At 46.7% G+C, this 144,179-nt stretch overlaps 1 protein-coding gene across 1 annotated transcript; it reads right to left on the reverse strand.

The window, feature by feature from the left end:
• Positions 1 to 4,212: 4,212 nt before the first annotated feature.
• Positions 4,213 to 120,927, reverse strand: WNT3A (Wnt family member 3A). The gene is made up of 4 exons (XM_074946437.1): positions 120,632 to 120,927; positions 56,923 to 57,164; positions 8,751 to 9,016; positions 4,213 to 5,874 (listed from the first exon to the last, which is right to left on the reverse strand). The coding sequence occupies exons 1-4, from the start codon at positions 120,700 to 120,702 to the stop codon at positions 5,395 to 5,397; spliced, it is 1,059 nt and encodes a 352-aa protein (XP_074802538.1). The 5' UTR covers positions 120,703 to 120,927; the 3' UTR covers positions 4,213 to 5,394.
• Positions 120,928 to 144,179: the final 23,252 nt, after the last annotated feature.

Consider the following 144,179-nt stretch of genomic DNA (forward strand, 5'->3'; position numbering starts at 1 on the left):
ATTGGGAGTTGAGCGACTATCTCCAACTTGTGCCTTTGAAAATCTTCCCCTTTGCCAATGAGGGAGAAGTATCATTATCCCCACCTGACAAATGGGGAAACTGAGGCAAAAGGAAGTTGGCAGTGACTTGCCCAGCACAAAGCAAGGCAGTGGCAGAATCAGGAATTAGATCCTCATGGCCTCTTTCTCAGGATATAGACCACTAATAGCTCCCATCTTCAATGTCAAATGGAGTGTCTCATACCCTGCTGCGAAGGGGAAATGAGGCCCAGGTCACCAGCCTTTGGGTCCCATGCTTGGCACTGGACCACCCAGGAAACAAAACTCAGTAGCTGTATTTGGGGCACAAGAGAGAGTGAGGGAGACAGAGAGATTGGGACCTGGTCATGGGAGCCTGAGCTGTCAGGGAAATCATCCTGCAGAAAGCAAACCAGGCCACACTGGCTGCCTAGAGAGAGCAGGGAAAGACGGGCACCAGCGTCTCCATTAGCTGTTATCAGAGCCAGGATTTAGCTGCTAGCCAGCAGAGAACTAAAGAACGAGGGAAACCGAGCCATTGAAACACAGACAGGGCAACCCCCACCCCCAAACAGCCTCCCCTCCTACCTTTGTACTGTCCCTTCTACAACCCCTCCGCCCTGGATATGCAGCTGGAGGAGCTATTGCCCTGGGCACATAGCCCATTTTCCTGGGTACATCACTGCCTGGAAGGTCTTTCCTGCTTGGTGGCTTCAGCTCTGAAGGAGGAAAGGCTCATGGCCATGGGAGACAGGAAGTTGTCTACATCCTAGGGTCCAGCTTAGCCCGACCACATGATTTGTTTTGCGTGCCTGTTTTTTAATACATTTCTTCCCAAACCTGTAGTTAAGGCGTCAAGAGAAGCCTATGGTCGCTCCAAAGAGGCGTCGATGCTCAGATGAGCACCCCCGCCTCCCATTAGGTACTGCTGCTGTGACCACCCTCTCCCATTGCCGCATCCTCAGCAGGCTTGAACCTAGCCCCTTCAGCATCAAACGCTACCACTTCAGCTAAAGGAGTGATGCTGGCTGCAGTAGTAGGGTGTTGTCCTGTCTGTGGACTAGCCACTAGAGGGGGACACCACACATACACTTTACAAAGTGGGTTATACTCAGTCTTCTCTCAGGCTTAGGCCCCAACTGCCATAAAACTAGATGCAAAGCCCATTGAAATCAGGGGAAAGATTCCCATTGCCTTCAGTATGCTTTGGATCAGACCCATAGTACCTGACACTAAATGCCCAATTGAAACCCACCAAACGCATGACCAGGTATCTCCATGTGTGTGTTTTGTGGGGGAGGAGGGTAGGTTGGTAGAAAACTTCAAACCTTTCCCCCTCCCTTTTTCTTCCTTTGACCCTAAAATAAACACCCCCTAAGTCAAAAAACAAAACAAAAAACCAACCAAAACAAAACAGAAACCAATTTCTTTCATAGAAAGAAAACAAAATAAGGCCAAATTCTTCCCTGGGGTCCCTCCACTGGCTGCAATGGAGTTGTATCAGGGATCATTGTGACCCATCAGGCCTGATTTTATAGCTACAGTAGATGTGGAATAGCAGCATTTAAGAAGAGGATTATGTTTTTTTCTTTCTTACGTAGTTTTCTTTATACAGCTGTGTTTCTTGGCTTGATGTATCTTTCCCCCTCTGTTATTGTCACACAGATCCTCATGGTATGTGCCGTCTGCTCCCAAGATACATTTGGTCACACGCAAGAAGACAAGGGAAAAACACTGCGTTTTATTCAGGGTGGGCGGGACAGTTCACATTTGTCAGTGTTAGGAGATGAATGGTGCTGCGGCTTTTGACCTAAGTGTGTTGGGTGTACTGAATAAATAAAGGTGGAAGGGAAAGATTCTGTGAAACCTGTTTAAGATTATGGTGACTCTTAGCATTTGACATTTGCAAAATGCTTCCCAGACAGTAAGTCATGAATACGACACCTCAGGGAAGCAGATGGTATCACACCTGTTACAGAATATGACAACCTAAAGCAGAGAGAGGCTGTGGCCCTAATTTTCCAGAAGTGGCTTTGGGTCTTGGGTATCAAATTCAACGTGAGACTCCTTAATACACGTCAGATTGGATGCCCAAAATCAGTGGCCAGTTTTGTAACATAAGGTCCCAATGACTTGTCCAAGGTCTTAGGGCTAGCAGACCTCTGGCTCCCAGACCTGTGGCTAAACCATCTCTCTCTCCTCTGAAGAGTCAGACCTGGGACTAGAACTCACAAATGCATTTGGGGTCATTAACAGAACACATGCAGTTGTCTTTTCACTGATTTAAATGGGGGCTGGATCACCTCCTTAGGCTACATGATGATGAATATTTACATTACAAAAAGAAAGATGTTGAGAAATTGGATATGGGCCTAGTTCAAAATCCTTGGTTCTGGAGGGGCCACCCACAAATGTTAAGCTGTTTGAAATCTGAACCCCAGTCTGAATGTGGCAGCTTGAGGCCCATTTTCATTGCAGATCCATTCCCCATTTTACCCATCTGCCATAATTTAGACTCAAGATTTTGTGTGTTCCCCAGAACAGGCCATTGCTTAGCAAGTGCCTAGACTTTTCCTCACACTTCCCAAGCAGAGTTGAGAGCCAGCGATGGTGGGCTTGATTCTGATTGCACTCACAGTGGGGTAAATCAGAAGTAACTCTTGGTGGAGCTAGCATGCTGCAGAAGTGATGTGAGACCAGAGTCAGGCTGGCCGGTTCTCCCCAGGGACATTGAGAACCCCTAACTCAAGTCTTTGTGTGGGTGTTAAGCAGGGAAGGTTTTAAACTACCTTACTTTAATGTATAAGGGCTAAATTTTCTGCTGGCCTAATCCCATTGAAAGTCAATGGAATTGCACCAGCAGTGAAGTTGATTGTTAATGATTGTTAAACCCACACTTGTGCTCTGTGCTATTCAGGCTCTGGCACAGCCCTCATCCTCAAGACATGCGAGCTCCTTCTAGAAGTGCATTAAGTGACAGGCCTAGCATCTGCCCATGTGTTTGCTGTCCCTGGATCATGAGCTTTTTTTTTCCTTACCAAATCTTTTCCAGTTTGTTTGTTTTAAGGATTCCTTCCACTTAGACAAGATTCTCTAAAATGTCCAGCTGTTTCCCTTCCTTTTAAAGCTGGCGCACAAATATCCCTATCCTGGGCCATTTCCTTCTGCAATGGCTATGAGCCAGGATGGGCAGGGATGCAAAACCATGCCTAATTCTCTATTTATACGTTCTCTCCTTTTTCTAAACCACAGATGAAGACACTCTGGCATCAGTCAGCCTTTACACACAGAGTAGACAAAATTGACCCCGTCAATCCAGAGGGCTAGCTTGTGCCTCTGAGCGCAGCTCAATTTAGAAATAGTCCGGGAGGCGCTGGGACTCAGAGACATGCCTCTGGGGCACAACTCCCTCCCCGTGGAGATTAAGCTCAGTCATTCCTTGTCTCGGCTGCATTCTCCCCACTCACCTGCTCGGGTTGCAGAGAGCAAGCCAGCATCTGGGGATCGAGGGGGTGCTTCTATTTCCCCACTCAGGTGTGCAGTCCCAACCTAGCCCAGAGGCGTGATCCAGCTCCCATGGCAGTCAGTCCTCGTTTCCATTTCTGCAATGCTTGATGGCAAAAAAAAATAAAAAAATAAAAAAACCAGTCCATTTCCCATTTCTCTAGATGGGACCCCCAGCGGGTGGGGAAAAGAGGGTGAGACATGAAGGAGGCAAAGGCTAAGTGTGCCATGACTCTGTGCTTCATTCACCTCTCACTTACCCCAGTGTAAATCAGGAATAATGCAACCCAAGCCAATAGGGTTATACTGGTGTAAAAGCCAGTGTGAGGGAGTGGAGAGTCAGGCCTGAGAACCCACAACCGTAGGTGGAGCCCGGATTATCATGCAGCAAGTTACATTTGTTACTGTAAATTGGCAAGCCCAATCTAGGTCTCAGAGGTACGACAGCTTGCAACACAGGCAAAGGGATGGAGTCAAAGAGGCGAAACGGTTTGACAGCAGAGATGGGGCCGTGCTGCAGAGATGGGATTTGGATCTGGATCCAAACTTTCCCCAAGTCGAGGGTGGTTCAGACACCAGGGTTTTGATTTGGCCTGTTATAGAGACACTAATTGCGGAGGTTGGATCTGGTTCCAAACTTGGCCAGAGTCCAAGGCTGTTCCAGTTCAGGGTTTGTCTAGCAACACATACTGCGCAGTCCTTCAGAACCGCTGTTCCCAACAGAGTTCGGTTCTGAGGGTTCTGCTGAGCCCCCCGAATTAGCCTGCATGAGCTGTACGGAGAGGATGAAATGAACTAAGTGCACTTTCCAATGTTACTTTGTTTCTTAACCAGAGGTGGGGAAACACCTTTCCTGCTCTCCTTTCCTTGCTGGCTTCTGGTGCAAAGAAACGATGTCCTCATCACCTTAATCACAGGTGGTTTGTGCCCTACCCCACTGCACGTCTCAACGGGCATCCTCCTTCTAATCGGCTGAGTCACACCCCTGCCTCCAGAGGCCACAGTTGGGTCAATGTCTGCTGGTGTGTCTGCTGGTGTGGCCATGCGTTTGCTGGGTCCCCTTCTGGGCACTGAGTTTTTACATACGACATGCACCATGTGTCTAGAGATCACAGCATCTACCACACCTTTTGCACTGGTGTCAGTGGGACCTTGGTAGTAATTCGTCAGCAGTCTCTTTCTCTGCAGAAGTGACTAAATGGGTCCCTGCGTCCTATGTCAAATCTGGCAGAAACCACTATGTTAAAAAGTTCATGCTAAGAGCTCATCCATTCTACAGCACTAAGGAATGTTTGCAGAATTCCCCTGTTCCCGGAAGACATGGAAGAAGGGTTTGTTTGTTTGTTTTTTTAGTGAATTGAATATTTTATTTTATTTTAATTTTTTGCCATTCACGTTGCACACAGACTCTGGTTGCTGGGGCTTGGAAAGGATCTCAGTATGTTGAGAGCTGTTGTCTGACATCACCTCTTCCTATTGGGTTGGGAACAGGAGGTGTTTAGGAAGTTGCAAGTCTTTCAAAGGACACTTAATAGCATGAGTCTCTTCAGGTTAGTAGAGAGAAGAGGAAAGAATCATGCTCCCGCTAACAATCGTCTCTGCAGTTCTGTGCTGTTGGGTAGTTAAAGGAATCACAGTCTCCTAACTGGTGCATAATCATTTTGCATGGAGTTCCATATTTGTAATGTTAGCCTCCAGATGCATCTTGGGACGACCAAGAAGTCATTAGATCTATTCTATCCAGCCAGTTTTAGCCTTTTTTATTTTTTCTTTTACTATAAAAAAAAGTAGATCTTTCCCATCTACACAACCTCGGAAGAAGCAGGCTCAAATCCGTTTCTCCGCACGGAGCCTGTCCAGGGAATTCCTGCTTTACTTGCACGTGTGAACATCGTAGACTCGTATGCATTCCTGGCAGCTGACGTAGCAGCACCAGTGGAAGATACAGTGGCACTTCTCTTTCCGTTTCTCAGTCCTTGTGTTGTGCCCGCGGCCGCAGCACAGAAGGTCGCATCCGTCTATCCCGTGGGAGGTGACATTGCAGATCCGGTCGCGGGTCCCAAAGGAGCCCGTCTCGGGGTTCGGCTCACAAAAGTTTGGTGAGTTCTCATAGTAAACCAGGTCTCTCTCAGTTGGGGCCTTGAAGAAGTTGTACTTGGGCCTGAGCGTCTCGACCCAGCCACGGGACTCCCGATGCTTCTCCACCACCATTTCAGAAGCGCTGTCGTACTTGTCCTTGAGATAGTCACCGATGACCCTGAAGTCTGGCTGGGACCACCAGCATGTCTTCACCTCACAGCTGCCTGACAGACCATGACATTTGCACTTCAGATGCATGTGATCAATAATGGACTAGAAAAGAGAGAAAAACGGAAGAGGGAAACTATTAGCCCATAATATGGATCAATAATACATTCTGTTATTTACCTAACACTTCTCATCCCAAAGAATCCTAGGCAGAGGTCTAGTTCCTCAGCTGGTGTAAACCAATTTAGTTTCATTAACTACACTGGTATACACCAGTCAGGGATTGGACGTGGTCTCCATAAAGTGCTTTCAATGACAGGTGAAGTCATTCCTGTACCCATGTGTGTAAATATTTCTATAGCTATATTCACACGCAAGGATCACTTTGCTCAGGAGGGAAATGCAGACACCTCTGAGGTGGAATACAGCAGCTTCTGAACGGCACTTAGCCAAGCCACATAATACTTTAGGACAGGGAGTGAAGAAGGATTCATAAGCCGATTTAAACTGCAGGGAGAATTCATGGGCGAAATGTGCTATGATTATCCAAACGACAATTTAGCCCGGTCATCAGAGCTCCCTTTTCTTGCAAAAGAGACTCAAGTCAAGGAGGAGAGTGTCACCTGCTGAATCACCAGTGCCACTTCCTGCTGAACCCTAAGATTTTCTTCACAGGCCTCTCAACAGTGTGTTGAGCAGGTCACACCTCGACAGCTGAGAGCACAGCTCGCAGTGTTGCCAATTCTTGCAATTTTATCACGAGCCTCATGGTAGTTGGTGTTTTCCTTAAGGCCCCAGCTCCTGGAGGCATGTGAATAGGTGAGAATCTCAGCTTTCATTTGAAAAAACAAAAAGTAAGTTTCTAGCCTCCCCTGCCCCCCAGGTTGCTAAAGGTACAGAAACCAGCAGGTAAATGAAAAGAACACAAAATGTATAATTATTTTTAAGCCAGTCTCATGATTTGAGAAGCCTGACTCTTGAGTTTTTTGAATGCTTGGTGTTGGCAATGCTGCATCTATGGGTGGCATGGTTACCAGATGGAGCGGGTGAATGTCAGTCCTGGTCTAAACGGAAGAAATCACCATTGGCTTCAATGAGACTTATATTTGCCTCACCCATGGCTGAAATTGATCCAAAGATTTCTAAGGCACTGCTCACCACCATTTCTGAGGTGGAAGATAGCCTGATACAATTTACTCAATAAGCTGTGTTATGCAGAGATGATCAGCAAATTTATGAATGCATGAACAGACTAGTACCAAGCTAAATCCAAAAGATTTGCCATGAATCAGCAACTACAATGTGTGATCAACATTTTCTGGGTGGTTTTTTTGTGCCCGTTAGGCAGCTTCATTCACTGCCAAGGAGATTGTAATTAGCGATGGGAGAACTGCAAAATGTTTGATTCATATAATCATCCAAATCTCAGTCAAAGCTTTTGGTCTGGAGATTGGATTTGAATTCTTATGAAAACTGGTTCCGACTTCCCCTACTGCTTAGTTTTATTAGCTGGAAATACTTGAATCCGGAGGATTGGAACTTGTGCACGTAATGAGTGTTAGCATGGTGTGAATGGAAAACATATGCTATTTCTGAAGCAACAGGATTTCAGTGTTAATGTTGTGCCATTTTCTTTCTGATCTATGATATTTGTAAGGGGCCTAAAACGGGATCGGAGTCTTGAGGATGGACTGAAGATGAAGATAGCCTGAACAAGAGCCTAAATTGTCACTGTTGAACTTACAGCTAATATTGTATCTTTTTATTGATTCACATTATGAGACAAATCCCTCATTTCCATCCTACCCAACTGTGTGGTAGTACTCTTTATCCCTGTCTTTTACTGCCATCAGAAATGCTGAGTAACCCATGGTACCCAGGACCCGATGGACAACTTTATGTCAAATGACCACAGGGACATGTCTTGCTTCCTTCTTCTGCTATTTAGTTGCTGCATCCCTCATTTTGTGGTGGGACTTCATCTTGAATTTTAAAGGTCTGTGCTCCACATCTTGGGCCAGATTCTCAGCTGGTGTAAACTGGAATAACTCCATTGGCTTCAATGGAGCTTCACCCATCTCCATCAGTTGAGGATCTCGCTCTGAGGTTTTGGCCTGTTCCGGACTGTGGTTACATACAGTAGTGGACTCCATATTGGAGGAGTGACTACTTTGTAGTCATATGTTTCTATGGAAGTGGATAGGCCCCACTCCTTCCCCCATTGTCAATAACAACTTAATAAGGGAGTAGGATCAGGTTAGCTATTTTGATTTTATGATTTAATTAAGTTTGGTCCCTATATAGGATGAACCATGAGGTCTCTCTGTAGGGGGGAAAGAACACGAAGCAACTTTTGTGAGGCATATAGTGGGGTGAGGGTTGGAGAAGTTAGCTCCAAGCCAAGAAAGTTTCCTGATGGTGCTAGGAAGCAGGTGTGCAGGATCGACAGACTGAAGCCTTGTCCTGAAATTGTCCAGTTGACAGCAAGCCCTTTCCCCCATGGCAGGTTGGTGCTAACCCCAGGCACTGAGAGTAAATATGGGGCTATTTTAGGCACCTGCTAGGTGTGAAGCGGCACAGAAACCAGGCTCTGAGCACAGGGAAGTCTGTATGTGATGACCATCCTCTTAGCTTTCATTTGGACTGAACCTAAGATCTTCAGAGCTGAGCACATGAGCTTCCGTGGCTTGAACTAAAGGCTAAGGCCCAGATCCTCAAAGGCATGCCCTCAATGGGAGTTAGGCACCTAAATGCCTTTGAGGATCTAGGCCTAAGACCCATAGCTGGCAGCTATAGCAGACTCATATCCTCTGCGGATCAGGCACAGAGGAGAATCTATAACACGCACTGGGCAGTAGGGGGCTACGGTGTTGAACCCAGTTCACCTGAGCTTCTTTTTGCCATTCACCTAGGATTTTCGGGGGTGCGGGTGGAAGGAAATGTTTTTAGGGGCTCAATAAAGTGAAACCGGATGGCCTTACTGTCCTCCCAGCTTCGTTGTTGTGCCTGTTCATGGCTGACCGAGCATCCGGCCTGTTCTCCCGGGCGTCCGCGAACTCTCGAGACACCATGGTCCCAAACTCCACGTCCTCGCTGCAGCCTCCCCATTTCCATCCTTCCCCGGGGGGCCCCTTGTGGCGGGTATCGCAGCCGCAGATGGTGGCCGAGCCCTCGGCACAGGATCTGGTCACCGCAAAAGCAACACCCGCGGAGGCGATGGCGTGGACGAAGGCCGACTCCCGGGTAGCTGTGGAAGAGGGAAGGATGCAGGGATCTGTTACTGAGTGGCGAACATGAGTGACCCTTCCCAAGGGACTGACATGAGCGCCTCCTCTGAAGAACCCAGCAGCAGGCTAGGAAACCTGCCTCCTGGCTTAATAATTCCATTTCCAGGCCGGGCCATTTCCAGCACTGGAAGACACAATGAGTCAGGACTGGCCCTGACTCAACACCCACTGAAGTCAGTGGAAAGTCTCCACCCAGTGGACTTTGGATCAGGCCCTAGTAAGCAAATGGCCAAATGGGGCTCTCTGTGTTCCAGCATCCAGCACTGATTCAGGTACATATAGACTGGACCCCAGTCACCCCCGTGGAAGGGGAGACGTCTCTTTGCTGCCAGACTCCACTCTCTGGCAGTGGGGCCAAGGCCAGATAAACCACACACTTTTCAGAGCCCTGTGACTAGCCCAGCCAGCCTTTTCAGGGCTCTGCAAATGGTGTGGCTGGTTCCATATCATGTTGGGGACTGCTGATGGTTGGCAGTTGGGAAAACACCAGGACGGCCTGCTATTCCAGCAGTCTGCTTCCCTCACCATGCACACCAAGTGTCACCCTCCTCATCTTTCCTCGAAACATGCTCTTTCCGCTACCTGACCAGCTCACCCGGATGCTGCGTCCAATACACTGCATCTTATAGAATCATAGAAATGCTGGGCAAGAAGTCATCCAGTCCAGCCCCCGCTGCTGAGGCCGGGCCGAGTATTTCTAGACCATCCCTGACAGATGTTTGTCCAGCCTGTTCTTAAAAACCTCCAGTGACGGGGATTCCACAACCTCCCTTAGAAGCCTATTTCAGAGCTTAACTACCCTTATAGTTAGAAAGTTTTTCCTAGTATCTAACCTAAATCTTCCTTGTTGCAGATTAAGCCCATCACTTCTTGTCCCACCTTCAGTGGACATGGAGAACAATTGATCAGAGTCCTCTTTATAACAGCTCTTACTATAGCTGAAGACTGTTATCAGGTTCCCCCTGTCTTCTTTTCTCAAGACTAAACATGCCCAATTTTTTAACCTTCTCTAAACCTTTGATCATTTTGGTTGCTCTCCTCTGGACTCTCACCAATTTCACTGCATCTTCCCTAAAGTGTGGCACCCAGAACTGGACACAGTGCTCCAGCTGAGGCCTCACCAGTGCTGAGTACAGCTGGACAATTACCTCCCCTGTCTTATGTACAACACTCTTATTAATACACCCCTGAATGATATTAGCCTTTTTTTTTTGCAGATGCATCACATTGTTCACTCTCATTCAATCTGTGATCCACTATAACCCCCAGATCTTTTTTCAGCAGTACTACCAACTACCCATTTATTCCTCAATCTGTAGTTGTGCATTTGAGTTTTCCTTCCTAAGTGAAGGACTTTTCATTTGTCTTTATTGAATTTCATCTGTTGAATTCAGACCAATTCTCTGCATTGTCAAGGTCATTTTAAATTCTAATCCTGTCCTTCAACTTGAATCTATCTAACTTATCTAAATATTCTTTAACCTGTTCTTTCCCTGGTTTGGCTTGCGTTCCTTCCCCTTTGCTGTTAATTCTAATTGTGTTGCATATCTGAACATCATGAACATTTTTCATGAAAATTGTAGCAAAATAGGCATTCAACTCATTAGCCTTCTTAATGTCATCCATAATAACTCTCCTTCTCTGCTAAGTAGAGGACCTACATTTTCTTAGTTTTTCTCTTGCTCCTAATATATTTAAATAACCTCTTCTTGTTGCCTTTTATGTCCCTTGCTAGGTGTAACTCATTTTGTGTCACTACATGGTTGTCCCATTCTTTTGTACTCATCCTTAGCAATTCATCCATGTTTCCACTTTCTGTAGTATTCCTTTTTGATTTTGAGGTCATTAAAGAGTTCCAGGTGGAGCCATATTGCCCTCTTACTGTGCTTCCTATCTTACTATAGCATCAGAATCGTTTGCAGTTGTACCTTCAAAATTGCCTCCTTGAGAAACTGGCAGCTTTCCTGAACTCCTTTCTCCCTTAGATTTTCTTACCATGGGACCTTACCTACCAGTTCTCTGCATTTGTTGAGATCTGCTTTTTTGAAGTCCATTGTCCTTACTCTGCTGCTCTTACTCCCGCCTCTCCTTAGCATCATGAAATCTATCATTTAATGGTCACTTTCACCCCAATTGCCTTCCACCTTCAGATTTGCTACCAATTCCTCCCTATTGATCAGAATCAAGTCTAAAATGACTGTCACTCTTGTTACATCCTCCATTTTCTGAAACATACATTTTTCCTTAATACATTCTAAGAATATACTGGACATTTTGTGTTTTGCCATATTACTTTTCTAACAGATGACTGGGTAGCTCAAGTCATCCATTATTACCAGGTCTTGTGTTTTGGATATTTCTGTGGTGTGTTCTAGAAATGCCTCATCCACCTCCTCTTCCTGATTGGTGGTTGCTAGTAGATCCCTACCATGACATCACCCCTATTCTTTATCCCTTTTATCTTTACCCAGAGAATTTCAACTGGTCTGCCTCTCACCTCCTTCTGGACCTCAGCACAAGTGTACATATTCTGGATATACAATGCAACACCTCATCACTTTTTATCCTGCTTGTCCTTCCTGAACAAGCGATACTCCTGTATACCAAAAGTCCAGTCATGAGACTTATCCCACCATGTCTGTGATGCCAAGTAAACCATAATTGAGCATATGTATTAATACTTCCAGTTCTTCCTGTTTATTCCTCATACTTATGTGTGCTTGAAGATTTGTCTATTTGCCCAATTCGGTGCCAGGTCCCTGAGCTACCTAAAAGGATTGTTGTCATGTCTGGCTCTTCACCTGGGAATGTTGGCGACAACCTTTTTAGCCTTTGGTTGGGTCAACTGAAAGGGGTTCTCATCATGAGGTTGAGTAGCTAAGTCTCTGGGAAGACCTTCCTTTATGCACTTCAGTGGTGGCAGATGACAGAACAAGGAGTAATGGTCTCAAGTTGCAGTGGGGGAGGTTTAGGTTGGATATTAGGGAAAACTTTTTCACTAGGAGGGTGATGAAGCACTGGAATGGGTTACCTAGGGAGGTGGTGGAATCTCCTTCCTTAGAGGTTTTTAAGGTCAGGCTTGACAAAGCCCTGGCTGGGATGATTTAGTGGGGGATTGGTCCTGCTTTGAGCAGGAGGTTGGACTAGATGACCTCCTGAGGTCCCTTCCAACCCTGATATTCTATGATTCTATGATTCACTTGAGCCATAACTAGAGTGGCTGGAGAACAATTCCATTACATGACAGCTTTCACATTTTGCTTTCATTCCACAGTGGAAGGATACAAAATTTTTCAAAATGTCTTTGTGAAAATGGAATAGTGTTGAAATATATAGCTTTGGATCGATAAGTTCAGCTTTCCAATTTGGGTCTTTCTCTCTCTTTGGAAGTGACCAGAGAGGCCGCCCTAGACCTCAGAAACCTTCCTGTCAAAATTGATATGTCTCCATGAAACCCAATGGAGCAGCATTTTTTGACAAAAAACATTTAATCTAAAAGGTTCCAACTGGCTCTGGTGTAGGGAAAACATGATGATCAATCATGATAATCCAGCCTCTTGGAGACCCTTTACAAATCTCCCTAACAAGCTGACTCCTTGTCTATGCAATCCCAGTTATCCAAACAAATTTGGTGTCACCCACGTTGTTTGGATAATCAGGATTGTTCTGTAATACAAATATAGCCACAGAGGCAGATTTTCAGCTAGTTTAAATTGGTGTAGATCCATTGACTTCAACGGCTCTATGCCATATTTACACCAGTTGATGATCTGGCTCAATAACTTTACTCGTCGGGTTTTTTTTGTGTTTTTTTTTTTTTGTACCAGATTTCGTGGACCTTAGTCCATTCTGATTGCTATGAATGGGAACATATGGCTTTAACTTCTGGCTGCTCAATCAGTTATTTGCACTTAGTAATATGGAGAGTATTTAACAAGCCAAGTCAAAACCCTAACATGTTCTCAGGATCGAAACCAATATTGCGTGTTAACAGAGAGGTCCTGACTAGCTTGAATACTTGAGCCAGAACCTGTGCATTGGCTCTTCTCTCTGGGATACTACCAAATTCAACAATATGCAAATAAAATAGCATGCAGGAAATTACAAGCAAAAGGCATGAGCAATGTCCTGGAACACAACTTCAGCATGCTTATAAAGGTTAGAAAGTCACTGAGTGCATACAAGTAAGGGAGAAGATACTTTTATTCAAGCATGTGTAACACCGACAGACCCCGGTTGTCGGCGGGCAGGATCGAACCTGGGACCCCTGGAGCTAAATGCATGAGCTAAAAGCCACATGGCCCTTAGCTAAAGCTTTAGAGCAGACTGATTAATCTGTAAGTGGTCTCGGTGCCACAGCACCATTCCCACATGTGTGTAGTTTACACATGTACAGAAACTCTTCAGCTCTGGAGGTATTTTTTATTCTTTTCCTTAACAATAACTTCAGGTTTTATATAGCACTTCTCATGTGGAAAGATCCCAGAGCACTTTACAGACTATACATGTAAGGGTTGCTCAACGGCCAGTGAAATGCAACTGCCTCTAGGGTGGAACACAGCAGCTGTTTAACAGCATGCAACAGGAAGTGAACAGCACCGTAACCAATTGTAACTACATGAGAAATTGAGTCAGGCAGAGTGTAGTTGAAATCTGGCCCAGAGCACTGAGGTTAACAATCCCACTTTTGAGATAATGCCAGGGGATCTTTTAATGACCACGTGGGATTGAGACATTGGATTTGCATCTCATCTCTCACCTCTAACTTTAGGCTGGGACAGTGGGCTCAGTATTGATGCACATAGAAGAGTGCCATCTAGTGAATCACTTCCTGCAACATATTCGGTCTGAGGACCTTCATCCAATTACTAAGCAGACTTGACCCTGTTGAGCTTTGGAGAACTCACCAGGTCATAGCCTCAGGCGGTGTGGCTGCAGGAATGGAGAAGGAGTGCATAGAGATACAGATAAGCAGAAGGAAAGCATGCACTTGTAATGGAAATGAGGGGTTATTAAGGTGCCATATAAAAATGCAAGAAACTTAGTAAAGATAAGAGGAGAGTGCAATGCATTTGTCAGCGAGCCTCATTCCTCTCTGGGTGGTTCTGGTAGCAGGAGACAGGCAGCTCGTTACAACTTGAAGAGGGCTTCTGGAAAGTCAGCTGGTAGGAGAAGGTTAATGGGGATGTAGGCTTAAGAGCATTTTAACTACTGTTTACCCCTGCAGCAGAAGGTCACTGAGTCTCTGGCTTCGGCACATTAAAATCTCATATTGCTCACAATGGTGGCTGAGATTTTCAAAAGTGACTTAGTAATTTTGTCTGCTGCAATCTTTTAAGTGCCTAATTTTAGACAATTCAAAGGGGGCTGAGTCTCAGAAGGTGGGCGCTCGGCACTTTCTGAAAGTCAGAGCCCTCGAAGATGTCTGAAACTGGGCCCCTAAGATATAGGCACTCAAAATCACTAGCCACTTTTCAGAGGGGTAGCTGTGTTAGTCTGTATCCACAAAAATAATGAGGAATCTGGTGGCACTTTAAAGACTAACAGATTTAGTTGCATCTCCATGCATCTGAAGAAGTGAGTTTTTACCCATGAAAGCTTATGCCCAAATAAATCTGTTAGTCTTTAAGGTGCTACCAGACTCGTTTTTCTAGCCATTTTTGAAATTCTTGCCCATAGTATCTTGAGGTTCTATCCCCCAGAACTTCCCAACTGCATGCTCCATGCAGGACATTCCTGATCCAGCCAGAGACATGTGGGCAGAGGGGGAAAGTGATATTATCAGCAAGAAGTAAGGAAGACTAGGAGTCAGGAGACCTGAGGTTTTATTTCCAGTTCTTATGCAGGCTTCCTCTGTGACCTTGAGCAAGTCACCTAATCTCTCTCTGTCCCTCAGCTTCCTTATCAGGAACATAGCGGACAATCAGACTTATCTCCCAGGGAGTTTGCAAGGCTAAATTTGTTGATGTTTATAGAGTGTCTTGGATGGAAGATGCAAAGTATCATTACAGCTCAGTGTTGACTGGTGCGATGGTAAAAACGGAGGAATGTCTCTTTAAAAAGAAAGAGATGAGGGGTAACCTGATGTGAACATGAGATCTGAATAATCCTTGAAAAAGGGAAGGTAAGAGAAACTGACAGGAGGATAGGATACCCCTGGGCTAAGGTTGGTGATCTTCCTGAGAGTAAGTTAATGAGAAGTATATTGTAGTGGCCGACTAGGAATTTCAAATGGTCACTGTGCTTTGTGCTGTAGATGCTCTGAACATCACAGCAGTGGTGAGGACAGAAAGCAGATTATCCTGCCTTAAACTCTTTCAGCTTTCACTGTAAAAGGCCTATGACACACAGTAGGATTCCACTCAGCAGAGGGCAGTGGAATAGTGTCTCTCTTACATATACATGTAAGTAGTCAGTTGGCTACAGCCAATATTATATTCCATTGAAAAGCGACCTATGGAGAGGTCAAGGGTCTCATTAAAAGGAGATTTATAATATTTAATATCCTTCATATATTTTTAATAGCCTAAGTGACTTGGGCACCTTACTCTCCTTGACTTCCAATGGCTGTGAATTCGACTGGTGGCAGGGCACCTAGGAGTTAGCTATTGCAGCACCTAAGCATCCTTTGTGATTCTAGTCCTTGGTAGCTTAGCTTGAGTGATAGAGGTCACTGCTGGAGGTTGGAGGCTCAAATCCTGCTGTTTAGTGCATCTCAAATGCTGCACATGCTTAGGGGATTTTAGGCGGGAAAAGTCACTGAGAAATGGACAGACACAAAATGAAACAGAATTCTTGGTGCACCATGCACCAGTCCCTCCTGTTCTCTGGCTGTGGCATACCATCGGTGAGTCTCCGGAGGGCTGTAATACGTTGGTATAATTCTGGCTGTTGGGCTTGGGACGGGGGTGGCTGGATGGTACTTAATGGCCTGTGATATAGACAAGGTTACACTAGATAGTTTGGCCTTCATCTCTATGACTCTAAATGGTAGGCCTCAGAGGGTGAAAAAATCTCGACTATGTCCTCCAGTCCATTGTTTCCTGCCCATGAAATGTATTTAGACACAACAAATCCTGCATCTTGGCAGGGGGTTAGACTAGATGACCCTTGAGGTCCCTTCTGACCCCATGGTTCCATGGTTCTGTGACTACCCTACAACATAGTGTCTGAATTTAGTTTAAAATGACCCAAGTGATGGGACTTTCAACCCCTCCTTTGGAAAACTATTTCACTGTATAAAAAGAAGCCCTCTTTTAAAAAAAACCATAGTCCCCTGCCATCAAAATAACTCCGTGCACCAGTTCAAATCAATAGGCTCCATGAATGCTCTTTCAAATGAAGGGTCCTTTGAATGTATTCACATTGTTGTTATTTATCTGTAACATCAAACAAGATTGGTCCTTCATTGTGCTAGGCATGGGTGGCGGGTGAATGCGCCATTGGGTGAGGTTAGTCCCTGGCCCTTTCCCCTCTGCCCAAGGCCCCGCCCCATCTCTTCCAGCCCCCCTCCCGCGCCAGAGCTTGGAGCACACCGCCCCCTCCCCTCCATGGCCACTGGCTCCCCTGTGTGCCCTCAGCCTCAGCGTGCTGGGGTGGGTGGCGCGGCCGGAGCGCCCCCGGCCCCAGAGCGCTGGGTGGGCAGCGTGGTCCCAGTGTCCCCAGCATTGGACGGATGGGTGGTGCTGGGCCTTGTGCTCACCAGCCCTAGCCTGCTTGCCTCAGACTCTTGGCTGGACACCGAAGAGTGGGAAGGGAACTGGAAGCAGGCAGGAGGGGTCCTGGGAGTGGAGCATGGGCAGGGGGTTATGCTATGCACCTAAGCTATCCGCCTAGGGCTGCCAACCCTCCAGGATTGGCCTGGAGTCTCCAGGAATTAAAGATTAATCTTGAATTAAAGATTATGTCATGTGATTAAATCTCCAATAATACGTCCAACCAAAACTGGCAACCCTATACGCGCCATCTATTGTGCTAGGCACTGTACAAACACATAGTGAGAGACAGTCCCTGCCCCAGAGCTTGCAGTTAAAACAGACGAGAAAAACGGGGCCGGGGGGTGGGGGAGAGAAGAGGGAGAAGCAGAGGCCCATGGAGTTGAGGTGATTTGCCAAAAGTCTCACAGTTGACGAGTGGCAGAGATGAGTACAGAATCCTGAGTCCTAGCCCTTAAATAACAGAATTGCCAACAAATGATTGAAACCACTCTATCTGCAGTAAAAACAACGAGGAGTCCTTGTGGCACTTTAGAGACTAACACATTTAGTTGGGCATAAGCTTTCCTGGGCTAAAACCCACTTCCACTCCATGCATCTGATGAAGTGGGTTTTAGCCCACGAAAGCTTAGGCCCAAATTAATTTGTTAGTCTCTAAAGTGCCACAAGGACTCCTCGTTGTTTTTGCTGATACAGACTAACACAGCTACCACTCTGAAATCTGTCTGCAGTGGGGTTCTTGATTTCCCGCTGGCAGGTTAACGCTCCTCGTGCCACTTTTCCTCTCACCCCAGCTGTACACATACTCTGAAAACCTTGCCAAGTTGGAGACTGACGTGAGGTTTTTTTGTTCAAGTGTCAGAAAAACTAGGGATCGTCAAACACAAATGCTGAGAGCTCATTTGGTTCCACTAATGGCCAATCAATTTGGAATTGAAACAGGGAAACACAGGACTCCTTTAGGCAGGGTATAGACAGGCTATGGAACCCTGCTGCAGGGAGTTACCAAGTGACTCATAGTGGCTAGATTTTTAGAAGGGCTTTGACTAGATGATTTCTTATGCACCAACAACATTCGTAGCCAGATGGACTTGTCCCATGATACATGTAATGCTCAAGCATCCTGAAAATAGTAAATATTTTTTACTAGGAAATAGCCTGTAATTTGTAATTGTGCTGAACACAAATACAGACCATCTACCAGGGATGTAGAGGAGAATGTTTGGGTGGAAGGATCTACACAAGGGAGCAGGCTAAGGGATGCATGTGTGAGAATCTCTGCTAAGCAAAAGGCATAGCTGCTGTGGTCTATGAGCATACCATAGTGTCCTGACCTGTGACATGGCCAGTTCGTCCCTGTTTGTAGTTATGCAAGCTGATAAGGATAATCAAAGCTCAAGCTCCGGGGTGTAAGCTGATTGCTCTAGGGCTCTTAGAATGGAAATTCCCTCCTTCTTTCCCAAGTACAGGGTGGCATGACTAGCTAGGAACCCTGTGTGCTTCTTTTATTCCTTTGAAGCGTCTGGTGTTAGCCAGTGGTGACTTAGCTGCCGCGGCCGCGCTGTAACGTGGGCAGTGTACACATGCCCTTAGATGGATCAATGGTTTGGTGTGGTTATAGGAGGCATTGGTTGGGAATTTTCCAAGACAGCATTTTTGGTAGAAAAAGGCCAGTTCATCGAAAGTGAAACTGTCCACAGGAAACTGGCACATTCAGTGAATTTCTTGACTTGAAAAACATGTGGTTAAGAAAGTTTGTAACTAGTCAAAACATCCCAACATTTTAACCCTGTCTAAACCAACAGTTTCAGTTTTCCAGTTCCAAAGAGTTTTGGTTTTGAATTTAAGCTAATTCTACTCCAAAATGTTTTTTTTTGTTTTTTTTTTAAAGCTTCAAATTCAAAACAAACTGTTTCAATTGCCCTGAACCAAATTCTTTTTCTGGCTTTTCAGTTCACAACATCTTTTGAAATTTTGACTTCTCAGCTTGATGCAGGATGGGAAAAATTACTGAAATCTCGACGTTTTTCACAGGATGAGAAAAACATTTTCCTCCCAGCTCTCGTTATAGCAAACGTTATTCTACTAGATCTGTGGGGAATTTTTAAAATGTGCCATTATGTGCAAGGTCCGTGCAGTTTTATGAATGGAGAAACTGAGGCAGGGGAGGTAAGTGACTCGCCTGGGTTTCTCTTCTGTAGTTGCAGGCAACAGGATATTGCAGTGGTTGGGCTCTGATCCTTCTGTCACCCTCCAAATACATAGACTACAGGAGAATGTGTCGACTTGATTTTCTACTCACATTATTTTTACACTAGTGCAACATTATTTGCTTCATGAATCATAGAAAGGTAGGACTGGAAGGGACCTCGAGAAATCAGCAAGTTAATACCCCAAGGATCAAGGAAACCTAGACCATCCCTGACAGGTGGTTGTCCAACCTGTTCTTAAAAACCTCCAGTGACAGGGATGGCTACAACCTCCGTTGGAAGCCTATTTCAGAGCTTAAGTAACCTTACCGTTAGAAAGTTTTTCTTATATCTAACCTACATCTCCCATGCTGCAGATTAAGCCCATCACTTCATGTCCCACCTTCAGTGGATATGGAGAACAGTTGATCGCAGTCCTCTTTATAACAGCCCTTAAAATATTTGAAGACTGTTATCAGGTCTTTGCTTAGTCTTCTTTTCCCAAGACTAAACATGCCCAGGTTTTTCAGCCCTTCCTCATAGGTCAGGTTTTCTAAACCTTTGATCATTTTGTTATTCTCTTCTGAACTCTCTCCAACGTGTCCACATCCTTCCTAAAGTGTGGTGCCCAGTATTGGACATGGTACTCCAGCTGAGGCCTCACCAGTGCTGAGTAGAGCCAGACAATTACCACCCAGATCTTATGTAAGACACTCTTGTTAACACACCTTGAAGATCAGCCTCTTTTTTAGCTGCATCACATTGTTGACTCATATTCGATTTGTGAGCCACTATAACCCCCAGATCCTCTTCAGCAATCTTACCCCCTAGACAGTGGGTCCCCATTTTGTAGTTATTCACTTGATTTTTCCTTCCTACATCAAGTACTTTGCACTTGTCTCTACTGAATTTCATCTTGTTGATTTCGGACCAGTTGTCCAATTTGTCAAGGTCATTTTGAATTCTAATCCTGTCCTCTAAAGTGCTCGCAACCCCTCCTAGCCTGGTGACATGTGCAGATTGTATAAACATACTCTCCACTCCATTATCCAAGTCATTAATGAAAATATTGAATAGTACTGAACCCAGGACTGATCCCTGCGGGACCCCACTAGATATGCCCTCTCGTTTTCACAGTGAACCATTGATATCAACTCTTGGAGTACTCTCGTTCAACCAGTTTTGCACCTGCCACGCCGTGATTTCATCTAGACCGCAATTCCCTGATTTGCTTGTGAGCATGCTATGTGGGATTGTGTCAAAGCCTTACTACAATCAATAGCTTCAGTGGTTTAATCCTGATTTACACCAGTGTGAGTGAGTAAGGAATTGGGGCCAGTGAATTCACTTACATTTTTTTTAGTCTGAACGGGATCACAGGCAAACTATCTCAAGAGCTCTTCCCAGAGCAACCCCTTCCACAGCTTGGGAGAGCAATCAAAAGCTTGTTTTCTAAATACCAATGAATCATGTTCTTTTGATTTCAGGCACTTGGGCTAATCAGACTCAGCCAGGAACCCACAGACTTCATTGCCTTTATGGTAGCCCTTGGACCAAGTACATCCCTGATGCAACTCTATTGACTTCAATTCCTCCTCCCAAACCGCAGGGAGGATGGAGGGAGGGGGGAAGGACTGTCCCTCTAAAAGTCAGCAGTGGAAAGTAAGTAGGAAGCGAGATAAGGAGTCTAATGCCTGGACTAGAGACAATGTCTGAATTACTTGCTCAGTCTTCTGCTATCTCTAGCTCTATGTTCAAAAAGGATGGTTGAAGTAATCTCTGCTGTAACTATGTGCCAGACAAAGCTCATACATATTATGGTGACGGGTGACCTATAATTACGCTAATAGATTGCTGGTCAGATAGACTTGGGAGTGGGATGGATTGAGAGGGGGAGAAATGAACTGAGTGGAGTTACACCCGTCTCAAGGAAAATACTTTAGGTTGGTTTACCTGGAGGTGGACTCCTTTGTTGCTACAATTAAATGGGACATGATGAAACAGACACTCATCTCAGAGGCTGCTAAAAGCCAATATTTGGTTTCCAACGTTTCCAATATTTTCCCCATCAGCAAAGTCAGGCTTACCACAGCTGTGACACCTTCTGGATCTTCCATCTTTAGGGTGGGAACAGCTTTTTACTACCCTTCAGCCTGTGGGCACACCTCCCGTGCATGTGGAGCTGTCAGTAGATGCATGCCAAGGGCTTCCCTGTCTGTTTCAGCTTTCTGGGATGTTATCTATCTGAGTTTGGTGCCTTGCCAATATTTAATCGCTCTGATTGCCAAGCTATCTGGTTTTGTATAATCATAATTCCTTTTAACATTTCTTCTCCATCCTCCCTTCCCCCAGGGAAAATGTGTCCTAGTCTCTGAGATACATCCTTCAATTTGATCATTGTCAGACAAAGGGAGGCGTTTGGGCAAATGGTCAGAGCCCCTAACCTGGAGTCAAGGCTCCTGACTTCCATCAAGGGCTCTGCATCCCCTCCCCACTAAGCATCCATGGGCAGACTCAGCAGAGAGGCCCGTGACTGAACAGCCCATGGAGAGTGAACTCTTTTCTCATGCCTAGAGGTCAGGGTGGAGGTGAGGAAGGCTGTACTGCTGCAGTCTGAGCTTGGCTGGTTTGTGGATAAATGGAAAGACTGGAGCCTCTAGGGATATCAATGCCAATCTTCAAAAAAACCTACGTGCAAAGCACGGGACACATCAGTTCCTCTCAGCCAAGGCTCTGGCTCGATTATGTTTTCAGATCACTTAGTGCTCTCCATTTACCTCTGAAAGTCGAGACGTTCCTTACTCACCCAGATTTCCATTTCCTAACAGGAAATGATTTCCTATTAAACCTTTTTGCACCATCAAAACTTTTGCTCCTGTGTGAAGCTGTGACAGCATTTGCAGGCCTGAGTCACGTTTACACTAAGGCCACTTTACACCACTCTGCTCTTCCCTTTACCCTTCCCGAGTGATCGAAAAGTGGCCTTAGTGTAAATCAGAAGCAGGCCGTTACATGTCTAGCTCTTAGCATTGGAGCTATTACTAGCATATACACGGTGAAAGACACAGCTATGCTCATACACAAGATGGGAAGGTGCCCCTTTTTTTAGATTCAATAAGAAAGCCAGCGGGTGCTAGTGAACAACCAAATCCTGTTGCCACCAAAATCAACGGGCAAACTCCAATTAGCTTCAGTAGGAGCAAAACTTGGCCTCAGATTCCCCAAAACCTCATTGAAAACTTGCTGCATTTTAAAGCTGCGTCCTGATACCTTTACTCAAATTGCAGAGCACTGTCCTCCTGGAGTAGTCACACTCATTTCAATAGCAGTAGTACTGGAGTAAGCTACTACTGACCCTAAGGGATGAGTATCTAGCCCTTAGTTACTAAGGGCCAGATCTGCAAAGATATTTAGGTGCCTGTGTCCCACTGATGTCCCTAAATACCTAAAAAACCCACTCTCTAAATTCTCAATCCTGAAAGTTCGAGCAGACACGTACACCCATCTGAAGTCCCATCAAAGCTAATGGGTCTCCATATGGGTGCAGGGATCCCTCCACAGAGATTGCACATTATGTTTCATGCCTACCCACTGGAATGCTCATTCGAGTCCCAGTGTTTGGTTTGTCTGGTGACTGCGTCTCTGAGGCACTAAATATTGCCTGGGATATTGATCAGTGGACTCACAAGTGTATTCATTGTGGGAGCTAAGGAAGGGGCTTGCCAGTTTGAGGGAAAGAGAAACAGCCCGAATGTCAAACGGGCTGCATGTGCTTGCACAGTTAAGCCCTGGTCTTGCAATCGTATGCTTGCATGGGGCTATGCATGGGTGGGATCGGTGCCCTGATTTGCAAACACAGAAGTGTCAACGGTGTGCGCAAATTCAGCAGCTCATTCCACACTATACATTTCCAGCATCCAGTTTAAGGATTTTTACCCTTTTAAAAACCAGGCCCCAAAGTGCAAAGGCTCATGGGAATAATAACAACAAGCGAACCAGGCTTTTTCATCTTTTAACAGAAAAGTTGGGTTTGGGTGCCGTCTGAGAGTTGGATGAGGTTCTGCATGAGTTCTTGTTCTTTCTGAACCAGTGTGCTAGTACCAACATAGCCCAGTGAAGGTGAAAGGGCATAAAAAGACATTTGATCAGATAAACAGGTGATTGGAGCACACTTCTGAAGTAAGCAATTCCCGCCAGGGAAGGCGAAGGCGATCCAGATAAGAGGGAGTATTGGATTGACAGCGGTTGGATTAAGGTGGCTTTATGAGACCCTGTAGGCCAAGTTCTTCTAAAAGGTCGGTGGGCTGGTTTGTTTTATTGCATGCAGGAAATGTATTGTAAATTCTAGTCTGGCATTAGGGATTCAGAATGTTTGTTGCATTAAAGCAGGTACGTCTTCATTTTTAGACACTCTGAGCGCTCACAAGTCTGGCTGCAATTGACAGGAGCAGTGGCTGATCAGCACCTCCAAAAATCAAAACAATTTGCTCTCATGCGAAAATGATGGGTCAAGACCTGGAATGCTCTAGCTAATTACCTACTGTCAAAATAACCTGCGATAAACATAGGTAACCTGACCCACTGGATGGGGGCAGACCAGTAGAAGGGGGCTGGGTATATGTTACTATATTGTTCCAACAAAGGAAAAAAATCTATCTATCTACCTATCTATCCCCACATACCCCCCCCCCCAATCTTGTATGAAAACTTTTTAATCTAACCCCTTAAATCTATTATTCCAAACCTCTTGAATCTTGTTTATATCGCCATGCACAATTTGCTTACCCCCAAACTCCACCAGTTATTTAACTCCTGCTTTACCCAATGATTCAGTGTCCCTGGAATGTTTTAGAGAAAGGGGTTGTGTGTGTATGTGTGTATCTGCGATTAGCAGAGATACAGTATGTCCATTGTGAGAAGACAAGAATCTTTAATTAAAGAGGGCTCGGAAGGCGAAAAAGGGCAGCAGGAATCACTGGGTTAAACTCTCTCTGGACCTGTGGGACGCAGGAGGTCAGACTAGATGATCATAATGGTCCCTTTCGCCCTTAAAAGCACTATGAACACAAGTTCTGCTGGTCAGTGGGATAGCTGGGGGAAAAAATTGTATTCTGTGATCAGGAGCAACCTCCTCTAACAAAAGGATCGCCCTAGCCCACCTGAGAATGGAATGTGAGGCTCCATCCAACTGGCCTGATCGCTTTTGACAGCCCCCCTCGACACTGCCTGGTTGGTATGGCAAATCGTCCTTATTACCTGCTGGGGTGAATGAATCCCCTTTTGTGCTGGCATTGTCACGCCGCATTAGACTGACAATGGCCCAAGATATTTTATATGAAATTCGCCCTCACTAGTGATTAGCTAGGACCAACTAAGTCATAGCAACCTAGAACTATGCATTGGCCGGGCCCCGTTGTCGGCCGAAAGGGAAATCCCTATTCAAATGGTTTAATAAAACAATCTAAAGGGCGTGTGAATCGTGAAAAGCATTTTCACTTTTCTCTTTAGCTTAATCTCATGGTCGCTGGGATATTGTGCTCAGAGCAGACCCCAGCAGGGTGCGGGCTAAGGTCCCCCATCAGCCCTTTTTACAGTCTCCTTTTCTGCGAGTTAATGATATACCGGTGTGATTGCCTCCCGCAGCAAGAAGCAACACGCATTTGATGAAAAGGATGGCCCTCCTAACACATCCTAAATGGTAACAATTTCTCATCCAGAGGTCGCAGGTCATAACCTGGATTTTGTGACACCGCCCAGCTCCTTTTCAAAGCCTGGTTAAAGCTGCAGGCTGCTCCGAGACCCTGATGCACGCACACAAAGTTAGCTGAAGGCTCCCCGCTCCACTTGAAGCACAATTTTAAGGTTCAGAAGCAATTGGATTGCTCAGTTTTTGGGACCCAACCTAGAGTTTGCTCCTCTTATTCTCCCCTGATCGAACCCACCCAGGTTGCAAGGCAGAGAAAGGGAAAGAGACCTTTGGCTGCTCGGAGGATAATCCCATGCTCCTTGTATATTTAGAGGGCTAGCTGCTACGCCCCCTGCACAAGGCTGAGTAGCCCAGCTTGGCATGCAGTGTTCATTGGGAGCTCGGGTGGAAGGCAGACACTGTTCCAAGCTGTGGGCTGGCAACAGAGCTGGTGCTGTTACCACAGCTGAGGATTTTAGTCCCTGCCACTCCTGTGCCCGCATTCCATGGGGCAGCATAACCAATTCCCAGTAGGAGTGCATCCAGCCAGCCCTGTCTCTGTTCCTTCCTATTACAGCTCCAAACGTCTGCTTTTGGCAGGGGACGGACTGGCCTTCACAACATGCAGATGATGCAGGCCTCTGGCACAGGCTCCCCAGATCCTGCCCCCCATGCAGAGTGGAGCTGCTGCATGCAGAGTGGACTTTCCATGGCTGTACCTGAGTGCAATTCATTTAAATGGCTGCAGATTTCCCCCCACCCCTTTTATTTAGGTCCTTTCTGTCATTCCCTAACCCCAGCCTCGGGAGTGGGGAAAGGGAGGTGCTGTGGGAGCATCAGAAGGTTTAGCTCAGGCTGGGTGCTTCCATCCTTTATCTAAACAGCTGAACCCTTTGTGTCTGCAAATTGAGACTGGAAATCCCCAGGGAACAAGCCCTCTCATGAAATCTCCCGCAGCCTGGCTCCCCCTCTTCCCCCCCCCCCCCCGCCAGAGCTCAGAGGCACGGGAAAATGAATCAGAAGGGGAACGTAATAAATGAACTTTTTCCAACCACCAGAAAAGTTTGGGCACTGTGTCAAAGCGGGGAGGTTCCCGTGGCGTTTAGTAGTTCAATATTCTTAGTGGACGCTCTTCTCATAGAGATGCTGTAGCTCAACCTGAAGTTAGGAGGAATGCAGGAACCGCTGGGAGAAACTGGGGGACTTGTGTCATGCGGGAGGCCAGAGTAGATGAACATAATGACCCACCTTCTGGCCTTAAAAATCGATGAATCTGGGTTATCCAGTCTGGTTTATGTCTCCTCGGGGATGCTTTTGAAAAGCAGTTTCAACTAGCTTTTGTTCTGGACATGAGCAGTGTCTTTCCATAAGTGTTCCAGTAGGAATTGTAAGCAATCTGGGGCCGAGACTGTCTATTTTATTATGTGAGTGTACAGAACCAAGCACAACAGGGCCCTGATCTGTGCTGGGCGCCTCTGGTGCTACTGTGATACAAATAAAATAACAACGGTAGAGCTGGGCAAATATTGAAACAAAGGTCACATGACCATTCCTTTGAATAAAACAGAGAAATCACTTTTATGGTGTTCGTGGCCCATTTAAATTACTTTCTGCAAAATTAATGCTGGCAAAACTACTTTGGGGAAGTGTCACAAATGCTTGTGCAAATAGGCATTTGATGACTAGTCATGCTGGGACTGTTCCCAATCTTTGAAAGGTCTTTAGCATTCTTGAGTGTGCTTTGGTGGCCTTCAGAGTCGTCAAGTCAGGGAGGGGAAAAGATACCATGTGACTTAGGTGACAAATCACAGCGTGTAACAGCCAATGAGAGGAAGGATGGTTTTGTGGTTTAGGCACTGGAGAGGAACTTGAGAGATCTGGATTCAGTTCCAGGCATGACCACAGACTTTGTACCAGTCACTTAAATCTATCTGTGCCTCAGGTCCCCACATCTGTGAAATGAATAATGCTGATATTTCTCTACCTCCTGGTCGTGGGGTGAGGACAAGTTCCTTGTTAGTGGGGTTCTCAGATACAAAAAAGATGGAGGCCACAGCGCCAGCCACCCCGAGACCCCGCAGCAGACCAGCCAATCCCAGCCCCAGCTCCAGCCCCAGCCAGCCTGGGCCAGCGCAGAGCACCTGGAACTGCAGGAAGGGATCTGGGGGTGGAGTGTGGGTGGGGCCATGCCAGGCTGTTTGGGGAGGCACAGCCTCCCCCAGCCTATGATACACGCCGCCCATTATCTGTGTTCTCATTGGTACATCTTGAAGTAAATTAACGACCATATTTTATATAACAAATTCCCACACAGTTTTAAAGCTTCGTCTGAATAGCCTATTAGGAAAATGCAATAAATACAATAATTAATAAATAAAATCCACCATTACGCAATTTCTCCCATGTACCCCCAGGAGTATGCACACCACAGTTTGGGAACCTCTGTTAGGTTGAATATGTTCTTTGAATGATGAGCATATTAATAACAATCAAAGCATGTGCATAATTTGCAAACAGAGAAGGGGGCTAAATTAATTGAATAAGTTGCCGACAGTTTGCTCAGCTCTATTATTAACCATCAGAGAGCAAATGCCAATGGGAGAGTACACTAAGAACTACATCTTCTGAATGCACTCAAGCCACCAAACCAATCAACTGAGCAATTGGTCTGAACCCAACCAAATCACCAATGAAAAGAACTCAAATGGCTCCATCCTCTGCTGGAGAACATGACAGGTCACCACTATGCATATGTCTGCTGCTGGTGCTTTTCACAGATCCAAAGCTTGGTCACACAGGCCCAGATTCCCAAAGGCATTTAGGTGTCTAATTCTCATTGAAATTAATGGGAGCTGGGCCACAAATACCAGAGTTTCCAGAAAGCCTTCAACATACATTGTGACCCCAAAAACCAGCCTGTGATGTTCTGAGAGACATTCCCCTAAAGCTACCAAACCTAGGGAGGCTTTTGCTCAGCATATTAACCATAGCAGCCGGGAAACCCATGGTGAGGTAGCTCACAAGTGGAAAGCCTGTGTTTACCCTAAGCCAAACAGGTGAAATACTAGATATGGAGCAGGCCACGGCTTGGAGTTAGACAGCCCCATACACAGGATGAGGAGAATTGGGCCTTAGCCATTGAGGTACTTGTAACACCTCAGAAAGAGCATCAACCAACAATGGCGTTAAACCAGAACTACCCTGCGTTGGGACAACACCTGCGTATCCAAGCGTAAGATTCATGCTAACTCCCCTTGTGTATAAAACCTCTAAACCAACTAACTGTGGAGCCCAATGTGTAACAAAAAGACACAAAATATTTAGGCATATAATTGTGTGGGACAATAAAGTACCAAACATCTGTTTCCTTCTCATCTATATACAACAACTATAGCACGCACAAAGCCAGTACATTCACCCGCAAACGTTCTTAGGAATGGCCTCTGTGGAATCACAGAACAAATACTGCTGAGATAAAGGGTGGTGCAAGTTGGATTTTCCCTTCCCCATATGCTTCCTCTCAGCTCTGTTGCGAAAGGGCTACTTCTGTTTGGCATGACGGTAGTGCAAGCTGCATGCCAAGCCAATCCTGGTACTTTCTGCTGAGACTGCTAACATGGGTGCCATTTAATGCTGGTTCTGTGATGCTGGCAAGTGCTCACAGGCATGTACTTCAGGACTGGCTTGCCTTGGGGCCTGCAACCTAGACTGAGGGGTCAGTTTGTGCCTGTTTAGGTCACCAAGGAGCTGCCTGATGTAACAACTTCTAATATTTATTGAACAAGGCAGGATTTGAACCAGCAATCTAGAAACAAAGCCCTCAACAGACCATGATGGTCTCAGCCATCCACTCTTCCTTAGTAGGAAATTGCTGTACAAGCAAAGGATACCAAAAACAAAAGCATAAGATCTCCAGACAATCCTTCATCACTTTAAGGCCTTGTCTACACTATGCGGGGGAGATCGATCTAAGTTACGCAACTTCAGCTACATCAGCTGAACCCCCGGTAAGTGTAGACAAGGCCTTAGTCATAGTGAGCTGGTTTTACCAATCTTACTCACAATCTGCCTTTACTTGAACTCTAAGTGGGAGCATCACCCATTCTACTTAACTACAGATGCAGAACTATCTTTCCAAGTCCCACAATGCATTTGGTTTCTCCCAGCCCTTGTGGTGGCCAACAGTGTGGTTGAAACTATGCTGCAGATGCTAAATGACTAACCTGGAGAACACCCAGGTGTGGTTCCCAGTTCCAACCCTAGCTGAAGACGGGTTTTGTTGTTTAATGCAGGAACAAAGCCATGCACCCAGATCTCCTTCAACAGACAGCTGGCGATTAAAGGCGTTCTGAAGGGAGCTGCTTTCAGTGGGAGGTGAAGGCACTTGCCAGCTTACAGGAAGTGTGCAGCACCATAAGGATTTATAATTGGTGTGCTTCACCTTGGCTGCCATACAGCAACAAAACCAAAGCAATGCATTCTGGGATTGCTTGGGACGATAGTCGCTAGCAAAGCCGCCATTGATATTAAATGTGAGGAACCTTGGTGGTGATGCTGCTGTGATGTGTCTACTAATGAGCAGGGATCTATAATACGGACGGTTAAAAAAAAACACCCGGCGAAATTTCTTGGCAAATTCGTTACTGAGTAAACCCAGTAGAGCAACACTGGGCCTGGTTCACCTCTGTCTGGTGTAAATCAGGTGGAACTCTGTTCAGGTCAATGGAGTTAAGCCAGTGTAAATCAAAAAAGAACCAGGCACTGGCTGAGTCCATCATTATGGATACCACATCTTAGCTATACTTTATACAAACACTTTTGTTTATTTCAAGCATTGTTATTATTATTTTGTATTACACTGCTGCCCAACCCCACAGAGGTCAGGGCCCCAGTGTGCTAGGTGCTGTACAAACATAGAGTGAGAGACAGAGGCACAGCAAAGAGACACACCCAAGGTCACACAGCAGCTCAGTGGCAGGCCTGGGGGTAGAATCCACGCCTCATGACTCCCAGGTTAGTATCTTGGGCACTACAGCAGAGTTCTCATTTCAGTAATCCCCTTTAGGGTCTCTTCTCTCTCCATGGCTTTCCCTTCTTTTTCTATGCTCCCTCCTTTCATTTGTTTCCATCTCCCATGTTAATTCCCTTAATCCTTCAGGCATTCTGCATGTGCCCTCCGAGGGACTGAGTGTCATAACATACGCATTCTTAACCCAACTTCTTTGCTTGCACAATCAGTGCTCATGCTACTTGTCTAACTATTTCTAATGCTGAATATTTAATATGAAAACTGTAATTAAAGTGTTATTCATTAAAGAATACCTGAGCCAAATTTTTTTTAATTGAAAATATCCCACTTAGGGGCTGAGTGCCAGAGAACTGTCGTGGGTTCCCCTCCCCCCACCCCCAAATCAACGCAGCTGGGTTTGATATTATGAAGAATATGGGAAAGCCACCAAAATCACAATAATGTTTACAGGTATTTGCTCTGCAGGTGCAGAGACCAGTCCTGCAAGGTCACTGAAGTCAATGAGAGCTGAAGGCACTCTGCACCTTGCTCGGTAACTCATAGGGTATACACCTAGAGCTCACCAGCTTATACACTTGGACCCAGATCCTCAGTCGGTGTAAGTTGGCATAGCAGGTTTGATTTAAGTGGAGCTGTGTCAGGTGATGCCAGCTGAGGATCTGGCCTCTTCTTGGCTTGGTGGGACTGTTCACACAGTCCTTCTAAACAGCTCAGTTCTGCGTCCCTTACTCATGCAAACAGCCCAGACTAATATGAGCAGTGCCAGGCTTTCAGGAGTCAGAGTTGCAGGAGTGAGGCTGGAGCCCCGGAGATAGGGATTTGGAATTGTCGGGGGAGAACCGCTTAGGTTTATAAAATCATGACTGGTGTAGAGAAAGTCGATAAGGAAGTGTTGTTTACTACTTCTCATAACACAAGAACTAGGGGTCACCAAATGAAATTAATAGGCAACAAGTTTAAAACAAGTTCTTCACACAATGCACCATTAACCTGTGGAACTCCTTGCCAGAGGATGTTGTGAAGGCCAAGGCCATAACAGGGTTCAAAAAAGAACTAGATAAATTCATGGAGGATAGGTCCTTCAATGGCTATTAGCCAGGATGGGCAGGGAAGGTGTCCCTAGCCTCTGTTGCCAGAAGCTGGGAATGAGCATCAGGGGATGGATCACTTGATGATTACCTGTTCTGTTCATTCCCTCTGGGGCACCTGGCACTGGCCACTGTCCGAAGACAGGATACTGGGCTAGATGGACCTTTGGTCTGACCCAGTAGGCCATTCTTATGTTCTTATGTTAAAAGTTTGTGGGGGTAGGGGGGAGCGGGCTGGAAAAGCACCCAAAATTTGGATGCTTATTCAAGGTATATCTGAACTATCCAAAGCTCTTGGGCCTCCAAGTCTCATATGACCAGCTCACTTGTCAGATGTTTCAATATTCCCTTCTTCCAGCTGACTGGGAAGTATCGCAAGAAGAGCTTTTCTTGGGGCCTTTGCAGTTCAGGTCCAAGATGGAACAAAGAAGGGCAGAGGCAAGCGAAGTTATGAACAAGAAGAACAGTAGAAGGTTAGCTGGGCATTGTATTAATTTCTTAAAGCATTCAGCAGTGGCATGGTTTGAGACTCGGGAAAAGATTGAGATCAGTTCACCGAGTCTCTAGTTCAGAGTGGGGTATGCGTTCAGAGATGTCCAGCAGCAGCTCTTCTGGGTGCTGTAGCAAGTCCAGGCCAGAGGAGGAAGGATGGGCTTCCGGTTAAACCTGTGTGGCCAGGGAATTTGGAAAGCTGGGGTCATTTCTGAGCTCTACCATGAACATCTTTATGTTCAACACTTAGAGTTGCCAACCTTTAGAACAGGACTGATCACACTGCCCTATCTCATAGTGAAGCTAAATCCATCCATATGTGGGAGGGGTTCAGGTATTAGGAGGATGGGGGGCATATAAATAGGTGGAGCGAAGAAGTGCAAAGATCTGAAAGCAGCTCTTATGGGGAATCTGGTAGGTACCAGGGGTTCATGCTTTTCCCCTTTGATGTGTGTTCAAACCCCACTCAGGTTGGACTAGATATTCTCCATTTAAGATTAATTTAAGACTAGAATAAGGATAGGGGATATCCCTTCACTCCCATGAGCACCACGTTTACTCACAGTATATAGAAGACATAATAAAGGTTGTAAACCAGAAAAGACTTGGGAAGCCCGAGGGCAGTTTTATGGGCCAGGAGATTTAAGGAGCGGGCCAAACTATCTGGGTAATGAAATAACCATGGTACTTCCATGCCTAGGGAGAGCTCATGTCTTATTTTATCTCACTTACCAGCATGGTCACAGAGTCTTGTTCATTGATGTCTTCAGGGAAAGAGACTAGGGTGACTGAGGTCTTGTGCTGGTCTGTGAAATACATCTGTGTGGCAATAGCACAGCTCTTCACACCCGGGGGCTGTTAGATATGCGAACACTGGTATGTTTCCAAAGCTCTGAGTGGGGGGGGTTTCAGCAGATCAGCCACCATTTGCTTTTTAAATGAGCGCAATAGAGATAAAGCCCACTGGCCCTTTGCATCAGGCTGCAGGGTTGCATCGCCTAGTGTCTGTCACACTTGAGTATTCCTCGGGGAGGTGTTATTTATGAGGTGGGAGGGGCTAAGCTTCTGGCAGTGGGATACTGAGACTTTTCACTGGTTCACATCAGGCTCAAGCTGGTAACAACTGAAAGTTGCTCCCATGGGCTGAATGTTTAGTAGCCTATGTGAAATGAGGGGTCCAGTTCCTTGGTGGGGGGGGGCACCCGCATTGCAAACACACAGTTCCCACTAATTGTCAGCCGTGGTAGAAGCCAAGGATTGAGTGGAGCAGAAGGTAGGAGCCTGAACTTCCATTTCACCCTGAGAGGTGCTCCCTCCAGGGCAGGGCTGAGGAATGTTGGTAGGGCTCTGTAAGGGAACCTTGAACTGCCAGGGCCTGCATTTCCCCTGTTCGGACGATAAACAGAGGACGCCAGTCTCCGCGGCACCATGCACCAGCACTCAATATACTTGACAGCAGAGAAACAAAATACCAGTTGATTGTAGATTCTTAAAGTCAAAATTGGAGAAGGTGGGGGCTGTCTAAGGGGTCAAGCAAGTAGGTCAGGATTTCCTGGCCCTTTAAGCCTAAAACACAAAGTTTCCTATATCAATAGGCCCAACCCTGATGAGAGAAGCCAAATATATTTACAGCCATTGGTTAGAACAAGTTAGTGGTCAACCCCATAAAAAGGGAATAACGCTCATTTAATAGCCCTGGAGTGCCTGACGCAGTGACCTCATGGAGTTGCAATGACGATGATTGCAGCCTCCTTGCAGAGAGCTGTAATGCTGATTATTTCAGTGGGATTTTTTTTTATTATTGTATCCTTCCTCCTTTTTAATAATTTTAATAAGACCCACGCTTGTTAAACTTTATACTGTTCCGCAGCAACAGAACAGCCATTTACATCAATGCAACTGTGACGTGTCGAGTTGTTACAGCAGAATATCACTGTTTTTTTTTTTTAAAAATCAGGTTAAAGTTGGAGAATTATATGGCCTCTCTTATTAAAATTATTTTCCACCGTAGAGGCTCTGGGTGGCTGATGGCCCTGATGCCAAGTGGGTCTGTAGATTTCAGGGGAGTCCTGGCAGCATAAAATTGGAGTGATACGGTAGTGAGTTGGGCCCAGTAATGATTGACGGGAAAGTAATTTTCTGGCAGTTAATGACTGGCTTGGTTTGAAGGCCTGGGGCCTTGAGGAGAGGCCTTGATTCTTTCAGTTGGTTATTTGTTGCCAGGAAAGGTCCAGCCCACTTGCTGCTCCTTATTATTGTTGGAAATACCAAGCTGAAAACCAAGATGGGGCCAAGATTTGCTGAGCGATTTGAAAGCTTGTCTGGCATAGAGATGGGGTACAGCAACCCGATGAGAACAGGACTCCATTTTGTCTCCCACTCGATTTAGTAGACAGATTATGGTGAGATAACATGATGAAACAATTGTCCCCCTCCAACTCTTGCCGGTGCAAAGTAATCCCTGGTGTAACTCCATTGAGATCAACGACATCACATCAGGAGTGCATTTGCTCCAGGATTATTATTAATAGAGCACGGTAAATGTACACAACTCTTTGCAACCCCCTTAAATACCAGCACCTCACTTGCAGGAGCTAATCTAGACAGTTATGACACAGTAAGTCCAGTTCAGACACAAAAGGATGTTCCCTTCTGATAGAGAAGATACAGGACTTGGGTGTACTAAACACAAATGGGGTTCTCTCTTTGGGAGGCTGGGTTCAAACAGACTCTTTGTTGTTACTTGTATTACAGTAGCTCTTAAAAACCAACGCCCTGTTGTGCTAGGCAATGACCCAAATCTACAACAAAAAGTAGTCCATATCCCAAAGCGCTTACACTCTAAATAGCTGTCTAGCTCACCAGCTGAGGAACATCTACATATTCATATTAGGTACTGGGAGATTCCATGCTTGAAAATGTAGCGAGTAGAGATGGTTGGAAAAAGCTGTAACTGGTCCACAAAAAATGTGGAACAAATGTAAAAATTTCCATGTTGTTTGAAATTTTTCATGGAATGTTTTGTTTTTCTGACGAAACACAAAGCAAAACCAAACAAAAAATGTTGGTTTTCAAAAATTAAAAAAGTTGGGGGTTGTTTTGTTGTTGTTCTTTCCCGTCCTTTTAAATCCCTTTTCCTCCCTGAAAGTCAAAGGGAGTTGAGTGCCTAACTGCCCTTTGGGTTTCTGAAACTCTCCCCCTAAAATCCCAAGCAATACAACTTCTAATACTTCCTGACAGACACTCTCACAATCTAACCCAATCATGAGGCCTTGATACAATGCTCTGGCATGGACTTATTCATGCTGTTTGTCATATCCTTTAGTGTCCTCTGCTATCATGTCTCTCTTGCTTCGACCATTTATCGGATCCACATTGAAACATTTCTAAGCTATACTGTTGTCAGTGACCCTGGATTTGGCAAACTTGTCCCTGTGATTAGAACAAGGTGTTTCTTTTGGGAGCAAGCTATGCCTCTTGTCTCTGAGAGCTGCTCAGAAAATGGAACTTCTGTTTTGACATTTTGAAAACAGAAAACAAAAAAATGTCCTGAATCAAAATGAAAAAGCTGACATTTCAAAATTTCCTGTGAAGCAAAAAATGCAGATTCAGGGATATTGAAACATTTTGTTTTGAAAATGTTGGCTCGCTTCATTTGGATCAGGTAAAAATGTTTCATTTTGATTATTTCAAAAGATCACATAATATAAAATATGAAATATCATATATATTATGTAAATACATCATGTTAATATGATTATTGTAGGCAGTGTTGTTATAGCTGTGTTGGTCCCAGGATATTAAGCGACAAGGTGGGTGAGGTCATATCTTTTATTGGACCAACTTCTGTTAGAGATTCAAGCTTTCAAGCCCCTCAGAGCTCTTCTTCAAGTCTGGGAAAGGTACTCTGAGCATCCCAGCTAAATACCTAGCATTTCCCAGACCTAAAGAAGAGCGCTGTGGGGCTTGAAAGCTTGTCTCTGTCACCAACAGAAGCTGGTCTAATAAAAGATATTACCCTACCCACCTTGTCTCGCTAAAATTTATTTTGTAATATACAAGTCAAAATGAAACATTTTTTCTTTATTGATCTGAAATGCGACATTAGCAAAACAAAACCAGAAAGCTGAAACAATTCATTTGAAAGTGAAACAATTCATTTAGACTTTTTTTCTGTAAAACATTTTGATGAAATTGACACATTCCCCCCAAAACATTTTGATTTGGATGAAACTGCATCTTCTGACGGAGAACTCTTCAGTCAGAAAAGTTTCAACCAGCTCTCATGCCTACTAAGTGGATCATCAAGTGTTGGAGATTAGGGTTCTCACCCCTCATGGGCCACCTCCTCTCCCATTCACGATGGATCGTACAACATCCTTGTGGCAATTATAGCAATGGACTTCCATGGAGAAGTATTATTATTAAGAAAAGATTTAGTATATTTTTCACTGTCTTTTAATGTGATTTAGCAGCTGGAAACAAGGAAGAGGATCCTGTGACATGTGCCCAGCCAGCAATCTGTGGCCCATCAGCAAATGTTTCATGAACCATTTGTGGACTGTGGACTATAGTTCGAGAAAGAATGTCCGAGGTAGACCAAGAAAACTGCTTAAATGAAGGTATCTCTGCTGCAGGACCCAACTCATGTTCTTTGACGGCCCCAAACCTCTGAGCTGTGTGAGGCCCACTGGATTTGCACTAGGAAGGCTCTCTTTTGCTCTATTTTTCTGAAGGATCAAGTTTACTTCTAACTAGAGTGAGTCAGAACATTTTCAGTGGAATGTATTTTTGGCGCACAATGGTGTTTGGTCAAAGCTGAAACATTTTGTGGAGACGTATTGAGTTTGAGGAAGTTTTCAAAGGCAAGGTTTCTGAAGTCCCAGAGAGAGAGATGAATTGAAAACCTGGCCTTTCTGATCTGAAAATCTGTGCTGTTTCAACACAATTCCAGTTAGTGAAAATCTTCTAATTTTTTCCCTGTAGTGGAATGGAAACAAATTTAGAAACCTCAGCGGTTGTTGTGAAACAGAATTGTCCTCCAGCTGTCTCTTCTTCTGATGCCATGCAATACAGGTGTGACACAGAGGAATGCTGGGAAGAGGCTGAGCTTCCGTCCCTGGCCCCCGTCACATGAACTGGACCAGGTTTCGAAATGTGAATTACCCCTGGGGCATGAGAGAGGTTGGTAGCCACTAACCCCCGTGGTTCCTGATCTAGAGATGACTGGTGGGCTGTGGGGGAAGGGAAAAAAACTGACGCACAGCAGGGGAGATAAATGAAGGTGAGTTAGAGGGAGGGAGGAACAGACATATCCTGGAGCTGCATGTACCCCCCAACCCACGCTCTCCAGTGCCCTGTATCCCCAACCATCCTGCTTCTCCAGTGCAAGGTACACAACTGCCACCCTTGCCCAGTGACATGGTCTCTGGTATCAACCCATCCAGGTTTTGGTATTAGCCCCGGCCTGCCTTCCTCTGCTCCCTCCAGGTGCCTCAACACCCCCCCCACACACACACGTCCTGAGCATTCTTCCACCATGCCTGTCTTAGGAGGATCCCCCTCACCTGCCATCTGCCCCACCCCTCCCGGGAGCCCCACTCCTTCCCACTCCTTCTCCAGTGGCAATCTTAAGAAAGGTGTTTATTGGTTTGAAAACATCTGGTTGCCAGGACTCCTTGATCTACAGCACGGCCAGCGCAATGCCCTGAGCAACTGCCTTTCGAAGCTCAGAGCAAAGTTTCAGCTGACACGAGGCTGGCAAAGCTCGCTGGCTGATCAGCCATTGTTCATGCCAAGTATTCTGCACTGCAAGGGGGTAGGTAGATGGATAAGCTGCTCATTTGGGGGGTTCTCAGGAATCCAAATGCACCTACATAGCTCTTTATTAGGGTTTTTTCAAGTGTGGTTGGGTTTTTTTTGGTGCACGACGCTATCTAAGGGACTGAAACAACCTGGGATTTGGTCTTTCCCCAGCATTTCTAGTGTAATAATAGCACTTTTCATCTTCAAATCATGTGACCAGCATTACGCCCCAAATTCCGCTCTCCTGCGCAACACTGGCTGAGTCAATGACATCATGGCATTGTCACTCTCAGTGGAATTTGCCCTTCCCTGATATGCATCCTCGAAGTACAGAAATACCATTCAAAGACTAGGTGCTGGGTCCTTTTCGCCTGCTAGATGGCTTGGAAATCTTGTGAGAAAGAAACACTAAAGCCAAGATGTTCCTGATGGAGATGATGTGCCCTCATTATTCCTGCCAGCAGTCTGTTCCAGAACCTCCCTCCTCTCCTGCTGGGAAACCACCTAATTTCCAGACTCGGCTGAGGCGAGGGGGCTGGAATCTGCTGGGCTGTGTCCCCTGTTTGTTCCACTCAATCCTCACTGATGCGCTGTCACCTTGTCCTCCCCCATCAGTGTGTTGTAAACAGCTGCTGTCTCTCAGCGTACTCTTAGATTGCCAGCTCTTTGGAACCAGGGCTGTCTTGTCATTACTTATGGGTGCACAGCCCCTGGCACAAGAGGGCCCTGATCCTGACTCAGGCTTCCAGGTGCTACAGCCATACGGAGGAAGAAGAAGAATACCGAGGGGATATGAACCCAGGCAGCATTAGAGCAGAAGCCAAGCCAGACAAAACAAGGCTCCGTGACCCAAGATGGCTGGAGTAGAGGGGGACCAAATCGACAGCATTTCAGTCTCATGGACTCCGGGGTGACCAGGTGCAGCAAAACCGCTCCAGGACAGGCACAGTGCTGCAGGGGAGGACAGTGACATTAAGGGTACGTCTACAGAGCCAAAAACAACAACAACAAAATAACCCACGTCAGTGAGCCTCAGAGCACGAGACAACTGACATGGGCTTGCGAGGCTCACGCCGCAGGGCTACAAATAGCAGGGTAGATGTTAGAGCTCAGGCTGGAGTCCGGGCTCTGAGACCCTCTGCCCTCACCTGGTTTCAGAGCCCAGGTTCCAGCCCACGCCTGAATGTCTCCACTGCTCTTTTGAGCTCCAGGAGCCTGAATCAACTGAGCCAGGCTCTGAGACTCGCTGCTGTGTTGGGTTTTTTTTTTTGGCCGTGGAGACGTACCCTTGGAAGGAAAGGAGTGAATAATATAACTCCCTGTACATCCTCTCTGGTTGAGCTTCCTGTTGTCCCACTGCCCTCTGCTCCGCCTCTCTGACTAGACCTGTCTGAGTCATCCGCCATGTCTCCATGAGGCACCCCAGGCACGGCTTGGCCCGTCTGAAATCACCTAGGAGGCCCCTGCCCTCTCTGCCCTTGAAAACTCACTGCTGTGGTGCTGCTCACCGTGAAGCGTGTGGATCTGTGACCTTGGAAAGTCACGTCCCCTCTGAGCCCCTGCTTCCCTGCCTGCCCCTTGCCTGTCTTCTCTGCTTAGATTGTACAGTCTGTGGGGCAGGGGCTGTGTTTTTCCAGCACCTAGCGCAATGGGGCCTCGATGCCTCGTGGAAGCTCTTGGACACGACTACAGGATAAATAAATAATAACCGTAGTTGCTTTGGTCATTCCCCTTTGTCTGTCCACCTGCTTATCTGTCTGACTGTCAGCTCCTGGGACTGGCCTGTACAATAAAATACGACAGACGTCCCCCACGTGAAGGAGGTGCTGATCTCGGGAGCTGCTTATGGTAGGAGAGTTTCAGATGCTCCAGTTTTGCTCATGCTCTCCAGGACTCACTGGCTGGAATTCTCTGGCCTGTGATATACAGGAGGTCAGACTAATGGTCCCTTCTGGCCTGAAACTCTCTGAATGTATTCACAGCGGCCAGCGAGGAGCGCCTCTCGCAGGGGAAGAAGAGCCACATTCAGGCATTTGCATCCCCTGTGCACCTTCTTCAAGGAGACTGTTGCTGTTTTTTGTGCGTTTTTTTTTCCAGACACAGGCAGAGCCTCAGCTGGCGTAACTCAGCCTTGCCCCATTGCGGATGCTAGGCTGATTTACACCCGCTGAGGATCTAGCCCTGGGTGGTTGGAGTTGGAGTGGTGCCTAACGACACACTCGTTACCCCCCCTTGGTTGTTGCTACAGATAAACACGACCGGAGAGCGTTGGGCTCTGGGATTCCTGCATGCCCTTTTCTCTCGGGCTCCTTTCCATTTGTGTGTGTGTGTGTGTTTGTGTGTGTCTGTTGTGTTTAGAGTGCCCATTTATAACTGTGATTCCCACAGGACAAAGGGATGCTAATTAGCTCCACCTACTGTTCCCTTTTGTTGAGGACTAGCTCCCACGCTGGCACTTGGCATTCCTGTATGCGGCAGAGGGAGCTCCTTGTTGCAGTGAGCGGTAGCCCAGTGGGGGAATGTAATGTACCCAGCAGAAAAAAAAATGGCAAGGGCTGCTCTCTGCCAGCCCCCAGATACTGCTGATGCACTGCGGCCAGCAGATGCTTCCAAAGCCTCTCATCGCCAGGAGAGACGCCACTGGTTTTCTACCCACCTCCATCCCACTCCCACCCCCTACCCCTTCTGGTCACTGAAAAATGGGGATGTCAGAAATGCCAGCTCAGGAAATCAGGGTGAAAAGAGAGGAACCAAGCTGAGCAACGGAGACGAAATGGATTCTGCAGCCACATCCTACCCTTGCTGCCTTTTTCTCTTTTGTGTCCATCACTTTGGGACGTTCATCCCACATCTGGGCTTTGGCAAGATCAAGAGCTATTTATAAAGGATGCCTGGAGTATCCCCTTGAAATACTGTTGTCATGCAGGGCCCTATTCAGCCCTGGGGTAACTCCACTGGAGTTGCAAGAGATCTTATTGTACGTCCAAAACAAGTCGGCGTAGGATGCTAGGAATGTAGGATTTGCCACGTCAGCTGATTTGTCTCCCCAGACTGGTGTCAGGCCTCTGGCACATAAGTGCAGCCACTGAGGTAAAAGAGGGAGATTTGTCCGGCCTCAGCTTTTCGTTGTCTCATCGGCCTCCTCCTCATTTGCACTCCTGCACAACCCGCTTCCCTTTCATATCATTGCAACTGTGCTCCATGGGTGGCTCAAAGGAAGGTGCTAACAGCACACAGGGTAAGTTTACATGGCACACTAAGCGCGGGCTCTGGCTCAGGTTTGAGCCCAAGCCTGCTTCTGTCTCCATACAAATCAGCCTAACTCAGGTCAGCAAGCCCCTAGGACCCTGCTGGAGGAGAGAGATCAGAACTCATGGCCTGCTCTGACTTGGGTCCAAGCCCCATTATTTTTCAGGTTTAAAACAAACAAAAGAGAATGGTTTGGGAGAGTTATCAGAGGGAAGGGATCAGAAGGAGACCCCATCGACCAGAAGGTATGGGATGCATTGCCCAAGGTATGTGGGTTACACGACCACCAGTACCAAGAGGAGGAGACGGGTGGTGGTGGTCGGGGACTCCCTCCTAAGGGGGACGGAGTCATCCATCTGCTGTCCAGACCGGGAAACTCGAGAAGTGTGCTGCTTACCTGGAGCGAGAGTTCAGAATGTGACAGAGTACCTGCGGAGACTGATCAAGCCCTCGGACCACCGCCCCTTCCTACTTCTCCATGTGGGCACCAATGATACTGCCAAGAGTGACCTTGAGCAGGTCACTGCAGACTATGTGGCTCTGGGAAGAAGGATAAAAGAGTTTGAGGCGCAAGTCATGTTCTTATCCATCCTCCCTGTTGAAGGAAAAGGCTCAGGTAAGGACCATTGAATTCTGTAGGTAAATGCGTGGCTACGCAGGTAGTGTCAGAGAGAGGGTTTTGGATTCTTTGACCATGGGATGTTGCTCCAGGAAGAAGGCTTGCTAGGAAGAGATGGGATCCACCTAACGAAGAGTGGGAAGAGCATCTTCGTAGGCAGGCTTGCTAACCTAGTGAGGAGGGCTTTAAACCAGGTTTGCTGGTGGATGGTGACCTAAGCCCTGAGGTAAGAGGGGAAGTGGGATACCGGGAGGGAACACAAGGAGGAGGGTGCAACAGGGGAGGCCTCCTGATTCATACTGAGAAAGTAGGGCAATCGGCTAGTTATCTTAGGTGCCTGTACACGAATGCAGGAAGCCTGGGAAACAAGCAGGGAGAACTGGAAGTCCTGGCACAGTCAAGGAACTATGGTGTGATTGGAATAACAGAGACCTGGTGGGGTAACTCACATGACTGGAGCACTGTCGTGGATGGGTATAAACTGTTCAGGTGGGGGAGAAAAGGTGGAGGAGTTGTACTGTATGTAAGGGAGCAGTATGATTGCTCAGCGCTCCGGTATGACACTGCAGAAAAGCCTGTTGAGAGTCTTTGGGTTAAGTTTAGAGGTGAGAGCAACAAGATGATGTCGTGGTGGGTGTCTGCCATAGACCACCAGACCAGGAGGATGAGGTAGACGAGACTTTCTTCGGACAACTAACTGAAGTTTCCAGATCACAGGCTCTGGTTTTAATGGGGGACTTCAATCACCCTGGCATCTGCTGGGAGAGCAATACAGCAGTGCACAGATAATCCAGGAAGTTTTTGGAGAGAGTTGGGGCCAACTTCCTGGTGCAAGTGCTGGAGGAACCAACTAGGGGCCGTGCTCCTCTTGATCTGCTGCTCACAAACAGGTAGGGGAAGTAGAAGTGGGTGGCAACCCTGGCAGCAGTGACCATGAGATGGTTGAGTTCAGGATCCTGACAAAAGGAAGAAAGAAGAGTAGCAAAATCGGGACCCTGGATTTCAGAAAAGCAGACTTTGACTTTCTTAGGGAACTGATGGGCAGGATCACCTGGGAGGCTAATATGAGGGGGAAAGGAGTCCAGGAGAGTGGGCTGTATTTTAAAGAAGCCTTATTGAAGGCGCAGGAACAAACCATCCCGATGTGCAGAAAGAATAGCAAATATGGCAGGCGACCAGCTTGGCTTAACAGAGAAATCTTTGGTGAACTTAAACACAAAAAGAAGCTTTCAAGAAGTGGAAACTAGGGAGGAGTATAAATATATTGCTTGAGCATGCAGGGGTGTAATCAGGAAAGCCAAAGCACAACTGGAGTTGCAGCTAGCAAGGGATGTGAAGGGTGACAAGAAGGATTTCTACAGGTATGTTAGCAACAAAAAGAAGGTCAGGGAAAGTGTGGGACCCTTACTGAATAGGGGAGGCAACCTAGTGACAGATGATGTGGAGAAAGCTGAAGTACTCAATGCTTTTTTTGCCTCGGTCTTCACAGACAAGGTCAGCTCCCAGACTGCTGCACTGGGCAGCACAGTATGGGGAGGAGGTGAGTAGCCCTCAGTGGTGAAAGAACAGGTTAAGGACTATTTAGAAAAGTTGGACATGCATACGTCCATGGGTCCTGATCTAACGCATCCAAGGGTGCTGAGGGAGTTGGCTGATGTGATTGCAGAGCCATTGGCCATTATCTTTGAAAACTCGTGGTGATTGGAAAAAGGCAAAAATAGTGCCCATCTTTAAAAAAGGGAAGGAGAACCCAGGGAACTACAGACCGGTCAGCTTCACCTCAGTCCCTGGAAAAATCATGGAGGAGGTCCTCAAGGAATCCATTTTGAAGCACTTGGAGGAGAGGAAGGTGATCAGGAACAGTCAGCATGGATTTACCAAGGGCAAGTCATGCCTGACCAACCTGATTGCCTCCTATGATGAGATAACTGGCTCTGTGGATATGGGGAAAGGGGTGGATGTGATATACCTTGACTTTAGCAAAGCTTTTGATATGGTCTCCCATAGTATTCTTGCAAGCAAGTTAAAAAAGTATGGATTGGATGAATGGACTATAAGGTGGATAGAAAGCTAGCTAGATCATCAGGCTCAACGGGTAGTGATCAATGCCTCGATGTCTAGTTGGCAGCCGGTGTCAAGCGGCGTGCCCCAGTGGTCAGTCCTGGGGCCAGGTTTGTTCAACATCTTCATTAATGATCTGGATGATGGGATGGATTGCACCCTCAGCAAGTTTGTGGATGACACTAAGCTGGGGGGAGAGGTAGATATGCTGGAGGTTAGGGATAGGGTCCAGAGTGACCTAGACAAATTGGAGGATTGGGCCAAAAAAAAATCTGATGAAGTTCTACAAGGACAAATGCAGAATGGATTTAAGATGGAAGAATCCCATGCACGGCTACAGGCTGGGGACCGACTGGTTAAGCAGCAGTTCTGCAGAAAAGGACCTGGGGATTATAGTGGATGAGAAGCTGGATATGAGTCAATAGTGTACCCTTGTTGCCAAGAAGGCTAATGGCATATTGGGCTGCATTTGTAGGGGCATTGTAGGCAGATTGAAGGAAGTGATTATTCCCCTCTATTCGGCACTGGTGAGGCCACATCTGGAGTACTGCATCCAGTTTTGGGCCCCCCACTACGGAAAGGATGTGGACAAATTGGAGAGAGTCCAGCGGAGGGCAACAAAAATGATTAGGGGGCTGGAGCACATGACTTATGAGGAGAGGCTGAGGGAACTAGGCTTATTTAGTCTGCAGAAGAGAATAGTGAGGGGGATATGATGGCAGCCTTTAACTACCTAAAGGGGCGTTCCAAAGAAGATGGAGCTAGGCTGTTCTCAGTGGTGGCAAATGACAGAACAAGGAGCAATGGTCTCAAGTTGCAGTGTGGGAGGTCTAGGTTGGATATTAGGAAACACTATTTCACTAGAAGGATGGTGAAGCACTGGAATGGGTTACATAGGGAGGTTGTGGAATCTCCATCCTTATTTGTTTTCAAGGCACGGCTTGACAAAATTGGGGTAGGTCCTTGACAAAGTTGGGGTTAGTTGGGGTTGGTCCTGCATTGAGCAGGGGGTTCGACTGCATGACCTCCTGAGGTCTCTTCCAACCCTAATCTTCTATGATTCTATGAAAAAGAAGTACATCTTCCCAAAACGCACAGTCAACATGTGGAACTCATTGCCAGGGGATATTGTGAAGGCCAAAAGTATAATTGGGTTAAAAAAAGAATTAGATAAGTTCACAGAGGTTAGGTCCATCAATGGCTATTAGCCAAAATGGTCAGGGATACAAACCCCATGCTTTGGGTGTCCCTAAACTGCCAACGGCTAGAAGCTGAGACTGGCCGACAAGGGATGGATCACTTGAAATTGCCCTGTTTTGTTCATTCCCTCTGAAGCATCCGGCACTGGCCATTGTCAGAGACAGGATACTGGGCTAGATGGACCATTGTACTGACCCAGTATTGCTGTTCTTATGTGAAGGCAGCTCAAGGCACAGATCAAAGTCAGAAGGTCTGCACAGTGCAGTATGTACATGTTAGTGTGGCTGTGAGACCTGGGTCCAGCAACGATAAGCCCCAGTTTACCATGCAGTGTGGATGCTCAGGCATGGGCTTGGAAACATTGAGTCCACAAGTCCGGGTCCCACAGACCCGAGCTTAGTGTGCAATGTAGACATACTCATAGTCACTAGTGCAATGCCTACACATGGAGATAGTCTTCCTTCCTTACCTCACCAGGATCAGCTTATCTCCTGAAGCAGTTCCCCCAGCTCCTACCTCAACATACAATGCCGATTTGCTACTGTATAGAGCCGACACATCTGCCCTGATTCCAAGAGCTGCCTCTGTCTGTTTTGTCTAGCATCAAGAAAGGAGACAGACAGATCAGGGGTAAGTGGCTGGTGGTCTGCATTTATTCACCTGCATGGCCAAGTGCAACTTGTACGGATAGATGTTCAATCCTGTTCCTTCCAGTTCTTTCCCCCATGGTTACCAGGTACAGTTTGCAGATCTTTGTTGTTGATACCTGGGCAGCTGCCCAAATTGCCATTAGCACAGAGGTGGAAGGGGTGTGGTGGGAAATCAGGTCCTCTGGGGAAAATTTGCATCAGAGAGAGACAGAGATTTTCATCCAACCTCCTACATGTAACATACCAACCTCCCGGAAAAATAAATGTCTCGTGGCTCTCTGCTGATGCCACACTTTATTGCAGAAGTGAAAAAGTCTGATCCAGGATGTGGGGGTAGAGGGTGGGGAGCGGGAAGGAAGGCATTTGGCACAGAGACGAGCAAGATGTTGGCACGCCATCAAGAAAATATTATTGAGATTGTCTAAATCCCTTAGTCTTAACACTGCAGCTTCTTGCAAGATTGATCTCTTCAGTACGGGGCAGAGGGCAAGACTCTTCTGTCAGAGGTGAGAGACTTGGTCTCGCTGAGCAATATGTTACCCTACTGCAAGGGCTTGTGTCCCCCCTAATCTTTAGGGCGGGGAATTTGAGGCCCTGGTCTGTTGCTACTGAAGTCAAGGGCAACACTCCAACTGCTTTCAACAGTAGCAGGATGAAGCTCCTGGTAAGGAATGCCAGTTACTAAGGTATAGCCTGAGCCCGCAGAAACATCCACCCCTTCTATCAACGTTCAGGAGCTTCTCTTGTAAGAGGAAGGATAGTTTTGTGGTTTAGATGCTAGACTAGATGACAGGAGAGCCTCCTGTCTTCCTGTGTAAACTTGGCCAAATCATTTAACCTCTCAATGTCTCCGTTCTCCCGTCACATGGGCATAATGGTACTTCCTTTCTCCCACTCTCTGTCTGTCGAACGTAGCCCTTCAGGGTGTGTGTAGGTGTATCTAACCTGCTGATATAGATTTTATAGCTAAGGTGTCATGGATACTTGCTTTATTAAATAGAATTACCTGCCAATACTTAGTAACATAGCACCACCCCATATTCAGTGTGAGAAGGCCTCTGTCATGCTACTGGCCCAGATCCGTGAGAACAGTGACCTGCCTTTGTACGCAGACCTCTTCAACCACCCACCAGCTCGCCTCTTTTCTAGATGCCCTTTATGGTCATTTATGCCACCACAGGACATGAGAGTGGAATCTGCTTGGCGCAACAAGTGGTCAGCAAGGACAGTCGTTAATCACTCTCTCGTCACTGACCCAACCATCTGCCCACCAGGTTCTGAACTGCTAAGGCTCCTGTGTTCATCTCTGAACTGGTTTCGAACAGGACAGGGCAACTGTGTGACTAATCTCTTAAATGCGGTTTGTCTAATGACCCGCGAGGCAGCTGCAGTCAACTTCAGACTATGTCGCATATCCTTGCCCAGTGCCCTCTGACGTATTTCGACAGCTGGCTACTGGCTCTCCACCTGGCTGATGATGATGCCATCAAATGGCTGGGTACATTTAGGATACACTGAGACCTGGAGAGAAAACACCAGGTTCTAGAGAGCTCTTTGATCTAGCGGTGAAAGGCAGAACAAGATCCAATGGCTGGAAGTTAAAGGCAAACAAATTCAAATGAAAAATAAAGTACTTTTTTGTTAACCGAGGGTGATTAACCATCGGAACAAACAGCCAAGGGGCTTAGTGGATTCTTCATTGCTTGAAGTCTTCAGATCAAGACTGGAAGCCTTTTGGGAAAACTGGCTTTATTGGAGTCAATACGGGAGTAACAAGATGAAATTCTATGGCCTGGGTAATACAGGAGGTCAGACTAGAGGATCTAATGGTTCCTTCTGGCCTTAAAATCTATGAACTGATTAAATGAAGAAATATATGGTTTGGGATCCAGCGTTGTGATATCAGCATAAATGACATGACATTATTCTCATTTATTATCACTGCCGGATGAAGCCCTCAAAAGATGGGTTGGCATAATTTCTCTGCCTGCTAAGAAATCTACTGTATCTGTCCAGCAATGCTTGCTGTGAAATCAAGGTCAAGCCAGGATCATCTTTTCACACTTGGGCTTTCAGAACAGGTTGGGGTCCCCAAGGCAGATCACAGTAACTCATTCATTCACATCCTTCCCCTTGCCTTGGCCACCGAAGCGTGGGTTCTCGCAACCTCTGGAAGTCCAAGTCCCTCCCCACTAATAAGGAGACCATCGTACGGCTTCGAAAGAGGCAAGTCTCATGCAGCATTAATCTCCTTGCTGGATGTGGGTAATGTTTCCTGGGGTTAAAATCAGAGGAAACTGATCCACAGGTCACACCATTGGCTTTGTGGCTTGGCTTCTGTCATTTGCACACTAGCAGGAGTGATGGCAAAGAATTCTTTCTGCAGCTCATGATGTTCCATTGGGGTACGGAATGAATTTATGTCTCCAAACCTCTGAGCCTGCCGTTAGGTTCCCATTTGTCCACTGTGAGTTTGATAAATGCTCCGAGAGGGCACATCTGGCCGGTGCAGATGCTTGCCGAGGCAACACACGTGCACACTCAGCAAACACACACACACCCAGGCAAACACACAGATGCACAAAAAGGGACACTGTGACTTTCAAAGGTTGCACGAGTGTTAAACTCTAATAAACAAGCTCCGTTCACGAAGGCTGAAAGAATCATAGGCCTCCTCAACAAAGCATTTAATCCAGTTTGCCACGACCTTTGACATTATTAGGGGTCGCAGTGACCCTAATCCAATCAGATTGATTAACTAAAGCAGAGACCCCCATAAGCTGACCCCCCTCTGTCTTCTCCTATTTAGTCCTGACCAAACAGTGGGAGAGACGTGCCGTATTTACACCACAATGGGCCCGCATTGAGAACCTGTTTCATTACAGGGCGACTTAAACTCCCATTACTCCATCAATGTATCATTCTTCAATAGTTCATTAAAAGCTGCTCCTCCACAATAACTGTTAGCCATTTCTCAGTCCAGCTGGCAGGTTTAGAGCCCCGGCCAGTCTTTCGCAAGGAGGGGTAGGAGGGAGTGAAAGAAGTGGATGGACAAGGGCTCCCTTTTAAAATTTAAACGAACAGGGGCTTAAATAGTTTGAGGTCATTTACTTTTATTGAAAGAGGGGGGAGGAAACTTTTATTCTGGCTTAATTATGTGCTGAGGTCTCTTAAAGAGACAGGGACCTAATAAGATTTCTGGGTTTGCTTTTTTTTCTTTTGTCCTTTGTTTTTTTGTCTTTTGTTCATGTTGAATCATGTTTTTTTTGCCCCAAAGCATTTCAAATTGAATTCAAATTCACATTGCTTTGGGAGATTTAAATGAACAACATAGACTAACACAATTCAGGGATAGTCACCTTATAAATGCATAGATAGACAGATACAATCCTTAATAGAACCATAGGAGTTAGAGATGGAAATTACCTATTAGATTAGTTAGTCCACCCTCTGTTGCCTAGGCAGGATTGTTACAATATATTATCCAGACTGTATCCAGTCTAGTGTTTGCTCCTTGTTAAATCAAAAGATACAACAGATTTCTGGTGGATGAGCCACGCCTCTTAGCTAAACCACTGGGTGTGACCTGTAAGAATAAAGCTGCTTTGATAACTTTAAAGCACATTTCTTGGGCAAATTCAACTTTCAGTTAAGCGATACCCATGTAACATCTAGAGCAATGAATGACCTAGAAACAAATGGATTTCCACAAGCGTCAGGAGTAGGATTTGGGCCGTAAAGATGGCTTTATGACAACAAACACTTTAATAAAAGATTCTCTTCCCACAAAAAATAGAATAAAAGGGTGTAGATGTTATAGTGACTGGTGTTCCACGAATAGGATCGATCAATAGGAGTGGATGGGTGAGTAATGGGGACCACATTAATTTTTCCCTTCCAAGCACCAGGATTTGTTTCGCAGGGTAGCTTGCATGCCAAAGAGTTTGGGAGAATCTGGGATGCTTGTTTCCAGTGGTTTGCAGAGAAAGAACCATGCGTTCTACCCATGCTGTGATTCTTTCACCTGAGCTGCCCATCCACTGGCACTAACAAAGAAAGCAGAAGAGACACTAAGACCAGATGGAAGGGAAAACATAGTGTAACTAACAACTTCTTAGTAACACCAGATCTCCCTACCCCTGAGAAGCTTTCCCCAGCCCTGCAGCACGGTTCAGCTAGGCAAACACCACTGCAGGAGCCAGGGGAACGCCAAAAAGGTTCAGCATGAATAGGCATCTAACTGTTCTGATGCCAGGGATGGGAAAACTGAATAGTCCGTTTGCCCAATGGCATGAATGCTGGTGGCTCTTGGACTCTTGAACCCTGTCTGGTTATCACCTGGTGAAGTAGAGCAGAGCGAGAGGCTTCCTGGCCAGTAAATGAGACTCTGATATGTCCAAATGGGAGCAGAGCCCACATCTGAAATCGCCTAGACACCCGTGAACATCAGGCCTCGTTGAGGGTTAGACATGATCCTGAGTATCACTGATGATGTAACTGCCCTTCCTATAGGCCTGTCTCTGCTACAGAAACAATCATGTTTAAAATACGATTGTAGCTAAGCCATGTTATACCATAGAGGTGTAACGGGGTGACTGGCCGTTTACGGGGAGATGGAGCCATCCACACCTGTGCCATAATTAATTAGCTGCTTCCCAGCCTGAGGGGGTGGGGCTAAGGAGGATCAGGTGGTAGCTTAATGGGCACCTTGGCCTTATAAAAGAGCTGCGAGAGATCAGTCAAGCACTCGGGCCCACAGGCAGTAAGGCTTGCTCCTGTGGAAGCCTCTGAGCCAGGCTCTGCAGGAGAAGGGTACTCCAGAGCTAGCCCAGAGCAGAGAAAGGTAGCCCAGAAAGGGGCTGGGAATACGGCCCATAGGGTAGAGAGAAGCCCCACAGAGCAGAAGAACCTTTTTGTTTGTTTGGGACTTTTTATTTTGGAATTCTTGTTCTGTGACGTGGCCAGAGGGTTAAGACACATCTCCAGAACAGACTGATGTGTGGCGCGCCGAGGAGAGAAACTGAAGCAGGGAGTACCTGTAGTGCTACACTTAGCCAGTAGGGGGTGCTATGGGGCAGCCACACCCCATAACAAGGGTTTTTCCTTGCATGTGTGGACACAAGGAGCTTTTTACCTATCTAAAACGCAAAAGGAATACCTACAGGAAATGGAAGGAGGGGCATGTCACCAAGGAAGCGTACATGGGAATAGCACGAGCGTTTAGGGACAAAATCAGGAAAGCCAAGGCAAAGAATGAGTTACAGCTAGCAAGAAACATTAGAAACAACAGGAAGGGGTTCTTCAAATATGTCAGACAAAAAGGGAAAGATCAAGGAGGGTGTGGGTCCGCTGCTCAGTGGAGAACGTGAGCTGGGAACGGAAGATGATAAGGAGGCAGAGCTGCTCAATGCCTACTTTGTTTCAGTCTTCTCACAAAAAATAGGATGTGACCGGATGATTACCGAAGTTACCATAGAGAATAAAGGGGGAGGGATGCAGATCGGGGTAAGTGAAGAAGATGTCAGAGATCTTCTGACCAATCTGAATAAATTCAGATCAGCAGGGCTGGATGCTATTCACCTGTGGGTGCTGAAGGAATTAGCTGAAGAAATCTCAGAGCCCCCAGCAATAATATTTACAAACTCATGGATGACAGGAGAGGGGCTGGACGGCTGGAGAAGGACTAAGGTGGTGCCCATCTTTAAAAAAGGGGAAAAGGAGGAGCCAGGAAACTAGAGACCAGTCAGCCTGGCTTTGATACCTGGGAAGCTGCTAAAGCAATGTATAAAACATTCAATTTGTGACTACCTGGAGATGAAGGGGTGATCACAGGGCCAGCCCTAGACCAAATGGTACCCCAAGCAAGGAGTGTCTTTGGTGCCCCCCGCCCCCTTTTGTTTCCCATCAGATTTGTTCCTTGCTGCAAACTAGATTGCAACTGAGCTTTTCGCTTCCTACAATGAGCTCCTGAAGGCTTCTTTTGGGGCATCTTTTATTGTCTACGGGGAAAACAAACAGTATGAGGGAGAACAAAAGTCTCTGTTCCGCAGTCTTAGAAAGTCATCCAACATTACATGTGAAGCATGGCAAAAGAAGAACAAGTATTTCTTTTATATTGTTGCACAGATAGAGGTTCAATAGATGTCTCTGGCGTCTCATTAAATATGTCCTTTATTCGTCGCTACTTACACTCTTCAAGTCTTAAAACACAAGTACGCTTTCATAATTACACAATAAAACAAGGTTCACAATATCGCAGCTGGGCTCTCACTTCACTTCAGTTTGTTCTTACATCTCACTGACTGACTGGTGACGCAACACCCCTTATATACCTGCGAGAGTACAGCGGACAACATTCTAGGAGGCTCAAGGAAAATGTAGTTCTCAGAAAGTCTGGAAGGTTCCACGAGATTCTACAAAGGTCCAGAACATTCTAGGAGGTTAGTGAAAAATGAATCCACATACGGAATACCTGAAACATGTTACTTCTAACATTCTATTTTCCCTTTTGTCGCCAACAACAAAAAACAACCCCCCAAGCCCGGCACCCCCCAAGCCCAGCACGTCAGGCAGTCGCCTGGATCGCTTGCCCCTAAATCCGGCCCTGGGTAACCACTAACAGCCAGCATGGATTTACCAAGAACAAATCATGCCAAACCAGCTTGATTTCCTTCTTTGACGGGGTAACTGATTTGGTGGATAGGGGGTATGTGGCGGACATAATTAAGGCTACGAGTCTGTCACGGAGGTCACGGATTCTGTGACTTTCCGGTGACTTCTGCAACGGCAGGTGCGACTGGCCCAGGGGCCGCTGGAGCAGCTCAGGCAGCTCCTGGGCCAGTCACACCAGCGGCTGCTGCAGCAGTCTCGGGCTACTGCCTGCCCACCCCCCAACTCCAGCAGCAGCAGGAGTTTGGGTGCATGTGGGAGGGGGCTCAGAGCTGGGGGTTGGGGTGCAGGAGGAGGTGAGGGCTCTGGGCGGTGCTTACCTTGGAGGTCCCCCCGGAATGTCTCTCCATCGGCTCCTAGCTCTACATGCTGCCTCCAACCGCAGGCACCACCCCTGCAGCTCCCATTGGCTGCAATTCCTGGCCAATGGGAGCTGGGGGAGGGACATGTCGCTGCTTCCAGGGAGACCCCCAAGGTAAGCGCCACCCAGAGCCCTCGAGGAGCCAGGTAGGGAGCCTGCCATTCCTGCCAACCTGCTCCCCACCCCAGCACCAGCAGGGGTCCCAGGCTGTGCGCCACCTCCTGCCCCTCCTCCCCCAGCACCAGCGGGGGTCCCAGGCTGCTCCATCTGAGCATCTGCAGCACCCCCTGGACCGTCTCCCCCCCCCGAGCACCTGCAGCACCCCGGGCTGCCCTCCCCCCCGCAGGATTTAGTTAAGGGTATATAGTACAAGTCATGGACAGGTCACAGGCCATGAATTTTTGTTTACTGCCCGTGACCTGTCCATGACTTTTACTAAAAATACCCGTGACTAAAACATAGCCTTAGACATAATATATCTGAACCTCAGCAAGGCTTTCAATACAGTCCCACGTGACATTTTGATAAGTAAACTGGAGAAATGCGGGCTCCACAGAACTACCATTAAGTGGATACACACTTGGTTAAAGAACCACAAACAAAGAGTAACTATTAATGGAACGACATTGGATTGGAGGGAGGTCTCAAGTGCTTTTCCACCGCGATCTGTTCTGGGTCCGGTGTGGTTTAACATCTGTATGAATGACCTGGATGTAGGACTAGAGAGCAGACTGATCACGTTTGCAGATGACACAAAGCGGGGGTGGGGCGGTTGCCAACACTTTGGAGGATACAGCTAAAATTCAGAGGGGTCTTGATAGATTGGAGAACTGGGCTAGAGACGACCCAATGAAATTTAACAGACAAACTTAAGGGGCTACTCTTAGGGAAGAAAAACCAAACGCACAAGTACAGAATGGGGGGGGTGGGGAAGCTGGCTTGGCAGCAGCACTGCTGAGAAGGATCTGAGAGTTGTGGTGCATCACAGCCTCGACATGAGTCAGCAATGCGATGCAATGCTGTTGCAAAAAGAGCAAATGCAATTTGAGCTTGCATTACCAGAGGCATAGCCTGCAAGTCAAGGGAAGCGATAGTACCACCCTACTCGGCGCTGGGTAGGCCTCAGCTGGAGGACTGTGTCCAGTTTTGGTCACCAATATATAGAAAGGATGGAGAGAAACTGGAAAGGAGCCGGAGATGAGTGACAAAGATGATGAAAGGTATGGAGTGCAAGCCATACGAGCAAAGGCTGAAGGAACTGGGTCTGTTTAGTTTGGAAAAGAGGAGATTAAGGAGGGACAGGATACCAGTCTTCAGACACTTGAAAGGCTGCCATAAAAAAGATGGAGAAAAGTTCTCTTTTGCCACAGAGGGTAGGACAAGAGGCAGTAGGTTCAAACTACAGCACAGCAGCTTTAGATTAAATCTCAGGAAAAACCTCCTAACCATAAGAACAGCAGGACAATGGAACAGACGCCTCCTTAGGTCATGGGAGCTCTTTCACTGGAGGCTTTCAAAAGGAGGCTGGAGCCATCTGTCTTGGGTGGTTTAGACACAACCAATCCTGCATCTTGGCAGCGGGTTAGATTAGATGACCCTTGTGGTCCATGATTCTAGAGCATCCCCCTCCTCACATACACCATGAGAGAGGCTCCTGTTTTAGACTATGGTTCTATCAGTGTCAAAACATGGCGGCCTCACATGACCACAGTCCAGCGAGATTTTGACATCACTGAGTCAGAGTCAGACCCTAGCCCTGAATTCGTGATGAGATACCAAAGTGGCGAGTGTGGCATGAATACTGAGCGAGTTTCAGTTAGATTCAGGCCTAGAAAGCGTTTCTTCAGGGAAAATCAAAACATAAAAACAACAACAAAATCCAACCAAAACAGCCCTTCTTCGTACGAAAGACTGAGATCCAGACCCCCACTGGTGAAAGTGGGAATAGCTCCCATGACTTCCGTTTGGCTTCTGTGACTTCAGTGGAGCGGTGCTGATTTACACCAGCCGAGGACCTGGCCCCACGGACCGCAATGGGACGCTGAAGTTGGCTTCTCGGTTGCTTGGCTTCTAAACTGTGAACTCCAGCACTTTTCTTTTCTTTTCTTTTCTTTTCTTTTCTTTTCTTTTGGTAGTAGCTCAAGTATGTTCCTCCCCTCGGGGATCTGCACAAGAATGTGGCTGAGCTGTTCTCCTCCCGCCCCCCCCCCCCGCCTCCTGCAATAGGTGAAGCCAAACTGAAGGATGGTTAGATTCTCCCTCGAGGAACAACATTCTTCAGTTATGAAATCGTCCCAGCGTCCTTTTCCTAGCCGAGCCTGGCTACTGCACAACGGCAGGATCCGGGCCCCATCCTGGCACACACACGCCCGATGACTGCAGTGGGCACTGCAGGTGCAGGGCATGGGCTTCCTTCGTGCCAACATATAACCACAGGTATCTCAGAAGGTGGCGTGGGGCAGTAGAGCAGCTATGCTGCCCTGTGTCTGGGGTATGTCTACACTGCAGTCAGAGGTGGGCCTGGATCTAGCTTGGATCTAGCTAGCTCCAATAACAATGGCAGCACACGCCTGCCTGGGACCCTGGGTGTTTACTCAGGTGGCTAGCCTATGCTGCCATGCAGGCCCTAGGAGGAAGTTTGGGGCCCTGGTATATCATGTTTCCTGGGGCCCCTCCCATTTCATCCCCATTTCACCCCTTTTTATTGATGTTTTGAGGAGGCCGCCCTGAGCTTGGGCCCTGGTACAATTGTTCCCCCTTTTCACCCTTCTCATGACCCCTGCTGCCATGGCTACGCTGGGATTTTTATTGGAGCTCGCTAGATGAAAGCTAGCTCGGGTTTGTCTACACAGGCTGCAATCACACACCTGACTGCAGTGTAGACATACCCTGAGAGCCGCAGGCATCCCATGTGCTGTTTATGACGGTATCAGGAATTAGGGCGGTCTGGTGTGATGAAGGTACTGGACTAGGATTTAGTAAACCTGAGTTCAGTTCCCAGACTCCTTGAGGGACCTTGGGCAAGTCACTTGGGTCTTGTCCTCACTAGAAAGTTCAACCCCCCGCAGCGTGACTGAAATTAGATCACTATAAAGGTGCTCTCTACCAGCATAGCTATTCCTGTAGGGGAAGGGGCATTACTATTCTGAAATGAGTCATCTTTATAAGTTCATCCACTCTCGGGATTTTGCCAGTATAACTAGTTTGATAAAAATCATGCCTCCAACCAACATAACTTTACTGGTAAAAAACCATATAGACTAGACCTTAATACATATGTGCCCCAGTTCTCCATCTGTAACCTGGGGATAATGGCACTTCCTTTCACTTTCTTTTCCATGTGGGTGTACAATGCCTACCGCAAGAGTGCCCTGATTTTGGTTGGTGTCTCTAGATAGTAATATATTAATGTAATGTGAGAAGAGCTCTGTGTAAGCTCGAAATCTTGTCTCTTTCACCAACAGAAGATGGCTCGGTATAAGATACTACCTTGTCTCTCTCCAATCAGTAATGATACAGGCATTCCTTTCAGTATACTGCTGTGATGTACTCCGGGAATTTTATAAAGTTCACTACAACAGGATCCAAAGCTCTTCTGAATTACACAATAGGATAAAAACAATATCCCGCCCCGACACCTGATCGCAAGTGACAGTGGATCCTGGCCTGAGGTGAATTTATGAGCTCAACCATATAAACAGACTTTAGAATGGTCTCCCTGAAATGTATCCTAGAGGCTGCCTTGCACGGCTGACACGAGGTCAGCTGACGTTGTTCTGGCTTTCAGACAAGTTAATTTCAGCGGGAGGAGCGTCGGTCCTTTTGGGAACCTGTAACAGTGCCTTTAATTGCACACTGAAAGGATTACTTCCAGGTCTGTGCTGCTGCTATCCTGAAGGCGCAGCCGGCTGTGTCGGATATTCCTAAACAGCACTGGGCAGGGAGTCCAGCTTCATTATCTCAGGGGAGGTCAAATGCAAAGCAAGTTTGCCTTACAGCTGAACTTATTCGTGCTAATCTAAAACTAAGGGCCTGATCGTGTTCCCACTGAAGTCAGTGGGAGCCGGACTGGGCCCTAAAAGCCAGGATGCAAAAGCAGAATAAAACAGTTGCTTTTGCTCCCAAAGAGGCATCTAACATATGGGACAAGGCCCTGATCCAGCTCCCTTTTGAAGTCAATGGAAAGACTTCCAGTGGGAGTTGGATCAGAATCTATTTAGCCAGGCAGGCCCCAGTATCTATCTATCTATCTAGTGCCCAACACCAAAATCTAGAAACTAAAAGCGCAATTAGCTCTGAAAGGGGAACCCATTAATCCTGATTGCAGTGTATCATTTCCCCTTTGCATACAGCCCTTCGGGGTGGGGGGGGCGGGGGTGTGTGTGTTCAGCCTGCTTGACAGCATGCCAGGCCAAGCCAGTCAGCAATCACTGACAGACCATCTGATGTGGCGTGAAATGACGTTTGGTTGGAATGGAATCCAGAGGTCCAGCTCTACCAATGAAAACAGCTGCTGCATTAACAATCCAAACCTATGGGAGGAGACTAGATGATTCAGGGCCCTGGCAATGCTAGCTCTCTAGGTCACCTGTTCAACACCAGCCCCGGGTGGGCAGTAAGTGAACACTGTTACCATTTGAGGAGTGTTTGGTAGCCTGTATGAAGGAGTTGGGAGATCTCAGTCCTCTTCCCAGTGGGCCCACTGCTGTTGGCCATCTCATCGGAGAGGCCCAGGGCTGAACGGGTGTTGGGACTGAATTGTCCTCTCTGCTCTAATGATGGCCTCTCTGCATCAGGCCAGAAGTGTATAGGTGGGGGGCTAGGTGGAGAAAGCTTGCACTTTATATGCATGGCACTTTATACCAGCCCAAAAGAAAAGGTCACGACAAATGATACCAACTACTGCTTTGAGCAGGGGGTGGGACTAGATGACCTCCTGAGGTCTCTTCCAACCCTAACATTCTGTGATTCTATACAAGATGGGTTTCAATGTATATTTGCTGCTAATAGTCCACATGTATCACCATCGCTTGCCTTATCACTCAGCACTCACCTTTATCTAGCACAGGCCCAAATATGGCCAGGCTGTCATTGACGGTGGTGCAATTCCACCTCCTCCCACGGAACTGGTGCTGGCACTCCTGGATCCCGATCTTGACCCCTTCCGCCACGCTGGGCATGATCTCCACATAGTTCCGACAGAAGCGCAGCTGCTTGGGGACCAGCCCTGGGATGCTGCCGCAGAGGATGGGCTGAGTCCCCAGGGAGGAATACTGGTGACCGATGGCCAAGGACCTAGAAGAGAAAACATAGCAGTTTTCAGGCGGACTCTGCTCCTTGCACTGCTTGTTACCAGTCACAGCCAAGGGGACAGCAACACTCTCAGTTCCTCAGTCCTCTCTGCCCAACAATAAATGTCCCAGCTCCTGATCCCTCCCCACAGAGAATGGAGTCATCTACCTCTTTAAACCTTCTCAATCCCCAACAAAGAACCCCACCATAGCTCCTTCCCTGAACTCGGTCTTGTCTGCATGGCGACACACAGGAGAACTAATCTGAATGATCTTTTAAAGTGGATTAGTTAAATTGTATTAAAGCCCTATGTGGACAAATATATTCAGAATTAAAGTGACCCAAATTAAGGCCTGGACTACACTAGAAAATAAGGGATGGTTTGCAGAATATCCAGATGTCATAATGACAGGTGCATTCAAAATAGATGGGCAGATAGAAAGATAGGTAGACATACAGCTAGTTAAATAGATTTCAATATGCTCTTACGAGTGCTCCTAACAACCACCTAGATTATTACAACCGAAAGGATTTTTAAAGTCAAATTCCCTTTGCACCTTTGATTTAGTTTCTTGGTTTACTTTTCTGCCCTGAACGTGAAACTACGCTGGTCAGTTTCTCTTTCTGTTTAAACCCATCTTTGCTACCCGGGTTTTCATTTAGCAGTAGCTTGTTGTGTTTGGGCTGCCTCCGTGGCAGAACAAGTTTGTCTGTTTTTAAAAAAAGGTTATTCGCACTGAAATTGTAAAAAAAAAAAATGACAATTATATCGATGCCGAGTGCTGCAAGAAGGCTAGCGTAGAGAGGAAGGAGGGGCCAGAGCTTTGTGCCCTAGTCTAAGAATTGGGAGCCAGAGGCTTCCTATATCCTGTGAGGCAAGTCTCAGTTCTCCATCTGTACAGTGGGGATAATTGCACTGCTCTACTTCCCAGAGGTGTTGTGAGGATAAATGCATTACAGAGTGTGAGGTGCTCAGAGTCTGTGGTGGTGGGGCCATGTTTCACCTAAGATCAATTTTTTTTTAACTAGGATAAAAGGTGAGTTAGAAGGTGTCACAGGCGGGCTGGCCTTTTAAAGGGACGCTTGGCCCAGCCTCACCAATGCCTCCCAGCTGAGGCCTAAGGAGCACCGGGTCCTTAGAAAGGCCACAAGAGCTCAGCAGAGCTGGTGAAGTGCAGGGATCGGGGAGGATTCTGTAGTAGACCCTGAGTCAGGGCAAGGACCCGGAGGGGCTGAGAGAGGTGAGGAAAAGCTTCTCGGAATTTCAGCCTATGATGGGCATGAGAACTACTTTATTTTGACATTTTTCCCCCAAATTTCCATTTAACCAATAAATTGTGCGCTGAGGCAAGGCCCTGGGACTGATCCTTCCTGCGCTGGGGAGCGAGCCCGGCAATTGACAGAAGGCATTAGCTAACATGTGCTAAACCTCCCGTCTGGCTCCAACTCAATCAGCTAGCACATGTTAAAGCCTACATGGTCCTGTGTTAGGCTAGAGGTGTTAGCGCATGTGAGCTAACATGTCCCAACAACACATCCCTAAATCCTAGTCAGGACAAACCCTTGGGGACTGATTCATAGCTTCCAAGGCCAGAAGAGACCATTGTGATCACTTCCTCTGGCCTGCTGTATAACCACAGGCCACTGACCTCCCCCCAAATTACTCCTAGACGGATCCTTTGGAAAACCATCTGATTAGGCTTTAAAAATGTTCAGTGATGGAGGCTCCACTATGACCCTGGATCCTCAGATGTATTTAGGCACCTAACTCCCACTGAAGTGGGCATCAAGTGCTTCAATACCTTTGAGGATCTGGTCCTGAAAACCCCCATCCACTATCCACTGAAGTCAATGCGAGCCCTTCCTTTGACTGCAAGGGGCACTGGCTCAGAGGCACTGACTTTCTATTTCCCCGTGGGTGCTTGGCCCCTGCTCCACCCCAGGCTCTGCCCCAGGTTCTGTCCCACCTCTTCCTGCCCCTGCTCCACCCCCACCCCGACTCTTCCCATCCCATTCTGCCCACTCCCTCGAGTGTGCCCCGCCCTCATTCCACCTCTTCCTGCCCCCACTCCTCCCCCTTCCTCCCAGCACCTCCTGCACGCCACTGAAAAGCTGATCACCGGCCGGTGGGAGGGGCTGGGAGCGGGGGGGGTGGGGGTGCTGATCATCAGGGCCCACTGGCGGGTGGGGGGAGCTGGGGGAGGAGCTGATCGGCGTGGCTGCCAGAAGGTGCTGAGCACTCACTATATAAGTCGGCACTTATGCATTGGCTGAAGCCCTAAGGGTCTCATCCAGCTATTGCTGAAATCAGTGGCAAAGTTCCCATTGACTTCAATGGTTCAGGGCCAACCCCCGAGGGGCTTCGTCTCATTCCTATTGAAGTCTTTGGGAGGCTTTCCATGTATTTGAATAGGAGCTACATTAGGTCTGAAGAGCCCAATCCTGTCTAGTTAGACTCATGATAATAATAATCCTAGCTAGCTCATGCCAGCCCCCACATTTTGAACCCACTGGGACTAGTGAGAGTAAGGGACTCGCCATAGGAATAAGAGTTTGCCAGGTCATGCCCTTGATACTGCTGCTGGAAAATCACCTTAGGTACAAGTCCTGGTAGAAATAATTCTAAATGAAAATATATTTGCTTTTCACATAGCTCCTTCCTTAATATGTAAAGAAACAGCCATGCCTTTCTCTGCCTATGTGACAGCCACAGAAGGCAGCTTTCTGCAGCTGTGAGCAGCATAAACATGTCCTCGCGGTGTCATTCGCTGCTAAGATGGTGTAATGTAAACTTGGCATTTCATTGGTGAACTGGGTGGTCACTTGACCTCCAGTTGGAGAATTGTGGGGTAGATTCTCTTAACTTTCTGTCCATCATGCACATTTCAGTAAAGCTCCGTTAAACTCAGTTATCTTCCTAAATCACTTCAAGACTCTGAAGCACAATTGCTCCAATCACGGCACTTTCCATCGGCCTCTCTCTAGTGTCTCTAATATTTAAACAAAACCACTTGATCTCTGTCTACAAAGTTCACCGGCTTCTGCCATGGAGAAGCCCCAGATTCTTTGTTGTCTTTGGCCATATGGAGTTAGTGATGTGCCAAGCTCAGAAACAAACAAACCAACAAAAAAGTTGGGAAAAGTTTGGATAAACCCCTGAAGTTCAGAAACTTGCTTCAAGGTTACCCAAAGCTTTTGAGGTCTGCTAGCTCCCAACACCCATCCTTCTCATTATTCCCAGCAACCAGCTCCCTTCTTCTGCCTCCTCAACTCCTTCTTCTTGTCCTGATCCCAAGCAGGCCTTCTACATTTTGGCAATGTTGAGAATACAGTGGGTAGGGGAGACATTTTTCAAGTTTGGTGTTTTCTCTTGGTTAGGATGTGTGGCGTTCAGTAAATCCTTCGCTGCCCTCTGGGATCTAGCCAGCCATTTGTCTCCAAATCTCATGCATTTCAGGGCTTCCCAGAACGTGTTGCCAACTCCCCTCTTCCCTCTTGTCACTAGAAAAGCACTAGAACTTGAGAGATTTGTAAATGTTGAGCCTCAGAACAGGTTCTGCTCAAATTTGGGGTGGGGAGAAGGGTCAGGTGATTTTTCTTCAAGCTAGTTTGCCCGTCCCCACCCTTAATTTAAGAGAAACCTGGAATATCCATTCCTGTGAGCAGTCTAAACAAAGACAATACAATGCTATTCTGCATATTCACAACCAGCGTTCTTGGTTTAATCTTTAACCTTTACCTACCCTAAAGTGTATAATTCAATCCATAGTTACCATTTTTCTTTGCAATGCACTACCCTCCTTACCCAAATCAACTGAACCTGCTCCTCCAATCAGTCAGTAGTTGACCTAAGTGCCTAACCCCTTCTCTATCCACCACACTAGACACCATTTTCAGAGCTCTGCTTCTAGGATCAAATTGCTCCAGAAAAAGAGAGTTCTGTCTATGCTACAGAGCTTCTGAGCTGGTCGACACTATAAAGTTAAGTCAACGTAGCTACGTTGCTCAGGGGTGTGAAAAAGTCACTCCCCTGAGAGATGTAGTTAAGGCAATCTAAGCCCTGGTGTAGATACTGCTAGATCAATGGAAGAATTCTTCTGTCGACCTAGTTTCCGCCTCTCGGAGAAGTAGATTTACTTCCGCCACTGGAGTTAGTGTCTACACTACAGCACTGAAGCTGTGCCACTGTAGCATTTCTAATGTAGACGTGCCCTATGCTGGTATAGCTCAACTCATCGGAGGGTCAATGAAACAACTTTCAGAGTCACCAACTTCCTGCTAGAGCTTCCCAAAGTTCTTGCTACACCAATAACAGCTGGTAGAGGGGAATACACCCTATCACGGCCCGCTTAGCCCATATCGCTATGAACTCTTTGGCTTTTTGCATTGTCTATTTGCCATTCATGACCAAGAGCACCTTCACTGGCTCCAACCATTACTAAGACACCCTCACTGGAAGTCCTTGGAAGCCACCAGCCATTAGCAAAATAGCTGCCTTTATAAAACATTATACAGCCAGGATGAAATTCTCCCCTGTGCAGAAGGCCTATCACAAGGCCAATGCACAACTTACATCCAGCGTAAGCTTTGTTTTGAGAACTGAGCAACTCAAGTGACACTAATAATTCTGATTCCTAGACTTAAGTCAATCCCAGTGTAAAGCAAGCACCTAAACTCGCTGGAGCGGCACCTGTTTACATCGGGTGTGAATTTAGCCAACTGTGTCTTAATTTGCACTGTATCCTTCTCTTACAGGTACCTCTGTGCTTCTTCCCATGCTGCCATCTTTGCATGGGATCCCTGAAAGAGGTAACCTGCCTCTCCTCCTTCAGATCTCTCCTCATGACCCACTTACCTTCCCAAATGCAGACCCCCCTACTCCTCTCTCTGCCTAACGTTCTCTCTCCATCTGCCATGTCTATCTTAGGGCCCAATCATATTCCCTTGATTCACACAAATACAGGATCCTCTTTGCTTGGGTCTGACCCCTCCTGTCTGGCAGAGGACAGGTTAGGGAGGAGTGGCCAGACTAAGAAGTTGCACATCTTTCCTCTATCCCCAAAGAGCCCTGTGAAAATCATGGCACAAAGGTAACACAAGGAGCATTTGGGGAGGAGGAGGGCCAGCTGTGAAAGTCCTGGTAGCGAGGATCCCAGCCTGAGAGGGAAAAGGGGAATGAGGAGCTGATGTGGAAGCTCACATGGCCTCCTCTCAGATAGCCATAGCCTCCTACAGATGCCTCAGGACCTGTGGAGATCTCAGGGAAGCCATAGGGTTTGTGGGCCAGACCCAAGGTGAGAGAACCATTCAGGATGCACTTTGAGAGAAGAACCCTATGGAGATTTCCTCCTTTTCAGTTCTCTCCCCATTTCCCATGGAAAAGGGGACAACCAGGTCCTTATGTTGTAAGATCATCCAGGGCAAGGACCTTTCATGTCGCCTTAGTCAGTAAAGCACCATACACCCGTGACAACTGTCAACACCTTTCCCTGGTACCAAAGCAGCAAACTACCAGTAGTTAACAGGGACACCTAATTCCATTATGCAGCATTTAAACAGCACCGTTTCCAGTGCCATAATCCTAGCAAAGGGGAGCCTCTAAAGGTTGGGAGGGTCAGCTGAGGCAAGCATCTCAGCACGCAGACATTCGAAGACTGAAACGGATATTTACCAGCATAAGGATGCTCTTGGGAAAAACAGAGCCACGGGAAAAGAACAGCCCTGTGAAGTCTCCATGGATGGAACCTCCATGAATGGAAGACAACAATGGCCGGTCTGTGTGCAGTGGACTCATGGGACTGAAGCCAGAGTTTGTCTCTTTCCTTGCCCCATTCCCTCCAAGAAAAAAGTGTTGATTCCTAGTCTCCATGAAAGAATGTACCCACTGTTCTGGCTTCAGGAAACTCAAATGCCATGGTGATGGACCCCCCCCCCACCCCTCTACAAAAACACACACAGGCAGATAGCTAGACAGACAGATGGAGCCATTTGGAAAATGCCAATTATTTTTACAGGAATTTTTGAATTTAAAAATATATATATACTTTCTGTGAATTTTTTTTTCTCTTTTCTGACAAAAAATAAACGATAAATGCTTGAAAACTGGTTTTGGGCAAAAAATAATTATCCCCCCATTTTTTTAAAACGGAAAATGCAGGTTGCTGAGGGGACGGGACAGATTTCTTTGCTATTTTTCCATTTTAAAAAAAGACAAATTGTGTCAAAATGAACATTTTCCATAGAAATTTTGGTTAAAAAGCGTTATTTTGGCCACCAAAAAAAAAAAAAGTTTTGATAAAAAAATAACAGCTCTCGGAGATCGTGTGGCTGCCAGATACATGTGAAATATTGAATATTCCATTAAAATCAATTTGGGTTTTTCAGTTCTACACCCTGTGCCCAATAAATCAAAATAAAATACAATCCTTGTTTTTCAAATCATCATAGAATCATGGAATCATAAAAATGCAGGCCTGGAAGGGACCTCAAGAGGTCACCGAGTGCATCTCCCCATGCTGAGGTAGGATTAATTAGACCTAGACCATCCTTGACAGGTGTTTGTCTGACGTGTTTTTAAAAAACCTCCATTGATGGGGATTCCACAACCTCCCCAGGTAACCGGTTCCAGTGCTTAAATAGCCTTACAGTTAGAATTTTTTCCCTAATATCTAAGCTAAATCTCCCTTGCTGCAAAGTAAGCCAATTACGTCTTGTCCTAGTCTGAGTGGACACGGAGAACGATTGATCGCTGTCCTCTTTATAGCAACCTTTTACATATTTGAAGTCAGTCATTATGTCCCCCCTCAGCCTTCTCCTCTCTAGACTAAATGTGCCCAATCCTTTCATCCTTCCTTCATAGCTCAGGTTTTCTGAACCTCTTTTCATTTTTGCTGCACACCTCTGGACCCATTTGAGTTTGTCCACACCTTTCTTAAGGTGTGGTGCCCAAACCTGGACACAGCACTGCAGCTTCGGCCTCCTCAGTGCCAAGCAGAGCAGGACAGTTACTTCCCAAGTCTTACATACGACTCTCCTGTTAATATGTCCCAGAATTGCATTTGCCTTTTGTGCAACTGCATCACTTTGCTGACACACCTCCTTCCACTCGAAGGGCGAGGTGTATTTCTTTGACTTGTACCTTTTTAAATAATTCAGACAAATGCAGGTCCTAGTTCTAATGCTCTCAGAAGTTCTGAGGAAATTCACAATAGACTAAGGCGATTTCCGATACCTGATCTTTACTCTCATAAAATAGCCCTGAGCATGGACGGCTGGTGAACTGGCCATTGGGGAAGGCTAGTCCCCAGTCCCTCCCCTTCTGCCGGAGACCCAATCCCTCCCCATCCTTCTGCCCCCCCTCCCCTGTAGGCACCCAGAGAACCCCTACCGCAGCCACCGCCCCCCCCAGCCCCAGAGCACCGGGTAGCTGGGCGTGTAGCTTGGCCCCAGTGCCCCCAGCCCCAGAGCACAAGTCGGCCGGGTGGTGTGGTCCCAGCTCCCCCAGCACCAGGCGGGCAGCGGCGTTGCCCCGACCCCAGCTCTGGGCCTTGCAAGCACCAGTGCCAGCGGCCCCAGCCATCCTGAGTCCCGGCGGCAGGCCGGCCCACCCCAGCCCCAGCCACCTTGGGCCACAGAAGAGTGGGAACTGCAGGAAGTGGTCTGGGGGCAGAGCATGGGTGGGGCCACACCAGGCTGTTTGGGAGGCTCAGCCTCCCCCAGCCTATGATACCCACCGCCCATGGGCCTGAAGTGATATGATTAAGTTACTGACTTATATATAGATAGGGCCCTACCAAATTCACCGCCATGAAAAACGCATCGCAGATTGTGAAATCTGGTCTCCCACTGTGAAATCTGGTCTTTTGTGTGCTTTTACCCTATACTATACAGATTGGCATTTCTCAAATTGGGGGTCCTGACCCAAAGGGTCGCAAGGTTATTTTAGAGGGGTCGCAGTATTGCCATCCTTACTTCTGCACTGCCTTCAGAGCTGGGCAGCCGAAGAACAGTGGCTGTTGGCCGGGCACCCAGCTCTGAAGGCAGCACCCCGCCAGCAGCGGCATAGAAGTAGGGGTGGCAATACCAGACCGTGGTGGCGGCTGGGGGCGGCTCTGCCTTCAGAGCTGGGCTCCCGGCCACCAGCTGCTGCTCTCCAGCTGCCCAGCTCTGAAGGCAGCACCCTGCCAGCAGCATCGCAGAAGTAAGTGTAGCAGTGCCGTGACCCCCCCTCCCCGCACACAATAGCCTGGTGACCCCCACACATCTCCTTTTAGGGTCAGGACCCCCCACAATTACAACACCGTAAAATTTCAGGTTTAAATAGCTGAAATCATTAAATTTACGATTTTTAAACTCCTATGACCATGCAATTGACCAAAATGGACCCGGAGTTTGGTAGGGCCCTATATATAGACACATACAAGTACGTACCATGGGCGCTGTAACAGGTGGGGCCAGGGGGCCATCGCTCCATCACTTTCTACTGGCCATCAGGACGAGTGACGGTGGGAGGGGGCAGAGAGGAGTGAGCAAGGGGCAGAGTCGTGGGGGAAGAGGCGGTGTGGGGGCTCAGGGAAAGGGGCAGTTCATGGGCGGGGACTTGGGGAGAAGAGGCCGTGCGGGGGCAGAGGCTCGGGGGGGAAAGGGTGGTGAGGGGGCAGGGCACCTGTGGCCCCCCACTTTTAGGAAGCTGCCACTGCTCCTGGTGTGTACATAGTACCATGTACGGGTCTGATCGTACAAACACTTATACATGCAGGTAACTTCAGTTCCACAAGTACTTTCATCACCCCTTCCCTGCTCCAACAACAACATGTATGTAGTGCCTTTCAACAGAGGATCCCTGCGTACTTTCAGCAAAGGAGACATAGAAAACACTTCACTGACCACAGAAATACAGCTACCTCTGGTGTGGAACGTGGCAGCTATTTAACAGTGCACAACAACAGAACCCAACAGTTTGGATCCGGAAGTGGAGAATACCATACTCCGCAGAAAGTTCAGGTGGACTGGAAGGAGGTAGAATGAATGATCTAAACTGAGATTTGGCCAGGAGAATTCATTCCAAAAGGAACTAAAGACCATCACAAAGCTCACCACCTCCCACTCCAAGTGCAAGGTGCATTGGACTGCACCTTCTCTAGTATAAACATATAGCAAATGTGTGTGTGTGTGTGTGTGTGTGTGTGTGTGTGTGCGCATTTTAAAAGAAATGTCCAAAACAAAACAATCCACTGCTCACAGTTTTCCCACGGGGAGAGGATGAGAGAACAAACGTGAGGAAAGTTAGTCGCATTGCTTAATGAATGACTGGAAGATGCTCAGATCCTATGGTGTTGAGCACAATGTAAGACCACAATAGAATAGGACACTAGAATTAACAGCCCAGCTTCTTGCAAAAAGTGCCCGGAGCTCTTTAATTACCATAGGCAATTAGGTCTTCTCTTTTACATATGAACTGAAAGACAGCCGCTTAGTGACCCCTCAAGCCACACCAAGGACAATTACAATGGCATCACCTGTACAACATTCTACCTTGTCCTGGTCTTCCCCCTCACTTCTGAGGCTGGGAACTTCTGCTTGTCTTGCGAGAGCTGCTAACCCCACAGCACAAGGCATTATAGCTGCATTCTCCTTAATGTTTCAATCTGCCACCTACCCCGCAGTTTATGAGAGCTGTAAATCTCATGGTTATAATGAACTCACATAATGACAGGTTTCAGAGTAGCAGCCGTGTTAGTCTGTATTCGCAAAAAGATCAGGAGGACTTGTGGCACCTTAGAGACGAACAAATTTCTTTGAGCATAAGCTTTCGTGAGCTACAGCTCACTTGCATCTGATGAAGTGGGTTTTAGCCCACGAAAGCTTATGCTCAAATCAATTGGTTAGTCTCTAAGGTGCCACAAGTCCTCCTGTTCTTTTCACACAATGATATTGCTGATGAATACATTTACCTGGGATGAATAAACTATGGGCACAACTGTTATCTGCCGCTGAAAGCAGTGTTCGTGTGAACATTTTTGCTGCTGTGCTTCATGCCATTTTGTGACCGACAAATATCTTTTATTCGCGGTGTGTAGAAAATATGTCTTTCTGGGGGCTTGCAGTGCAAAGGCCACACCTGGCTCATTGGACAACACCCCCATCTATGCTCAGAAAATTCCCACGCCCTGGCACCATTTTGTATGTAAATGAGGCAGATTTTCTGATTCATTCGTGACAAAATGTGGGAACCCCCCCTCCCCAATACAAACACATATTGGGTACAATTGAAAAACACTTAAGGGATTTAGGCACTTAGGGCCAGACCTTTAAAGGTATTTAGATGCCTATCACTGAACTCAATGGGAGTTAGGCATCTAAATGTCATTAAAAATTTCGCCTTTAGGAGCCTAAATCTCCTTGAAAGTCAGTGAGATTTAGACTCCTCAGAGCCAGATCCTCAAAGGTATTTAGGTGCCTAATTCTCATTGATTTAAACAGGAGTTAGGCATGTCAGACCTTTGAGGATTTGGGCCTTGCATTCCTGAGACACTTGAAAAATGTGTCTCCTAAATCAGGAGATCAGCAAAATTTGGCTCCTAAATCACTTAGACAGTTTTACCCCTAAGGCAACTAAGTGGCTAAGTCACTGTTGAAATGAGATCTATAGATGAAACACACTATGTAAGACCTAGGCATTACAGTGATGATGATGACGATGAAAATTGTATCCAATTTCCTCATAGTTCTGCACTAAGCCATGTATATTTCACACTCACTCCACCGCAGATGGCTTTTTAAAGCTACGTTTTGCACACCCAGAACACACACTCGCTAATGTCAGAAAGCTAATTCTTTGGTATTAACTGAGTCATCAGGCTTAGGAAATGTGTGAACTCACGCTACAGTGTTGTCCCAGAAAAATAACAAATTGATTTCATTCTTACAGGCTACGGCATGCTATATAATTGAAGACATTGCCTTGTCAACTCAGACTGGTCTGACCAACTTGAGACATTGCTTACAGCCGTTTACAAAGCCATAAAATTCCCTCCTCTTTGTTTTCTCCCCTTTTGCGCTCTCTCTTTCCTGGATGAATCCCTACGAAAGACTTAAGTCATAAAATACTGCTATGGAAAACTAAGGGAGAGGCCTTGATTAAGAAAAGCATCCCAATTCTAGAGAGCAGTCAAGCACTTGCTTAATTTTAATATTTGAAAGAACTTAAGGACCCTCTTAAAACTGAGCCCATGTTTAATTATTTGCTGAATCAGGGCCTATATGAGGAACATTGTGTGTGTTAAGGGGTTGTGTGTTTTTCTAATGATTGATATTGAGCTAAAGAGTATAAATTGAAGCCCTGGAGGCTGAATTCCTCTTTTTATCCACAGAAGAGTACTGACGATTTCGCCCACCCCTGCACTGCTCCTGAACCATGACTTAGAAGGACCACCGCCACAGCTGGCATGAGAATGGGCTCTCCAGGGTCATTTAACCCTTGGCCTCTCTGCTGAGGCTGCCAGTCTACAAGTCAATTTGACCACTTTGCCCCAAACCATCTCTGTGCTTTTTTCCACACTACCCCTATATTTGGGCTCAGAGACGACCCGTGCCTGCCAATAGTGTGGGGGGAAGAGTGAGGGCAGCTGGCTTCAGCAGTGTTACTGAGCATGCTCAGTACAAGCCAAGCAGCAAATCTTGCAGGGGACGTGACCCCGTGTCGCCTCTACATGGGCTCTGATAAGTTTATAGGCAACAATGCACCTGTCACTAATAACAGGTTCTTTACTCAGGAGGCTACCTGTGAAATTTTTTACTGAATCTGAGATTGGTGGAGCACACATAGAGACTTTATAGGGTTATTTCCTACAGACACGCGTAATTAAAATAATAGACAATGTAACAAAACAAGGAAAATACAACAATACGTCCCCTCTACATTGTGCGTACGCACGACTCGACCCTTAGAAGTGAAGATGGAAAGAAAAGTAAGTGGAGATCATCATGAACGGAGATGACATTTGAGCTGCCAACCACTTGTGATCCCAGCTGAAAGTTGGCCATACACCCTATTTTATACCTTCTTTTCCCCAACACCCACACATAGAATATCAGAGTTGGAAGGGACCTCTGGAGGTCATCTAGTCCAACCCCCTGCCCAGAGCAGGACCAATCCCAACTAAATCATCCCAGCCAGGGCTTTGTCAAGCCTGACCTTAAAAACTTCTAAGGAAGGGGATTCCACCACCTCCCTAGGTAACGCATATGGTGACCATATTTACACTGGTTTCCAGCCACCAGTCCAGGCATAGCTGTCTGGGAAACCATGACTGGAGTTCCGATTGTTGCGTCAATGCATGGGTCAATATTTGCCACAGGCTCATGTGGCTACCTTGTGATTTCACATACTAAAAATTCCCTCCCGCCCCCCACAAAAATCCATTCTTTCGTGGTTCTACACTATATTTGTTTATCACAAGCTACATATGGACAGGTTTCAGTCTTATAACCCTAGGTCACTTACTTATGCTAACTTATGTGTTACTTTGTGCTAACTAACATATAACTACTAGGCTTCAGCTCATTGCCAAGCCCACCTTAACGTTACTGTGTATACTGGACGTTTTCCTCCTTGCATTGCAGCTCTGTTGGCTTCCCTCGCAACTATTACAAGCAGTTTATAAAATAATATGTAAATTAAACTCATAGCGTTTCCAGAATCAGGACGTGAGTCATAGGTCAACAGGATCCTTTCCTAGCCCTGCTCTAACGAGTCATCGCCCCTCTTTCCATTCAACCCACTGCTAAAGTCTCAGGCCCTGATTCTTGTTTACACAATGTCGACACTGCAGTCCTGGGGGCGGAGGAGGGGGAAATGTTGCAACACAGATAGGTGGACCTGAGCTAGCTTTAATCTAGCCAGCTCAGGCAGCGGTAGAAGTGAAGCTGTGACGGCATGAGCTAGAGAAACCTACCTGGCACCTTGGGTAGTTATTCAAGCTGCCACAGCTTCACTGCTGTTGACACCCATGTTAGCTAGATGAAAGCTAGCTCAGGTATGTCTACAGTAACTGCAATCACGCCTCCGATGGCAGCGTAGATGTATCCTAAGCCTACTTTACACAGCTCTGGCAGGATAAAGGGTCTATACGCATAAGTTAGATCGACATCCCTGAGCGGCAGAGCTGTACCAGCCAACCTCCCAGGGTAGATGCAGCTAGAACAGATGAATGCTTCTGTCACCCATAGCTACCGTTATTTGGGGAGGTGGTGTTCTTACAGCTACGAAAAAACCCCTTCTGCTGGTGTTGGCTGTGCCTACGCTACGGGGTTATGCAGCACAGCTGCAATGGTATAGCCATGCTGATAGAGTCACTCTAGTATAGATGTACTCTGGATTCAAAGGGGGCAGATCAAAGGGCTTAGATTTGGGGGTCGCTCTGCTCTGGAGATTCTGGAGGCCAGCCAGCTAGGTGCTGCACAAACATAGTCAATGCCAGTTCTTGCTCCCCAAAGCATCCAGTTCATGCGTTTGTCCCATATTCGTTTTGTCCTCCCTGAAAAGTAGGATGAGAGTGTTTTGGGCCCGCCTTTTGCCCACAGCCTGGGTTTGCTCTGGGGAAGAGCTGTGTTGGCTGTGATTTCACAGCTGCTCTGGCCAAGGAGAAGATGGGTCCTCTCATTTGTGTCACGGTGGTGGCATATATCTCACAGACAAGGGTTGTTAAACTTTTCCACAGGGTGGGCTATGTCTTAATGGAGATATTTTCTGTGGACACTTCCCTTCCTACTCACAATAGCCCGGGCCACCTCTCTTACCCTTTGTGATCATATAACAGTCCTATGGCAATGGAATCACTTGCTAATGTGGGAAAGTTACATTACAGCTGGTAGGGGAATTGGGGATTTTCCTTGCAAACCCCCCCCCCCCCCAAACCTGCCCAAAACAAATACAAAAATTAGTTTTCTGGGAGGTTTTATGATACTCAAAAATGTCTTTGACAAAAATGAATTTTTGAGGGGTAAAATTTCCATTATCCCAAGCAACTAGTTTCTGCTAGGAAAAAACCCTCAGTCATAGAATCATAGAAATATAGGTCTGGAAGGGACCTTCATAGGTCATCTAGTCCAGTTCCCGGCCTCATGGCAAGACTAAGTATTATCTAGACCACCCTTGACAGGTGTTTGTCTAACCTGCTCTTAAAAACCTCCAAAGATGAAGATTCCACAATCTCCCTAGATCATTTGGTCCAGTGCTTAACTACCCTGACAGTCAGGACATTTTTCCAAATGTCCAACCTAAATCTCTCCAGCTGCAATTTAAGCCCATTGCTTCTTGTCCTGTCCTCAGTGGATAAAGAGAAAAATGTATCACCCTTCCTCTTTATAATAACCTTAGGTACCTGAAGGCTGTTATCATGTCCCCCCTCAATCTTCTTTTCTCCATCCTAAACAATCCCAATTTTTCTAATCTTTCCTCAGAGGTCATGTTTTTTAGACCTTTCATCACTTTTGTCACTCTCCTCTGGACTTTCTCCAATTTGTCCTCATCTTTCTCAAAATGTGGTGTCCAGAACTGGACACAGTACTCCAGTTGAGGCCTTGGTGATTTGACAATGTTCAGCCAGCTTTGAGTAACATTAGGAAAGTATTGAATGTGTTTGCAGGCTGTCTATGAATGCAATTTAGTAGCTGGAAATAAGGAGGCAGTGCCATGTGACAAGCCAGCTCTCCACAGGCCACTAGCAAATACTCTGCATATAACCAGGGCATCTATGGACCACAGGATGGATTAGTGGGCAGAGTGCAGAAAAAGTGGTCAAAACTGCATGATAAATACTATTTGTCACGTGGCTCTGCTGTGGTTATATAGCTATAGATAGGTGTAAAGCTACTTTGCGAGGGGCCCTTTGAGATGAAAGTTTTTATTCAATGGCATGTAGGAAGAAGAGGGGAAATTAAATTCACTTCCCAGAATGAGGCCACCGCTGTTGAGGGAAGCACGATAAATCTTAGTGGAACTGGCAACTCAGATGGAACATTGAGGCACCCGATGGCCTCTGATCAGGCAAGGAAATTTCAGGCACGGTCAGCTAACTGGCTACCTCCATTTAAGTTAAACGTCCCAACGTCCTATGTCCATTTAGTTGCAAACCCCTTCTCGTGTTGCGGAATATACCAGCTACTGTTCCAACTGATCTAAGTGGAACATTGCTGGATGGTGTGAAGCGTGGCAGGGGACGAGCCGGCGAAGGGCTAAAGGGGGCTTTCATCAGTGTGTATACTGCAGGCTGATGTCTCTGGAGTGGTTGGAGATTGTCTCTTGCCCAACTGTAGCCTTGGCACAAATGACTTCACACCCAGTGACTCAGAAGCGCAGTTGCTTGGCATTCCTCAGCACAGCCTCACCCGATAGTTTTATGGGGATCTGGTAAACCCTAATCCCAATGACAATGACAGCCAGTGAGTCAGTCCTCAAGCAGTCATGGGGTGCTGGTGAGACGGGGGAAGACGGCTGGCATAGAATCATAGAATATCAGGGTTGGAAGGGACCTCCAGAGGTCATCTAGTCCAACCCCCTGCTCAAAGCAGGACCAATCCCCAATTTCTGCCCCAGATCCCTAAATGGCCCCCTCAAGGATTGAGCTCACAACCCTGGGTTTAGCAGGCCAATGCTCAAACCACTGAGCTATCCCTCCTCCCCCCAAGGCATGAGAGAGGAAGAGTGTGGGAGGGAGCTGAGGAAGGCAAGAATTAGGAGGAAACAGGGGAGGGGATCGGGCGCTGTGTGCAGGGACTGGGAGAACCAATCCAAATGTCTGAGCTGGAAACAGGAGGGTGAACATGGAGACGGGGAGGGCGAAGGAAGCCATGTCTAATGGGGACAAGAAGCCATTCGGAACAAGAAGCAGCCAGCAGAGGGGACTTGTATGGGGCTGCATCAAATCGGAGCCGCGCCCACAGAGCTCTTCCTACAGCGTCTTAGAGTTAATGATTTCTTTCCTCAAGCAGCTGTGGGAAGGCAGGCAGCCTGCCAGATAGCAATCGATTAGCAGATGGCTGCTCACTATCAGGCAGCGATACCAGCTTGGACACGCCGAGGGGAAGCTGCCAAGAGTTCTGTAAAGCAATCCCAGCCTTCTGCTGGGAGCTCCTGTGCCAAGGTATCTCTTGTGTTTACTTTAAAACCCTCCTCCTGCTAATACTAATAATAACAACAAAGCTCCAGGGTCAATGGGTTTGACAGATGGATTTTCCCTAGCGTGGGTTTCTTCTTGTCACCTGCAGAACTGATGTGCTTGCGGGATTATGCAAGGTTAATAATCATTCGGCTTCTCAGGAGGCCTGACCCATGACAACGGCCTACGGGAGGGCAGCGTCCCTGGGGGAAACTGAAGCATACTCCAGATCTCAGGTGGGGACACTGCTTGGCTGTGCATACTAGCCTCACGCACTTCTGCTTGGGGAACCCCCCCCCCCACCCTGCCCCTGATGTGGAGGATTCCGCCTTGATGATGAAATCCACAGGTGCCCCTTTAAGGGGGAGTTAAGGATCAGGCTCCTAATCGTTGGGCTTGTTTACACGGTGGGGTAATGAGCTAGGGGGTGTGATGTGGGACTCATTAATTAGTCCGTGTAGATGCTGTTGGTGCGCAGTGCTGTTTGAAACAGTACTCCACTGGGGAGTTTTTAGTGTGCACCATGGGTCCACATGGACAAGTTAGAAATCACACCCCTGTTGTCCCCCTTGCCACACTGACGAGCTCTTTGAAAACACTCAAGCATTTGTAAAATAGCTTTTCCGGTAATGTACATGTGATACACAGAATACCTCGTGGTGGGGGGGTGTAAAGCTATTCTTAGTGCTGGCTTGACTTGCCTTCCACAATTCATGGCTTTGTTACCCGTGAGTAACCTTTTCACACGAGGTGCAATTGGCCTGTGGAACTCATTGCCACAAGGTATTGTTGAGGCCAAGAGCTCAGCTGACCGCATATTGCTACAGAGAACAAGAATGTCCAGAGTTATCACAGTAAATACTCAACAAACAAACATGAGATTTGGAAGGGCTATAAACTCTCCAGCTTCAGGCCTTAAGCCAACCTCTAACTATGAGAGTCAGGAGGAAACATTCCCTGTGGGTAGGTTATCTTGCAGCTGCCTACTGCAGAGTTTCTTGCACCTTCCTCTGAAGCAGCTCTGGTGCTGGCCACTGTCACTGATAAGATATGGGACCTGATGGACCACAGATTGGTTCTATGAGTAATGGCACCAGCCCAAATACATGCTGATTAAACCTTTATAGTAGATTGCACCAGCATGCCTTCTCCTTCTACCTCTTGCATCCCCTCACCCTTTCTTTGTGCACGCACACCCACACCCACACCCACCCCACACACACCTTTATTCTAGACCACACCTGCATGCATTCTCCTTCTCCCTTTTCTGATCCATCCCTTTTTCTCTGTGAGCACACACGTACACCACACCATTGTCCCATGTAAATTTCAGGTTAAGATGTTCCATTCTAGTGGAAGTGAAGCATCAGGCAGAGCCAGTGGCTTCTCTGGACAGTCCCTTAGGTCTCTTATCAGTATGACTGAGTAAACCTAGGAAAGTCTGGAGTTCGGAATTGGTTTGGCCAACTTTCCCAAAGCCTGGGTGAGTATCTGAAGACACACAGCCCCTGAGTCCTCCTCGGAAGGTGGAAGGATAATTCAGAGCCTCGTACTTCTCTGCAGGCAACTCTTTGGCCAGGCAAAGGACCTGTTTTTTATGGGTGTCCAAGGGGAACTGCAAGCAACCCTGTTGCGTCAACAAAGGTCATTGCAATGCAAAGGGATAGAAGCCATCTCCTGAGGAAACGCAACAAACCAACACAGAGATTCTTATTTTAACCAGGAACAGAGACAAATACTCAGGGAAATGTGACAGTGAGGCCAAATATTGAGGAGAGGACAGCGTCACGGGGACCCTGTGCCTGTTTGCTTCACTTAGCTACTTGCTAGCATGCCAAAAACCCTCCTCTCCCCTCAAACATGAAATAACCAGGCAGGTGAAGGATCATCATGGAAGTTTGGGAACTCCTCTGAACTGTGGGAACACTAGGTTTGAAATCTTATGAAAAGAGTGAAATGTTGTTGGAAAGCTACACCATTTCAACCCCTCAGATTCCCAGAGTATGCGGAAGCCCGGGATTTGAACTCAGGCTCAGGCCTAAGTCCCCTTCTATCCACACACAAATCCCACTAACCCAGGGTCCCAGGGCCCCCTGGGGGTGGAGGGTCCAAGCCAGAGACAAGCTGGGACCCAGGATTCAAGCCCTATTGCTTTGCAGTGTAGACGCAGCCCTGCTGGAATTGTGCTCTGGGCAGCTGCCAAAAGTATCCCAGAATCCTACAGGTTGACTTTCTTTGTCCTCTGACAATCAGGTTTGGTGGAGAGTCAGTTTTTCCTCAGACTGCACCAGGAACAAAGGGCTAGAGCAGCCATATTTTGGGAGGGCGCTAGGAAGTTGGCATATGGGTGGCTGGACTCGGTCCCACATAATGCAGTGTGGGCACTGGAGCCCCAGGTTGGGACTCAACAGTTCCTAACCGGGGGTTACAAATGAGTGTAGACGCTCGAGCCCTAGGTTAAGAAACCCAGGGTCGGCGAACTCAAGGTTTACTAACCTCCTGTATAACACAGGCCATTACATTTCACTCAGTTACCCCTGTCCTGAGTCCAATATCTCCCAGAAAGGCAGCCATCCTTGAGCTGAAGACATCAAGAGATAGAGAATCCACCACTTTCCTTGTTAATTTGTTCCAGTGATTAGTCACCCTCACTGTTAAACATGTGTGCCTAATTTCCCATTTGAATTTGTCTGGCTTATGGTTCCAGCCCTTCTGAAGCCATTCTGCTTCCGACCCGGGCCAGAATCATGAAGTGCAGTGCAGAGGCATGTAGCAATTGAATACAATGGGCCGGATGTGTCTCCTTCCTGGGCCAGTGTGACCCCATGGAACAAATGGAGTCACTCCAGTGTTCTGGCACTGCGAACGAGATCAGAATACGGTCCAGCGTGAGAGGCAGGGAGGGGCATTTAATACAGTTTTGTTCAAGTCCCAACAAAGGTCCAATTTGGCTTTGATTGGAACCATTAAAAAAAAAGAAAAACATCAGAGCCACTTCACTCACACCCTAAAAAGGCTCCGGGGTCATTTACTCCTGCTGTAGAAAATGACTGTGGAAAAGATCACACCAGATTCCTATAGGAAATGCTGTCTGTTGTGTGTTCCCTTCAGTGAGCGCGATCCCACCAAGCAAAGAGGGAGTCGGTGCTTGGGAGGAGGAGAAGTGTAATGCTGTTTAAGGTGGCCCTTGGAAAAGGGACGGGGCAGCGATTTCCTCCCCTCCCCCGATTTGGCTTTCCCCCGAGCTGCTCCCCTAAGCTCTAACCTACTTTTACTTTCCAAGCAGAAAGCTGCTGCTGGTGGTGGTGTTGCTGATGCATATTTCAAACAAGCCCGTGCATGGGATCCGAGACACATTACTTTGCACTGCCGCCCCGGGCCATAGATTCGCCTGCTTCCATCGACAGCACGTTTTGCTTCATAAAGAATGTGCAGGCCCTCACCTCGAGCTATTTATCTGGAGTGCTCGGGAGAAATGAGAGAGAGGGAGAAAGCACGACATGCCGTGCTGGCAGCGAGCCCCGTCCTGCATACCTGTGAGCGGCCAAACGCTGACCTCTGCAAAAGAGCCAGTCCGTCCCCTGCTGATGATCCAGGATTGCTCCCTACAGTCTGTTCCCATCCTGTGCAATCTGGGTATAAGTGATGCACGCAGTGGTGCTTCTGCCCCTGCTCCTGGGAGGCTGTCTTACTGGGCCTGATCCTGAGAGGTGCTGGTGGTTGTCACGAACAGGAGCTGCAGAGGCTCACCTCTTCTCAGGATCAGGCCCCTCTGAGTTCAAAGCGAGCACCATTTTTCTGTATAGTCAAACTTTCTTTGCTCCAGTTTCATAGATTCAGAGATATTAAGGTCAGAAGGGACCATTATGATCATCTAGTCCGACCTCCTGCACAACGCAGGCCACAGAATCTCACCCACCCACTCCTGCGAAAAACCTCTCACCTATGTCTGAGCTATTGAAGTCCTCAAATCGTGGTTTAAAGACTTCAAGGAGCAGAGAATCCTCCAGCAAGTGACCCGCGCCCCATGCTACAGAGGAAGGCAAAAAACCTCCAGGGCCTCTTCCAATCTGCCCTGGAGGAAAATTCCTTCCCGACCCCAAATATGGTGATCAGATAAATCCTGAGCATATGGGCAAGATTCACCAGCCAGATACCCAGGAAAGAATTCTCTGTAGTAACTCAGATCCCACCCCATCTAGCATCCCATCACAGGCCATTGGGCCTATTTGTCGTGAATATTTAAAGATCAATTAATTACCAAAATCATGTTATCCCATCATACCATCTCCTGCATAAACTTTTCGAGTGTAATCTTAAAGCCAGAAAGGTCTTTTCCCCCACTGCTTCCCTTGGAAGGCTATTCCAAAACTTCTGATGGTTAGAAACCTTCGTCTAATTTCAAGTCTAAACTTCCCAATGACCAGTTTATATCCATTTGTTCTTGTGTCCACATTGGTATTAAGCTTAAATAATTCTTCTCCCTCTCCGGTATTTATCCCTCTGACATATTTATAGAGAGCAATCATATCTCCCCTCAACCTTCTTTTAGTTAGGCTAAACAAATCAAGCTCCTTGAGTCTCCTTTCATAAGACAGGCTTTCCATTCCTCGGATCATCCTAGTAGCCCTTCTCTGTACCTGTTCCAGTTTGAATTCATCCTTCTTAAACATGGGAGACCAGAACTGCACACAGTATTCCAGGTGAGGTCTCACCAGTGCCTTGTATAACGGTACTAACACCTCCTTATCTCTACTGGAAATACCTCGCCTGATGCCTCCCAAGACCACATTAGCTTTTTTCACAGCCATCGCTCTTACATGTGCCCTGCTGGTTCACTAATTATTATTATTATTTATGTTACAGCAGTGCCTAGGAGCCGCAGTTAAGGATCAGGTTCGCTTGTGCCAGGTGCCGTACAGAGAATTAACAACAAGACAATCCCAGCCCCGGAGAGCTCTATATGCCAGATAGGACACAGAGGGGTGAATGAAACAGACAAATAGGGAAGGGGTGGGCTGGGAGGACAAGGAACAGAGGTTAGCAGAAGAGCAGAAGTCACAGCTGGCCACTTGACTAACTCAAATTTCCCCCTCCTTTGTTTTAACGCTTCTCAAACAATGGTAAATAGAAGGGAAATCTCCCTGAATTTTCAAGCTGTACAAATGCGGATCCTTTAAAACAGGAGAGGAGGAATCTTTAACTAAGTCCATATTCATTGCAGCTGGTAGGAACATTAACCACAAAAGGCTTTTTCATGGAAAAACGCTGTTTCGCCGAAGCTGAAACATTTCACAAAGACGTATCAGTTTTGACGGGAATGTTTCTGAGGCCCAGGGTGGACTCGGTTCCAGAGAGAGAGCCCTGAATCAAAACCCGACACTTTTGGGTGCAATTCTGTTTCACAAAACTATTTTAAAGGTTTTGTTTTCATTCCAAATTCAAAACCCCAAAGCTGTGATGAAATGTCATTGTGTCTGGCCAGTTCTAATATTCATCCCGACAAGCACAAGCATCATCCCATTCTCCTGGTTCCTTTTCTCCAACATACCCTGGCTTTAAGGGACAAGTGAAACACACTCAGTAGATTCCCATTCCAGTCATGGAGGACACATTCCATCCCAAGCCATATGGCCCCTGGTTATTACTGCCGTATGTATGGCCTTGAATAGAGCCACCTATGGTCAAGTCCCTTTGGAGGATGGAATATTGCCAGTGATTTGGAGTAAGCAGTTGCTTACATGGTGCCATAATAATAATGTGTCCTTTCTCCCAACCTTTGTCTAGCCTATTTAGATTAGACTGTAAACTCCTCATGGCAGAGACTCTCTCATACTAGGTGTATGTACCGTGCCTAGCACAATGGGGCCCTGATCTCAGCTGGTGCCACTAGGGGCTAAAGCAATACAATTAATAAATAATAACAGAAGTGTCACCTGATGGAAGGTGAGGCACGGAGTGACCCAGGGCTGATGGCAGAGCATTCTGGGGGAACCAAGAAGAAACAGAATGAGAATGTCTATGTAAAGCGACAGTGAATGTAAACATGGTTTTTGAAGTAAGAAGATACAAGAGCATTAAAAAGAAAAAGTATATCATATATGATTTGTGCAACCAATTCTGTTCTGAATTCTGTTCTCACTGATAGTGGAGTAAATCCATTGGTTTCAATGGTGCAGCTCCAGATTTACACTGAAGTAAGAAACAGTAGATCTTGCCTATATACAGTAGACAAATGCAAACATATACATATGAAAGAGGAATTAATTTAATTTGTCCAGCTCTGGGATGGCACAAAGCAGCACAAGTAAACAGATGTTTAGGACAGGAAGTGTAGAAGAAAACTGTACTGAATGGAAATAAGGTGAATTTAGGTAGGCATAATGTAATTATGCAAAGTGGGCTCGGAGGCTAACTCTTCTGCTCTTGGGAAAAGTGCCATGACATCTGTAATCAGCTGGAGTAGTCAGGGTCTTGGTTTTATGGTTTATCCATCAGATCCATGGCACAGTGACCATGTTTCCCTTGCTGAGTCAGTTGTTAAGCAGATTCAAAGGGAAGATTGCCATATATATATAACAAATGGGAAAAAGGGGACATTGATAGTAATGAATGTAAATTAAGTGTTAAAGAATGCAGACAAATGATGAGGGAAGCTAAAGGTAACAATGAAACATTCAGGGCTGGTAGGGTAAAGAACAATGAGAAGGATTTTTTTAAAAGTATATCAGGAAGAAAAGGAATCCTAACAATGAATTAGGTCCATTACTAAAGTGGAGATGGTAAAATTGTCAATCATGGTCCAGACGTGGAAGAAGTGTTCCATAAATATTTCTGTTCTGCATTTTGGAATAAAGCTGGATGAAGTATTCATATCGTATAACAATGGTGAAATACTTTCCATTCCAACAATAACTAAAGAGGATATTAAAAAGTAATGGCTAAAGTTAATGATTTTTTAAAAATAGACAACTTCCACTTAAGTGTTTTTAAAGAGTTGGCCAAGGAACTCTCTGGATCACTGATATTAATTTTTAATAAATCTTCGCATACTGACAGAATATCAGAGGACTGGAAAAAGTATCAATAATTTTAAAGAGTAAATGGGATGACCTGGGATAATTGTAGACCTGTTTGTCACTGATCCTGGTCAAAATAATGGAGAGGATGATATAGGACTCAATCAATAAAAAACTAAAGTATTATAATGTAATAAATGCCAGTCAACCTGGTTTGATGGAAAATAGTTCATGTCAAACAAACCTGATATATTTTTTAATGAGATTAAAAGTTTGGCTGATAATGGTAATTCTGTTGACATAATACTTTTGGTTATCTGTAAGGCATTTGACTTAGTAGTGCACAACATTTTGACTGAAAAATGGTAACATACTAAATCAATATAGCACATAGGAAATGGATTAAAAGCTGTCTGACTGATAGATCTTCAAAAGCAACTGTTACTGGGGAATCATCATTGAATAGGGGTGTTTCTCGGAGGGTCCCACAGAGACCAGTTTTCTGCCCAATGCTCTTTAATACTTTTATCAATGATCTGAAGAAAATATAAAACCATGATTGATAAAGTTTGCAGATGACACAAACTGGTGATGTGACTGATAAATAATGATAAGCACAAGGCTGTCATACACAGTGATTTGGATCGGTTGGTAAACAGGATCAGGTCAAACAACATGCGTTTTAATAGGGGCAAATGCAAGGTCATACATCTAGGAACAAAGAACACAGGTCACACTTACAGGATAAGGAAACTGTATCCTGGAAAGCAGCAACTCTGAAGAGGACTTTGGGTATGTCTACACAGCAACTGGACACCCGTGGCTGACCCGTGCAAGCTGACTCGGTGGGAGGGTCCCAGAGCTTGGGCTCCAGCAATCTACACAGCAAAGGAACAGCCCCACAGCCTGAGCCCCGCGAGCCAAAGTCAGCAAGCATGGGCCAGCTGTGGGTTTTTCTTTGCTGTGTAGACATACCTTTAGAGGTCATGATGGATAACCAGCAGAACATGAACTCCCAGTGTGATGCTGTGGCTAAGAGGGCTAATGCAATTCTTGGATGTATAAGCAGGTGACAATCAAGGGTATATCAGACAAACGTACATACAACAAGATCCACCGATGAGAAGCTGAAGCTTGACAGATTCAAACTGGAAATAAAATGCAAATTTTTGACAGTGAAGGTGATTATAATCTTTAGAACAATTTAGGATCGTAGGTCTCAAACCCATGTCTGCAGGCAGTCCTCAGACTGCAGCCACTAACCTGCAGCTTGCTAGTACCAGCAAGAAATGTGGGGTGGGGGACCCTGCCTCACCAGAGACACCACCTGTGAAGCTCCTGTCCTGGAGGGGATGTCTGACCTCTCTGATTGGCTCCGGTTTGCTATTTAAGCTGGAAGGAGGCACAGGAAGCTGTCTGAGCAACTAGGTGAATCCCTGTGTGGCTCCTGAGCTCTGCCTTGCTTCTACTTCTACACCCTACCCCTGGCTACTGCTCTGGCTCTAACCCTTGGCTTGATTCTTGACTCTGTCTCTGATCCTGGGCTCTGGCTTCTAACTCCTTGTCTAACCCTACTAGGCCTGATTGCCTATGTCCTGGTCCACAACAGGGATCTAGTGGATTCTTACATTACTTGAAGTATTTTAAATCAAGATGGGGGGGGGGATTTTTAAAAGTTCCTAGGATTTAGGACTTTTAAAAATTCAGTGACTTTTTCCCAAGGCTTCTTGAAAGTCAACATAATTTAGGCTCCTAAGTCACATAGGCACTGTGGAAAATTCCATTTATAAAACCGATACTCTAGTTGAACCACTACAAGTTACTGGGTTTGGTGCAGGAATCGCTGGGTGTAACTTTCAGGCTAGTGGAGATCAGACTAAATGATGGTAACAGTCCCTCCAGTTCTTACAATCTATGACTCAGACTAAATTACCAGCACTCCGTCATGCAGCACTTAGATTTCCTTGGAGGTCTCCCACCCAAGTGCTGACCCATCCCTAAACCTGCTTTGGTTAGGGGATCTGACAAGATCAGGCCTGAGATGGCGTATGGGTGCAAGTCAGAAAGTCCCCTATCACTGGGCTCCTAAACCTCTCTAATCAGCAGACCTTTCATTCCTATCATCCCGAAGGGTTGAACGCTAAGATCTGCCTCAGACATTGGGATGCAGTACTATCCACTACCCTATAAATAGCTGCGCAGATGAGAACTGGATAAGCTTAGAAGCCCCTTCCTGGCCAGCAAACTCTTTCCTGACATTCTGATTCATAAACAATCCAGCTGACGTATTATAACTTCACCATTCTGCAGCTCCTGCTTTAAGAGGAATCCATCCCAATGTGGATTGGAACCAGGGGCATGGCAAGTCTTAAAGTCTTAAAGGCACGTGCCTAAAAACCAGTGCTTTTCTGTTCCCCTCCTCCTAGCTGTTGATTCACACCACTTCCTTGTTCCCACTCAGCGATGAGTTTATATTTTCATATACATTCCAGTAGCATTAGCTTTACACTCAGGATCCCTTTGTGAGTGGTGTTAGACCCGGGCAGGCCCCAAACAAATAGCATTGCATTAGGACATACACTTATTGCTTCTTTGTGCCACCAACGTCATGCCATGAAGATGCAACATTATCAGCCCAAGAGGTAGCTTCTACGTCACCATGGCTGGCCCCATAGGTGAGATGGGGGAGTCTACATGGCTTGGGTCTCCATTATAAGAGAAACCCTCTTTTAGCGGAAGGAAATATGAGTGTTTACAGCTACTGCCCAACTCCAGTTCATCTGCTGGTTGCTGCGGCCGAAGGGACCCTAAGAAGTCTGACAGGTTTCAGAGTAGCAGCCGTGTTAGTCTGTATCCGCGAAAAGAAAAGGCCACAAGTTCTCCTTTTCTTTTTAGGAATTCTGAAGCACAGCAGAAGGTTTGCAGAGTTGCTCTGCATCTCATACCCAGAACGCTGTTTCAATTCACGCCTGTGTCCTAAATGCACGATAGTGCCTAGGAGCCCCAGTCACAGACCAGCATGTCATTGTGCTAGGTGCTGTACAAACACAGCCTAAACATTACAGCCTTGCTGGGATCAAAATGATTTTTCCCCCCAACCTTTAAAAAAAATAAAATCACTAGCTCAGAAAAAACAAAAGCCTGTCTTAGAGCCAACCAACATACCGTTCCGTTTTACTCTCGTCCAGTAACATTACCAGATTTCATTCCTGTCTTGTTTGTTTGTTTATTATGAGCACATGCCAACAAAAAGCCATGCGGGTGCTTTACATCAAACATCATAATAATCGTAAAACAAACCCAATGGCCCAGCCACAATTCCCACAGCATTGTCAACCTATATTAAAGAGCAGCAGCCTGAGCCAAAGCCTATTGAAGTCAATGGAAAAACTCCCATTGAGGTCAGTAGGTTTTTTTTTTTATCAGAGTCTAGGTGAGCTGCTAACTGCTAACAGCTAGTGCAGCTTCCAAGCAGGGGTGCTGGAACAATTTTTCTAGTGGGGGTGATAGGATGGAAACCATGGAAACCATGAATTTGGTGTTTGTTAGTACTACTTCTGCCACGCCCCTAGTTCCAGCACCACCAATCCAAGCCAGCTTCAAGGACAGCCCAATGGGAGCCAGTTACAGTAATCAGTTCTGGAAGCTGTTAGAGCCCTGGCTGAGTGTGTGTGCCTATGTCTGGCTATATTTCCACCAATATATCTTCACCCGTTTATTATATTACACACACACACACACACACACACACACACAAACCCTACCTGAACAGAACGTTAGTAAAGCTGCAAAGTCAAGTAGTCAAAAGCTTGCAAGTGCTAGAATCAAGGTTGCTTCTGGAACCTTAATTTGACACCCTTGTGCGTATGCATTATGATACATTCTTTAAGGATGCTCAGATAAATTGGTTAGTCTCTAAGGTGCCACAAGTCCTCCTTTTCTTTTTGCAGATACAGACTAACACGGCTGCTACTCTGAAACCTGTCTTTAAGGATATGATCATGTGTTTCACACCCAGTCCCAGTCTCCTTGCCTGGCCAGTCCCAGTCTCCTTCTCACCCCTGCCCTCCAGTCCCAGTCTCACCAGACTCCTGGCTCCAACCTATCCCTTTCCTTGCCCCAATCCAGCTTTTGTCCCCTCTGCATTTCAATTGCGTGGTTTCCTCCTCCCCGGTGCCTGGGCACTCCTGGGGGGGCTAGGTGTGGTGGGAGTGATCACTGAGAGCATAGGAGCTCCCTGTGCTCAGTTCCAGCTCCCTCTCTGCTGGGAGCAGCAATTACAGGGACATTCCCACTCTGCTCTGGTAAGCCTGGACTGGAGAAAGCTTAGTTGCTCTGTAGGGTTGGTACACGCTCAGGCTGGCCAGCACTTGGAGCTGTGAGGGGATGGAACATGCTCAGTGAGGATGGAATTGTCAAAGACTTTAGCTGCTAAAAACAAAGTCTCTACTGAGCATGTGCAAATTATGATTTTTTCCCCAAAGGCTTCTAACTTGCCCGCAGTTGAGCTGATTGTCACAGGGATGGCAAAAAGCACATACCTCCCTGACGCACAGGCCACCTGCTGCCAGATTTCAAGTCCCTGCTCCAAAGCATGAGGATGCTAGAGCTTTGCAAAGGTCTCCAAAACTTTAACATGGGCAAAACAGCATCATTGTCCCTAGTTTCATTCTCAGAAATGGGTGATCTGTTTTGGGCTGAAATTTAAAAAAAGGGGAAAAAAATTCAGCTTGAGGCAGTCACCTGGCTTGGAAAATTTCATCCCAAATTATTAAAATTTTGTGAAGTTATAAGCAAGTGAAAACTGGGTCTTATAGTAGGAAATGTCAGATAACCTTAACAGGCGGGGCTACCGGGCCCTGCCTATAATAAACAGTAGCCCTTAAGGAATAATTTACCTATTTAATTGAGCCTCTTTTTCTGCCTTTGGAACATCCAAGCCCAGACCACGATTCCCTCAAATGTATTTGTTACTTAAAAGTATCTCAGGAGTTTCTTTGTGGTTTAACTCTGTGGTCTGACAGTAAATAGTTCTCTGTGAAAAGAAAAGGAGTACTAGTGGCACCTTAGTATCCAATTCCTGGTCTTCCTGCTGTGCTAATAAGTTACTTTTCACTGGACTTTTCGGCACTGGTGAGGCCACACCTGGAGTATTGCATCCAGTTTTGGTCCCCTAACTGCAGAAGGGATGTGGACAAATTGGAGAGGACAACGCAAATGATTAGGGGACGGGGGCACGTGACTTACGAGGAGAGGCTGAGGGAACTGGGGTTATTTAATCTGCAGAAGAGAAGAGTAAGGGGGGATTTGACAGCAGCCTTCAGCTACCTGAAGGGGGGTTCCAAAGAGGATGGTGCCCAGTTGTTCTCAGTGGTAGCAGATAACAGGACAAGGAGCCATGGTCTCAAGTTGCAGTGGGAGAGGTCTAGGTTGGATATTAGGAAACACTATTTCACTAGGAGGGTGGTGAAGCACTGGAATGGGTCACTTAGGGAGGTGGTGGAATCTCCATCCTTAGAGGTTTTTAAGGCCAGGCTTGACAAAGCCTTGGCTGGGATGATTTAGCTGAGGTTGGTCCTGCTTTGAGCAGGGGATTGGACTAGATGACCTCCTGAGGTCTCTTCCAACCCTGATATTCTATGATTCTATGGACAAATAAGTCAGCTGGTATTGGACAAATGAGTCATGGGGGGTTGATTCCATTGCGTGCGTGGATCAGTCTGCAAGCCCTTTTCACCTATTTGTGCAAATATAAAATCCGGCACTGTGGGTTTGACTTTGAAATTCTCTTGTCACAAACACTCAGGCAATCAGAACTGGTCATATTAATATTGGTGGAAATTGAATACAAAAGGGTCACAACTGTTATTTATTATATGTGTTATGGTAGCACCTAGAGACTGCAGCTGAGATTGAGGCCCCACTGTGCTAGGTGCTGCACAGACACACGAGGTCTGCCTACACTGGACTTTTCTACCTCAAGTTAATTGATGGCCAGTTAACTCTATTTAATACAATTGTAACTGGCATGGGAAGTTTCCACACTAGATTTTACTAACATGCTAAGTACTACAAGTTAAAAATGCCTAGTGAAGATAACCCCACAGTAAAAGATAGTCCAAGCCCCCGAGAGGCAGACAAAGGGTGGGAGAGGACGTAGGGAGGCCATCAGGTTGGTACCACAGCCAGGAATAGAACGCAAGTCTCCTGAGTCCCAGTCCAGCGCACATTCTACTGGAGTGCACTATGGCAAAACACAAATGCAGCTAAGAATTGAGAACATACGGCTGGCAATTGTTTTGCATTATAGTCCCAGCTGAAATAAATATACATACTGCAGTGTGTATTTGTCTCAGAGGAGCTGGGTTGATTTACATTACGGTGTCTCACTAGGGATAGCCCAAAAGAAGGCCATTACAAGTCACATGAATACTCCAGGGTCGAAAGTCCTGTTTATTATTTGTACAGTGCTTAGAGCTAATCAGAACAGTTCATCCACACTGTGTTAGGGATCTTGAGGGAGACTCATGTTTCATAGCCTGGTGGGTGGGGCACACAGGAGCAGCCCTAGACAAATTGATTTTAGCCCCCCACAGAGTAGCCAAAAAAAAAAAAAAAAGCTGGCCAATCAGAGAAGCAAAAATGTCTGGCGAGTCAGAACAGAGGAAAAACAAAAACACCCCAAAACAGCCAACTAGCACAGCATCCACAGGAAGGTGGCAAAAGCGCAGCCAACCTGCTCACTTGCCCTAGGATATAGGAAACTGAGGTTCTAAGTCCCTGCTCTGTGAGGAAAACTCTGCTTTAAATCAGCCAGAACAGGGACTTGAACTGGGGTTTCTCACATCACAGGCATAGCCTCTAATTACGAAACTTTGCTCACTCTCTGAGACAGCACATCACTGCCTCCTGAATTGAAACCCTCAGGTTTTCTATTACATTTCAGCATGGAAATGTTTGAAAAGTTTTGGCTTTGTTCCGACACGGAAAGAAAACAGATTTTGAAACTTCAAAAGTTGCCACAGAAGGGAATTGTCATCCTCCACCCAGCTCACATGGCAATAACACCTGTGAGCCCCAGTCCTGGATAAGCAAAAACAACGAGGAGCCCTTGTGGCACCTTAGAGACGAACAAATTTATTTAGGCATAAGCTTTCGTGGGCTAAAACCCACTTCATCAGATGCATGGAGTGGAAAATACAATAGGCAGTTATAAATATACAGCACATGAAAAGATGAGAGTTCCCTTACCAAGTGGGGGATCCCATTGTGCTAGGCACTGTATAAACCCAGATATATGCAAATCTAAGGCTAGATCAGAATCCCAAATGGCATATATTGGGGTAATTCCATTGAAGCAACTGAAACTTTGCTGATTTATAGTAGCTGGGGCTTTAGCCCATTGTTTCAGTCATTATCTCTTTTGCAAATGCTAGAGAGGTGATGAAACCCCATAGGACCACAGCAAGGTCCTTGCTTGAGAGGAAGGGGTCATAGCACTCTGACCCACTACCATAGCATGTTCTTTGTCCAGGAGAGAGCAGCCCAGAGTGAGCCCTTGGTCCCATGCTGGCTCCAAACACAGTAACCTCGACCCTTGAAAAAATGTTTCCCCCATTTCATGAGCATCACCTTGGTCTTGTTCAAGCTTGGTGGGAGCAAACAACTTAATTAGTTTTAAAAGAGAGAGCTGGATAAATTTATGAGTGCAGTGGTATGACGGGATTGTTTGTGATGGTGGGAGGCAGGGCTCAACAGCCCTGGAGCTCACTTCTGGTATGTTTCTAAAGTTCATGCTTCAGGGTTTCAGACGGCCACTGGCAGAGGAGAGGAAGGGATTCCTCCCTCCATTCCCCACCAATGTATTCTGAGAAGATTTTTTTTTATCTCCATCCTCTGAAGCATCAGGAATGACTACGGTGGAGATGGGACATTGGGTGGGGTGGGCCGGGCCAGGGCTCTGAGGTGGCACTGTGCTTTCTGACTCTTAAGTGCTTGGCTGGCTGGTTCTTGCTCACATCCTGAGGGTCTAACTGACCTGAGGTCGGAAAGGAATTTTCCCCCAGGTCAGATTGGCAGTGACCTTGGGGGAGTTTCTTCTTTCTCTGCGGCGTGTGGGTGCAGGTCACTTGCCAGGATTATGTGGGCATCTCTCAATCATCTCCCTGCAACTGCGGAGACCTCAGGCCCTGGTACACCTCGGTCCCTCCTATTCTCTGGATGTGGCACATGACGGTCTCCTTTGGGCTGTAACACTTTGGTTTTATTGCAGTTGTTGGGGTTAGTGTAGGGGTGCTGGGTGTCATTGGTGGCCTGTGATCTACAGGAGGCCAGGCTAGACATTCCATTGGTCCCTTCTGGCCTTAAACTCGACAATACTCAGGTGTCTGTAAGGTGGTGTCCTGGACAGATACCACTCCAGATACTAGATCAGGACTTTGGAACAACCAAAGAAGAGACTGGATCCATTCCAGATTTAAACACTGATCCCAGGGCTCTGGGAGTTTGGTAAGTGCTGTGTGAATGCTCATTCAGTGCAGCTAGGATTTATATAGCTCATAGTTCTGTACTGTTATACTCGAAGTCAAGCCAACCTTGACTTTGTGCAGGTTTTGAAGCCACAGAGGAGCAAAACCAGTTCTCACCAACCTTTTATGTCTTTCTTCCCCAATGCTGGGGCTGGCTGAGGACTGGTCTGGACCCCAGCAGAATTTAGAGCAGCCTGATAACTGCTCTAAATTGCACATGGCTGCTGATAACCCTGGCAGCTGGGGATTGCTAGAGCACAACAGAATCCAGCCACGCTCCTTCCCTCCAGACTTGTCTTCAACACAATCCCAAATCGGGGGCTATGAAGGGATGGCACAAGGCCAGCTATGGTTCAGTGGGGATTCTCCGCTAGTAAGTTTGTCTGGCTTAACGGCCCAGGGTTATGCAAAGGGGTTGCTTCGGACCCCAAAACTGGGCCCTCGGTGTCTTGGTTTGATGAGCTCCTGGTAACCTGAGACGCAACATCACTGAGATGAAAAAATATCTGCCCGACCATCAAAGAGCCAGGAGACAGTCCAAAATTCCCAAAGCAAATTGGCCATGTGGGCTAAGAATCTGCATGTCATGCCTCAGCCTGGCATCAGCTGTATTTCAGTAGCTATGGTAAGCTATGCAAACAGTGCCTTCTAGCCGAGACAAGGTTGGCAGGGCTCCTACTGGCTTGGCCATGGGGGTGGAGGCTCCATTTTGACTCACCTAACTCAGCTATGGCTTAAGGACCAGCTGGAGACTCAGCTGAGACACCATGCAGGACGCATGCATGCGCTGGAGTCCCACCGATGGATGAGTGGGAAGGATTCTGTTTATGCGTTTTGGCTGCCAGCTGGCCAGAAAGTTTGAAAGCCACCTCCCGCACTTCTCTCGGTTGGGAGTAACTCTCTGCACGTATTATTCAGCAGAATTCAGTCCTCTGCACCGTCTTCCCCACCCACACTGCATCCCAAAGCATTCTGGAGCATGACACAACGTAAGAGATGCAACAGGGCTGCTGGGAACCTGCAACCTCCCTAACGCATGTGGAGCCAGATTGTCCATAGCTGTAAATCGGGATCGCTGGGCGAGTTTCCAAGGAGCTACATCCAGGTACACCGGAGCCCTTAGCGAGTCAGACAGGGGAGGTCAGAAAATGAAGGGGCTGATAGACCGTTCGTTAATTAGCGTCACGCTGTCCAGTGCCTCTCAAGAGCTGTTCTTAGTGTGGAATATTGTTACATGTTTTGGTAAAAGATATGTTGTCTGAGGAATGATGTTAGAAGACCCAGAGCCTTCGATTCAGGTCTTTATTGTTTTCAATCTCAATAAATAAATAGGCCAGACCCACATCTGGTATAAATTAGAATAGCCCTATTGAAATTAATAGGGCCAGATTCTCCGCAGGTGTAAATAGGCACGTCTCTCTTGGAGTTGTTGGGGGCTGGATCCTCAGCTGATGTAAATGGGTGTAGCTCCACAGAAGTCAGGGGCGCTATGCTGATTTGCATCAGCTGAGGTTCTGGCTCCCAAACTAGTTTGACAAGATATTAGAGATGGAAAAGCCCAGTTACGTCTCATCTAAGCCAGCCCTTGCTATTACTGTACAATGTCAGTGCTCCAGGGTTTTGCCCCGAGTAGCTTTAATTTAGTCACATGATGGGACTTTCACAATCCTCGTTGACATTCCCAGGAGATAGGACTGGCAGGATGTCTTTTCCTGACATTTCACCTAAATCTCCCTTTCTCCAGTGCTCCCACATTAGGCCTGGTTACATCCCTTTGTGCAAGGTGCATGACTCCTCTCCTCCCTGGCTATTTAGAGCTGATAAATATTTGTGAGATGTTAAGTTATTTGGCCAAGTTAGATCTATTTAGCTGTTCGAAATCTTTCCCCATAATCCTCAACCCCTTCTGGCTCTTTGAAAGCCCTCAAGTTTGTCCACATCTTTCTGACAACGACAAGGACGTGGAACTGAATCCAGTAGTTCAAGGGCAGGCTCATCAGAGTCATATAGACGGGGTTATAATCTTGCTGTTCTGGGACCTGATGCATTCAGTCAGGTGGGTCATTTTTGCTGTCTCCTTGCATTGCAGAGTCAGGTCAAAGGCACACGCTAGGGCATAGGTCATGTGGGTTCTTTTTTCTCCTGCAGCAGTCGCTACTCACTTGTATCTCTTTAAAATTTAAAATAGTTGCCCCCTACTAGGCACTGCTTATGTGCCTGAGTTTTTCAAATACACATAGGAAAGGGGACGAGGGCTCCATTTCCCTTTATTTAAACACCAAGTTAATAGTCATAATACTTAACTCTTACATAGCACTTTCCATCTGTTGAGCTAAACTTTACAAAGGAGGTAAGTATCATTCTCCCCATTTTACAGATGGGGAAACTGAGGCATGGGCAGGCAAAGTGATTTGTCCAAGGTCACTGAGCAGGCCAAGACTAGAAGTCAGGTTTCCCAATCCAGTGCACTGTCTACTAGGCCGCACTGCCTCTGAATGAAAAGAAGATGCTGGTTGTACATGAAAGCTAGGAGCCTTGAAACCCCCCCGTCCCATCTTGGACTCCACTAGAGCCAGCATGGCAGTGAATTCAAAGTCATCACATATAACACAGAATAAAACTTCTGGCACTAGATGAAAACACCAAGAGCTTCTTCTGCCTCTTTAATATTGATTGGATACAGTCCTACCAGGTGTTTAAAAAAAAAGAATTTAAGGTGAATTTTATGTTGGTGAATGGTGCTGGATTGATAGTTCTGGAGATTTATCCACCATACATATACAACATAAGCTTCCCATACACTGTTTCCTAAACATGTCTCAACCCTGACCCAGATGGACCACATCTAGACACAAGAGAACAGTTCGCTTCTTATGGTCCAGTCAGTCTTTGGTTTCTTGGTGAGAATGTCAACAAGGTGGTCAACTTATATTGTTTACGGTTGACCAAGGGTTCCACATCTCACTAGGAAGCCCTAAGAGCGATCCTGTCCATTGCTGATAGAGCTGGGAGAATCATGGCTTTTTCGGGTTTCCTGGCAATTCCAAAAAATTGAGAAAAAAAATATTTCGGATCGAACCAAATGCCAATTTTTTGGAAATTTTTGGTAGGTAGAAAAGTTTAAAAAAAATGTTATGGGGTGAATGCAACATCTCGTTTTGATTTTGATCATGTTAAAACAGCTTTGATTTTTTTTAAAGAACATTAAAGGAAATTTTGCAATGAAAAGTCATTTTGAATCAAAAAAATAGAAACATTTCAATTTTTTTCAGAATTTTTGTTTCATGTTGATTGCAACAATTCAGCAAAACGGCCACAAATTCACAAAACATTTTGCTGTTGCCAAATCTGCATTTTTTGCCAAAAAACCCCAACAACTTTCCAATGTTGCCCAGCTCTAATCGTCAGTGTATAACTGTTCTTTATTGCATATGTTTTAGACCTTACAATGTGGAACTCTGTCATCACCCCTGTCTGGGGGAACCAGCAGTTCTAAAGCCAGTTCTGTTTGCAGCTGCTATATTAGAAATTTTATTCGCCTACTTCAAAGTGTTTAGAATGATGATTTCCCCCAGTTTTGCGATACATTTAATCTTCCCATCTTTTTCATTCACATGCTAATTCTTGGTCTCCCAGGAGAGGTGTGACCCTCCAATGGCCCTCATTTCAAAGGAACTTTTTCACTTTACTTCCAAAGTTACCTAAGTTCTGCACAAATTTGGAGTCCCCTTTGCTTTCAGTGTTGAAGATTATTTACACCAAAACCAAAAGAATCATGAAGTTGAGGATACAGGAAGAGCTATTTGCACTAAAGGAAGAAACCCCAAAACATTGTAAGTTTCCTGCATGAATGATTTTTTGGTGTATTCCTTATTCTGTGCTTTTGTCATACACTGCATCCCACATTTGGGCCTTGGCAGGTTAAGAGGTAAAGTATTAGGCAACCAGGTATAGCAAGAGATGGATGGATGAACTAGTTCAGATGACCTTTCCAACCTTGCGATTTGAAAAAGTTTGGTTAATTTATTATTTCTGCATCTCTCTGTGCTTCTGTGGTGGCATCAGAAACACCAACATATTTTAAGAAATGCCATTCTGCTGGTATTTCTGGTCTGAATGAAGCCAGAAGTTTTATAGGCCATGTCTACGCTACAAAATTAAGTTGACCTAACTTATGTCGGCATACAGCTGCCGCGGTAATTACATCACTTGAGCGTGTCTACACTTTGCTCCTTGCATTGGTGGTGTGCATCCTCACCAGGAGTGCTTGTTTTGATTGTACTGTCCATGTGGGGCACTGTGGGACGGCTCCTGAAAGTGAGGAAAAGTCAACGTAAACAACACAGTGTCTACACTGACACTGCGTCAGTCTAACTACATCAACCTTGACTCTACGCCGCTCGTGGAGATGGAGCTAGTAAGTCGGTGTAGCTGGGCAGTTATGCTGGCAGGAGTGAAATTTAAGTGTAGACACTTCCATAGTTAGGTCGACGTAAGCTGCCTTGAGTTGACCTAACTCTCTAGTGTAGACCGGACTGTAGATTCCAGGGGTCTCATTCTCAGTGTTGTCATTTACATCTGTATAAAGTGGATGTAAAACACAAGGGGCCAGATTCTCATTTTTAAAAATGGCCCCCCTACAGAGGTTGCAGTGAAAAGTAGCCTTAAAGTAGGGGAATCAAATGTACTATTTCAAGGACTTTTTGCACTGCCAGAGTGGTGAAAAGGGGCCGTAGGTTCTGTCTACACTGCAATCCTGTAGACATACCCTAGGCAGCTTTGATCTAGTTAGCTTGGGTCCTGGAGTAATGAAGACAGGGCAGGACAGATTTCCATGTGAGCTAGCTGCCCGACTAATTACCCAGAGTCCTATTGTTCCAGTACCGGAGCTAATGAGATTAAAGCTAGCTCAGGTATGTCTACATGAGCTGCAATCACACACAATGATTACAGTGTAAACATACCCTTAGCGTCAATGACACTCAGGCCTCTTAGTTTGGATTTGGTAGCATATCACATCCACTTTACACTGATATAAATGACTAACCAAGGCACAAAGCAACAGAGAATCAGACCCAATCTGAACTTTTGCATGCTTTTGCAAGCTCAAACCACTGACGTTCTCCCATTGTTGATGGCTATTATGCAACATGTAGCCACAGCTCTAAGTGTTAGGGTCTGGAAAACCTAGTTTATTCTAGATGATCATAAGAACAATTTAGGTCTTCCACTGCATGAAGGATACCAAAGCCAGGGGAATGGAAATTTCACAAGAGCACTTGCTGTTGGGGAAATTTCCAGTAGATTTTTGCAAAAGCAAGATCAGATTGTTCCGATAAGCATCTGAAATTTTTGGGTGCTTATCCAAATAGACCAAACCCTGCCAATCACTGAAGGAACCATGGAGAAAGCCAAGTTTCTCATGCGGGCAGAGACAGTATTCCGATTGAAAGAAAGATTTCCCTAGAGGCAGTCACTATCCCTTTATACATCTATATCTAACAGACAGCAATAAAATGCATTTATTTTTACAGGTACCAGTATGACTCACTTGATGGCAACCAGGTCTCTGGGACAAAAGGACATGAAATATACTCCAGCTACGCTCCCCACATGTGGTTTCAGGCTCATTCTGGCTAGATCTGGGTAAATCAGGCCCATAATGTCTCTACTATGTACTGCTAGAAATAATGTCATTCATGGGAAGCATTGAGCAATCTCACCCCCAGTCCCTGTATCCATGAGTGCTGCCCAAGCAGAGGCTGGATACCCCACGTTAGCACTCACAGAAGAAGAACAGAAAAGCCAAGTTCTGAAAAGATTCACTCTTGCCAGGGAATACATTGCAGGGGCCAAATTCCAGACTCAGATGCACACTTCCCATTCACGTCAATGGGCGCTGTGGAATGTTTATATATTTATCATTGTTAGTATTAAATTCTACCATCAGTGACTTAAAGAGCTTGATCTGCTTAGCTCCTCACACAGACAACTGAGAGGTGACTTGATTATGGTGCAGCAGCATCAGTACCTTCACGGGGAGAAAACACCGGGTACTGCCAGGCTCTTGAATCAAGCAGAAAAAGGCATAGCAAGATCCGATGCCTTAAAGTTAAAACCAGACTAATTCAGATTAGAAATAAGGTGCAAATTTATAACAGTGAGGGTGATTGGAAAAGACTACCAAGCCAAGTGGTGGATTCTCCTCTCTTGATGTTGTCAGATCAAGGCTGGATGCCTTTTGGGAATACAGGCTTTAGTTAGACACAAGTTAAATCAAGGTAGTTAAGTCCCAAGCAGACTGAAAAAGAGCTACAAAAGGGTCTCACAAAACTGGGTGACTGGGCAACAAAATGGCAGATGAAATTCAGTGTTGATAAATGCAAAGTAATGCACATTGTAAAACATAATCCCAGCTATACATATAAAATGATGGGGTTAACCACTCAGGAAAGAGATCTTGGCGTCATTGTGGATAGTTCTCTGAAAACAGCCATTCAATGTGCAGCGGTCGTCAAAAAAGCAAACAGAATGTTGGGAATCATTAAGAAACGGACAGATAGTAAGACAGAAAATATCATATTGCCTCTATATACATCCCTGGTACGCCCACATCTTGAATACTGCGTACAAATGTGGTTGCCCCATCTCAAAAAAGATACATTGGAATTGGAAGAGGTTCAGAATAGGGCAACAAAAAGGATTAGGGGTATGAAATGGCTGTCGTATGAGGAGAGATTAATAAAACGGGGACTTTTCAGCTTGGAAAAGAGAAGACTAAGGGGCGATATGATAGAGGTCTATAAAATCATGACTGGTATGGAGAAAGTAAATAAGGAAGTGTTATTTACTCCTTCTCATAACACAAGAACTAGGGGTCACCAAATGAAATTAATAGGCACCATTTGGCTGGCGATCAGCTGGAGTAAATCCCCAAAGCTCTGGTTTCAGTGGGGCTACATGGATTGGTGCCAGCTGAGGTTCTGGAACCTGGACATTGAGCTCTGGAACCTGGACATAATGTCTGCATATGACACAAAGAGAGGTCCTGGCTCATTGTCTGTTCAGCTCCAAACAACTTTCAAGTACTGTACATTCCACATCAACTGAGTGTGCACGGATTCATTTATTACTTTGCAAACATAGCAGGTGAAGAACTCAGCTCTGTGATGGCCTTTCAGCTTGAATTACTTCCTCCTTTACTCAGGAGACTCCACGGAATCTCTCAGCTACCAGACCTTGTGTTTTGAACACATGTCCACAAAAGCCTAACGAATCGCCTGAGGTTTCTGCTGCTGAGATCAATAGTTAGGTTAATGAGCTGTTCCCACCCTATGGTTTTGAAGCAAAGCAAGAAGAAAACTCCTGAAGACTCATAGCTCAATTATATCCTTCACTGCAGCTAAAGGTGAACAGGATGTTAACACACTTCAACAGGCACTGGAAACACGTGTAGACAGTATTAAAGAACACAATCCATAGCATAGGACTAGGTGTATTAGTAGCTTCCTAGCTATGGTGCTCTCATTCATCATCTATCTTTTTTAATATCAATGGTGGCAGACATCAAGCATGAAATGAAAGAACTTCATTCAGCTATGATCTGTGTACTGCTGTTACACCTCTGGATCAGATCCATTGTCTCCAGCTTTAAGCAACTTCCCTAGAAATTCACAAGACTCCAGTCTTCTAAGATCATCGTCAAGAAGTTCACTACTGCCCAGATCTCATTCACTGTATCTAGGGCAGAGCCCCTAAGGCCAGTGGGCAAACCACTAACTCTCTTACTATGCACAGAACCCCTGCTCTCCAAACGCCAGCACAAAGGGGACACAGAAGCACATCTCAACAATCCCTGAGGGTCCATTGCTATCCAAACCAGCAAGCAGGTCACCTCTGAGAACGCCACCACCACGGTTGTACAGTCCAGCGCATCACTACCAAGGCTGTAAAGGGCCATCAGCATATTGTGAGCAGAGCTGGTTGGAAATTTTTTTGTCAAAACAGCTTTCTGTTGGAAAATACTGTTCTGATGCAACCAACGGTTTTCACAAAATTGTGTCGATTTTGATGAAATTTTTGTTTAGAAAAAAAAATTGGAGAAAAAGTTTTTAAAATGTCCTGTTTTGATGGTTTTGGAACTAGAAAAGTTCAATTTCTCAATTTGAAGTGACTTTTCTTTTTGCAATGTACTTTCCTTTCGGTTTGAAAGAAATGGTTGACATTGAAAGGCAACTTTCCAAATTTACTCTAAGGAAACATTTCATTTGACCCAAACCACTTTTTTTAAATTGCATTTCATGAAAAATTGTATCTTTCTGTCCCAACTGGGGATGGGGAAAAAAAATTCAGAATCTCAATTATTTTCCTGGGACAGAAAAGCCGTTTTCCAGCTAGCTCAAACTGAGAGTGATGGTCTGGTCTGTAAAATGTGTGAAGATACATATTGCTTTTGTGTCCACTACAGTTATCTGTCTGCAAGGATGAGATTTTGCATACCACACTGGGGACAACGCTCTTCATTTCCATAGAATTGCCACACTGGACCAGACCTGTGGTCCATCAAGTCTCCTATCCTGTCTCTGAGAGCAGCAAGTACCAGATGCATCAGAGGGAGGTGTAAGAACCCTGCAGTAGGTAGGTAGATGTGGAATAACTTGCCTCCGACATCCGTCCCATTCTAATCTCTAAGAGTTAAAGATTGGCTTAAGACTTGAATCACAAGGTCTTACACCCCATCCACAATGTTTATTGTCATTAGTTATGATCACTCTGGATATTCCTGATACCCATGTAACTATCCAACCCCTTTTTGAATCTTCTTAAATTCTTGACTCTCATCGGCTTCCTGTGGCATCAACCCACAGCTGGATACTGGCAGACTCCGTTCTTCTACAAGGCACAGAGCAGACTGAGGCTATGTCTCCACTCCAAAAGCTACAGCTGTGCCGTGGTAGCACTTCAGTGTGTAGACGCTCACGACAGCAACCGGAGTCAAACTCCTGCTGCTGTATTTAATCTACCTCCCCGAGAGGCAGCAGTGAGGTTGGCAGAGGAATTCTTCTATCAACCCAGCGCTGTCTACACCGGGGTTAGGTTGGCCTAGCTACATCCCTGAGTGGTATGGATTTTTCACACCCCGGAGAGACGTAGTCATGCCAACGTAAGTCTTCAGTGTGGTCCAGGCCTGCATTTCCATGGGAAGAAGCCACTTTCACTGCTGTTTGATGCCTGGTGGCATTTGCAATGCATGCCCCCCAGTTTTCATTGTTTAATGGAAGTGGCACTGAAAAGAATCCACAGGACAGCCCTAGGTGAGTGACAGGGGTTGTGCCTGCTTACACTGAGGCTGCACTGGGTCCTTTGCCTGGTAGATCCAGACGGTTTCACTGTGTATGGTCAAGGCTTTGACAAACATTCATGGCATCTAAAAGAAGTTATCAGCCACTGTCAGGAAGCTGGACTTCACCTTCCCAAGTGCCAGCTGGCCCCCACCTCAGTGGCATTCCTTGGGCACTGCGTGTCCAGCGCAGGTAGTGAACGGGACCCTGCCAACACACACAGGTAAAAATGCAACCGTGGAAAGAGCTTTTCCTTGATTATTGTTCTTTGGGTGGCCAAAGTTACTTGTTTCAGGCCTCTGAGGGTTGATTCAAAGCTTCCCAATTTAAATCCGCCACTAGGCGCCTAAAATGGGCAACCGGAGCCACGCATGTGTGAAATCTGGGCCCATTACGAGCAAAGCCTTTGAGAAACCTGCTGCTGTCATTTTCACACAGGAAAGTGCCTTTTCACTGGAAAGTTGAACACAGCTCAGGTAACTTTTTCAAGCGGTGCTCTGTGTGCAGCCACTATTGGCCAGTTCCCAGCTATGCTGACCCGGTTCCCCCCTTACGCTGATGGCTCTTGGAGCTGGCTCACAAGAACCCCAGGCTGGCCCAGGGGGTCTGGAAAATCATAGCGATAGCTCCACTGACTTTGAGAACTACTCCAGAAGCAACCGAAGATATTGCAAGCTCTTTCCCCTCAGGGATCCAACTCTTCTGCTGAGCTGCCAGCATGATCTGTCTATCTGTCCTAGATACTTATCTGGCCCCCTACTGCTGTAGCATCTGGGCACTTCATAACCCTGCCCTGGGTCTAGTTTCACAGCACCCCTGCAAGGTAAGAGAGTGCTATTCTCCCCAGTTTACAGCTGAGGGACCAAGCAGAGGCTTAGAGAGATTAAATAACTTGCCCAAGGTGACACAGAAAGCCATTGTCAAAGCAGGAAATTCAACCAGGGTCTTGCATGCAGATGTGGTTGCCCCATCTCACAAAAGATATACTGGAATTGGAAGAGGTTCAGAAAAGGGCAACAAAAAGAATTAGGGGTATGGAACGGCTGCCATCTGAGGAGAGATTAAGAAGACTGGGACTTTTCAGCTTGGAAAAGAGATGACTAAGGGGGGATATGACAGAGGTCTATAAAATCATGACTGATATGGAGAAAGTAAATAAGGAAGTGTTATTTACTCCTTCTCATAACACAAGAGCTAGGGGTCACCAAATGAAATTAATAGGTAGCAGGTTTAAAACAAAAAAAAAAGGAAGTATTTCTTCACACAACGCACAGTCAACCTGTGGAACTCCTTGCCAGAGGATGTTGTGAAGGCCAATACTATAACAAGGTTCAAGAAAGAACTAGATAAACTCATGGAGGATAGGTCCATCAATGGCTATTAGCTAGGATGAGCAGGGAGGGTGTCTCTAGCCTCTGTTTGCCAGAAGCTGGGAATGGGCGACAGGGGATGGATCACTTGATGATCACCTGTTCTGTTCATTCCCTCTGGGGCACCTGGCATTGGCCACTGTCGGTAGACCGGATACTGGGCTAGCTGGACCTTTGGTCTGACCCAGTATGGCCGTTCTTATGTAAATCCCAGAGAAGCACGCTAACCACTGGACCATCCTTTGAGCTCTGGCTATAAGAAAGAGCAGCTCTGTTGCATGGGAATTGGAATGAGCTTGTGTCATGGCTCTCAACTTTTGGTACACTGTGATCTAGAGCTGAAGGGGAAATGGTTTTCCCATCCCGTGAACATTTTCAAGGTCTTGAAAAACTTTCCTATCCTGAATTGGGACAAAAAGTCAAACCCTTGAAAACTTTTGTGAAAATCTGAAGAAAAAAAAAAAAAAAAAAGGAGGTCCAGGACAATCCAAATATTTCATGTGGATCATTTTGAAATGTTTCGTTTCAATCTGAATGACTTTTTTTTTCTTGACTTCAATAAGCTTCAATTTAAAAATGAAAAGTCATTGTGAACTGGAAAAGCTGGAACTGTTCGTTCCCAAAATACCAAAACAAAACATTTTTCCAACATTTTTTCAAGTCGAGAACTTTGTCAGAACTGACTCTACCCCGTGAAAACTTGCAATTTTGACAAATTGGGGATTTCCGACTCAAAAATATTTAATCCAAAATTTCCTGACAAGCCCTACTGTGACCTGCTTTTCCCTGCAATCCCCTTCCTGTCTATCCGGGACGTAATCAAGACCTCCTCTCATTTAGCAGTATGGCTAGGGTATGGACACCTATTCACGACCCCCAGGTCCCTAATCCAATGGAGACGGCAACGGGACTGGCTTCAGCTCTGACGCTGGCTCTGTGACCCTTTGCAAATCACACAGACCAACCTTTTGAAACTTGGGTGCATAAAGTTAAACATCTGGATGCAAAGGTGCTGAGCACCCATAGCTTCCATTGACTTCAAGGAGAGCTGCACGTGGGTCACTTTTATTGCAATGCGTAAATATTAATTTAAGTGCCCAACTTTACCCACCCATGTTTTTTAAACCTCTCCAGCCTGCGCTTTCCACTTCTGTGAAATATTCCGCTGCTTCTCAGAGGGGCTGTGATCATTAAGCCAGCAACGTTCAGGAAGCGTCATTGTGACAGCTGTCACTTTGGCCCACATCAGGGACTGAGCCGGGGACCGCCACAGCTAAAAGCAAAAGCCTTCCCAGCTAACAACTGTAAGAAGCCCATATCATCTCAACTGGACACAGAGGAAGAAGGGTAACCTGCTTACTGGTGTGCTGCAGGAGGCATGAACCGAAGCCCACTAGGATGCACACAAAATCCTGCAGTGGCTGGAGATCTCAGAGCCCTGGGATTCCCAGCTTATTTGGAAAACTGCCCCTCGCCAAACTTTGCACCATGCTGTCAGATTCACAAACCCCAGCTCATGCAGTCGGGCTCCTTGTGCTCTCCTGAGTTGGGAGGGGAGGGGACCTAGAGATCCACGCACATACTGCTAACATCCATGATTATGATACGTGTTCTGGTAGCACCCACAATAATGTGCTAGGTGTTGGCCAAGCATATGGTAAGCCATAGTCCCTTCTCCTGGGGCTCCATCCTGAGCTCTTTGGGGCTGATGGAGCAAAACACTTAAGAATAATTGAAGCCAATGGCACTGCTCACATGCTTAAATTAAAGACATGCTTACGTGATTTACTGGATCCAGGCCAAAGTGCTCAGCAATTTGCAGGATCAAGATCCTCAAGAGATCAAAATCTAGGACAACAGACAAAGGGCCTGATCCAAAGTCTATTGAAGTCAATGGAAAGAAACCCATTGAGTTCTGTAGGCTTTGGATTAGGACCAAAGGGTGGAGGGAGAGGAATGAAAAATATAATCAGCATTTTCCCCCTCGTAATAAATAGCAACTATTCTCAACTAGCCACTGAGCTAGTCAGGAAGCAGGGTGGACTAGTGACTGGAGTACTAAACTGGCCCTCAGGAGACCTGTCTTCTGTTCCTGGCTCTACTGCTGGCTGATCTTGGGCAAGTCACTTCCTTTTTCCATGCCTCAGCTTCCCCATCTGTAAAATGGGGATAATGTTTGTGAAGGGCTTTAGAGATGACGATAAGAGCTGGGTATTATCATCAGTCGTTAGTTGGCTAATTTCTGGTGGGCATCATGTGAAGCAGCTACTACTGTTATGTCAGAGAGCGGCAGAGACTAAAGGTTTTCTGTCTTGGAAGACGGAGTTCAGGGCTGCAGAGATCCACAGACTGCAGCCAACACCAGGCCATGGCTACAGCCATATTAGAGTTAGGTCATGTTTCAACAGCAGTATAAATACAAACTTTGTGTGCCTTAAGAAGGAGACCAACACAGGCATCATGGGAGAGGCAGATTTGGAGTAAGGATTTGATGGAGAGGTGAGTGACCCCAGAGATCAATTCAGAGGAGGGTAAAGTGGTGGTTGGAGAAGGAGCCAAATGGAGAGTTGAAGTTGGCATAAATGGTGGGAGGAAAGTGGGGCTAAGAGACAATAGCAGATAATTAGGGAGGAGAAGATTATGCAGACAGTAAACTTTGAGGTATATGACAAAGTATCATCCCCAAAATACTCAGGCCAGCCCTGGGCATAGTGATGTGATCATGCTGGACAAGAGTCCTTTACAATTGTGAGGAATGGGGGAAAAAACTCTTTTGCAGGCCTCCCTGAGAATGCCAAGGCTGTCTCCGGTGTGGAGCTCTCAGAGAAATACTAAGAGACAACAGAAGGAATTGGTCAGATTTTGGTGTTTAGGAACTGACAGTGGCTCCAGCTGAAATGATACAAACTCTACCTTCACCGCTGATCAAAAGTTTGAAATTTATCAGTGTTGCCAACTCTCACCATTTTATCACGAGTCGAGGTATTTGGTGTTTTTCTTAAAGCTCCAGTGTCTGGAATCCTGTGATTGGGTGAAATTCTCAACTTTCAGTGTTTTAAAAAATAAGTTTCTAGCTCTGATGGTTGCAGAGAAAAGCTTGACAATGTCAACCCTAAAAGTTCAGAACCCAGAAGGCAAATAAAAGAAACATAACTTTAACTGTTCTTAAAAAAATCTCATGATATTAAGCCAATCTCATGATTTTAGGAGGCCTGACTCATGAACTTTGAATGCTTGGGGTTGGCAATGCTGTTGTGAAGAACAGAGGGCAAAAGATTCACTGACACACACGTGTTATCCAGCAAAATCTCTTAACCATGCCCGTTCCTTTAGCTTCTGCAGCATGCAGCTTTTGTAGACGTATGCTGATCAAAAACTGCTTCAGGTCTTTGACAAGTAAAGAAAGACGCCAAGTGTTTGCTGTGATATCAGCAGAATGTGAACTCCCCAAAACAAAACAAAAACTAAAGCCTCTCAATAGGACAGTCTGACAGATGGATTAACACTCAAAGAAATAAGTGAGCTCGCTATGAGTTGCCAGAATCTGAGCTGGATGCAAATGTTTACACTAGTTAAACAGGTCAGGAGAGTGACCGCAATTTTCCAAAGTGATGAGGGATCATGGGGCCCTGACTTTAGGCACCAGGGGATTGGTCCTGCTTTGAGCAGGGGATTGGACTAGATGACCTCCTGAGGTCCCTTCCAACCCTGATACTCTATGATTCTATGACTCTGAAGGAGCCAGAGTATCAGAAAGCGATGAGCACCTGCCCTCGGAAAATCAGGTCTGTCAAGAGGTGTTTACAATTAAAAAGAGTTTATGGTGTGAACAGATTTTCAAGGGGAAAAGACTTGTCCTAAGAGGGTGATGGTTTTTAGAGTGTGGTTTTAGTGACAATCAGGGAGATATGCTGAAGGTAGCTAGGGAAGGTGACAGAAGGATGTTCATACATTCCTTCGATATAGTCTACCGTCTTTTCTTCTCTTTTTTCTTTTCCTCCCTTGTTCTTCCAATCCTCTCTCCTTCCCTTTCCTTCAGTCACCTCCTCCTTCCCTCTTTCCTCCCTAGCTCTCGTCTTTGTATCTCTCCTTCACCCTCTTTCTGCCACACTCACTCGTTCACTCTCAGGTCCTTTATCTCTCCACACCCAGCCCCAGCCTCAATACTCTGCTGTGATCTGGTGCTCATCTGTGGCACGTGGCTTCTGAGCAGAGATGTGGATCGTGGCCTGGTTCAACAGGCATGTGTCTCTGGGTGATGGTGCGGCTGAGCTTCAGCAGACTTATTGCTCACAGCAGTGGCCAGTTTCAGACAGATGGATCCAGAGCCGGCTTTAGACTCGCTGCGGGCCAGGGAAGAACCTAAGGAGTAGGCCCTCACCTCGCCTCCTGCCGCCTGGGGCTGAAGCCAAAGCCCCGGACTGAAGGCCAAGCCTCCTGGCAATGCCACTTGCCCCCCAAATGTTCCTCTGTGCCCCCCTAGGTGGGCGTGCCCCACAGTTTGGAAACTGCTGCTTTAATGTGATTTATTTTCACTTTTAGAGATTAAATTACTGTACTACTCACATTACATTTACCCACTGTGATTCTGTAGATATGAAGTAATTTAGCTTCGCGGGCTCTCCTGTGGCGTGCCCTGCTTGCTACCCCCTAACGCTGGCCCCTCATGAATCAGATTCGGGGGAGGGGGGTTGAGGGAAAACGCTCTCTAGAAAGGAGGGTCTATTGGATAGGACACTGGCCTGGAATTTGGGTGACTTGGGTTGGGTTCAATCAGATTTCCTGTGTGATCTTCTCTCTGACCCTTTATTTCAACAGAGTCAGGTGTCATGTTCTAACATCATTTTACCTTTCGCTAGAGCCACCTGCTACATAACTGCATGCTCTGGGTTCATAGGTTCCCAGTATCCTTCACCATTAAATAGGCATGGACTGTACCAACACAGGCCTCCCGACATTTTCAGAAGTGCGAAACCAGCCCCAGATCTGCAGTTCCTACCACAGCTTCTCCAAGGGCTATGCTTCAGTCAAGCACAGTGTCCCTGGGACTCCGTCACACGACGGACACGACACTGTATGGCAGAGATGCAGGCTTCTGAAGGCATGTGCAATCGGTTGATTTAACGGGTCTTCTGGGACTGGCCTGATGTCGTGTTTGGTGCTCTGCAATCAAATGCGCAATGTCTGCTCTCACTAAGGAGGAGAGGGCCAGGAGATGACAATTCATAAGTAGCTCCTTTGACAACAGTTGGTCTGTTCATATCTATCTAGGTACTTATGGAGCCCTCCTCACCATAGAATCTGAGCAGGGGATTTATCCTGGCAACACCCCTGTGAGGTAGGGTTACTGCTCATTAACAGGTGAGGAACTGAACACCAAAAGACTAAGGCCCGGACCCTCAAGGTATTTAGGCACCCAACTCCCATTTATTTTCACCTAAAAATCTTTGAGATCTGTGCTTAAATGACTTGTCCAAGATCACACATGGAGTCTGTGGAAGAGCCAGGAATCTAATCTCCTGGTTCAGTGCCTTAACCACAAGACTATCCTCCCTCTAAGAGAACGCTTGATCTCCAGATAAGCTGACCTCAGTGGGACCCTTTCCATTGACTTCAATGGGTGTTGGATCGGGCCCTACCTGCTGGCCAAGAGCACTTCCTAACTTGTTTCTTCACATTCAAAGACAGCATCGTAAAGCAATGAGAAATTTCAACATGAGTGTCTCCTGAGCCCGAAATGATTTGGAGCACTCTTATATCATGCCATAGAACATCGTCTGTCACATTATGATTGTTGGGACAGAAGAGGAAGGAAAACTGTAAATTAAGACACTCTCCATATAATTGTATATATTTCCCTCCCTTCTGAAGGTTTACGTTCTTGGAATTAGAAGAAGGCCTCATTGGGTGTTCAGCTAATGGAAAGGTTTGTTTCACAGTCCTACACTATAGCATGGGTGGTCTTGGCCCTTTCATTTTATTTATTTTTTGTCCTATAAAGTGAACTCCATTGAAAAAAAAATAAGTCCCTTTAAAAAAGACAATTTGTGCAGCACCCGTCATGCAAACTGCATCCCAAACTGGAGGAAACTAATAATTAATGACCTGGGAAAGAGAAGTTATGAGATATTGACTATAACAGGATTCAGAAAAGAAGTAGATAAGTTCATGGAGGACAGGTCCATCAATGGCTATTCGCCAGGATGGTCAGGGAGGGTGTCTCTAGCCTCTGTTTACCAGAAGCTGGGAATGGGCGACAGGGGATGGATCACCTGTTCTGTTCATTCCCTCTGGGGCACCTGACACTGGCCCCTGTCGGAAGACAGGATACTGGGCTAGCTGGACCTTTGGTCTGACCCAGTATGGCCATTCTTATGCTCTTATGGGCAAAGAAGGGAGAAAGGATCCATTTCCAGTCGGCTGAAATACATATATAAATAAATAAAACACAGAGCTGGGGTGAGGCCGTTCCAGACTGTAGGAAATGCAGAGAAGGAGACGACATCATCAGAGGTAGGGTTGTTCCTTCGCATTGAGATGAGGCTGAGGTTAAGGGGGAGGCAAGGAAGTGAAGCAGCAAAGAAAAAGCCAATTATTTTTATAAGGCAGTTTTGAGCTGGGTCCTTGCTATATAAATGGGAGCTGGTGGCACTGGAGCAGGATGGGAGAGGATGGTGGCTGTGGTTGGCAGCATTTTGCCCACGCTGAAGTCTGGAGACACTTTGGGAAGGCTGAGACAGATATAGCCACTAAACAGAGAAGATGTTTGTGTGGGTGAGGATCTCAGCAGGGTTGCACTTGAGGCAGGAGTGGCACCCATGGGCAATGGAGGTGTACCGTCTCCCACCGATGTGCCTCAAGACACAACGAAAGAAAGAAGAACTCGTTCCATTCAAAGGCTAGCTGGCTGCCGCCCACGGCTGCATACAGCACACCTGTGCTGAAAATGAAACTGACCTCTCCAAAGAGAAGCCAAGTAGCATAACAAAGAAAGGCTGAGCTTGTGCTTTAAGCAGGGGGCAATGCTTCATGAGATATGGAACCTATGTCTTCCTTTACAATAGGGGTTCAAACCCCTTTTTCTATAACAGGACCACTCCAAGCCCCGACTGACATGATCCACTGACAATTGTTGGAGAATGTTGAGGCTGAGAACTCTGCAAATCACATAAGAACGGCCATACTGGGTCAGACCAAAGGTCCATCTAGCCCAGTATCCTGTCTTCTGACAGTGGCCAAGGCCAGGTGCTTCAGAGGGAATGAACAGAACAGGTCATCATCAAGTGATACATCTCATGTCCATCACCTTTCTGTGCCTCAGTTTCCCCATCTGTGGAAAGGGGATTACAATGATATATGTACAAGTAGTTTATGTGGAGAAAGGACTAGAACTGGTGGGTGGATGTTGAAGCCAGACAAATTCAAATTAGAATTAAGGAGCAAATTTGGTAGCAGAGAGGGTCATTCATCATTGGAACAAACTAGCAAGGGCAGTGGTGGATTTTCCATCTCTTGAGTCTCCAGATCAAGACTGGATGCCTTTCTGGGAGATGTTTATTAGGCTTAATACAGCGTTAGCTGGATGAAACGTAATGGCCTGTGATATGCAGGAGGTCAGACTGGGCCTTAAACTCTGTGTATTGATGAATCTATGATTGTAACATTTAGAGCTCGTTGAGACACAGAAAAACAATTTCATAAACATTTTTGAAATTCCAAAGTTTTTTCTATTTCCCAGGGTTTGAAACAGGTGAAATTTTCCACAATTTTTTTTTCCCAATTAAAATTTGCACTGCAATCATTTCCAAAAAATGTTGTTGACAGGAATCCTGGCTTTCCAGTAAGAAAACAGGTTTCAGTAAATACCAAAAATCACACTAAACAATTTGGAAAATTCTCCCCTTCCCCCATGGGAAATGTAGATAATGTCAACAATTTGGGGGCAAAAAGTTTTGGTTTTGACAAAAGACCATTTTCTTCTATGTAAAGAATTATCGTGTGAAAAATGTATACCGGCTCTGGAAAGATTTACCTCGCTCACGGGGTGCTGTGATACATGTTTATAAGGGCTCGTCTACACACAAAAGTTGTACCTCGTTAGCTACCCTGCTATGGTTCATAGATTATAAAGCCAGGAAGAACTGCTGTGATCATCTAGTCTGACCTCCTGCATAACACAGTCCATAGGACTTGGCTGAATTAATTCCTCTTTGAACAAGGGCATATATTTTAGAAAAACTGCCAATCATCGAGTAGTTAAAGCGGTACCATCACATTAGTATAGGTGCAGTTATATGTCACTAGGAAAGTGCTTTATACTGTAGCTTTTCCTGTATGCGAATACGCTATGCTGGTACAAGGCGCTGTAATAGGGTGCTTGGAGGGCTAGGCTGCCTAATGGTTGGAGCGCCTGACTTCCGGCCCCTTGCTTCCCTGAATGAGGTGCCTCAGTCCTTAAGGTGACGTGGTAGAGGGACCCGGGCCCTCCCCCTCCACCAGGGCCGTGTGAAGCAACGCTGGCGGGATCTTCCCAGCAGAGTCCAAATCCACTATCCTGGGCTACTTCCTACCTCTGTCTCTTCGGTTTGGAGCATGGTCCAAACAGCCCATAATGGCGCAACTCAAGTAGCGCCCCCTTGTGGACCTTTTGCAGCCTCCGGTCCCTCTGGGCGGGACAGAGGTAAGGTTGGAGATAGAATGTAAGATAGCTTGGAAACACAGGTCACTCATTGCTGGGTGGTCCCCAATTTCCTCAGCAGTCTCCCTTGGTCAGGGACTCAGGGCTTCTTCCCCGGTGGCTATCCCAGCTCTCAAGCTCCTAATGACTCTCCCCACATGTAAGGAGGCAGCTAGCTCCTGCCTCTTCACCAGTCAGCTCTCAACTGAGCCAGGCTTTCTCCTTGTCTTCTCCCTCCAGGCCTGGCCATGGCTGCAGGGCTAGCTGGGCCTGTAGCCTTGTCTTCTCTTTAACCCCTTTTCGTGCTGGCATGAGGTTTCTCAGCTTTAGCAAAGCCACCTTTCTACCAGTGTAATTGTGTCCAGCCTAGGGATTGTATTGCTTGAACTATATCGGTAAAAAAATCATCCCCTTAGACAACGAAGGGTATGTCTACCCTGCAAAAAAATCTCCCGACAGCAAGTCTCAGAGCCCGGGTCTACAGAAAGAAAAGGAGGACTTGTGGCACCTTAGAGACTAACCAATTTATTTGAGCATTTAAACTTGGACTCTCCTGAGTCAAATTTATTTAAGTCTCTCAAATTTATTTGAGTCTCTAAAGGTGCCACAAGTACTCCTTTTCTTTTTGCGAATACAGACTAACACGGCTGTTCCTCTGAAACGGGTCTACAGACTCATGCTCGCAGGGCTCGTGCTACAGCACTAAAAATACCAGTGTAGACATTCCCACTCGGGCTCCGGAGCCTGGCGAGGGGCGTGGGTCTCAGAGCCTGAGCAGGAATATTTACACTACTATTTTGAAGAGCTGTAGCCTGAGCCCTGGGAGTCCGTAGTCTGTAGACCTGGGCTCCGAGACTTGCTGCCGCGGGAAGGAGGAGAGGGGTTGCAGTGTAGACGTACCCATAAAGCTATACCAGTACAAAAACTGGAGAGCATGGCTAAGAGGCATTGAGAGCCTTTGATAGAAGGTGCTATAGAAATGTAAAGTGCTATTTCATTGTCGGTATCACTAAGAAGAGAAGGGGAGCTTAAATATTCAGCTGACAAACAAGTACAGTAAGGAGCGATGCTTAGGATTTCCTTTGGCTCGGAGGCTCTCTCTAAAGGGAGCCCCCTATGGTAGGGAGTTAAGAAAATGTGAGTTTGTGTTCAAATGTCAATGAAAAAAGTGGTAATGTTTGGAAAAACATCTAGGATGCATTTGATCATTTTTTGTAAAGGTTGTGCAGGGCAAGACTTCCAAAAATAAAGGGAGAGAGGAAAGTTGGTGGGTAAATGGCATCAGGAGAGTCCAAGTTTAAAGGTCGGATAAGGAGATGTGTGGAATGGGAGGTGTGTAGTCACATTGCTTAAGGCACTACTAGAAGGCACTATCGGTATGTCTATACTGCACACTAAACCTGGGCTCTGACTCTGGTTTGAGCCCAGCCCTCTTTCCGTCCACACTCAAATCAGTCTGACTCAGGACAGCAAACACTCAGGATCTGAGTCCTAGGATGCTACTAAGGCGGCAGGAGGTCAGAGCCCAAGTAATGCTGCAACTCGGGTCAAAGCCCTGTCATTTTGTAGTGTGGACGCAGGTCAAGCCACAGACCCGAGGCACAAGCTCTATGTAGTATAGTGTGGATACATCAGCATGACTGTGAGCCCCGGGTCCAGCAAGTGGAAACCCAGGTTGACAATATAGTGTGGATGCTCAAGCAAGGGCTAGAAGACACCAAGTCCACAAATCGGGATGTTGCATGCAGTGTAGACATACCCTAGATACTGCAGAGAGGCGCACAGCACAGGAACCTGACTCTGAAGCATGTTAAGAACATGAGCACTCGCACCAGGTGCATTCGGCCCATAAGGCTTTTGCTACGTGTTGGAACCCCACGCCGATACAGTATGGAACTGTACGGAACCCCAAGCTGATCACCGCAATGCTGAAGGGAGGCCTAGACCATGCTCAGGGGTGAACTGCGAGAGTCTGGAGAAAAAGGTCAAGGATTCCTCCCCGTTCCCCCAGGCTGGGGAATGGCAAGGGAACCACTACACAGCTGTGAGCACATCCTCCAGGCTGTGGTAGCCCCACCCTACATCCCAGGTATGTACGTGTAGATGGTTTATGTAGGTTTATGTAGTCGTGGATCCACCGGCCCCATCTCTATCCCTCATTACCTGCCCCTATTCTGTCCTATTCAGGTTCTTGCACTGTGCTGCCCATCACTGTAGTATCTGAGCTCCTTCAAGAGTGTAGTAAGCACTAAGGCCCCACTCCTCAAAGGTATTTAGGCACTGAAATCAATGGCATAAAGCCAAGCATGTGCATCAGTCTTTGCAGGATTACACAGCGTAGAACTGCAAGTTTATATCACACATGCCAGTAGCCACATCACAGTGCTGTATAACTCTCAGCTGTCCAAACGCAGCTCACTGTGACTCAGAGCCCGGAGGATTTCCTTCTGTGACACACTTGTGTAATGTTTGTTAAGCGCTGTCATTACATCCATAAAGTCCTTTGAAAGTCAGTCTGGCTATTTGAATCACGCACTCTAGGAATACGAAAGTACCTGAGTCAGCCACAAAGGAAAACAGGGAGAAGAACAACAGCATATTGGCAAAAGTCACTTTTTACCCCCCTTTCCCTCCCCCCCCCATGAGCAAAACTCACGTACTTCATTTTCTTACAGGAACTTTTATAGGGGGAAAAAAGGATAATTCTGGGACACAGCACAAACTTGCATGCACTCCTACATGTAATAATTATTATTGTTTGTAATACAATAGTGCCAAGTAAGATCAAGAATTGTGCTTGGGGCTGTACAAACACTCTGCCTTAAAAGCTTACAATCTAACTATACAAAGGGTGGAAAATGAAAGCACAGAGAGGTGAAGTATTTATATGTAGCTCCTCTTATATGGCATTTTTTATTGGTAGATCTCAGAAGCCTTGACCAAGGAGGTCAGTATCATAATCCCTGGGTGATGGAATTTCTCCCATCACCTGCTAGACAGATTGCCTTCCGGCCAGAGGGGTCAAACTAGGTAAGGATCATTAGACACCTGAGCCTTATAAGAAGCCGAGGAGAGGAGAAACTATAGAGAAGTAATGGTCTCAAGGAGTAATGGTCTCAAGTTGCAGTGGGGGGAGGTTTAGGTTGGATATTAGGAAAAACTTTTTCACCAGGAGGGTGGTGAAGCACTGGAATGGGTTACCTAGGGAGGTGGTGGAATCTCCTTCTTTAGAGGTTTTTAAGGCCCAACTAGACAAAGACCTGGCTGGGATGATTTAGTTGGGGATTGGTCCTGCTTTGAGAAGGGGGTTGGACTAGATGACCTCCTGAGGTCCCTTCCAACCCTGATCTTCTATGATTCTATGAACTAAGAGAAGGCAGGACAGTCCTGCAAGGAAAGTGTCACCATGAGCAAGGCAGGCTCTTGTGAGAAATGTCCTGAGTAGGGCGACCCTATGTCCCGTTTTGGCCAGGACAGTCCCTTTTTTAAACCCTGTCCCGGGCGTCCTGATTTTATTTTTGGGCGAAAGCGGGTCTTTGTCCCAACTTGATCAGCAAGAGCAAACAGGACAAATGTCCACTTTTGTAAAAAAAGTGGGGTGTAGGGGAAAATGCAGGGGGGAGGGGGGGAGTGGCGATAATACCAGCCCCACGCAGCGGGGAGGCAGGGCTCAGGTGACCCGAAACACCAGCCCCAGTCTAGCACAGGGGGCAGACAGGGCTCAGGCAAGCCGTGACACCAGACCCATGCAGGGATGGGGCCAGGGCTCAGGTGAGTGGCTCAGGCCAGCTCTGCACTGGGGTGGGGGTGGGGAGGGGAAGGGTTCAGGCTAGCCCCATGTGGTGTCCCTTTTTCCCTTTGGGAAATATCATCACCTTAGTCCTGAGGCAGACCTGAGAGTGGAATTGGCAATTTTGATGTAGTCCTGCAGAGGACCTTCTTGTTGACCATTGATTGGAGCATATTATGTTGGACTGGAGAAACATTTTGGCCTGTGGACTAAGACCCAGAACATGCACACAAGGATAAACCGATGCAATACAGGGGATACAGCCAAAGGGGGGGCGGGTTGCTAGACAGGCAGATGAGTGTAATGCTGCTTCTAGAAACAAGGAGGCACTAGACTGTGAGGAAAGGTGGTTACACCCCCTTTTACAGGTGGGGAAACTGAGGCACAGGTCAGGGAAGTGACTTGCTCAGGGCCATCCAGCAGCATGTCCGATGGACAGCCCACTAGACAACACTGATTCTCAAGAATCAAAACTTTCAGGACTGGATCTGAAGATGTAACACTTTGTAAGGCAGACAGGGGAGGAATTGCTTTCTAGTGGTGAGAGTGGGAGTTAGGACTCCTGGGTTCTATTCCTAGCTCTGCCATGGACTTGTCGTTTGACCCCAGGCAAGGGCTCTAACATCTCTGTCTCTGCTTCCTCATCTGTAAAATGGGGATAAAATGCTATTTAACCTTCTTTGCAGAGGGATTAATGCATGTTAATGACGTTCTTTGAGCCACTCAGAAGAGACGCACCATATAGGTATAAATGACCACCAATGGAAGTCCTTTGTGGGTGAGGCTTTTTAAGGCAAAAAGTCTCAAAAAGAGAAATGGTTCACTTTTTCTGAGGGGGCGGAGGAGAAAGAAAACACTTTTCCTTGCCTTGACATACTGTTTCACCTTCCACAAGGCTTTTGTGGGTTTTTTTGGCCAATTCATCTGCGCACCTAAAAAGTTATCTTGAAACTGAAAAGAACAAATATGAGGGTGCACACGATCTGTGATGAGCAAACCAAATCCTAAATGAGTACATAACAGCTTCTTTTGAAAATGCACTCGGCAGCCTGGAAGAGTCCCAGATAAAACACTAACTCAGATTCTAGAAAAACTTGATTTTCCTGTCCCCGTCACAAGCTTCTGGTGTGACTTTAATCATCTCACGTAATCGCTCTGTGCCTCAGTTTCCCCTGTGTAAAATGGGCATAATAGTTGTGATTTCTGTTGCCCTTTGTCTGTTTAGACTGCAAGCATTCCCAAGGCAGGGATGGCCTCTGACTATGGTTTTGTACAACATCTGGCAAAATGGAGTCCTGATCTCCGTTGGGCGCGCCGGCCATTGCTATGATCCGATAACCATAACTTGTGAGATTTTTAATGTGCATGAATCATTTCACCCATTACTGAAGTGCATCCACCTCTGGGGTGGAGCACACCAGCTGTTCAGCAGCCCACAGCAACACTAGCCAATAGTACAGGAAGTGAAGAGAGAGAACATCCCCTCTGAATAACCTCAGCTGCAACAATGGATAATAGAGCAGAGCAGAAGCGGGTGAACAGAATACGTATTTCAGAGTTCCAGAGATTGCTTAGGTGCTCTTATGCCAACAGCCACTGCTGATGCTGCCCCTTGGGTGACCTGCCTGTAGGTCTCCCTCCTCACTCACCAAAGAATGATCATCTCTCACTTCACATGCTCAGTTGCTGCCAAATCTCAACCCAGGTCTTCAAAGGCTTCAGAGTGCCAGGTCTAAACTTCGATCTACTGGGTTTGCATTTAAAAAAAAAAAATCCATGCTTCTTTCTAGATAGAGGGGGTGATTCTGCTCTCACCCACTCCAGTGTAAATCTGGAGTGGCTCCACTGATCTCAGCAGCGTCACATCAGAGCAAGAGTTGAATCAGGCCCACAGAACTCGAGCGAACACCTGGTCCTGTCATCACTGTTCTTAAAGTGATGCTGTCAGAGTAGACATCCTGGAGCTATATTCTGCCATCAGTTAAACCATTGCAAATTTGGAGTAACGCCATTGAATTACTCTGATTTCTGCTGACAGGACTGAGATCACAACCCAGCTCCCTGGGCTTACATTTCCTTACCTGGATCCTAGAAACAGACACCGAATGACCTATTAGCTCATCCGTTCCATTCCCGAGGGGCTATTGCAGGGTTGTTTCCTACTGCATAGTTTCAAGCGCTTTGTCCAATCTAGTTTTAAATAAATGACTCAATAGATGGGGCTTCGACTACTTTTCTTGATAACTGTTCCACAATCTAACACAGCTCCTGCAAGGGACTCTTTCCTGATATCCAACCTATGTTTTCCCTTTCAGAATCTCTTCCCGTTATCCTTAGTTTTGTACTCCTTTCTTATCACTCTGCACAATTAGGGTTCCCCACTGCCTTCAACCCTTTGTAGATCCTACTGCCATTTCTCCATTGATCATCCATTTGCCCCCACAGGACGCAGAGTGATTCATCAGCAGTAACTGATATGGCAAGAAAGAGTTGAAGGAGAGAGATCTTTCCTGAGCAGCAGAGAGGCCAGTGTTCCCTGCTGAGGTCCTGTCTGGTTGTGGCCGGGGCCCTGCTAGCACTCCTGATCTCCTAATGTCACATCAAACATGTCCATCCTTGGTGCTTTTTCTCCAGTTCCACTTACTGTATTACACGGAGAGGCTCTGAGTAGCAACTTAGGCAGACAAAGAGACACCACAGGTGTGGAGCAGACAGTCCGCATCCCACACAAATCTCTGCACAGCTTAGACTTTCCCTCGCTGCCTGTTATGCACTCTCAGTTTATGCCCTGGAGCAATTGGGGGCAGAATGGGGATGATGATGGCTTCCTAACACCTGATCCAGGCTCCTCCGAAGCAGGTGCACCAATCCTGCAATGTTCAATGGGACTACACTGGCTCAGGGATCGACTCACACAGAGATCATTGCAGAATGGGGGCCCTAACCAGTTACTCTGGTTGCACTGCAGAAGTAAATACATTATCGTACCCAAGGCTGACAGCAGCAGCAGACAGGCTGTGGAGTGGAGCAACCAGCTGCTCACATGTAGAGATCTCCCTCTGTCATACTTAAATACATAATCATTATGCCTTTGTTTTCTGTGCACTGCACCTTTACCTCACCAGCTACTCTGCTTTCTCCAGAAAAGTGCTCAGTTTATTTAGTGCTCAGTTCAGTGCAGATTGTTGGAGACAAACACTCGGTTATCTCGGGTGGTGGGTGGAGGGAGGACTTTACCTTTGTTCTTTCTTGTTTTGTTGTCTTTATTTTAAATTAAGACCTTTCCAACTTAAAGTGCCTGTTTGCTCTTGATATTGCACAGCTCTTCCCTTCCCACACCTTCCTTGCTTTAGCTGATGCAGGATTGGCCCTGTATTCTTTTACATATAAAAGTCCACTATATAAGAGCTAAGTATTAACTGGTGTTATTAGTTTTCCTTCTAAATTAATCCCTCCAGCATCTTTAATAATTTCTGATCCCTTTTTCTATATGCAGTCCTAGTAACACTTTAGATCATTGATGGAACTGTAAAAAATCTAATTTACTTTTCATCATGTATGCTGTTTGTTTACTATGTGCAATTCACACATATGGGGCAGTGAATCCAGACTTATCGTGAGTTTTGCTGATGTTTATAGTCACTCACATGGTGTTATTGTGCATGGATCTCACAGCCAGGCAGGGGAATAGCTAAATCTAAACATGCTTTATTCATGAAATGGTCTTCTATTCACATTACATTTTCTCTTCTGGTCTTATATTTAGTTTATAAGCATATTTAGATTATAAGCACCTTGGGACAGAGACCAATTTTTTTGCTTTGTGTTTGTACAGCGCTTAGCACAATGGAGTCCTGATCCATGACTGGGGACCTCCGGCGCTACAGTAATACAAATACATAATAATAATTATTACTTATAATGTTAGTAGAAATACTCACTGCCTCTTCCATCTCCCCACACAGCTCCTTGAAAAAAGGGCAGGGAGCTTCTGCAGCATCCTGGCAAAGTATTTGTTTGATGGCTCGGCCACTAGAGGACAAAAGCCTCCTCCTTCTGCTAGCTAATGGAGTGTCTCTTTTAGCTCAAGTAGTAGAGTTCTGTGCTGTGTTGGTGAAAGTTGTTTTACTTCAGTGAAACACAAGGGAAAGCTCCCAGGGATCTTAGTGGGAACAGGATCAGGCCCTCAGTAAGGATCAGATCTCAGTTACACCCGTGTAAATCCAGAGTAACATCACCAAAATCAATGTACGCTAGGAAACTGACCTATCACTAGCAACCGTGGCCAGCATCTAGTCTGCCAGGGCTAAAAAGAGTTGAGCTGGTCCTATAGACAGAATGAACTGTATTTACCTGCCTCCATCTCAGGGTCTCAGGACATCACTAATAAAAAGACATCTGAGACACCCATTGGCGTAAAGAAAAAGGTCACTTCATTTCTTTCTAGGATGTATTTTAGGAACTTGCCATCACTTTAAAATCCCAACATTAGCCCCAGGGGAAATAGTTGCATCTTATTTAAAAAAAAAGAAAAAAGAAAAAAGATAAGATATTTCAGGATCTAATCTGCCCTCACTGGGAAAATGTTTGGAGGAAAAATAAGAAAGAAACTCACCTTTACCATCATTCTTGGTCAGTTACATGCATTTGTTAGAAATATATTTGGGCTGGTTTTTTTTTTTCTCACCTAACTTCTCTGTGCTTGAGCAGAAGTTACACACACCTCAATTTGCATTAATGTTTCATTTCCATACAGGGCTAAAATACGATGGTGATCAATTTAAGAGAATAGATAGATAGATTATGCTTTCTTGGTGTACTGAAACCACCGCCCCCAACACAGACACAATACACAACACACACACAGAGCATGGGTCCAGCTAGCTTACCCCACAGAGGAGACTAAGCAACCAAAGCTCATAAAGAGAATGTCCTTCCTGAGTCCCTGCCTGCCTTTTCTGGTTGAGAAGTTTGCCTAGAAGCCCAATGCAATGGAAATGTCCTGGAGCTAAATACATTAGGGCCGTTTACGTGTTAGACAGAGGCCGGCATTATGCCAGTTGTTTGATGGTGGGGACAGAAGGGGAATATGCATGACACATTGCTCATCTCGGCTGCAAGTTTCTAAGTAGCTACAGGCTGCTTTAGGGGGTGATATACAAATGAGGGGGGAGGAACAGAGGCAACGAGCTGTTTGTTTCCTTCTTACTCGGACTAAGCAAGTTTGGACCTCCCAAAATAAGAGTGTTTGGAATTGCCAGATCACAATACGGGTTTGGTTTTTGTTTTTTTTTGGGGGGGGGGCTTGAATAAACAACGGATTTCGAGTCTCCTTCTGAAGTGCAATCTTCAATCCCACTGCAGATTTGGTGGTTTGTATACGAATCCTTATAAGGAAAACCAAAGAACGACACACCCTCACATCCCCCCCCACACACCCCCCCGCACACCAGACTCCGGGTTTTTTCTCCCCTACCCTCTCTAATGTGATTTGGGCTTGTGCTTTCCCACGGAAAGGACTCGGGGCACCCAATGCCTGCGCCTTCCTCTTCAGCCAAACGAGGGGCGTCTAATCTCGCCTGGGAATAAACCCGGGGAGGATTTAGGCAGCTAAAATCACAACAACAAAAAGACCTCCCCCCCCCATCAACATTTCCTTTGCAATTCCATGCCCCGGGGGTGTCTCGCCCTGTTTGGAAAGGAGATGCCAGCAATGCTGCTTTGCATCAGCTCTCACGCCGTTTCCTGGTGCAAGTTTTAAAACACACCCACCCCCGCCCCCACACCAGGGAACAACACCTGATGCCCTAACAGCCTTGCACGGGTGCTGCTCCGACCCCTTCTGCCCTAACTCCCGGCCGATACAGCAGAGAGAAGAGCCTCCTTCCCCTGTATTTTCGCAAAGGGGGGGGGTCCCATCGCCTTCTCCTGCGTGTTGCATCTCATGGAAATTAACTCAACAGTGGTCGGGTCACGATTCTCACTCTAACTTTGGCTGCAACTGATTTGATCTTCCCGGACTTTCGTGGGGGGAAATGTAGACACCCCCCCACTCCTCTTTTCCCTGGGACAGGTGACAAGGGAATATTTATGTTGGTATCGGTGGAATGCATTTCCTTCTCCAATCAGGAATGTAGCAGAGAGTTTCTAATTATAAGTTCTATGGAGGCTGTGAATAAAAGATCGCTTTTTAATGATTCCAGTCCAGGTGTTCAGTTTGCTTGTCTTATCAGGAACACATTTGCATTTTATTACCCTTCTCCCATTCAAGCGAATTCCCTGCTTCAGACATACCTGAAATAGTTGGGGTTTCTGCCTTCAACACCCCTTCCTCTCCACATATCTACACAGAGCGAGAACAGATCCAGGTATGCTACCAAGATCGTTTCCCGCAGTTCCCTGCGCCCTCCTTTCTTCTCCTAAACCTCGATCGCCTATCAAATAAAGACCTCGATTGCCGCATGCAAATTTTACATCAGCATGTTCGAGTGGATGGGCAGAAATATACCCGGGAAGCATATTTTGTTCGGGAATTGATCAGATCAGACGTCATGGTAACATCGTTGGGCTAGACTGGAGCATGTTACTGAAAATTTTCTCTGCGCGCGCGCATCCACAGGGTGTGCGATTTTGACCCCCCCTCCCCCCCCAGTGTAGCTGTACACTACCTGCCTTCCCTACACACGCTGGCAAACATTGACACAGCCCGGAGATTGCACCACATTCCTGCTGGGGGAACTTCACTGGGGCACTTATGGGTCCAGTGAAATCAGCTGGTATTTGCAGCACCTCACTAGGGTTCCTCAGCATTTCTGCAGACCCGTGCCTTGCTAAAGGCTCGCTTGTATTTGTTTCCTGCGCCTTGCTCAGGAACCGCTTCCAAAGCAGGACCTTTCTCTGCGAGGGTTTCCCTCATTCCAGTTACCTAAACTTAGTAATTACAGTAGATCTGCAGCTACATGCCTTCCTCAGCACCCCTTACTTTCATGTGCTTTTGTGGTGGAAGCGCTAAAACGATCTCTTAAAGGGATAGGGTGCAACATTCAACCGGCCTCTCAGGACAACACTCTGTGTGTTTCATCAGGTCTCAGTGAATTAATGCCCTGAATTGATCTGAGCCGGGGGGGGGGGGGGGAATAAAGAACTGCAACGGTATTTACAAGTTACACAAGGAAAACCCTATCCCAGGCATCTTGCTTTTGGAGGGGAAAAATCTGTCCTTCCTTTCTCACACCTGCTCTCCCTTGGCCGCGGTGTGTTTTCCTCGCCGCAGCACGGCTGTGAGAAGCAGCGAAGTTTTTTTTTTTTTGGGGGGGCATTAATACGGTTAGATGAGACACCACCCCCACCCCCTTGGATTACAAGGCTGGTCACTGGAGACGAATGTATCTTTCGTGCATCTTGTCTGTTTCGCCTCCCTCTCGACAGCAATTGTGAGTTCCAGAGCGACAGAGAGGAAAAAAGCCGAATTCAGGCGAAGATCTGTTCCCAACAACTTTATTAGGAATGCGCCTCTTCGGCTTTGTGTCCCCCCCCCCATGTTATCAATCATATGTTTTGACGTGAAAAGGGGAGCCGATAGGTATAAACTCGCCCCAGATACAGAGGGAAACGGAGTGGTTATTTCCACACTGCAGAATGGAAGCCACTGGTACTGGGGGGGGGGGGGGGGGGGGTGAGGGAGAGCTTTGCTTTTCCCCGAATGGTGTTATTTGGGTTTCAAGGAGCAGAGCACCACAACAAACGTCTGTCTATCTGGGTGTTCTCACCCCCGGTTTACTGTCTGCTCTTGCCAGCGGAGCCAAGGTGGCATCCCCCCGCCTCGCTGCCCTAGAGAGTATATAACCCGTAGGGCCCGATTCTGCTCTGATTTCCTCTGGACCCATTAAGATTTAGCCCCTAAATTAAGTTCCGAATCTGGCCCATCACTTCCAAGTTTCCAGAAGCTTTGGGAACAGCATCTTACCCCTCCACCACCAAATCCCATAATACACAATATAATCTATATAATATAAAAGTCTATATCGAGAAATCTGTCCCAGTCCTTGCTTTAACCAATTCTCTATCTTTTCTTTACATAACTAGTCCAGGTTGTTCAATCCTGTCTCACCTACTTCTTGTTTGTTTGATTTTTTTTTTTAATATTCCTTAAAGCAAGGGGGAAATGTTTTCATCCTCCATCCCCCTTTCCTTCCACCTGACTAGCTCAAAATCACCTTGAAATACTCATGTCAACTTGTATCATTATCTCTTTAATTCAGTCAGTGCCTTTTGTTCTTCGCAGGAGAGGATCAAAGCCCTTTAAAAAAAAATAACTTTCGATCTCTCTCCTTCTCCCTCTCTTTTACAGCAGCATGACGCGAGACCAGGTATAATCCAGTCATAATAAACAAAGCGAATGTCTAAATAAACGAGGTGAAATGCGGATTCTAAAAAAAACTTTCCGGGGTTGGAACAATTCCACTTCTTTAGCTAAGGGGCAACGAATGGAGAATTTCAAGGCATCATAAAAAGCAGGAGTTACAGAAAAGCGGGGCGGGGGGGATCCTTTTAAATTAAAAAAGAACAAGAAGAATCAAACTTACCACCAGATTGGGTAACTTGACATAGCTCGACTCAGCCCACAAAGAAACAGGAAATATCCAAAACAGCCCATCGCCAAAAGTTGATGAAAAGTTTGGGGGTATTTTTTTTTTTAAATTCAACCAGAATTGCCAACGCTTGCCTTTCTTCTGCTTTACGATGATTGTTTGAATAATAAAAAAAAACAAATCAAATCGAATGAACTCAGCCCAACCAGGTAAATAATCCTCTCTCTTCCTTCCCCAACTCCTCTCGAGAAAAAAAAAAAATCCCAGAGAGGTAAAAACTCTTCTCTCAGCCAAGACACTGAAGGCAAATATTAAAAAAAAAAAAAAGAAAAAGAAAAAGAAAAAAAAGTTTGAAGTCGCTCTCTGTAGAAGGACCCAATCAGCACTTATTGCCAAAGGGAGAATTCTGGGTGCTTCTGCTTGCTCTGTCAATCAGGAGCGGGAAGGCAGGAATGAGCTAATTGCAAGGAGATAGTGTTTTAATACTCATTAGGGGCATGTTGGCCCACAAGCCAGAGATAAAATGTAGTTTTAAAAAGGGGGAAGGAAGATTTAGGGGGTTTAAATAGACGTGTGGGGGGGGAACCCCTGTGGATTAGGGTAGCTATAACAACCTGCCCGGATTTCACTCCCTGGGTAGAAGCTACTAAAATGCAAAAACACATACATCTGTGAGGTTATTTTTGGGGGCGTGTGTTTGTTTGTTTGTTTTTACTTGCTCGGTCTGTCTTTTTTTTTTTTTTTTACCTTCTTATCTTCATCATCAATCTGCTTTTCCTCGCCTGAGAAGTTTGAACGAACTTTTGAGAAACTTTCTTTTTGCATGAAAAGAGAGAGAGAGAGGATTTCCACACACACGCACGCACTCCCCTTTCCCACCACCCCAGAGCTCCAGTGCAGACCTCGGCTCAAACATCAACCCCCTCATGCAACCCTTCATATGGATCCCCACAATGATTTAAAAGATTCGCAAGTCAATTTCGCCAGCACGTGGCTTCAGACGACTTCATCCATCAGATCGACCCCAAACGAGGATTAATAAACGATCTAGTTTGTTTAATTGTAGCTTGCGACACTTTCTGTCATGGGGGCGGGGGACAGGGTGTATGGAAACGGAATGAAACCAACTCTTTTTGCTGCAGCAGGAATTTAACAAATGAATTCTGGAGCTGCCAGACATGGGAAAAGGTGGCCAGATTTCCTTGCTGTTTTGGAACATATTGTTGAAAAACAACTGTATCTGAGACAACGTGTCAGATATCCGGCTACCCCGGGCTGGTTTGGGATCTTGCAGTGGGGGACGTGGGTGGGACCGGAGTGGAGAAATGCAACCAGATGGGTTTTTTTTTTTAATGCGGAATAATAATACCTTGATAATAATAATAATAATAATACCTTGATATTACATGGGCATTTCCTGTTTGTTAGCAAAGAGAGAGGTAAAGATAACATTGAAAGAGAGGCTTGACTCGCAGAGTTTCTCAGTCGCTGAGGAAAGATACAATCAAGCTCAGATTTTTATTTCACGCTTGTAGTGGAGGAGGGCGTGGACCTTGTGTCGGTTTAAACCAAACTTTAATTTTCCTTTTTATCCAGGATTGCAGATACTTTCCCCCCGCTACAGACACCCAGTCTAAGGGGAAAATAGCAATTTAATTTTTTAAAATATATCGAAGAAATCCGGATGAAACTAAACCTGAAACGTACCGCATTCTGGGGTATCTGTAATGAGCCTGATCCTGGCCCCTGGAAATGGGCAAGGATCTGGTTTTTATGGGGGGGGAGAGAGAAGGATCTTTGTTCCCACCCTGCCAAGAAATGAGAAGAGGTGAGCGGAAATCGAGGCTATATGGCCAATTTTGCTGGAACTCCTCACGCTCTTGCAGCCCAACGGGATTCGATGCTGTTTCCTTCCAGAGCAGGAACCGATGCTCGGTCGGCCTGATGCTGCAGTGGTGTTGTGTTGTATTGTGTTGTATTTATTAATCCCTCCCTCCCCCAAATCTCGCCTCCTCGGAGGGCTCCGGAGCCAAAGAGGCTGCGGGAGAAAAGGAAGAGCATTGCACAAGGTGGGACTAGAAAGAAAGAAGGAGAGAGAGGTGGAGGGGAGGGGGTGAAACCCCCCCCCCCATCTTAAGGACTTTCCCTGCGTCTTAGGAAAATCCCACCCAATGACAGCCTTGCGGGAAAGACCCGAGCGCTGAGGCGTTCAAAGGAGGGGATTTCTCTGGCTTTTCCAGGGGAATTGCTCACCGTGCAGACTCGGAGGGACACACGCCTCCCCCTCGTGCCCCAAACGCCTGGAGATCTCTCCAAGCGGCAGCCGCTTTCTGCCTCCCAGCGCTGGAAGGGGATGGCTGGGGGTCGGGGGGGGGGGTCTCTTAGCAAATCGCTCCCGAGGCCCATTCGTTTGTTTCTTGGAGGGCTTTAAACGTAGGCCCCACCGCCTTGGAAATATGACCAGGGAAGCACCAGAATCGACCTGAAGATACAAATTCAGCCGCTTTTTAGGGAGGATGGAGACAGCCCAGCCCAGTCCCGGGCCCAATAAATACGTACAATAGCCAAGAAGTGGATCCTGTTTCTTTACCAGGCAGCTGCGGCTTATTTTTACAGCCCTGCTATTCATTCCTACGCCGGGTCTTTTTCATTGCACCCGGGGTGGCGTGGCGCTGTCGTCTCCTTCAAATAATCATACCAGGCCAGGAAGTTTGGGAATGAGTTTGGCCACTCTTAGAGTGTCCTTTGTAAGGGCTTGAGCCAGGGAGCGAAGCTTTCCTGGCCGAGTTACAGACAAACGCTTGGGCAGGTGCTAAGGGCCACACCCCAACCTGCAGAGGGGCAATGGCTTCGCCCCACCCGGAGTGATTTGCATTCCTGCAGGATGCCTTGTCCCAGGCCCACCAGAACGGGTATTATTTTCCAAGATGCTCTGATGATCATTAGCAATGCATAAACCAGCTAATGGAAAATACTATCCATGCCTACCCTTGGCAGTAGTGGTTAGGGTTATTAATAATGCGGCCGGGGATTGGTTATAGCTAATTAACATTAGCCTCGCTGACACAGCAGTCTTTCTAGGACCTGATTCTGTGGCCGATTGCAGAGTTTCCACTGGCTTCGCTGACTTAGGATCATTTGTATCAAGGTAAATTGCTGCATTTTCTGCCCATCTTTGGTCCTCTCTTAGGGCCCAATCCTGCAAAGAGTCACCTGCTAATCTTTACTCAGGTTGTGTTTAGCCCCACTGATTTCCAGGGAACTACGTCCTGGAATGGGGCTACCACAAGGAGTAAATGTAGGTAGGATCGGGCCCCTAGTTGCTGTAATTTGCAGCGTTGGGGAGAATGTGGGCTGTGGTTAAAATACAGGAGACAGGAACCAGATCCCCAGCTGGTGTAAATCAGGCATTGAAGTCAATGGAGCGACACCGATTTGCACCAGTTGAGGATCTGGCCCGACAGCCTTTCTTTTGCGACCTTGAGGAAGTCATTTATGGGCCGGATCTTGCACCCCTGAAGGCACTGCCAGTTTTGCTACGGACTTCAATGGGAGCAAGAGTAGGCCCTGAACGGCTCACTGCCTCAGTTTCTCCTCTCTGTAAAACGAGAACATAAATATTTACCTGCCTTCCAGGGCATGCTGCAAGAATTAGTTCCTTAGAGTTTGAAATCTTCTGATGAAAGATACAATGGTCACTGGAGCCTTGGTCAGGAGGCAGGAGGAGGTGGTGGTGGAAATGGAGGTCATGAACCAGTCTGGATAGCCAAGGGGTCAGGTAGTCAGTGTAACTACCAGATGCGAGCTCCAAGCCTGTTCATTCAGATATTGAAATCTGTGGGCACCACTCCCACTGGTAAGGGGAGAACAGAACTTAGGAGCTGGACCCCACTTTGAGTGATAGGGAATTTCCACCAGAGCCCAGATGGGCTGTACTGTAGCTGAAAAGGCTCCACTTTTGCTGCAAGGAACTAAAGAACCGTGGGCACAGGGGCAAGAGAAGAGCTATGGGGCTGCCAAGAAGACAGCCTGATAGCAAGGCAGGCAGCCTGATCCACTAACCGGCTGCCACATGGGTGAGAAACATCCTGCTGCATCACTTCTCTTGCCCTCCTTTGCCCCCAAATCTAGCCCCTCCCTGGAGAGCATTTGTTACAACTGTGGCTAGGATGGCAGAAGCAAGAATGTCATTAAGAGCAGAGCCTGTGGCAGAGGAAAGGGGCAGCTCTGTGTGTGTGTGTGTGTGTGTGTGTGTGTGTGTGTGTGTACACTATACTGAGGGGTCTAAACAGCATCTAAATATGGCTTTTTTCCCAACACATGCTGTCCTTTATGAGAAGGACTCTGAGTAAATCAAGGGTACTTTGACTTTCAACAGCACCCTCCAGCCAAGAGCTCAGAGCACATTGTGAGCATTAACTTTATCCTCACAACAACAGCAAGGATCCATGCTGGAGCTGGCTCCAAGAGACCTGGGTTCCATTCCTGAGTCAGCCACTGAGCTGCTGTGTGATGCCAGGCAAGTGACTTCACCTCTGTTTGCCCTCCCACATTAGGTGTTGGTTGTTCTTTGGGGCAAGGGCTGACTCTTGTTTTGCATTTGTACAGTGCTTAGATCCCAGTCTTGGCTGGGGCCTAGGTGCTACAGTAACATAATTAATAGGTTAATAAGTAGTATTCTCCCCATTGTACAGATGGGAAAATGAAGACAGGGAACGGTTAAGTGACTGGACCGCAATGCAAATCGATGGTAGATCTGCAAATCAAAGCCACAACTCTTGCTACCCATGCCAGCGCCTCCTCCACCAGCTTGCTATGATCAGCTGGATTTATGTATAAGCCTGCCCTGTAGTGAGGAAGTGGAGGCTGGGAAAGTTACCATTGGGGCTGGAAAGGGTTTTTCAACACACACGTAATATAATCAGCCGGGTTCTTAAAGTATGTGCCATCAAATGTAAGATTCTGCTGGTAGAACTTAATAGCCCCAGCGCACACTCAGGGCTAGATCCTCAGCAGCATAAGCGTGCATAGCTCTGTTGACTTCAGTCGAGCTGCATGTATTGACACCAGCCAAGCATCTGGCCAGGGAGTTCTTAGGTAAATGGCTTGAACTGTGTAAGATTATTTGATGTCACTGCCAGATGGGATGTTGGAAAATTTCAGTGCTGCTGATCTCCCTCCACCATATTTACAGAAAAATAACTGAAAGGCAACACCATTGCCTTCTAGGGGCAAGCACCGCTGAGGGGAAATTCAGTATGGTGAACTGCCCAGAGTTCCTGAGATGATGTCCCCTCAAGGCGGAAGAGTTTGGGACCACAGGGGACTGGTACGGGCATGGCCTTTTGATCACATGGAACTATGGGTCCAGAAAGCCATCATTTTGAGACATGCACTCCCCCCCATGCAAAGTGCCAGACCCTCTGTATTTCCCTGCAGATCATTTCACTCATAAGGCCAAGGGCACAGTTTGCGTAGAGCTCCAGTTCTGCAGTTCTTGCGTGGAAGGGCCACTGTTATCTTGCAGGGGTGGAGGAGTGGAAGAAGAAGGATTATAAACTTCTCTCTCACATCTTCCATGCTCACCAGCCATACTTGCCTGGCACTTGTATTTGGCATCCCAAGGAGATGCTGTGGCCCAAATCAACAAAGTAAAAAGGCAGTGGAGAAAGGCAGGGTATGCTAGTGGCTAGCACCCCAGATTGTGAGTCTGGTGGGTTTTATTCCTGGCTCTGCCACTGACCTGTTGTATGATCCTGGGCATGTCCCCTCTTTGCCAACTGGAATCAGCAACCCGCTTGCTCACTGTTGTGTGTAGGAGAGGCAGGACTCTACCTGGTGTAACTTTGGCTCCCCTAGTGGTGCAGCAAGAAAACACAGTGGGAAGGAAACAAATGGTACAGAAAGCGAATGGTCCGTATAGTCCCACGTGGGGTTCCCTGTTTCATGGTCACACACCTGATAAGGACTAAGAAGAATCGGTGGCGCCAGAGATGGCGAGAGCCTTCACATTTGCGGCTGGGTCACAGGGGGTCCCGAGGATGTTTGTTTGCTAAGCGAGTTTACAAAGCTTTGCAGGATTGCACCCCCCAAGTAGTTATTCCCCAGCACTGATCGAACGAAATACAATTAAAGGGCCTGCCCTGGGGAAGTCACTGGATGGCGATTTTCATTAACAAATGGAATAAAAACCAATCTGGTTTCCCCTAAACCTGTTTTAAAGATGAATGATCCACGTTATTGCCACACAAAAATGCATGGTTCAGTGACACTGGGCCCAATTCTGCTCTCGTTTTCAGTGGTGTAAAGGGGGATATTCAATGATTCCATCAGTGAAAGTGTAGAAATCTGTTTTTTTTCGTACGTGATGGTATCATCAAAAAGGGTTTTGCTCCTTCACAAATGGACTGAATAATTAAAGAAAATGAATTTCTCCCAGGCACCGAAGGACCAATCTTGCATTCTTTGCAAATTCAAAATTCTAGATTGCCTGGGGAGTTGAACCTGCAGAAGGGCTGAAGGATCTGACCAATAGGGGCTCAATCCTGAGCACTCTGGCTCCAGTCCAGCAAAACTCATACTTAGGAGTCCGACACCTGGGAATGCAAATACCAACATGTTGTGTATTTGAACGGATATAGATTCTTCAGGCCTGACTCAGGCAAATAGACGCCACAGGAAGTTTTGCCCAAGGAAAGAATGCAAGACCAAGCTCAAAGGTCATTGTCGAGGGCCTGATCCTGCTCTTACATACACGAGTAGCTACTCATGGGTCTAGTCCAGTTGATTTCAATGGGGCCTTTCAGGAGGCTACAATTACTTTATGTGCACGAGTATGCACAGTCTCAGTCTCTAAGGATATGACCATACTGAGATATAAAAACCCCAGCACACAGTCTCAAAGTCCAGGCCAGCTGACTGGGGCTTGCAGAGCCCGAGCGTCTACACTGCAATCTTACAGCGTTGCAGCCCAAGCTCTGTGAGTCAGCTGACCCAGGCCAGCGGCGGCCATCTTTTATCAGTGTGGACGTACCCTAAGAGCTGAGCCTGTATGGCATCTCTTTAAGCAGAGCTACAGTCACCTATTCTCTCCAATGCAAATGTTTCTGGGCCAAGGGTTTCCTCTCTTAGGCCCCGATCCTGCAAACTCGTAGTGCTTATTACAGCGAGCATTGCGCAAGAAATCAATAGCACTGATGCCCAGTATATACATAGTTGCAGGATTGGGGCATCAGGCAAGATTTTGCTGAAGTCAGTGAGTATTCCCCACTAAATCTAGCCTAAGGACTACAGGCAGGGCTGCCAGCCCTCCAGGATAGTCCTGGAGTGTCCAGGAATTAAAAGGTTAATTTTTAATTAAAGATTATGTCATGTGATGAAACCTCCAGGAATATATCCAACCAAAATTGGCAACCCTAAATACAAGATCTGGCTCTTAATTTTTCCTTTTTTGGCTTTGCACTTTTAGAAAGCATAATTTTGGGTGACACTTTGGGAAAAAACAAAGACAAGACCAGGGTGTTTTATATGAAATGGAGACTTCCTTATGAAATCAACAAACCCAAGAAACTCTAGAGGTTCTAAACAATTCCTATTATATGCCACAAACTTTTCAAAAAGAAAAGCTTGCCATATTTGGTCTTACACTGACAACAATGGATTAAAAAAATAAAAACCCCTTTGGTTCAGAATTTTGTCCTTTTTATGAATTCAACTCAAAATATTATTTCCTTAGCACCAAAGTGACATTTAATCAACAGATTAAAATTTGAGGCCCAATCCTGCCTTTGCAGTATGATATGTTTTTAAAACAGAAATTTTCATGCTGCTAAAAGGCTTTAGATTGAAAGCCGGAGACTGGAGTCTCTTCTATTTATCCATAGAGCATATCCCACTGTGATGAATTAATAAGACCAACCAGGAAAGAGGGATAGACTTTGAAGACCGAGGGCCAGATTGCCAGCTAGTGTAACCACATTGGTTAACAGTTATGGAACAGGTGCTGTACAAACTTGGGACAAAAAGTCAGTAAGCAAAGTTATACATGAGATGAACATCTGGCCCTGGATTTCTTTAAGACAATTTATATTTAATATCAGCCTTGCAAAGTTGTCATGAAATTGACTAGCCTAGCTAAAATGATCCCAAGTCTCCACCAACTTGTAGAGAGGAGTGAAGAATCAGGCCCCAGAGCTATTTGCCTGAACTTTGCCAAGTGGATGATGCTAAAAAAAAAATAATAATAATCAAGTGTTATTTAATACACTCATCAAAAATCACTCATCCCTGGCGTATGGTGAATAAAGTCTGAGGATGGAACAGGAGCCTGTCCAAGAGGAAGGGAAATGGAGAACAAAGCTTCCCATCTGTTTTGTATCTTGAGGAAGGGGGGGAATGCAGATTTGGAAGAGAGTAAAAAGGTGTTAAAAAAAAACCTAGAAGCAGGTTGAGTGTTGACAAGGGATCTGAGTCAATAAATAAACAGAAAGGACCCAGAGCATGAATGACAAAAAGAGAAAACAGAAGCTGGAGGAATAACCATTGTTTTCCCCCATTTTCATCACAAAAGGGGGGAGAGTTTAACAAGGCAGCAGTCTGACTTTCTCTCTCTCTCTTTTTTTTTTTTATAAACGGAGAGGACAAGAGGTCATATCCTCAGGGTTTAAAGAGACAGCTCTCCCTTTTGGGGGGAGGGAGGATGTCCTTTCAGACTGTTTACAAATTAGTCAAAGTTATGATGTCTTAATGTAGTTGTGGGGTGGCCACCTGCCTGGCCTTTTGTTTAGGCAAGCTGATTGGTGCGAGCCAGCGCCTCCTGCAGATTCTTTGCTGCACTGAACCTTGTGCCCTCAGGTACTCCCGGGCAAAATGAATGTAAAATGCGACTAGATCCGAACAGTCGTGGTTTTACGACCCCTCGGCACTGGTGAACGTGATGCCACAAGGCGCCAGGCAATGGTGAATCAGACTCATTGTCTGCACACACCGGCACATGCAACTCACTGACCACGGCCACCTCTCATTTATTTGCATACTAGTGGTTGGAGGCCTCACCCCAAGGTCAGAACCCCACTGCGTAAGGTGCTGTGCAGACACATCAGGATGGATCTACGGTAAAAGTAAGGGTGTGGAGCGTAATGATGTCATGGAACAGAAACACCTATGGCTGCATCACTTTGGGTGAGTAATAGCTTAAAATTTACAGGAGAGAAGCAAATCCATTCAGGAGGATCAACCCGTTTGGTGCGCTGGTTTAAAAAGACTGTTTTTTAGAGTCCTGGGAACGTAGAAGCGACAGGAAGATCACTTAAAGCTCTTCTTAAAAAAAAGGATGGAGAAATAGGCAAGTTTCTGCTTTCTATTTCAGCGGCGTAAATCCAAAGCAAAATCCATTGGCTCCAAGTGTGTTAAGCCAGATGCTCTAGGGTGAAGAAAAGCGGAGTTCAGCCATGTATAATTTTTGTGTGGGGGGAGGGGAGGGGGAAGGAGAGAAAGTCAGTCAGATAGAAGAACTCTGCCCCATTACAGCTCTGCGTGGATTTACTCGTAGGTTGGAAGCCATATTGTGTTAGATCCAGTAGTCCCCAGGCAGGCAAAACTCCCACGGACTCTCGTGGGGGATGTGGGCTGCATAAGGACTGAGTAGGAATGGCAGGGCTGGGTCCCACTGGATTTGTGAGGGTGGGGGGTGCCTGTGAATGGAACACAAGATTAAAACCAAAGAGGTCGCAATCCTTCCCAGCAGCCACGTAAAATACAGCAATCGCTGAGCTGTATATTGGAGAGAGGTGTGTGTATATGGGGAGGGGGGTAAGGGGTAGCATCATTCTTATACAGACATAGGGCTCGACTCACCCGCATAGCTGAAGGGTCTGGACATGAGTCCCAGGGAAGGGCAGTGGTGGTAATGGTACTGCCCTCTCCAGGAGTTTTCAATTAGGGGGGGCAGCTTTAATCTTTGGATAGTAGCCCTGGCAGCGAGATTCCTGACAGGTGCATCGAGTCGGCCGATCTCCTGGGTACCCAGCCCTGGAGTTGGGGTTGCAGGTCACTGCCTGCCTTCTCTCTGGGCACCACAGAAAGCCCACAAGGAATGAACGGGTCCAACAGCTGGGGAGATTATTTACATCTAATCTTCCCCCACCAAAAGAAGAAAGGAATTCCTAGCCCTGCCACCTCCCTGGCACTGCACTTGACAGGCATTTGGGAAACAGCAGTGGGCTTGGGGACTTGCTGGGATGAACATGGGCCCCCTTGTCATGGTGTGAGGAGCTGAGCATTTAAGTCATTGGTTCAGGGCCCAGATCAGGATTTAGGGGGTGTTGAGAACTGGGGTTCCGGTTCAGACCTGATCACCACAGGCTTTGCTGGGGTCAGCTCTTCCAGCAACTTCCTCCCCAAAGCTGGGATCAGGATAAAGACAAGGCCTGGATGAGGTTCTAATTTGAAACCCCAGTCTTCCAGAGTGGCAGAGGTCCCAGTTCAGACTCCTCTGTTACCTGCAATAGTGCCTAGTAAAACCTATTGCCTGGATAATTGCTAAAATAATGCCCTGGAGCTCACCTTCTAGGAAAGCGCCATTGATGGTCCAATCCGAGCTGAACTCCCATTCCAAACTCCCCTCGCCTCTTCTGCAATGTACTGTGCCCCTTGGAGGCAGATTATCTCACCTGCACTCCAAAACAGTGCCATTCCAAGCCTGTCTGAGCAGAAGACATTGTGGAAATAAATCCATTTACATTGCTGCCAGTCCCCAGCATTCAGTCTTCATGGGGCAGGTCCCAAAAGTTCCTGAGATTTTAAGAAAACACGTATATTTGGGTGTGCGGGGAAGCTGTTTGCCTTCGGAGTTTTGAACCCTTCGGATATGCTGGGAATGTTTCCAAGCATTTCTCTGAAACCATAAGGGCTAGAAACGTGCTTTTATAGAAAGCAAAGTCTCCAGAAGCTGGGGCTTTAAGAAAAACACCGAACATCAAGAGGCGTGTCAATATGGCCTTCAGAAACACACAGGGATAGTGTACAGGTAGGGAGAAACAGGTGTAGTCGGCAGTGTTAGGCAAACTTGCTCAAGGAAAAACGAGCATTGGTTGGAGCCTCAACCCAAGGCAGAGAACGTTTTCATTTTAGGTTGGTGTTATATTTGCACGCGTCCCCTTTGTACTAGGGCCAATGCAAGCCATTCCACTATGTTCCTGGCTCCACCACTCGAGAGTCAAGGTGGGACCTGACCATATTTCCCTAAGCTCCTGTACAGAGCCAGCCCCAGAGGGATGGGGGAAGAAGATGAGAGAGATTGTGCCCTAATGAAACATAACTCACTCCTCAGACACACACCAGTTCTGGGTAAGGGGAAAGAAGATGGAGGAACCCGTGCTGCAGTCCTACCCCAGAGCAGTGACAAAAGAAGTCCCAAGTTCCCACCAGATGCAAGATATCACATATCCCTGCCAGCGCAATACGGCTTGTCCCCCTCAGTCTGTGGCATGGGGGCCAACTTTTATAGCAGTATTTCCACCTGTTCTCAGTGGGGTGGCATGTCCATAAGACAGGGGAACTCCCCAGGGATATGAAGTTTTGGTAGCATCGTCTGGCCTGATTTTGCCCCATGTCACTGGCCCGCTACCATTGTCAAAATGCAGCTCTGGCACTCTCTGCTGAGTCTTCAGACCTTACAAGCTTTGAAGCCTCCTCACATTCAGAGGGGGTTGCATTCTGGGATGTCTGACCCCAGGAAGCCCCAGAGCAAGAGACTTCAACTAAGCAGCTGGAGAGTCCCCCGAAGAGGAGGTACCAGCCCTCACTCCATCCCGCCTCGGAATGTGAAAGGTAGGCAAGGGGCACTGCAGTGTGGAGGGATCCGGGGGGGGGACTGAAGCTCTGAGCCTCACTTGTATTCAGATAAAAGAGGGGGGCTCAGGAGGTCTCTTGGAGATGTGTGGGAGTCAGATTGGGAGGGGGAAGGAATTAGAAACTGGCTAGTTTGAGAGAAGAGATGGAAGGAATTGAAAAGCTCCAGGCCGGCTTTGAATTAGCATCCAAACATAACAGACCTTGTCTGATCCAACCCTAATCTGAGCCTTCCAGCAGGGTCCACCAACCGCTACTGCCAAGCAGCATTTCACAGCTATGCTCTCCACTGGGTCTGTGTCAGACACCTAGAGAGCGAAGACAGCTTTATTCAGTTCCAGCAGTTAATCATTTACAGGACAACTGAGCCAAAGTGACACTAGGATCTACTCTCTCTGAGAAGGTCCTTGGAACCCTTCCATTTGTGGATGAAGGAGGCCACATGCCATTTCCCGGAGGGGGCTTTGTCCTCATGCCACTTACCGACCCTGAGGCTGAGGAGGAAGGATACGTTTTCAAAACTTGCTGGCAAATTCCTGTAGACGGGTAGGTGAGATCAGAGCTCATCTCTTGCTGTAGCTATAGCAAAGGCACCAGAGTGTATTCAGACTGCTAGGGCCCCAGGGCTGCTGCTCCATGGAGTAAAGAGCACTGGATGGTCTGTTCAGAAGTCAATGGATTCTTTAGAGGCCCCTGAAGGCTGAGGAGGTGCCAGACAGTGCAGAAGCAGAGACTGAAGGGGAAACTGGGCAGAGATGACTGAGATACAACAGCTGCTCATTTTCTAAGAGAGTGAGGAGTAAAACGGAAGGGAATTCTAGTCTCTGCTGAGGGACCTGGCCATTCTGCAATGCAGAGGGAACAGAGAAGAAGTGAGAAGAACATGGAGGTTGGAGAAAGTTCTCCTCTTGGAACTTCTACGTTGGGGGAAAAAAGGGTCAATTTTCATCACAAAAGAGGGTTAAGGAGTGGGGCGCCCCAAGGACAAGTGTTTAACGTTTATTAATAACCTAAAGGAGACGGCAAACAGCGAAGCGGTGAAAGTCAGAGATGACGAAGTTATTCAGGCTAGCCAAGACTTGAGGAGTTTCAGGAGGAGAGAGCTACGCTCGGCAGTTATCCAGTCGACAGGCGGAAGAAATTGAATGCAGGTAAGCACAAGGTGATGCACGTTGGAAGAATCTCAGCAGTTTGTACACATTGATTAACCACTCTATAAAAAAATGTTGGCATCTGTGGACAGCTGAATGTGCAGCAGGGGACCATAAAGCAAACAAGACCATAGAGTTTGTTTAGAAAGGAATAAAAAATAACACTGAAAATTATCTCAATATGACCTGATGGCACACCTAAAATACTGTGTTCAATTGAGGTCACCCCATCTCAAGAAAAGGGGGTGGGGGAAGGAAGAGATTAAAATATTAGGGCTTCATAACTTAGAGGTGACTAAGAGGTATACAACATAATGAATGGATTCAAAATAAGTCAGGAGCTATAATTTGCCCTGCCTTATAGTACTAGGACACGGGGACGCCCAATGAAATTAAAAGGCAACAAGACTAAGACAGATAAAAGGAAATGCTTTTTTATACAATAAATAATTAACCTGTGGAACTCATTGCCACATGAAGTCCAAGAATTAGCAGAGGTCAAATGAAAAACGTTTACATGGATGTTTTATATACAGCACACAAGAAAGCAATGGGTCTTTCTGAATACTGAGTAAAGTGGTTTAGAATCAGGGCTGGGCGGGACATTTGGAGCAAGACTCCAAGCCATGGACAAACTGATTGCTTTTGGGCTTTGTGGAGAGATGCACCAGAATCTCCGGCTGCCTTATGGTGGTGTGTTGTAACTAGGGATGGACCAGAGAGGTGGTGCTTGATCACGGAGACACTCAATTTAGGTGAGGGTGTGGAGTTCAATTTCTTTTCCCATTCTCAGCAGCTTGGTATCTGGGTGAGAGTTGAAGGCTAGGGTCTGAGCCCAGACAATTATTAATTTGTATTAGAGTAGCAGTTAGAAATCCCAGTCAAAGATCAAGACTCCATTGTGTTAGGCACTGTATAAGCACATAGCAAAGACGACTACTCTGACCCAGGGAGATTACAGTCTGTGTGTACTCTAGTCTATGTGTCAGACTGGATACAAACAGGGGAAACGGTTAAGGGGCTAGACTAGGACTTAGATCTGGATTCAGTTCTCAGTTCTGCCACAGACTCATTGTGGGACCTTGGGCAAGTCACTTAATCTCTGCGCTTCAGTTCTCCACCTGTACAGCAAGGAGAATCCTTCCTCTCTTCCACCCTTAGTCTTGTCTGTTTAAGTAGTAAGCTCCATGGCAGGAACTGTATCTTACTGTTTGCATGTAAGGAGCCTAGCACCATGGGGCCCTGATCTTAGCTTGGGCTTCTAGCCACGACCATAATAGAAATGGACAGCTGTGGGTGTCGAGGGTATGCTCTTGGCCTACCTCCACCTCAGTACTGATGCTGCACTCTCCACCATGGTGTCTGAGAACTGATTCAGGGTTAGGATTTTGCCCAGATTCAATGGTGCCAAAGTCTTACCAGACTGTGGCCATTTTCAGCGCTCGTGTTTGGACACCAGTGGATACCTATTTTGTGTAATACGATTCCAGGATTGTCCTGCTGAAGCCTAGAATGTCTGTTGAGTCTGTGATGGGATGGAAACAGCTCAAGCATGGCTGGGGGCTTTTTTTGCTTAGAATATCACCACGTTCAATCATCACCGGGATGCACAGTCTGTTACTGTCTGTTCAATTTTTAAATTCTCAGCCATTTTTGGCTAAAAAACAAACAAACAAAATCCCACATGACTTTACTAAATATATCCATGGGACAGCTACTAGTCTAAATAAGAGCCTCTCTCATGGTTAGAACAAGGGGGAGGATTCATTTCTGTCCATACAGTCGTGGAATCATAGGACTGGAAGGGACCTCAAGAGGTCATCTAGTTCAGTCCCCTGCACTCATGGCAGGACTATGTATTATCTAGACCATCCCTGACAAGTGGACACCCTCCCCGACATGTACAATGGTATGGCTTTGGTTGTGTAGACCACTGGACTTGCTGCCTCCCATGGTGGGACCACAGAATCCCCAGTTGTTCAACAAGACCCAACTCACAGCACCATGGAGCAGCCATTAAAGACCCAACCAAGTGAAGACAGCCTTAGAAGTAGATCCTCTACCACAGAGACTCCCACCTGGGATACTGCCTCATGGCCCTTCCAGGCAATCATTACCACACTTGAGGGCAGGCTGGGGAGGGCGGGGGGCAGGTGCAGCCTCCTGACCCCATTGTTTGGTGAGGAAAGGGTGTCCTAGCATGGTCCAGGTAAAACCATCTTCATTGAGGGCCTGCTTCTCCATGTGTCTCCATTGGGCCATTCCCCAGGGACCTGCTAGAGGGACTTCAGGCAGAAGTAACTCCTGACTGGATTTCACAGGGAGAGGTTCCCCTTTCTCTGCTGCTCCCCCCACCCCTCCAACAGCACAGAGATCCAGCCAGGTGACTCCACAGGGTCCCAGGAAGGGAGAGGAGGAAACCAGGTACACGTGGGCTCATCCTTCCTCCACACACCCTCCCCCAAAGAGATCTGCAAGGACTGCACTCCATCCATACTTGCAGCTCAGAGCTTGCACAAATCAGCAGTGAAACCAGCCCGGGGATCATGGCTCAGCTCCAAACCACCCTCCGTCATTAACATTGAGGAGTGACCTGCATGCACTCAGAGTCACAGAGACAATCAGTTTCATTTAGTCCTCTGGCTTCCTTACCAAGCACTCCCCTCCCCGTGTCCAGTCCTGGAATCTTCCACTGGATTCCACTCCTTCATGGTTTCATGAAGACATCCTTTTCCTTTTGCCAGCCTCACTGAGTCCTTCAGAGCAGCTTTGGCTGCATGTGTGCCCTGAAAGCGTTAGTGCCGGGGAGAACCTAATTGTTGCACAAGATAAGTGTACTATATGAGAATATATCTGATCCTGCAAGTGCCCTTGGTGAACTAATGGAAGGCTGGTTTCTGGGAAGGACCATCTTGTGATTAAGAGACCAGGTTGGAAGTCAGGGGATCTGGGTCCAGTTCTTGGATCTGCCATCAGACTGACTAAGTGGTTCTTCCTCAAGGTCACAGTCTCAGTGGCTGCAAAACAGGGATATTGATACTTCCTCTGACTTGTCTATCTAGAAGACTCTCAGTTCTTTGGGGAAAGGGGCTGTCTCTTACTATGTGTCCATACAGTGCCTAGCACAATGGGGCCCTGATTGCAGCTGAGACCTCTAGGCGCTCCCATAACAATGACCTCCCAGTAAGAATGTCCCATCATGCCTTGCAGGAGCCGACCCAAAGAACAGATATTTTCTCTCTTTAGCTAACCCCCCTCTTAACGTCACAAATACTTGGTTGTCACAGCTGAGGCTCCTGGAGGTGATAAATTATAGCAGAGCTCCAGTGAGCTACACCGATGAAAACTCTGGATAAGCAAACGGCCCTAGAACCGGAGCAGGTTCAGATATGTGTGTGTTTACACACACCACATAATGTAATTGAACAAAAGAGGTGAACAAAACAACAAAGCTTTGACTTCCCAAGTAAACATTGATATCCAAGGATTTATCTACACTACAGTTTTCAACCATGTATATCACATGTTAAACCTGATTGTCTGCACTACAGTCTGCATAGGAATTGCCATACTGGATTAGATCAATTCTCCACCAAGGGCAGTAGCCAGTAGCAGCTACTTCAGAGGAAGAAACCCTGCAGGAGGAAGTTATAGGCTAACCTGTCCCCAAGGAAAGTTTCTTTCCAGCTCTTTCCCTCAAATGATTAGAAGTTGCCTTAAGGCCGAAAAACAAGAGAGGAATTAGATCCCTGCCTGACTTCTTGGTTATTGTTAATACTGTTCTCTCTCTGGATATTCTTGCAATCCATAGAAAATAATATCTAATATTCTGGGATCACCATGGCTACACCACCACTCCATTCATAAAAAATGTCTCGTCCCTTTCTCAATCCAACTAAGCTATTGGCCTCAGTGATACGTTGTGGTCATGAGTTCCATAGCCTGTGGATTGCACGCAAGGGTTTGATTTTCCTCCTTTCAGATCTATTGAAGGAGTTAAATTGAGAAGGATCAAAGGTTTTTTGCTTGTCATGCCCAGCCGGAGGGTCTATTATGGGCTAAGTTCAGCCCTGGTGAAAATGGGTACAACTCCATTTTACTTTGGCTCTTGGTGCTGAATTTGCTCCTCTGTCTTTTTAGTGTATTTGCTTCTTTGACACTTTACATGTCTCCCCATCCATGCAGAGACATCTTGGTAATCCCAGTGGGGGCAAGGAGGGGTTCGGAGTCTTGCTGATGGCAGGGATGTTTCTCACCTCTAGCTGTTCAGTGTGACTCCCGTTCAGAGGCGATCAGAAGTTATTAGCATGTGAGGAGTGCCTAGCAGCCCCTGAAATATGAAGTGATGACTCAGTCCAATGCCTAGTGGACAGAGGCCCACGCCACAGTTAGCTCTGATTGGAAAGTCAGAATTCCCCAACCTCTAGCCAAGGTGCTCCATGTGCATCGATCTAGGCATTATCCATTGCTGTGGCTAACCAGGAGGTCAGACCTAGTGGTGGAAGCGAGAGTTTGGCCTACCAGTTAGAGCTGGGTTCAGGGCAGGCAGTGTCCAGGAAACAAGAGGAGGGGCAGTACCGGAGGGACGGAGACAAATGCCAGATCTGTGGGGTAAACCTGAATCATGAACCGGAGGAAGAGCCAGGGATCGAAACCAGAAATCTGAAGCTAGAGGGGAGCAGAACTGGAACAAAGCAGGAGCAGGGATTGGAACAGGGGCCAGCGCCGCTGTGGGCTTGGTACCCGCTGAACAGCTGCTGCTCTGCTGTGGGGGCCCAGGTTATAAGCCGGGCTGCTCGACCAGGGCTGTGGCCATTCTGTCTGTTCTAAGGCGGTGAAGCTGGGGTCACTGGCTACCCAGCAGCCCAGTTCGTCAGGGAGCAGGCCTGCAGCCGGTCCTAGCTGGCCTGCCCCCTGACAGCTGCCAAGGTGGGCTGTATTGTTAGTTTCCAGCATCCCATGTAAAGGCCAAAGATGTAAAAAAATGTATCCATCAAGTGGCCACGTGCTAGCTGGCTAGGAGCTCGACCCTAGAGCCAGACACCGCCATGGAGGCTGGATTCAGGCTGTATACCTTGGCCTCACTGCTGCTGCAGCAAGTACATGCCTGCCTGGGATGATAGAACCAGGCTATTAAAACCCCAATAAACCCAGCACTGGGTTGGGGCTCAGGAAAACTAAATTCTGTTCCCAGCTCAGCCCTTGCTGAAGCATCTTGACCAACTCACGTTGCCTCTGCATCCCCTCCCTACCCCACCCCCCTTTGTCTTATCTATTTAGATTGTAGGCTCTTTGGGGTAGAGACTCTTACTATGGGTATGTTCAGTGCCTAGAATGCTGCTGTCATATAACTAATTGCCAACAAGGGGTCTAATTAGTGCTAATTGCAATGTGGAAGACCACCCACCCATTTCAAAGAGGGGTGAGATAGGAATGAGCTTTACTAACTCTTGAGCTGGATTTGAACCCTGGGCTAGAAGTTAAACACACTGGAGCCAATGCCCAACTCTCCAAACCAGCCCCTGCTATGGTGGTTAGTTTGAAGTGGCCTGAAGCCTTGGCTTATTTTGGATCTTGGTTGTATTGTGCTGTGTTTTCTGCTTCCCTTGTTCCACTAATCTAACCCTTGGTTCCAGCTTTGGGGGAGGAGAGGAAGAAGAGGTGGATCAGGGATCACCCTACTTTCTTTGGACCCAGAATTAACCGAGGACTAGAGTCAAGTAGATGATTGATGAGGGAAGTGACTCAGCCTGTGTCCTGTTCTACTTCTGTGGTCAAGCAGGGCTGGCACAGAAAAGTTGAGTGAACTCAGAAGTCCTAATTCCAAAGGTATCAACCCATGTTAGATGCAAACCTTCCTGCAGATGTTGCCAAATGTGAACTTGTACTGCCACCTAGTGTTGATGTAGCAGTTAACAGTATTCTCAAAAAACCCCCAAGGAGTCCTTGTGATACCTAAAAGACTAATAAATTTATTTGGGCATAAGCTTTCGTGGGCTAGAACCCACTTCATCAGATGTATGAAGTAAAAGATACAGGAGCAGGTATAAATACATGAAAGGATGTGGGTTGCTTTACCAAGTGTTAGGTCAGTCTAACGAGATAAATCAATTAACAGCAGGATACCAAGGGAGGAGAAATAACTTTTGAAGTGAAGCCTGGTTTCTCCTAACTTGCTTGGCCTTTTCTGAAATTGCTGCAGAGCTAGAATTCTCAGGAGGTGAAACCCACCGGAGCACAGAGGACTCATGCAAGGCCTCTCATGTAGCTTGAGCTACATGTTAGCCATCTAGCGAGGGCTCACTCATACCTCAAGAGAGAGATTAAATTGGAGTGCAGCATTGCCCTACGATGTGCTCTGGGTGTCCCTAGCCTCTGACTGCCAGAAGCTGGAAGTAGATGACTGGGGATGGATCTCTTGATGGTTTCCTGTTCTGTTCGTTCCCTCTGAAGCCCCTGGCATTGGCCACTGTCAGAAAACAGGATAGTGGGCTAGATGGACCATTGGTCTTACCCAGTCTTGCCATTCTTATGTGCAAATTTATACTGGAGTCACTGCAGCTCAAGTTATCAGCAAGTGACAGTCATTACTATTAGTTGTCCTAACAGGTCTCAGTGTGCTCTTACTTTTCCCATCACATGAGCCACTGGCACTAATTGGCACTGCTGGTGCCAGTCTCAGTAGAAAGGATAAGGAGTGAATGGGTAGGTAGACAGAAGCCAGGTCTACACTAAAAAGTTAGGTCGATCCAGTTTCATTCCTCAGGGGTTTGAGAAATCCACGTCGCTCAGGCGTCTAGTTAAGCTAACCTAACTCCCAGCATGATCAGCAGTAGGTCGACAGAAGAATTTTTCCGTCGGCCTAGCTGTCTCCTCTTAGAGAGGTGGATTAACTCCAGGGACTGGAGATCCCTGCCAGTCACTGTAGTGAGTGTCTACACTGAAAGGGCTACAGTGGTGCAGATGCAGCACTGCAGCTATGCTGCTGTCGTGGTTTAAGTGTAGACAGAGCCTCATCTACATTCAGAAGTCCAATAGCAGCCCCTTCAGGTCAGGTTAGATCTTCTCAGCAGGACAGCATGCGGGACTCTTCTATTGCTATGTACCTACTGCAGATAGCCAGAGATTCACATTCCAGGGCTGCTAACATGGCAACTTTCACTCGCGCTAGATTTGTTTAAAAAAATGATTTCTTTTAAAGCCATCTATAGGGCAAAGGGATTCATAGATTCCAAGGCCAGAAGGGACCATTGTGATCATCTAGTCTGACCTCCTGTACTCACAGGCCAGAGAACTTCCCACAGTAATTCCTAGAGCAGCTCTTCGAGAAAAACATCCATCCTGATTGAAGAAGATGGCCAGTGATGGAGAATCCACCATGACCCTTAGTAAACTGTTCCAATGGTTAATTACCCTCACTGTTAAAAATGTACACCTTATTTCCAGTCTGAATTTGTCTACCTTCAACTTCCAGCCATTGCATCCTGTTAGACCTCCTCTGCTAGACTGAAGAGCCCATTATTAAATAGTTGTTCCTCACGTACGTACTTATAGACTGATTAAGTCACCCCTTATCCTGCTCTTTATTAAGCTAAACAGATTGAACTCCTTGAGTCTATCACTGTAAGGCAGGTTTTCTAATCCTTTAATCATTCCCATAGGTCTTCTCTGAACCCTCTCCAATTCATCAGCCTCCTTCTTGAACTTTGGACACCAGAACTGGACACAGCATTCCAGCAGCAGGCGCACCAGTGCCAAAGACAGAGGTCAAATAACCTCTCTGCTCCTACTCGAGATTCCCATTTATACATCCAAGGATTGTATTCGCCTTTTTGGCTACAGTGCCACACTGGGAGCTCATGTTCAGCTCCAGTTCTCCATAACCACCACCAAATCTTTTCCAGAATCACTGCTTCCCAGGATAGAGTCCCCCATCCTGAAAGTACGGCTTGCATTCTTTGTTCCTAGATATATACATTTACACTTAGCAGTATTCAAACACATTGTTTGCTTGTGCCCAGTTTATCAAGCAATCCAGATTGCTCGCAGTCTGTGACCTGCCCTTTTCATCTTTCACCACTCCCTCAATGTTTGGGTTGTGATAAGAAGTGATTTAAACTGGAGACCTTGGCAATACAGCAGCATTTTCATCCTTAGAACGGCGTGATCCTGGAGGTGCTGTGCTGCCTTTGGAAGGGCTAAGCGCCATGCACCCAGCTTTTCTTCAGGCGTAAATCAGAGCACCCTCAGGGCTTCTTTAACTTACACTTCCGCTTTGCATAGGCCCTGGGAAACAGAGAATACTCACAGTGTAATGCCATATGACCACATGCCTGCCCCACCTCTTATGGCAAGGGTTAAAAACAGTTGGCATCAAGCCCTTGAACTCAATCCCCCCCACAGGGCACTGGCATAGAACTGACGTGTGCCTCAGTGTAAGGCCTCCTTACGCTGCTAGAGAGGCATAAAGTGGCTGTCGTGTAAGAAATCACGGAGAGCCCAGAGCACGTGTAGCCTGCGGTGGGTTATTGCTACATTCTCTCCCCCCAGAATGGACTTCAGAAAACAGAGCTCCAGTCCCCATACCATGCAAGTCAGCAGATTTAGGGGAAATGAATTTCCTGCCACTAGGTGGCATTGACTCTCCATGACAGCCCCATCCAGCAACAGGTGCATTGGCTCAGATCTAGTGGACTTTCTCAGCAGAGCTGGTAGCACGGGCCCCTGAGGCCAGGGAAAACCATTCCTGGAGAACCTCCCAGGGCTTTTCAAGTTGCCGGATTATTCAGGACACACATGTAGCTTTGTGCAGGGCTGGCCTGTGACCAGGGCTTTGGAAGGTCACATCGGATCCTGCAGAAGGAACAAGCCTGCACCTGGATCTCCCCGCTTGGGGACATCACGGTTAAGGCTGACTTGACGAACGCTTTATGGGGGTGAAAGGGGATGGATCAACAGCTCTGCCCTGGAGCCACCAGCGGGAGAGGTGGGAGAAACGGTTCCTTTCCAGTCCAATCCTTAGCCCGTCTGCCAACGCGGAAGCCAGCTGCTGCGGAGGCTTGCCGGAGTCAAGACGTGGAAGGGAGCGGCCATTCGGCACCACTGGTGCTGGCGCTCAGCTCTTGGGCCTCCGGTGGCTGCCGCTGATTCCCATGGACTTCAGTGGACCTGCAGGGACAGAAGCCGTCTCTCGGCTGCTTGGGTTTCCCCAGCGGGTTGCACCAACATCCTTTCAGAGCCAGTGTCCGGGCTGATGGGCAATGGGCTACCCTCAGGTGGGGGCAGTGCCACTAATTTCAGTCGCCCGAGGGATGGATTTGGCCCCAGGCCCTTACAGTCGCTCCTCCGCAGTCCATGGTGCCTGCAGAACAGCTTTCAGACACAGCCACGGAGTCTCTAAAGCCGCTGATTGCTTTTCCAGCTCTGCTTTCCAGCGCTGGCCCCCCTCCTCCCTTCAGACGGCCCCGCTTTCTTAAAGGGGCAAGAGCGTGAAAACACCATTCATGACGCGCTCGTGTCACTGGGCACGGATAAGACCTGCTGCAGAGGCGGCTCTCTTTGCAGGCTGCTGCTGCACTCACCAGCCTGTGTCTGTATTTGAACAGCCGCCAGACGAAGGAGTCAGATATGGACATGCTCGTGCTGGTGGACTTTTCCGAGCACATCTAGCCATCAAGATAAGGGAGGGGACTGTTTAATAGTCACCTTCCCCTGCTTCAGTGGCCTCTAAAGGCAAACACGCTTAGAACAAATATTGAGCGTGCTATACAGTGTATGAGTTAGTTGACCAGTAGGTGGAGCCGTTTATTTCTTTCTTAACGCAGCCCCTCTGCTAATGGCAGGGGCCACAGAAATTGGTCCCTTTCGGCTCACGTGCCCACAAACCCCTGGTGCCTCTCTTCAGCGGGTGGGCGAACCACTCCTAAGTATTCATGGTACGCAGTCGGATCAAGGTCAGAGATCTCTCCTCGTGGGACCGACAGAGACACAGGACCAAATCTGAACTTTCCTTCCACCTCCTGCCCTGTCAAAGAGCTCAACCATTTTTTTCATAGGCGTCTGGAAGGCCTTCCCCATGAATCGTTCCAGGAAAGCAGCACTATTCCTTCGGGGAGGAAGCACGGCTTTCCTTGACTGCAGACAGCCGCTGGGGAGGAGAGCTCTGTCGCGCTGGAGAATGCCAGGGCCGGTTTCCGAGCACCTCCCCATCCAGTAGCACCAAAGCATCCAACCAGCTGCCTTATTTGACTGTCAAACTCATCTTCTGCATCCATGCTTGGGTGGGGGAAGCAGTACCTCCAAGGCAGTGGTGTCAAACAGCTGGCTTGCTGGCCAGATCTCGCTTGCGGCGTGCACTCAGCTTGTGCAGAATGCAAGCTTTGTTTCGTGGTAAGTAGTGAGCATCTAATCCGTATAATCAATGAGACCTTCTGAATGTGAAGTGAGTGCTGACTGAGACAGCCTCATCCTCTGAGTCAGCGAGCAGCCTGGAAGAGCTCTAAGACAGAGTAAACTGCCCCCACTTCCATTCATCTGAATGG

This window comes from Natator depressus, chromosome 2 (genome assembly GCF_965152275.1).
Source record: "Natator depressus isolate rNatDep1 chromosome 2, rNatDep2.hap1, whole genome shotgun sequence".
Taxonomy (NCBI): domain Eukaryota; kingdom Metazoa; phylum Chordata; order Testudines; family Cheloniidae; genus Natator; species Natator depressus.

Coding starts and splice junctions, on each gene's coding strand:
- WNT3A (XM_074946437.1), bottom strand. CDS start 120,702: ATGGGCTGTTTTGGATATTTCCTGTTTCTTTGTGGGCTGAGTCGAGCT. Junction 57,165..120,631: donor TCAAGTTACCCAATCTGGTG/GTAAGTTTGATT, acceptor TTTCTCTTCTAG/GTCCTTGGCCATCGGTCACC. Junction 9,017..56,922: donor TGGGCCTGTGCTAGATAAAG/GTGAGTGCTGAG, acceptor CCTCTTCCACAG/CTACCCGGGAGTCGGCCTTC.